This window comes from Schistocerca piceifrons, chromosome 4 (genome assembly GCF_021461385.2).
Source record: "Schistocerca piceifrons isolate TAMUIC-IGC-003096 chromosome 4, iqSchPice1.1, whole genome shotgun sequence".
Classification (NCBI taxonomy): domain Eukaryota; kingdom Metazoa; phylum Arthropoda; class Insecta; order Orthoptera; family Acrididae; genus Schistocerca; species Schistocerca piceifrons.
In genome coordinates this window covers 667,297,009-667,441,187 of record NC_060141.1, presented here as the reverse complement: position 1 = coordinate 667,441,187, position 144,179 = coordinate 667,297,009, and positions in this window count along the sequence as shown.

The following is a 144,179-nucleotide window of genomic DNA, read 5'->3' as shown; positions in this document are numbered from 1 at the left end:
GAATTTACGTGTAGTAATGAACAGCTTATAGTCAAAATCATCATGTCGGCAAGTCGCATGTCGGTCATTGTTACGTCGTTTCGGCGGTTCCATCTCAAAATTCGGCGTACCTTGCCAACTTCTTTCACAATTTCCGAAGTGCCCTGTGTTGTTATTTTGTGTCTGTTCCGTATTTGTATGTCCCTCTTCCCGTATTGGGGCGCGAGTGTCCTCTGAAATACGTAATTCTTGTACTACTTGTGCCAACTGATCTTGCACTTCGCGGATTTCTCTTTTGTACTGTGTATTGATTTGATTTTGATTTTGTTTGAATTTTCTAATTTGTTCATACTCTTCAGTGTCCATGAAGGCTACAGGTGTTGTGTCATTCAGATCATCATCTACCTTTGTAGATAAGTTAGTGAATTGATCCGAAAGTTCGGCTACTTTATCCGATAGTGAAATCATTTCCTCTCTATGTTTTTCTGAACCAAGTTTCAGAGTGTCCATTTGTGTTGCAATCGTGTCTACTGTGACCTTTAAGTTTTCCTGAGTTTTTGCAAGTTGCATAACCGTATCGGTAGATGCAACTAAGTCAAATTTTGCTTGCAAGGTCTCATGATTTTCATGAACAATAGTTTGCAGTTCTTTTATGGCTGCTTCGTGATTCTGTAGTGCATTTTCATGACGCGAAAAAATAGGTTGGAAATGCTCACAAATTTGTGTTTTTACGTCATTACAGACTTTTTGACATTTCGATTCAATGTGATGTAACTCAGCAGTTAAATCCTCACGTGTTCGTTCAAGAGTTTGCTCCAATGAGTCTAACTTTTTAAGATTTTGTTCCATTGTGTCTAACTTTTCAAGCTTTTGTCCCATTTGTTGCATTAATTGTAATAACAATGCACTGGTGTCTGAAACATGTTCCTCAGTGCTTTTCGGCAGTGAATTTACACCGGAAACATTCACATTTTGACAAGCAGAAAATGTGTCTTGACTTATTTGAGAAAACGGTGAGGATCCAAAACCTGAATCTACAGTATTTGCGAGATCGTGTCGTGTCATTTCGGCTTCCTGAGGCGAGCTATTGCCGACCGATCGATCGATAATGCTTCCCTCTTCACTAATTGTTTCACTGTCCACGCCATTGTTTGACGCCCGCTCCATTTCCCTGTGCACAGTTACCAAATTACTACTTTGAACATTAGTAAATTCATTACTCGGTGGCGCTAACACACTACTTTCATTTTCACTGTCATTTCTCAGTTTACTTTGGAGCCTAGTATTACGTTTTTCACACGCCATTATTGTCACAGTATTTCACACGACAACACAGAAAAACACAATTTGAAGAGCAAAAATAAGAGAACACATTAACATAACACTGAAAATAATATCTAGGTAATTACAGCTGCGAAATACTTGGTGCAAATCTATATGCATGCCACAACTGTTTTACTGTACAATAATGAAAGACTGCAACTACAAAGGAGATTTTCTCTACAATTACGCGCTAGCAATAAACAAAATCTACACTAATTACACAAACTACAAGAAAAAATCAGAAGATTCCAGTGAGGTATCCTAGGCTAAGGGTCGACATATGAAACTTCCCCTTTAAACAATTTATATATGAGACTGTGCTTATACTGACACACAATATTTTTAGCGCAACGCAATCTGACTATCAAAGATCCCTGCAAAAGAATGGCCCTGACTAACATTAAACTATACCTTTCACAAATCACTTATTTCACAAAAATCTTCGCTGCTCAAGCTACTGCAATACAGCGAACGCCACTACTGCCAGCTAAATAAAAGATTCAAACTATGGAAGGCACTAACTACTGATAGGGATAGTTAGCAAATGAAAGATATTAATAGAGAACAAACAATGTATTTACCTTAGTATCATCACATATAAATATAGCAGTTCATGACAAATTTCAAAACTCCGCCATCTCTCTCCCCACATCCACCACTGCTGGCGGCTCACCTCCAACTGCGCAACGCTACGCGCTGTTCACAGCCAGCTGCCTAACACTACAATGGCGAGTATTACAACAATGCAAAGCAGCCACAGACTGCACACAGCACAGCCAGTGATTTTCATATTGAGCGCTACGTAACGTTGCCAATAAGAAAACATAAACAGCCTACTTACATAGAGAAAACATAAACAGCTTACTTACAAAACTTACACTTTCGGCTACAGGTACTACTCAATAACAAACCACTGTAAAATGTATATATGCTCTATTTAATTTTATTTTTAAATTGGTTTAATTTATTTTCACGTCACTTTAAAACAAAAGGCTAAGTATAATACTGAACTGTACATTGACGATGAGTCTGCTGCCAGTCGCGCTGTGATATGGGGTGTTCCGTCCCCACTCGTTCCATGGTGTGCCCACACACTGCAGTAGAGATCCGCGCATTCACCTATAAACCGCCGTGAATCGTGCAACGGGGAGCACGTTATACCCAAATGTCTGTATCACTGCCAGTGGCGCTTTCCGAGCCTTTTGTTCCAGAAAACCTTGAATCATAACATCGAAATATGGTTGCCTTTAAAATTTACGTGCAGTTTGTAAGGTTCCCAAATCTATATGACGTTGGCAGTGCAAAGCTAATCTGAGGCAACAACGATGTAGAGTGCTGAAAGACCTTTCTGCTTCATATAAAATCACCGGAAGAGCGTAAAAGATTGTAAAAGATGCGTATACATACGCTTACATTCGGAAACGATATTAAAAGTTTAATCTCGTCCATATAATCAAGAATTTTCGTGGTTCCAAAGTAATGCATTACAAGTCTGAAGTATGAGTTGTTTTCAGATATTTAATTTATTCTCCTAAAAACCTGATTGTCAGTCATCTTTCAGTATTTCCATAAAACCCAACGTTTCATCAAAATTTTCACCGTTTCTAATCAGGCTTTCAAGTTAGACGCTAGACTGTCAGTACTGTTAAAAAATACGTTTATGTTGAATACGTCTTCTGAATTCACATCTCCTACTTCATTCCTGGCCTCAGTATGAAATGATTTCCTCTTCTTAGAGCGCACCTATGGAATTTCATGATCGATATTAATTCCACCGGCAACAACATTAGGTCATGTCGAATGGCGTCCCAATTTACTCCACGATATTATAAGTCATTTAATAAGCTCAGAAAGCGTCTTACCTTAACATCAATGGTAGTAAAAGAATATAAAGCCATTTTGACTATTTTTCGACCGTGAATGTCTCAAAAAGTTCTTAACTACGGCTACCAGTCAAAAACTTTGTTAACTAATGTATTATTTATTTATTGTGCAACATGTTTCGAGGGTATACTTCATCATCAGGCAATATAGCTATACAAAAACAATTTCAGAATAGGATCTTGCAGATGTTGAACAGTATTTTCATAGATGTTGGTTATCCTGCAAAAGAAGAGAAAACCTAGTAAGAGGCGATGTCACTTTGTAAGTTAGACTGATGGTTGCATGAAAATGTTTTCTAACGGTCACTCATTTTGTTTTTATGGCGTGGCTGTGTCGTTGTGATGAGCTGAGTGTTTCCAGCTTCCGGAAAAGGGGCTGTTCTTCAGCCTGGAGATAATGGAATCGTCTTGCCTTGTACAGCTAAATGGGTGATGGTCAGGGATGAACTTTCTGTTGCCGAAAGCACATCATTTTCGAAAGATGGCCGATATTTCCTAACTCTTTTAGAAATATTTCTAAATGTATTAGCAGGAAGCAGCACATTATAGGAAGAGGTATCAGAACAGAAAGTGGAAGAGCCTCCATTCTTCCCTGGAGGTTATTTGGCAGAAAGTCTACGTGGCAAATTACTTTGAAGTACGTGGAGCAAGTTTATAGCTCGCCAAGTCGGAGTCATACAGCGGCCCTCGTCCGAGTAAAACGGGAGTTGTGTGCCACGAAACTTAAAGCTGTTGAATCTAAGAAGTCTAACGTCAGTGTTTCTCAGTGATCAATAAAGTTTTCATCTGCTACGGAAAATCGGAAAAACTGACAAATGTATTTTCCCTAAATGAGCGTGATCGGTTTACCTTTTTTCTGGTTTTGTGAGAAAGGGAGCAAACTTAATGAGTGAGGATGTACTAGGTTAACAGAGCTGTCATCACAATGTGGAGACTTCACATGGCTGGATACAGTAATTGATACTTGGTGTACTTAGTGAGGTCTTATAGAACATAAGAAATCCCTCTTGCTCCAGTTTAAACTTGTGGTGTGTTTGAGAGTGCCCTTATTTTTAATTGTTTTGTGTGTAGAGGACGCATTCGAAACCAACTGACACCCGTGTAGTAACTGCTTACACTCGCTACAATACATTGGTCGGACATTACAGTTCCGCGAAAGTAGCCCTGATGCTACAGAGTATTGATTAGTGATACAGAACAAGCGGTTATTTTCACCCTGTCTCGTTGGGCAAAGGAGAAAAGCGACAATTATATAGAACTAGCGATCGGAGTCGGATTCGCATGGATATCACTAGGTAACTACGATCAGACGATTTGTCTGGCGTAGCATGTCTTCTTCACCGGCTACTGCATAAAGTTATGAATAAAATACGGTGAACAACGTTAAGTACATTAATAAAGCACTTTCATATAACTTACGCGAAGTAAGCAGTGCGTGTCACGCCAGGATAGTTTTCTGGAGTTATGAATATTATTTGTATCATACTGAATTTGCGTGTGGAGTGACATCTCATGGCAATGATTTGAGGACACCGTGATGTAAGTAATAAATTTACAACCATTGTAAAAAATGTATATGAATCATATGTTTATGTGTGTGTGATTAATTCGGTATGCATAGGAGGCTGGCTGAAGTGGTACAAATAAAAGAAAAAAAGAAAAAAACACGCATGTTCTACTTTTTTAGCTCGTGCTATAGAGACCCTCTAGTGAAGCATGTGATGCATTCGATGTGATGCATTGTTAACACTTCCACCCCAGTTCTTTGTCGTGGACTGTTTATGCGGCTTCTCCGCAATGCCATGCAAAGAATCGTGTCCACGTCCAGGTTTGATTCAAAGAAAGCAGAGAATTGAAACTGAGTCGTCTGCTGTGCTGCTGAACGAACGTATTGTACGTGAACGAAGCGTAGTTGCTGAAGTAGTTTTGTGGAAAAGATCTACTTTCAGCATAAAATTAAAACATCACATATTTTGAAATCAGTTGTTTTTTTTTTTCATTTACTAAGCAGCTGTTCTCAAACAATGGAATGGAAGCCACTGTTTAGATACATTTGATTATTTCAGAATGTATGTCCGACATCACAGCCTAATGTTGCGGTGGTTATCTTTTCGTTATCGATCATATATTTCAAAGTTGAGTAACGCACTGTCTGTCGTTCGAAGAATTTGCATTGAATTAATAGTGCGAGTTGCTGTTGCTGATCTGGATAAGCAGAAACTGGCAGTCTGAAATTGTCGTCATATTTCGAAATATGTCCCTCTACCATCTGTAGACGTATTTCGAAATCTTACGATCTCATCCGCAATAAATTTCTGAGTCCCATTCAAGTCTTTATGATATTTTAACGCCCTCAATCTCATTCTTCACCAGCAGAGATTCATTACTTGTCTTACATGTAATTTGAAAATGTCAAAACAAGTAATATCTTTCGCCCCACTACGTGAAGAACCGTTTTCGCATCTATGTTTGTTTCAAGGAAAGTAGAAAACTGAAAGTTAAGTTTGCTGCGCTGCTAAAAACCTTTCTTCATACAAAGGAAGCATTCCCCCTTCTCAAACTGAGGTCAATTTTCTGAAAACCTTCTACTTTATGCACAGCTGTCTGAAAACCACACTGTGCGTTTGATATAACACGACTGCAGTCAGGTGGATGTCACGTAAGCTACTAGCATGTCACCAACCACTTCCCGATCCAGGGAAAGTGTAACGTGAACTCCTAAGACTCGTTTCGCTTCTGGTGAATATCCACATCCTTGAGAAGAGACTGCTAGATTAAGACAGAGTGAAAACAAAAATGACCCAGCTGGGATTCGATCCGAGAACCTCTCGGTTCTTGGCCACACCTCAACTGTTAGCTCGCTACACCACATGTGAATTTCATTACTGTTTCTCCACTTGGGAATCATTGCGACTCTTTCAAATTATGGCGGCTGTTCGCTAAGTGGCATCGGCGTTGTTTTCAATAGTTAAATTTGACTTATCTTAATTCAGACAATTTGCTGAAGATGTTTGTAGATTATGTTCACAAATCTTCCTCGTGTGTCAGTGTGTCTATTAGTGGAAACTAGATCAGAATCCCAATAGCTCTTCCTGAGATTAGCCTGCATGTACTAACAGATGCAAAAAGGCAATACTCTGTGTGTGTATGTGTGTGTGTGTGTGTGTGTGTGTGTGTGTCTGAGTGAGTGTGAACAATAGCTACCCCATCTGAAATTCCAACAAATGGGTGTGTCTGTATGGAGCACAGATGAGTTGAGGGTAAGGAGCATTACAAACTGTGCTCTTTGGTGGTGATCCATTATTCCCCCCTGTGCAGCACCTGTCACTCCTCGCCTCAGGTTTCGCGAGTGATCCTTATGGGCATTGTGGTGTGCCACGTTGTGACTCATAGCCTGATAGTAATATCTTGTAGTTCATCATGAGCATGCTTGGAGTAGGTGTGGCACAAGGTATTTGAGCCTTAAGGTTGCTGCATTGCTATGCACGCACCCCATGGCATGGTGGTGACCTGGGCTGTGTGTGCAGGGTACACACAGGCAGTGCACCATACTATGAATGATACCAAGCGTGTCCCACCTGTGGTCCGGATCCACCGCTAGGTGGGCCACTTGGATTGATGACAAATTGGTCCCTGACACACCACTATTGTGACAGTTCCCCACCCTCTGTGGCAGTGGGTTCCTTTCAGCAAACACTGGGGTGACATCAGCACACATACCTCTAGAGACTGGAATGGGCAGTGCAGCAGTCGGAGCAGAACAATAAGAGGCTGTATGTCTTCTGAAAGAGATGACAGTGGCCAGGTACCGATAGTGTTCTGTCGTACAACACAGAAAGGTGGCGTGATGCCTCCACAAACTGCTGTGCCTGGCTACTTGTCTTATTAACATGAACTATTCTTCTCTCGACAATCACTTGCCCTATTCTACAATAAATTACATTATACACGCAACGCTTCAAATATTATAACCATTAACCACAAAATCATGAAAAGAAAGAAAAAAATTATATGCATGACAAATCTGGTTAGCTGTCAGCAAAATTAATCCTCCTAAGGCACAATTCAATTTTCTTTCACTGTACTCTATAGATTCACTCAACAGTGTACTTCTTGATGGACATAGAATAAAATCAGATTGTAACTTACAAGCAACATAAAAATGTTGGCATGTATTATGATAGTAAAAATGCAAAATCATTTACATTAACATGATAAAAAATTACAATATAGTGATCTTTGGCACGACTGAAGGGAATTTAGCATCTATGTCACAAATATTGGTATATCTTCTAATTACGTTTCGACAAGGACAGCGAAAAATTTATGAGGCATCAAAACAATCTACTATCATTTCCTCTGAACTACAGTATCATGCCAACTAAATGCATCTGTTCTTTCGAATACCATATCTTATAATATTGTAGCTCTATCCATAGGCTTTAATTTCAGAAGCTGCCCGTAATTACTAGAATTCATTGATTTACTCCTTTATATGCATTATTTTTTGTCGATAAACTTATACTTTTAACTTTGTTCTTGAAATCCTATAGCCACTTTCTTGTGTGGGCTACTGATAGCCTTTATATCCTCTTAACACATCATCTTATTTCATCTGTCACGGAGCATGATGCCACACCGTTTCTGAAAACACAACAAAATTAAATCAGAAAGTCACCTTCAACGTAAGTGCTAACATACGGCACACACTATCAGGTCAATATGAAAGATTTTCCTGCTAGCTGTTTTAGAGTGGGATGGTAGAGAAACAATGTTAAAGTTGTTGAATGAATCCTCTGCCATGCATTTAAATTCTAATTGCAGAGTATTCATGCATATATAGGTGTAGATGCAGACTCTGAACGTCAAAGATTTTCCCTGGTATCTTACAGTTAGCTTTGTCTTTTGTAATGGCAAAACAGGGCAAACTTCGTTCTCTTGACATCTAAGAAAGACATTTTCTTCTATCACCATCGTTTGAAATCCTGCATCTATAATACATTGTACCGTTACCTTATCAACGTCAATATTTCAGTAGGGTATTTGACAGTAGTTGTCCGCATAATATTCAATAGAATTTCATCTATCTCTCCCAGATATATGGACATCATCTTCCTCTTCTCTTTACTTGTATCTATATTGCCCTCGTGACTAGCTACCTCACTTACGAGTCATTGCTTACTGTTCTCGTTCTGTACCAAATTATATTCAATTTTACTTGGTTCCAGATCATGATTTCCACTAGACTTGGAGGTGCATTCTCATTTAGAGATCACAAATTCTCTACAGTATGACCTCGAATATTGTAGACATGACGTCGATACCATCTGTACGCCCACAATTATGTGCCACTCTTCAGTTGTGCTGATTACATGTTGAGTATTGCTCTCGTCCATCTCTCTCATATCTAAACACCTGCAGTCGATTCTTCCTCTCATTAGCATATCCACCATGTATGGCAGCTGTTCTCTTTTATCGTTAAGTGTGTGATCCTCGTTACTTCTGTCAAGCTTCTGAAGTAAAGCCTCATCGGGGCTGCTGGCTTATAAAGAAAGGTCTGCTATTTATAGTAAAGTCAGTAATTTCTTAAAAGACAGCAAACTATTTCATAGTAACATCAACAGTTCGTTATACCAAGAAAAGAAGAAAATAAACTTTTAAGCAGGATATTGCCCCTCCCCCACCCACCTCTTCCTATAAATTTTTTAAAATAAATAACGATAAAATGCCTCTAGAAGATGCAACCTTGGAAGCAATACACTGGCAGCTCAAGCTAAAGCTAATTAAAAGAAACAGCTTCAAATAAGCTATGAATCGCTAATGCTTGAGAGAAAGCTGCTACAGTATACTTACTTAAATCTGAAACTCTAATAAGAAAGATGTTGTGAGGGAAAGGATACAGTTTTGAATAAGAATACGGGGCTTAAAGTACACAAGAGAACTTACCGTAAGTTTGTCGTTCCAACAGACAGCCTAAATTACTGTGCTTAGGCCAATCCCGCACGTCAATAGACAAGTTAACAAACAACATGGTGACGCGTAACATCAGTAAGTCCCCGTGTTCCTGAGGCGTAGAGAAGTTTGTCGAAATCTGGGGCTAGTTAGTGCTATTAACAAAAGGCACTAAATTAGTTAGGCGCAAAGAAGCGGTTTAACAATTGCAAATGAAGCCTTAAGAGAACATACAAAAGATTAGCAATTTATCTTTAACTCTCACAACAATCATCTCTATTCAAGAAAAGAGAACAAGAGAATTAAAGGCCACCTCAGGCTTTAATCAACTGGCTAGTCACAATTATAATCAGAGGCTCAGCGACAAATACAGCCGATAACTGTCAGGCCACCAAGCCGTTTGTTCGTGTATATTAGAATAAGCAAGAAGGAACGAGCCTACCTCAACAGAACTGGAATTGAACAGATTATCATGCCCATTAGCTGCTTACGCAACACTTTCAGCGAGGAAATCTATCACACAATTAGGATATGTATTATACGTACAAGGTTTCAATCAAGTCCCCCAGAAATAAAAAAAGAACTAAAAAGGCAAGTGTTAAAATAAACAGCAGCACAAAATACAACTGACAAATTTAATCGACTTTAGGCTCGGGGGTTTGTATGGCTGATTAAACATTTCAGTTCAAGCAGAATTTCACGTGGCCATCCGTAAGAAAACTCTTGTCCCGTTACACCACAAAATTGCTTAGAGAATGCCAAGGACTAAACTTCAATTAACAACACTCTTATTAAAAAGGGTTGGCCACCAGCATTTAAATAAAACAGGGCAACCCACAAAGTGATCAATACAATAGAAGGATAAGTAACATTAGTTAAATAACTGCCTTCGTCCACTGTAGCCGGACTTAAGCGACCAAATTACACATGCAATAAATAACGCAGAAAACCACTCTTAGAGAGGCACTGAAAGGCAGAAATACAAAATTAATAAAAAAATATAAATAAATAGAAAAGGGGCTCAATCGGTAATCGCATTAAATTCAGCCCATCAGGAAGCCATTCAGACCTGCAAAGCCAGACGCTCTAGTAGTACGACCACTGTGCATGAAGGGTGCAAAACGTAAAGGCAAGATGAACATTGTTTAGGCTGCATTAAATATCCAGTTGCACACAGCGCTGAATCGCCTGAATCAGATGCCAACGGACGGGTCCACTGCACCCAGCTGCTCGTTTGCCCTCGTTGTACGGGCTCTCTCCTCGATGGACCGGCAAAGATGTTGCTTCTCAAGTATAATCGATACGCAGACAGAAATGTGGCAACATAGACACGTACGACTAAGGACCATCAACCTGTCATTAACATTATGAAATGTTGTGACGCTCGTTCACACACAGTCTCGAATACTTTCTTTTCCTTGGCACATACTTTCCCACAATCTCACAGATTACAAATCCGTCAGCAGGCGCTCCATCTGAGTGCTGAGCGACATCCCCTTCTATAGCTGGGACTCTGGCCTATAATTGTTCTCTTCGCTTTGGTGCACTTCCTCAATTGAGTTCGCAACTTCGGTCGTTCACTCATTAACTCATTGAGCATCGGTACTAACTTCTTCAAGTACAGAAGCCGATCTGCTATAGGTCAACTTCCAGCATCCATTCGCCTCCCACCAGGGTCTTCAACGATGCTCAGTTCTGCTTCCCATTCTCGAAATAACTCCTGGATACCTACTTCTGTTCTTTGACGTGCTCCCAGATTTCCTTACTCTGTTTTTGAAGCTCCTCAGTCTGCTTTCTGGAAGGGTCCTAGAACAGTTTTTTTTTAAGAATACTAATACAGTATCAATGGACTCGAGAACCTGTCTCGCCACAACATTTGTTGCTATGGCCAGGACTGTCTCCTGCTCTACATTGCTACGTTCTCATATTTGGATTTCACGGACTAAATCGATACTCATATCTCCGGATTAATTTCCTCGCTCCTTTCACTGTTCGCATGATCATTTGCCATGCCTCGTAGCAAGATACTCTAATGCATGTTCAACATAGTGGTCTGATTATATTGTATCATAAAATCAGCTCTCATGCCTTGTTTCACTCATCGTTAATACCATTTTTGACTTTGTTCCGAGTGGTCTTGCTTATTCCTACTAATTATTCTCTGCGGATAAGGAAGCATATCCCACTAACACCACAAGACAACATCCTTTGTTTCCACTGTATTTACCAAATACCCTAATCCTAAATCTCTTCACATGCAGATGAATCATTATAGACCTCACTTGCACATATCGTACATTGAAATAAAAATAAATAAAACTCCCAAAAGAAAAATATAGAAAAATATCAAACAATGTGGTACACTTTGTCACGCACAAATCAACATAATTTAGCGACGCCAATTGAGACAGATGTAGAATTGTGTGACTCTTGGAATTAGGGTGGACCACTTCAAAGATGTCTTGTGTTAGTGCTGAGTAGGATCAACCACATGAAAGTGTACTTTGGAATTCATTTTGACCTTCTACGCCCGTCTATCGCAGTCATATGTCGCTCACGCGCGTAATGTTCGCCTCCATCCACGCTAATCAGATGAATACGTAATATACAGTGTAATCAGGCAAAGAGAATAAACAATAACAGATCAATTTCTAGTGCGCAGTGGATACTGACAGTAGGAATTTACTGATTAATATAGAATACTTGAGATGGGCAGCCTGCGCAGTGCTTTTTATAAACTCTTTCCTTTAACGCGCACAAGACCCCAGCTTCCTTTTACTGTTTGGTACGCTCAAAATTCTTAAGATTCGTGGTGGTTCAAAGCGACTGGATGGCAAGGCGGTTACATACTATGGTGCCATGATTAGTTGTCTTGAAATTTACAGATCTTGAAATTACTGGAAGTATTTACGGGATAAAATTACATGCCAAGACTAATGAAAACAGTATAACATATCCTGCTATAAATGATCAGTTACGAACAATACTCATGTAAGACACGAAGAATATTCAAGTTTAGAATCCCTCGTATCCTAATTCATGCTGTATCTCATAAGTTCTAATCTAATTGGCTAAATACTGGCCAAAACCAGGAGAAAATAAGGAGTTCACGTTTGAGCGATTGCTTTGTATGTTATGTCAGAGCAGTGCTTGCGGAAGTGCATCTTTCAGATGAAACACGTATGTAACGTAGCAGCGATGGTGAAGCATGATAAAATCTTTGACCAGAGAGCCATTTATCGTAGTTAGTCTGCGCTTGACCGCGCGAGTGTTGCGAGCAGTACGCTAGTAGTCGTCGTGCAGTACAGTCTGTCGATAGCAGTAGCTCAGTTCAGTTGCGTCCAGCAGTATGTCGGTAGTAGCAGTCGAGTGCAGTTGTGTGTGAGGAGTCGGCGAGCGTCGACATGGCATTCTGGTCAAGATGCTGAATGAGGTATATTGTTAATTAAGGTAATCATCAGATAATGTAAAGTTTATTTATTGTAATTAATTTTCAACAAGTGCCCCAATATTAATTTTGATTTCAAAGCAATTTTTACAAAAGAACCATTTAATTGAACCAACGATTTCCTTCCATTTCCTTTAAAGTAAAGTTTCAGTTAAATTAAAAAAAAAATATTATTTGCAATGCAGTTCCTCCAAGCCGTGCCCAACAATAAGAGCAGAAATTTGACATGCAGTTATACTGAGGTAAGAATTTAATTCTGATTTTTTTTGCACAGGGCCAAAGACCAATATTTCGGTTTAATTGAATTTTCATTGTCACTGAAGTTTCATTAGCACTGAATTGTTTTTCATCATTTTTTGTGACAGCTTATACTTTGAGTCAGATTGCGATTCTCATTTTTATTGTCGTTAAATTTAATTGCTAGGGAGGTTACGCTTTGGCTCCATTTCTATTAAATATCGACATAAAAATTTTTGTGGGGAGGTTACACTTGGCGACACCCAGTCCAGGATCGAATTTCGTTGAGAATCTTTTGAACAACAGTCAGATATCTGCTCTTATTTGCTTAAGTATAATTAGGATTTGGCGCTACGCTTTTACTAATTTTGTGACTTTCTTTCCACAGATCAACGACAATTCGGTTGCTCTGTTGTATTTGTGTGTTGTTTTTGCATTGTGCTTATTTGTTTTGTGAATATTTGTGACTATTGTAAAAATGCCGCGAAAGACTGTGAATAGTGTATCGCGAGGTATTACGAACGAAATTACCGGCTCAAACGACTTTACCGATAGGACTTGTGACACGCAGTTCATGATGACAATCCTGCGTTCACTGACAATCAGTGTATTCCAACCACTAATGATGACTTTTGTCTTAATGATGAACAAACGAACTCGGTTATGTCCTCTGTTGATTTGACGACAATCGATGACGCGGGACGCTCTATTGTAATGAGCGCTGCCCAGCCTAGCACAACCGGTTTACTAAATTTACGTGATGAACATACAAATTTGTCTAATGAAAATGAACAGGATACACAAAGTACGACGGATTTATTTAATTCAGAAATAGTGTCTGACAGTGTACATCCGACTGATAATCCTTTTTGTAAGTTGCAGAATGACCAAATGGTCACACAAAGCGCGACAATTGCAGGTACACCATTAAACAGCACTGAGAATAGAAATGCTAATTTTGGTTCGGATCAAATTATGACACTATTGCTGCAACGAGTTAACCAAATTATGGAAAAACAAGACAACAGTAGTAAAGATCTCAAACAACTTAATGAACAGGTCAAACAGCAGAGTGTAAAATTAGACAATAATGACGAAAATCTCAAACAACTTAGTGAACAGGTCAGACAACAGAATGAAAAATTGGATAACAATTCCAGACAGCTTAGTGAACAAATTAGAGCCGTTGCCGCGCAGTGCCACGACACTAAGGAACAGTTGCGCGTGGAAATTGAGGCTTGTTCAAAAAAAAGTAGCGAAGAAATTAAGTCTGTTGCTCAGGAATTAAGGGAATTGCAAACAGCTGCAACAGAAACACTCAGAGACGAAATTAGCGGAGTCGCTAAACAATGCTCTGAAAAAGCTACACAATTACGGGACGAGTTTAAAGCAATGACGGTAGAACTTTCGCGCACAATGGATGCAAAGATAGACGCGAAATTCGAACAACAGAATACTCAGATTGACGAACGCTTTAATCTTCACATACAAAACAGTGATACGCGTTTCCGCAAATTTATTCAAGATCAAAACAAAGTAAAACGACAAGTCATGGAAACAATCACTGCACAAAGACAAGAAGACAAACGTAAAATGTTCGCGAAAGCGAAGACGTATGTAGACAATAATATTACTACAGTGTCCGACAAAATTAATACCATAGAACAGTTGAACGCGGAATTACGGGATGAAATTTCTGATCTTAAATCAAAAACAGATACACACACAGTAAATATTCAAACAGTGACAGACAGATTCGAACAATTAGAAGTAACACAGGATTGCGATGTCATCAAAGCTGATGTTAAAAAACTGAGCGAAACTACACGTAAGTTGCAAAAACAGACTAATGCGTCCAATTCTAAAACCGATGATCAGGCAAAAATACTGACTGAAAAATATGATGAATTAGCCAGTCGTATTGATGCTATTGAAAGTAATAATGATAATAAATCAGACGATACTGCACCGATTTCATTTAACCAAACACCTGAATTTCAAAATTTACAGCATACAATTAATGAGATCGATTCGTCTAATAACACGTTGCGTAGAAAATTGTCGAGTTTACAAGAAGTAACAGAGATGAAAAGTATTTCAGTTAATAACACATCACAGCAGACGCCACTTTGCGAACATCTGTCAGACTCGCGCAACGCGTATAATTTGGGTAATCTACAGAGAGTACGGGAATTTGATTCCGAACTACCACAGTTCTACAGATTCTCTTACAATCCTGAACCTGTTCCATCACTCAGAGACGATAATTTTGATTACAAACATTTTCTGTCAGTGAGAAAGTTTAAAGTGTTTAAAAACGACAGAACACAGATTCACCCACTGGATTGGATACAACAGTTTAGCTTTGCTTTTCCACCGACTTGGCCTGTTACGCATAAACTTGAATTTATTTGCAGGTTTTTGGAAGGCGAACCGGCAACTCGTATGAGACCGATCGCGAGGCAATCCTACTCAGTAGAGGAATTTCAGAATGCTTTTCTGTCTGCGTATTGGTCGAAGACGACACAGCGCGGAATTAAAGATCAACTAATTAGCTTACCGAATTATGAGAACTCCAATTTCCTCAGTGTGACGCAATTTTTTGAGCATATGGTCCAACAAAACCACTACCTAAGCGAACCGTACAGTGAATCTGCACTTATACAATTATGCATTTCGAAATTACCACGGTCATTACGAGTGTCACTTCTAACGGGGCAGCAAAAGGAAAACATTTCAGCATTCAGAGATCTTTTACAGCTCTTGGAAGTACAACAATCTGATTATTCTTTTGTAAACAAAAACTTTTCGTATAATAACCAAGGTCAAGAAACTTACAGTAATTATGATCAGGGACGTAATTTCAATAGAAAAGGTAACAGACGCTTTAGCAACGACAACTACCAAAACTTTAATAACAGCCAAAATTCTAATTATCAATACTGTCAAAATTTTCAGCAACAGGAACAACACTTTAGTAACAATAGAGGTGTTTCACAACAACAACATCAAAACCAGCCGGTTAGCATACCTAACCAACAATGGAATGCACAAGGTCAACCTAACTTTAATGTTTCGCCGCGTGGACGTATAGCCCCTGGTCCAACAAATAGTAACGCACGGCAGCAAGGAAATAACTACGTACAAAGAAGACAGTATTTCAATTCCTATCGTAATGCACCGTATAGGAATGACTTTCACGACAGACGTAAAAACGATGAGCACAATTATCAGCGTACATCTAACAACAGTCGGTCATACCAACAGCAGAATTATCCGCAAGAACCTATTCTCATGAATGAACCCGACAGTAGATATCATCCAGAGCGTAATACGTCTGGAAGAAGTAATAGAACTGTTCAAATAGTAGAAATGCCACAGCATCCTCCTAATAATAATACGTCAGATAGAATCTGATTAGATACTGTACAGATCGCATCTTCCAATAATACAAGCACTACTTCAGACACGCAAAATGTTGTTCACGAAAATGTAATTACTTTTGACGACATCAGAGACACTCTTTTGCAGGAAAGACCATTTGTTCAGAAAACTATTTCACATCCTGTCATCGAAATTAAAATTGGTTCATCGAAATTCTCAGCAGTAATTGATTCCGGATCACCTATATCAGTAATAAATGAGGAGACTTTCAACGAGTGCAACAAAGAGAATACTTATCCGACATTACCTTTAGGCAAAACAAAAGTGAAGGGAGCAGTATCGAGTAAAGGAGTAGACGTTAAATTACAGACGCATTTATCATTTTGTGTTGGAGGTCATACTTTCCACTCTAATTTTTGGATTGTTCCTTTATTGACAACAGACGTTATTTTAGGTACGAATTTTCTGGTACAACACCACGCAGTTATCGATTTTCAAAATTCTTATTTAATGTTAAAGAATGAAAATGTACAATTGGCTTTAGAATTTCAGCACTCTTTATCTGCGGGAGAACAAACAATTAACCGCACAGAGGTCATTTCCGTGTCACGTAGCATAGACTGTTATCCCACATTGTTCACGGATACGTATGTACACAACTATAACACTCCAGACGAAGCTGACTGCGACGTAATACAGATGATTTCTGATAAGGTTAAAGAGAGCAGTGCAACTACAGACGACGAACGAACGCAATTACACAAAATTCTTTTACAGCAAGCTCCAGTTTTTGACAACATTCCTGGTACTATGTCCGGATTTATGTATGAATTTCAAGTCAAACAGCACGACACATTTAAAGCAAAGCATTATCCCATTCCATATATTCACAGAGAACAAGCTAAAAAAGAATTGCAGGATATGCTTGACCAAGGAATTATTGAACCGGCAGTTAGTCCGTACATAAACCCGCTGCATATTGTTAAGAAAAAAGATGGCTCACTTCGCCTTGTACTTGATTCACGTCACATTAATGACATTATTATTAATGAAACAGATCGACCACAGACATTAGAGGAACTTCTACAGAAATTTCACGGTACTGCTATTTATTCTACATTAGATTTGAAATCGGGATTTTGGCAAATTCAACTTCATCCGAATTGCAAAAAGTACACAGCCTTTCTCTGTTTGGGTGACTGTTACCAATTTTGCAAATTACCATTCGGGTTAACTATTTCTTCTGCAGCCTTTATTCGCGGTTTGAACACAATACTTCCGACAGAACTTAAAAACAGAATTACGACGTATGTAGACGACATTCTTATCGCAGAAGCTAACTGGTCTGAACACAATCTGATTCTTGAACAACTGTTACAAACTTTTCATGCACAAGGACTTACAGTTAACCTTAGTAAATCGCACTTTGGCAAAACTTCTATAAAATTTCTTGGACACGTAATTTTAGCAGAAGGCATTGCACCTGATCCGGAAAAACTTCAAGCTCTATGTGACATTACTATTCCTACGACAAAAAAGCAATTACGCAGTTTTTTGAGCTTAATTAACTTTTTTTCGTAAATTTATTCATCACTCTGCTTTAGACACACCCAGATCATGCCAATTAACAGGTAAAAACAGTATTTGGTCTTGGGATAAGCAAGCACATTCTGAATTTGTGAACCTGAAACATGCTTTGTTGAATGCTCCACTTTTGTCACACCCAGATCTTACTAGAAATTTTTCTATTGCCACCGACAGTTCCAACACCGCTTTAGGCGTACATATTTTCCAGGAAATTGAAGAAGATGGCTCCACAGTAATTAAAAACATCGCATTTGCAAGTCGCATTTTGTCACCCACTGAGCGAAATTATTCTGTTACAGAACTTGAAACATTATGTGTTGTATGGGCTTTCACGAGATTTAGGCATTTTCTTTATGGCAGACATACCACCGTTTACACAGACCACAGAACAATACAATTTTTACTTTCGGCTAAATTCACACACGATAGATTAAGTAGATGGAAACTTTATTTACAAGAATTTAATTTTACAATAGTTCACATTCCCGGCACACAAAATGTTATAGCAGACGCACTATCGCGTTCTCTGAGCAACAATCAGCAAGACGTATCAACCAACTTCTGCAAAGCAAATTTCAGTGTCATGTACATTCAGCAAGTTGCATTTGAAAACTTTATTTCATCGTCATTACAGGACATAGCACAAGAACAAAATAAAGACAACGTGTGGAAAGAAATTAAACACCTTTGGCAAGATAAGAATAATGTTACGATAAGAAACCATTACACTGTACGCAATGACATTCTGTTTCGCCGCTCTCATCCTGACAGCAACAATTGGTTATTATGCATTCCTGACGAACTGGTTAACAAATTAATCTGGTACACCCATTTAAGTTACGCACATTACGGAGCAAGAAAATGTTTTCTTATACTGAGACAGAACTGTTATTTTACCAACATGGAGAAACGTATACGACGAGTTTTAGCGTCTTGTAAAATTTGCCAGAAAGCTAAATCAGACACCACTTCACATATTCCTCCTTTATATCCCATTGTACCTGTTCAATTAAGACATATGGCCGCAGTAGATATTTTTGGTCCAATTCCGAGAACTAACAGAGGTTTTTGCTACATCTTTGTCGCTGTTGAGCTCACTTCAAAATTTGTTACTTTCACTCCGTTACGCAAAGCTACTGCTAAAACTGTTTCGAAAGCATTTGTAAAACATTTTCTATTTCATGTAGGGCATGTGATGAGAGTAATTTCTGACAATGGATCGCAATTTCGTAGTAGCGTATGGACACGCATGTTACGAGCTAGAAACATTTCTCCGATTTATATATCCAAGTACCATGCTTCTTCGAACCCCTGTGAAAGATTAATGAAAGAAATTGGTAAACTGTGCCGAATATACTGCCACAAAAGACATATTGATTGGGATACACACATACTCTCATTCCAAGATGTAATTAATTCCATTCCAAATGAATCCACTATGCTATCTCCGTCTGTTATACTGAAAAACGTTGAACCACCGAACAAAATTAAAGAATTAGTAAAATTACCCAAATGTAGGCGACTAAGACACTACGAAATAATTAACATTGCGCTGAACAACATCAAACGTGCCGCAGAGCGCCGGAGAAGACAGCAAAAACAGGTTTGTACACGCCGCGACTTTCACGTTGGACAGAAAATATTAGTACGTACACACTATTTATCCAGTAAATTAAAAGGTAAGTGCAGTAAATTTGAACTTCTATACGCAGGTCCATTTCGGATTCGCAGCATCCCTCACCCCAATGTTGTACACGTCGAAACTTTGAGAACCAGAAAATCGAAAGGCAACCACCATTGGTCAAATATTAAACCCTTTATTGAATGAAGACACTTTATGATTCAACACACTATGATGCCATTTACTTATGCAATTATATTCACATGACTAATTACTGATGATTATCGTATTTTTTCTTGGCAAGTGCCCGGCAAGGTAAGGTTAGCAGGTCGTTTTTCTTGTCGTTACACATCAGACCGAGCACATTTTCCATTTTTTTGTGTGTATGATTGTATTCCAGTTTTGTTTATATGCATTGTGAAATAGTTAAGGTATAACACACCAGTTGATTTTGACATTCTTTTTGCCCTATGACATCTCAAGATCGTGACTGTTTTACGTTTTTTGCTGCTGCATTGTACTATTCTGTGACATTTTTGCATCTGAACACTGTCAATGTCTTTGACTCATTACGTTTTCTGTCATGTTATGCTGTATGGTTAATTATGTTACCATAAACCAGTCATTATTTAGTGGGTATATGATTTAAATGCAAGACATTAATCTCTGTTCATCAATTTCAGAAAGAAATGATGCGTGTAAGAAATAAATTCAACAGAAATGGGTATTTCACCTATGGAATAAACGAAAGAAGTTGCAATAACTTTATGAGGAAGAGTAAATGGATCAGGATTAACAAGCATTAACAAGAATATACTATACTCATCGTAGAATAGCAGTCTTAACTAATTTTTTCTTTCAGAATACAAGGTGATCGATGCAGGCTGTCAGACAGAACTACACATCTTAGTTTTAGTGATGAAATATGCTAGAGATAAGGAATAGTTATGTAATGAGTAATGAAGTGATTTTTTTGCAGATGATAATGAATGCTGATGAATAATGATAAAGAATAGGCTATTATGAATAATGAAGTTTTTCTTTACAGGTGATGATAATAATGAAGTTATGATAATATGGATAATGAAGTGATTGATAATGAAGTTTTTTCTTTACAGATGAGGATAATGTTGAAATTATGTATTTATGCTATGTAGTTATTTAAGTATTTGTTGCAGTTTGTTTTGACAGCAGGTGTTATATTGCATAGTAGGATGATGGAAAGTTTTGGAAAGGACAGCTATGGAACACATTTTTATACACATTTCACTACCTGTTAATTCGAAGTTCACTACTTTTCAGCATAGTGTGCGTTTCTTCTTTCAGGTCAATAATCCATTTTGTATTTTTTCCAGGAGAAGCTTTTCATGATACTTACTAAACCTGTTACTTATTATACCTGTTCTAGTACTTGCATTTTTATTTTTTACCCATCTGTGTTTATCATTTATAAATGTGATCACATATACTGCCTTGTTACATAACCTTGCTACAGCTGACTCATGACGAATGACGTTACCTATCCTCATTTGCAGCAATAGGTCAAAAGCAAATAGTGTTATGCCTCAGCAATTAATTATCGATCCCAACGCAATGCATTGCTAACAAAAAAAAAAAAATATATCCAGTCCCACATAATGTCACTAGTTTATGATAATTCTGAATAATACTGGTTAGCTCTGAATAATATGTCACTTGAGTAATGACTTCTTAATGAGACAAAAAAGAAGTATATATATATAAAATAATGCTTTGTAACTGGCTAATAACTGCCACTGTTTATTGTAATGAGACTTCTTATAATGCCCGTGATTATTAATGCTATGATTGTAATTAACTGATTTTTAATAATGACTTCGTAATGATCTGAATAATACTGAATGAGGAACAATGTTTTATTGTAATGAGACTACTTATAATGCCCATGATTATTAATGCTATGACTGTAATTAACTGATTTTTAATAATGACTTTGTAATGATCTGAATAATACTGAATGATGAACAATGTTTTATTCTATTCAATACTTGCTGGCCACTGAGTGCCAATAATTAATGTCACTCAATGAATTATGTTATTAATTATGCCATTAATTAGCTCTTGTTTTCAATGTTGAGTTTTCATGTTTTGGTAAATGGCCAATGAGTGCCAATAATTTGTATCACTCAATGTATTATGTTAATGCTAGGCCAATAATTGACTCTCCTTTTCAATTAAGACTTCTGATGAACATTATTCTGTCATATTAAATATGCTTTGTAACTGGCCAAGGACTGCCACTGTTTATTGTAATACGATTACCCATGATGCCAATAATTTAATTTTATGAACATTATTCTGTAATACTAACTACATGGTACAGAAACGTTCAATAACTAGGCTATGAATGCCGCAAACTACTACTGTAATTCTCAATATTATGTGACTTAATGTCCTTCACCTTATGAGCTAACTACCCTGAATTACTGCAATGTCGATTTGTCCTGTCTATCCTAGTGATCATGGAGCACTATATTTGGTTTTGCACCAATTCTACGTTGGTGTGCCTTGTAAGAGCGTGGTGTTGACACGACATGCTGTCCACCACCGTGAGCGATGAAGACGTTATTATGGTCCCACTGTTTGGTGTACCTAATGTACTGCCAAAATGAAAACATGGAACATTACTACGACAGTTCAGTGTCTTGGCTACGCTGATAAATTCTGATGGGAAAAGAACTTCAAATTGTGTCACTTGGTGTTGTACTTCTGTGGAAAGATATGGACTTTCAGAACAGCTGTGTGCAATCTAAAGTGCTACAACCATGATGCAATCCTTCCCTTTCCTGTCCTAATTCTTGTCACATAGTGAAAATCATTTTTTTGCTACCATCATTTATGTTCATGGGTTATACATTTTTTTCGATTCGCTGAACTCCAGTGCGAGTACACTTATGGCCCTTGTCGACATGATTTTTTGCCATTATGTTTATTTATTGCGAAAATGCTAAAGACATTTTTTCGATTTGTTCTGAAGTACAGTATATGTGCACTCTTGTCTTTTATATTGTATATACATTTTTTATTTTAATGATATGTTCTGAACTACAGAGCATGTGCACTTATGTTAGGTGTTAATATGTTTTCTACTGAACTTCAGTGCCTGTGCACTTTTCTCATTTTTCAATATGATTTGTACTCATTCTGTATGTTCAATACTTCAGTGCATATGCACTTATGTCATTTGTTACTCATTGTATATACATTTCGTCATTTGCTGATATGTTCTCAACTCCAGTGCCAGTACACTCATGTCACTTATGAACATGATTTTCTGCCGTTCTGTTTATTTGTTCTGAAAATGCTAAAGAATTTTTTCAGTGCGTGTGCACTCTGTTATCTGTCAAATAATTTGTATATACAGTTTTCTGATTTGCTACTATGTTTTGTACTCATATCTTGTCTTTGTCTGAAATGTTTTGTACTCGGTGCATGTGCACAACATTTAATTTATGTACTACATTTGAATATTCTGTAAATTGTAAAAGTTTATTAATTAAAGAAAAAATTTCTTGCGATGGCAAGTCCAAATGACTCACCATCGCTGCCAAATTTTTGCCCCCCCCAGTGGAGGGTTATGAAACACGTATGTAACGTAGCAGCGATGGTGAAGCATGATAAAATCTTTGACCAGAGAGCCATTTATCGTAGTTAGTCTGCGCTTGACCGCGCGAGTGTTGCGAGCAGTACGCTAGTAGTCGTCGTGCAGTACAGTCTGTCGATAGCAGTAGCTCAGTTCAGTTGCGTCCAGCAGTATGTCGGTAGTAGCAGTCGAGTGCAGTTGTGTGTGAGGAGTCGGCGAGCGTCGACATGGCATTCTGGTCAAGATGCTGAATGAGGTATATTGTTAATTAAGGTAATCATCAGATAATGTAAAGTTTATTTATTGTAATTAATTTTCAACAAGTGCCCCAATATTAATTTTGATTTCAAAGCAATTTTTACAAAAGAATCATTTAATTGAACCAACGATTTCCTTCCATTTCCTTTAAAGTAAAGTTTCAGTTAAATTTCAAAAAAAAAAAAATATTATTTGCAATGCACTTCCTCGAAGCCGTGCCCAACAATAAGAGCAGAAATTTGACATGCAGTTATACTGAGGTAAGAATTTAATTCTGATTTTTTTGCACAGGGCCAAAGACCGATATTTCGGTTTAATTGAATTTTCATTGTCACTGAAGTTTCATTAGCACTGAATTGTTTTTCATAATTTTTTGTGACAGCTTATACTTTGAGTCAGATTGCGATTCTCATTTTTATTGTCGTTAAATTTAATTGCTAGGGAGGTTACGCTTTGGCTCCATTTCTATTAAATATCGGCATTAAAATTTTTGTGGGGTCGTTACACAGATACCACACCATAGCGCCAAGTGCTATGCCTTCCTTCTCTGGCAGCGCGTTCACATCGAGTAGGAAGTGGAGAAAAAACTAACCGTTACCAACTATGCGCATGTATCTCGTGAAATTGAACTCTTCTCTCCTGCGACTGATCAGAGTCCCTGGTTTCGGCATAAACTACGCAAGATACACATAACCGATGGACGGGGAAAAGCTGAGAAGATAAACCTTGATAGAAAATAAGTAAATAAACATGGAGGTAGTTTCGTTTCACCAGAGGCTAAGTACTTATGTGGCGGCAAAAAATGTCAGCCACATATTCAATCATTGTGGGCATGATGGTGCACAAACTGCACCAAATATTCACGAAACGGATCATAATGACCACTTTCAGTACTATCAGACTTTTGGAAGCAGTCATCCACACAATCCTCTGCATCTACATACATACTTCGCAATCCATCGTATGGTGGGTGGCGGAGGATACCTTTATCAACAGTGGTCATTTCCTTTCCTATTTCTCTTCCAAACAGAAAGAAGGAAAAATGACTGTCTGTATGCATCTGTACGAGCGATAATTCGTCTTATCTTTCCAGTCCTTCCGCAAAATGCGCGTTGGCTTCAGTAGAAGCGTACTTGAGTGAACTTTAAATGACGGTTTTCAAAATTTTCTGAACAGTATTCCTCGAACTGGAACTCCCATTTGAGTTCCCAAAGTATCTCCGTAATTCGTGCATGTTGATCGAACCTGATGGTAGCACATAAAATAGCCCTTCTCTGAACCGCTTCAATCCGACCTGGTGAGGATCCCAGACACTCGAGCAGTACTCAAGAATAGGTCGCACCAGTTTTCTATACGCGGATTCCTTACAGACGACCCAAACTTTCCTAAAATTCTCCCCATAAACCTAAATCGACCATTCCCCTTCCGTACTGTAATCCTTACATGCCCGTTCTGTTTCATATCGGAGGTTGGCAGATAAGTGGGAGAACTACTGCCCAATCAGCTTAACGTCTCAACCATCCAAGTTGCTGAAAAAAGTAATACACAGAGGAATGGAAAACTAAATGCAGGCGCTAATAGCTGATGATTACTGTGGGTTTAGGAAAGCTAAAGCCAGAAACGAGGCAGTGCTGACTGTGACTTGTCAGTGGATGTATTTCCTAAGGAAAAACCAACATGTTTCCTAAGATCTATCGAGCTGAAAGAACTGATTTTCGATCTTAAAGACAAATCAAATTATAGATATTAGTAATTACAGACCACTGATGCCTTAATATCTATGAGCCCATGTTCATCTTTACTACTGTGAAACATGTCTTGTCTGCAGAACAAGTGGTCGTAGCTCTTAAGATACGCCTTTTAGAGCCAATGTTTACTGAACTTTTTTTAAATATTTTATTTGAAAGTATCCTATTCTTCAATCTTAGCAGCAACAATACTGGTACATGTATTCCATTGTCACAGTTATCAGAACAATTTTCGTCTATGACTTTCGATTCGGTCGTTTCCGGGCCAAGGTCCCTTGCCTCAGATTGATACATTTACCTTTCTCTATCATTTTGTTACACCGTTAAGGAGTCACCCTGTGTTATCGCTTCGTGCTGACTCATTTGATCTCTGCGGAGATAAATCATCGATTAGTTGCATCTTGTTCGTCATCATCAGACGTATTTTCTGATACGAAACGTAATGAGGTTCTGTTCTTCCAAAGTATATTTAGAATGGGAGAAGTTTCAACAGACTTCAGAACTTCCAGCTACCTATTCTGAAGAGTGCAGTAACTTTTCGGTAGGTACAACAGGAGAAGAAACGAATTGCGACCGATAGGAGGCAGTAACAGGTGGAGGAGTCTACATGTAATCAGATACGCAATCTCCGCGCGCTATCGACCGGGAGCGACGTCAGGTGATGGGATTGCAGTGAGTTCCGGCCGGATGCTGATACGGCATCAATTTACTTTTCGTCCGCCAGCGGCACCCGGTAAACCCAGAGTGTGAGCCGCGAAAGGGCAGCAATCAGAAAATGAAAGAAAGTAATTTCTGTAAGGTGGCGGCGGTGCAGCGCTGCGCGAAGTGGTGGAGATTCCGGAATACGGCGGCAGTCCCTCTGCACATGGCGAGCAGGGCTGCCCGAGAGAGGCTCAGATGGAAAGAGTGCTCAAGTGAGTGGGCTGCAGACGGCGGTTTACAGCTTCATTAGCTAGGTGGGAGGCGGCACGGAAAAGTGTAATTAATACCCGACAGCGCTAATAAAGCCGCCTAGAGCCCGGCAGCCACTTTGCAGTGCGCGGAGATAAAGGCGCCGAGCGTGCACTCGTTAAAAGTTAATTACGCCGGGGCCCGCCCACTTCCGCTCCGCGTCGCCAATGATTATTCATAGCGTGCTGAGACACATGGAAAACTTCCACGCGAATTATAACGGCGTATTTCAGTACAGGGATGTTAGTACAAGGTGCAAGGGTAAAGGTGGAACTATTAAAGTGACCCCCGAGTAATAAAGATCGATGCAGAAATGCTGCCTAAAGACTTCAACAGCACTGGTTCTGTTGTGACTCAATATATCAGTACTTGGCCAGTCTTTCGCTAATCAACTTATTAAGAAAGGAAGTATTTTTCGCGTTTGCCCTACACTGGACCACAGGATGTGCAGCAAGCGGAGACGCTTCGAGAAAAATTTTCCATACAAACAATCTATCATTTGGCGTCCCCCGCCCCCCTCTCTCTTTCTCTCGTACACTTTCACCCGTGTCAGTTTTCACTACTAATTGTGATACGCAGTGTATACATATCTTGAACTTCTATGCCCCTGATGCCCCTCTCAGTTTGGTCACACAAGCGGCCTCTTAGTAATTATGCTATGTTCTGTATCCCCTTCAGATCCACTATCAGAAAATTACAGTGTGTCCTTATTACAAACAAGCTTAAAACAGGAAATATACTCATGTCCAAAAAAAAAAAAAAAAAAATACAGCTTGAACGACTAGAGATAGGACTCTCGTACCTACAGTTAATACGTTCTTGGTTCAGCGTGTGTCCTGTTGCCTAGTAGGCACAGGGTCCGCATAGACCCTGATAACGTATTCCATTAGTCATGGCATCAACAGTATAAAGCACGAATTGCGTGCCGAACGAGGTGGCGTTGTGGTTAGACATTGGACTCGCATTCGGGAGGACGACGGTTCAGTCCCGCGTCCGGCCATCCTGATTTAGGTTTTCCGTGATTTCCCTAAATCACTCCAGGTAAATGCCGGGATGGTTCCTTTCAAAGGGCACGACCGACCTCCTTCCCCGTCCTTCCCTAATCCGATGAGACCGATGACCCCGCAGTCTGGTCTCCTTCCCCAAACAACCCAACCCAACTCAACGAATGGCGTACTGTGGCATAGCCATCCAAGCTGCACTCACCCGGTTCCAACGGTCATTTGTGATGGTCGGCTTTGGGCTACAGTGCGACACCCGTCGTTTCACCGTATCCCACAAATTTTCGATTGGCGACATGTCTGGTGATCTGGCGGGCAAGGGCTAAAGGCTGCCACTAAGAAGGCACGTGTCGTGCAGCAACATGTGGTTGTGCATTGTCTTGCTGAAATATGGCGTCTGGGGTGTTGTGCAGAAAGCGTATGGTGACGGGGCACAGGATGTCATTAACATAGGTCACACTGGTCACTGTGTCCTGGAAACGCACCAACTGTAATTTATGGTTGAATCCAGTAATATCCCACACCATAAGGCTTTGGTTGGTTCTGTATGTCTTGTGCGAATGAATGCAATCACGGTGATTCCGCTTTCCTTTCTGCGGCGAACCAAAATGGGGACATCATTTTCAACCAAACTGAATCTGGATTCATCGGAAAACACTATCTCATCCATTCCCGTCCTCAGAGACGTCGTTTCATACACCACGGTAAATTAGCATGTTTCCGCACAATCATCGAAGGTAGGCGGAGAATTGGAGAGGGCGCACGTAACCCATGCCATAATGAACAGCGATGAACGGTCACCAATGATAGTGTAGCATGTGTTACACTGTTCCACAGTTGCGCCAGAGCCGAGATCTGTCCTGCAATGCCATTCGGACGACGCGTCGATATATTCTTGGGAAGGTAGGGGGGGGGGGGGTTGGTCGGTACGATAGGACATAGAAGTTTACCTTAAACCCGCGAGCCGACAGTGTTCTAATGCTAATAATTTCTGAGGAACATAATAATGTACATGTCCTGAGAATATGAAAATTCTATCTCTAATCGTTCAGGGTGCTCTGTATTTTCTGAACCTGAGTGTATGACACATAGACAAATATCCTGCAGTGCAGGTAACGTATTCAAGTGTTTGCGTACACTCACATAGTATATTCCGTGTGCTCTGTTCGTTGCCCGAAGAATATCTAGACGATATTTCAATTCCACCCATAATTTGGTCAACATTTTGTGAGGGATGAATGTTATGACGTCAGTAATTCTGCTCCTTAATGCTGCTATATCGTTCACTGATGCTCGGTGAACCTGATCGTTGAGATAACAACAAAAGAAGAAATGCAGTGGTGTTATGCCCGGTGATCGCCACCCAGATCCTTTCGGAAACATTTTACCCATTTAGACATGAACATCTGAACCTCAATGAGGTGATGCACCATTTGTTGTTGGAAAATTAAGTCCGGAATGTCATGGATCTGGGGCACAACAAATACCTGCAAATATTAAGATAGGTATCGGGTATGATCGTCGTTTCACTGAACTAAAGAGCTCCTACGATTTTATTGTTTATAAGATCGCACCACATTGTTAGCTTAGGGCTGTCTGCGACGGTCTCAAACACAGAGTGGGCGTTCTCGGACCCCCGGATTCCAGGGCTGACAACATCGTTCAAATGAAATGTGGCATAATCCGATAAAATCATCAGAAAGTCATCATCTTCCTCATCTCAGCGAGCACGGCATAAACAAAGTCCTAATGAGGACTGTAATCCATTGGTTGAAGGGACTGCACGGTCTGCCCAAGGGTTTGAAGGGCACCAAGCACGTTTAATGAAAGCTACTGCCTTGCGGGCACACAGATTTCTCGGAAAAAATGCCGAAAACATAGTTCGTTTAAAATCAAAAAGACTGCTTTTTCTGCGATCAGTCTCGATGCGAATTACGCTTATTTGCTCATTCCTTTGAAAGCTGGTGCACTAAATTGATACACAATTAAATAGTAAATTTTTATGAAATCTTCCCTCGAAGCAATTTCTCTATTGGTCTTTAGGAAGTCCGGGCGTCTTGAATTTTTTCCATCAAAATTTTAATCTCTCTGTAAAAATAAACATCACATGGTTGGAAAAGAGGAATACGTTTAGATGCGACTATTTTTATGGTGCATGTGCAGGAATTTCTTCCATCTAGACAGAAGCGGTCGTAAAGTGTCTGATCAATCGGCCTTCTCCCGCGAATCAATAATGCAATCAACAGTACACGGGAGGGATTTAAAGATACAGGCCAGTGATGTAGCCGTGAAGCTTAGCCACTGCGCTACGTTCGCTAAGTCGAAAGACGGCTAACGTTACAGTTATACGCATTTTTCATTAAATTTCAACATCGACTTTCTCAGAAGCTAAGAGCCGTCTTACGAAAATCCACGTATTTAAGACAGACCCGTCTACAACATCCCTAAGTCACGTCAAAATCCGTGATTAACATTTCTGATGCTCACGCTGTTAGTAGAGTGACCCACTATTTCTTTGTGCGTAACGTAAAAGGCTCGCGGGCGTGCATCTCTGTTACATTCGATAATTATTTTGAGAACATTTTGTTTTTTTTGTTTTTTTTTTCTTCTGACAGGTTTGATGCGGCCCACCACAAATTCCTCTCCTATGCCAGCCTCTTACCCCAGAATAGCCCTTACTACCTACGTCATCAGTTATTTGCTTGATATTCCAATCTCTGGATTTCTCTACAATTTGTACTCTGTACATGTCCCTCCTAGTACCAAGGAAGATATTTCCTTATGTCTTAACTAATGTTCTAACAACCTGTCCCTTCTTCTTGTCAGTGTGTTCCATATACTCCTTTCCGCGCCGATTCTGCGGGGAACCTGCTCATTCCTTACTTCATCAGTCCATCTAATTTTCAAAAATCTTCCGGAGTACCACATCTAAACTACTTCGATTCCCTTTTAATCCTGTTTTCCCACAGTCCAATTTTCACTACCATAAAGTACTATGCTCTAAACGTAAATTCTTAGAAATTTCTTCCTCGATGTACGGCCTATATTTGATACTGGTAGACTTCTCTGGTCCAGCAACGCCCTTTTTACGACTGCTAGTCTGCTCTTTATGCCTTCTTGCTCCATCCGTCATGGGTTATTTGCTTCCTAGGTAGCAGAATTCCTTAACTTCATCTACATCATGGTAATCAATTATGACGTTTAATTTCTCACTGTTCGCATTTCTGCTACTTCTCATTACTTTCGTCTTTCTTCTATCTGCTCTCGATCCTTATTTTGCACTCATTAGACTGTTCATTCCATTCAGCTGATCCTGTAATTCTTCTTCACTTTCACTGAGGATAACAATGCAATCCTCAAATCTTATTTTTGATATCATTTCACCTTGAATTTTAATTCCAGTCTTGAGCCTTTCTTTTATTTTCGTCATTGCTTCTCCGATGTACACCAATGAGCAGTATTGGCGGAAGACTACACTCCTGTCTTACACTCTTTTTAATCCCAGCATTTCGTAGTTCGGCTTACACTCTTATTATACCCTCTTGGCTCTCTCTCTATGGCTTACCCCTGTTTTAATCAGAATTTCGAACGTCTTGCAGCATTTTACACTGCTGAACATTTTTTCAGGACGACAAATCCTATGAACTTATCCTGATTTTTCTTTAGTCTTGCTTCCATTATCAAACACGTCAGAAATGGTGTGTACATATGTATCTGAACTGCTACGAAATGATACTCTACAAACGAGAAGTAAATGTATCATCAAATAGTTTTTAAGCTTCCACTATCGTAGCAAACAATTTCATTTCATAAACTGGATGACTCTGGCCTTCCCGAAGTACTATGATGTCTCGTAGGCTGCCACTGCCTACAAGTCACCGCGGGTCACGCCACGGCAGAGACTGTGTACGCCGTGGCGTGTATCCGCCGCAGTGCCGCACCTCTGAAAAGCGCTGGGGTTCCATCACAGACGCACAGACACTGCTCTTGGTCAGGCTGACACCTTGTGTGTGCGGCAGACGGAGCAGGAGCCAGATGCTGCGGTGGCGGCCAAAGGCCGAGCGAAATGTCAGCTGGCCGCACGTGGCGTGCCTCAGGTCAGTGATCGGCGGCGTGGCTGGGCGGTAGGTTATTCGGTCACCAGACCCAATGACGTGGGCCGCAGGACGCCCCATTGCGCCAACCTCTCCACAGTCTCCTGCTGGCGTGGGAGTACACTGCTAGCAGACGCTCTTAGAGTATCTTGTCTTTAACCCTTAGCTTCGTAGGTCATATCTTTCTCTATTTTTTTTTGTTACGCACTGCCGATCTGAGTGACCCCTACATTTAAATAGCCATAAAAATTCCATTCATCAGTTTCAGTGGAACGGTTAAATTTTATGTAAAAGGTTTAATTAATAAAAAGCGAAAATTAGATGTTCAAATAAATTTTAAAGTTTACTTTCACGAAAGGAAAGTACTGAAACAGAAAACTACACAAAATTAACATAATACTACATGTTAATGTTAATGCTACGCAAACTCAAATACCCTGCACTCCAAATTTTAATTTTTGCTATATTTTTATCGTTTATTGCACAAAAACGTAAAGGCTCCCACAAAGCATTTATAAAAATGAAAATTACAATAGTGCTTCTGAGGTGTTTAGTTTCCTTCTCAGACGTTTTTCTTTGGACTCGATGGATATTTTTGTGGAGATTTCACGTCAGATTGGTTTATTGCGACAGTGGAAAATTCAATCAAGAGCCAACGGAACTAGTATACCTGCCTAATATTATGAAGGGCCCTCTCGAACACTCAGAAGTGCCACAACACGAAGTGGCATGGAGTCGAATAATGTCTGAAGTAGTGTGGGAGGCAACTGACACCATGAATCCTGCACGGCTGTCCATAAATCCGTAAGAGTACGAGGGATGGATATCTCTTCTGAACAATCCATTGCAAGGCATCTCAGATATGCTCAATATTGTTCATGTCTGGGAAGTGTTAAGATTCGAGTGTGCCTGGAGTCACTCTGTACCACTTCTGGACGTGTGGGATGTGACATTATCCTGTTGGGATTTCCCAAGTTCGTCGAAATACACAATGGACATGATTGGATGCAGGTGATCAGGCAGGATATTTACGTACGTGTCACCTGTCACAGTCAGACCTAGACGTATCAGGGGTCCATAGCACTCCAGCTGCCACACCCCACACTGTTACAGAGCCTCCACCAGATTGAAAAAAAATGTGTGTGAAATCTTATGGGACTTCACTGCTAAGGTCATCAGTCCCTAAGCTTACACACTAATTAACCTACATTATCCCAAGGACAAACATACACACCCATGCCCGAGGGAGGACTCGAACCTCCGCCGGGATCACCCGCACAGTCCATGACTGTTGCGCCTCAGACCGCTCGGCTAATCTCGCGCCACCCACCAGATTGAAGAGTCCCCTGATAACATGCAGGGTCCTTGGGTTTATAAGGTTGTCTCCACACCCGTACGTGTCCACCCACTCGATACAATTTGAAGCGTGACTCGTCCGACCAGGCAACATGTTTCATGTTTCCAGTTATCAACAGTCCAGTGTCGGTGTTGGGGGGCCCAGGCGAGGCGTAAAGCTTTGTGTAGTGCAGTCGTCAAGGGACCATGTGTGGGCCTTCGGCTCTGAAAGCCGGTGTCGATGATTTTTCGTTGAATGGTTCGCATGCTGACACCTGTTGATGGCCCAGCATTGAAATCTGCAGCAATTTGCTGAAGGTTTGCACTTCCGTCACGTTAAATGAGTCTCTTTAGTCGTGATTTGTACCGTTCTTGCAGAATCTTTTTCCGGCCGCAGTAATGTCGGAGATTTGATGTTTTACCGGATTCCTGATATTCACGGTACATTTATGAAATGGTCATAATGAAAATTCCCCAGTCATCGTTAACTCGGAGATGCTGTGTCCCATCGCTCGTGCGCCGACTAGAACATCACATTCTAACTCACTTAAATTTTGATAACCTGCCATTCTTACCATTGTAGCAGCAGTAAGCCATCTAATAACTGCGCCAGGCACTGTTTGTGTTACGCAGGCGTTGCTGACCACAACGCCATATTCTGCCTGTTAACATATCTCTAAATTTTTAATACGCATGCAAGAATGTCCTGTATGTAACACCATCTACAAGATGCAATATCTCTTGCAACAGATGATACTTCGATTGAAACAGTGTTTTTGAGAATACACAAACATCTTCAAATCGGACCCAATCTACATGTGTTAGCAGAGTCATGAGGACGTTAGTCTTCCCGCAATTGGATGGGCCTACAATAATTGCTCGTATATTATCTGGAACGAGAATTCCGTTCTTCTTGTTCTTCTTCTTCTTCTTCTTCTACAGGTCTTCATTTGAATCTTCACATGACCAGTTACCGACAACGAAGTACTTGTGGCGAGGGTGCTTCACCCTGCCCGTCATGATACTAAATGCGCAAGGTACAGACAAGTAGCTGACCTATAGATATATAGAAAATAAACCTGAACGGATAATAATAGTGTGTGTGTAGCCAGTATAGTTCCATCACTTAACAAATTGAGCTACATCGATAAACAGAGAAAAGGTGTATGTATTTTACTCCTGCAGAGTAAGATGATGATCATCATCATGATCTCAGTAGCTCGTATAACACTGAAAAAATAATTTTAATATTTTGATTATAATGAGAAAGTGGTATGAAATAAAAGAGAAACACTGTCTGAGATTAGGCATAAATTATTTATTTAAAAATCGTACATTGGATGTACTATTTCAGGACTAACTTTAGAATCTGTATGTATCTTCTTCGCAACTGTACAGTGTCTACCAAATAATGTTTTTGGTGGGCGATAAATTCAGCACGTATCTCACTCAAGCCAATAGGTGACTCACAGTACTCTCGTTTTTGACACACGCATTTCATCTGATTGTCTTTAACTTTAGCGGCCATATGCGAACGAAGATGTTGCTTAAGATCTTCAATATGTATACTATGCACCCGTAGGGAGTATACATCACTAAATGCGGACTCTATGCTAGGCAACCAACGATTCAGTCTCTCCAGTGCAAGACGTATGGCACAGTCTAGATCTTACAACTTCATAACGACTCGTGTCTTAAATAAACGCAGTTGTCACCTGATTCACGTATAAGGCGCAGTCATCATACACAGTAGCAATAGAATGTGTAGCATCAGTAAGACCAATGTCTGGGGAGAACGAGTTGGATAATATTCGGTGGTCATCTCCTGATGGATGTAGCGCTCTGCACCATATATTTCATCCCAGTCGAACTCGGAAATTGGCGCTTTAACACATTTGGATAGATTTTCAATCTCCATTCTAGCATGCATTCCCCAGACATGATGCACGTCTCTAGCAATGCTGACACGTTTGGATGCACTGGGAGTTAAATTGTATGTAGAGGTGAAAAGCGTGGGTGCACTCGACGTCTTTTTATCTACAGTATCAAAACTCTGTGGGTGCGCTATCATAGGAATGTTCTGGTGTTATGAGCCATATGCCGGCGCCCAATTCTGACATTCATCTTGTTGCTGTTTAACACCGCCAGCGGCAGCAGTCGATGTGTCGTGTGCAGGTCGTGTGTCCCCATCACACAAGTCGATTAGTGGGACGGACAGCAGCAACTTCTTGTCCTGCTCCAGAAAGTGGGCTATGTGCCCTACAGGATCCCTCGTGGCCGCTACTGGTCCAGATACGGCGGAAGCTGTTGCTGTAGGTCTCGATGAGATGGCGGGCGAGACTGATGCAGGTCCAGATGTGTCTGCAGAGCTAGGCATGTTGGCACTCGATCCCATTGAACAAATACAAGGAAGCATTAGATATGAGCCAATATGTGAAAACTTTGAAAAATAATTAGGCTAACCAGAGAGAGAACAGTGAGATGTGGGAAACTTACTTTTCCGTTTAATCCTGCTCCGCATCCGTTGGAGTTCGACATTTGTTCATTGAATATCGAAGTGGTACATTAAAATCGAAATGGAACTAAGTAGTTGGGTAATTCATACGTTAGACGCGCGATGTGGGTGTTACTTTAATTAGAATATTTACAGAAGGCCATCTCCGGTGCGAGTATGAAGGAACATGATGTAGGCGGGCCGCTGACACAGAGTGAGAGAGAGAGAGCAGACGATCTTGTGTCATCACCCGAGGTCACGGTAGCGCTCTCTGGTGGTGTCGATATGAACTAAGTCAGTTGGGCTCTGGACCCACAGTTGAACAGTCTGGGTGCAGCCATCTTGAATAACGGTATTTGCGTCATCACCTGACATCACAGGAATGGTCTCTGGTGGCGACGATATGAAATAAGCCAGTTGGAGCCCAGACCCAGTGGCGAACACATCTGCTTGAAACTGGTTAAATAATAAAGGCAAGTGCTTTTTTCCTGCCATTTTCTTTGCTTAGTAGAGACAAGTGTGGTGTGGTGCATTATCCTGTTGGAACCTGAACTTGGCGCCATTTTTCTGGGGGAGGGGGGCGTGGCACTTTCCCTCCAAAATTCAAATTTCCCGCCAAAATCCGCCATTTTGAATGACGGCACAGCCGCCATCTTGTATGGCGTCTTCGCCGCCATCTTAGATAATGTACTTTGGAATGGTGCCCCTGTTGTCCCAATACTCCTGGGGGCCCGTGTCTGTTAGCATGGAACTTCACTATACTCTTGTACACCGGTAAGTATAGATGTTCTTTCAAGTCAGCTCTTGTAGTGTCATCGAGGAAGTTGGAGTGAGTAAGTCTTTGCTTATTTTGAGGTTCTAATGCATTTAATTCAGGTGTAAGCGTCGAAAGTTATGCCAAATAGTTTATTTCAGTCAGGAGAATAAACACTTTTATTTATATGCCATTTCCTTAACTTTATATTTTGTTTCGCCGTAACTTAGTGAAGGGAGAGTGTTATAGCCACGGTATGTCTAAGTTCAAAGTTTGTGTTTCTTATGTGTGAATGTGTTGTGTGTTTTAAATGTTTTCATGGTAGAATTCTTTCGTTTACATTTAATTTTCGGGAGTTCCTTGTTCCATGTAACATGCGATTTGTCTGATTGCACTCACGCGTTTCTCGTGTGGTGTAATTGCCTTCAGCTCTCATGCCAAATTTTCCTTAGTTGTGGTCTTTGAGTTTTCCGTGTGAGTGTGTACATTTCATAATAATATTTTTTGCGAGTTCAGTGTTTTGATTTGTACTCGTCGTCTGAGATAGACCACGTGAGTTCTCTAATGACAAGGACTGCACAACAAAATGCGCCAAAAATTCTAATACTCTTTTGCAGTGGTTGGGCTGAGGATGATGGTAATGTGTCGCCAAAACTAGTCGTGTGAGACCATAAATTCATTCTCAAGGTACAGCTGTGGTGATACTTTTTCTTATATAATCGTATCTCCTTTTGCCCTGAATACTAAATTCAACTTCTTGGTAAATGGGCTTCAGTCTGGTGGTACTTAAGATGAGACACCGACTTTGATGTGCGTTTACTAAAGTAGAATCGATTTGATTGCTGGTTGTATACACAAGTTTCATGATTTAATATAGATTCTGTATCATCTGCCAAATTATCTTAAAATGATTTCAACTTGCTTTCAGACGTTAGCGTTTTCCTTTTACGATTGCAGTTTCGGCACTAAGCCGTTTTCAGCCATCTGAAAACGTTATATAGCATGGTGAGAACAATGTACAGTGTGATTAATAGTAGTTACAACTAGTTTTCTAGTTTTTTGACATTCATGTACAGTAGTTAAAGGATTTTTACAAACAGGTTTATATTAGGCAGAGATAACAACGTAATGTGCACACTTGCATATCAAAGAGTTGCTAATCAGTGATAGTAGTCAGTATCCCATTTTATGTGCTACGATTTTGAATGAATTATATGTAGCACACAACTAAATACATTATAGTAAAATGTCTAAAACAGTCGAGAAAATTTTTGTTTCTCAGGTCTGTTTGTTCATTGCGTACCTTTTGTGGTTGTTCCTTGAATGCGCAATAGATTTCAATTTCTTCTAGACTGTCCATTAAACTGCAATTCTCTGCCCTGTGTAGTACCCTCAAAGATTCCTCGATGCTGTTGCTGGTTCGTGGATGTGCAATAAATGAACATTTTCAGTTCTCACTTACGTTGGTGTATCCTCTGAATCTGATTGGCTCACGCACATACACTCACATTCACCACTTTTGGTTCGACGTGCAGATGGGTGTATAACGTTGTTATCTCTGCCTAACAAAAACCTATATGTCAAAGTCTTGTAAGTACGCTTTTGAATGTCAAACAACTACAAACTTGATTGTACCTACTGTTAATCACATTGTAAATTGCTCTCATTCCGTTGCATTATGTTTTACAGAAACCTGAAAATGATGAAATTGCAATCGTAAAAATCATAACATCTGGAAGCAAAATGATATTCTTTAAAAAATATATATTAATTTTAAATGTTTCTGTATTTACAGAATTTCGGAAGTTAGAAATTTCTGTGTAAGTTGGAGATTTTGCGTAATGGATGGAAGTCTGCTGTTCGTCCTTTTAATTTCTATTCTTCACTCCACGTTGACAGTTAGTACGAATGTACGCGTGGGTGTGCTTTGGTAAATGTTCACCGTTACCTAGTCCACATATTATCCTCATGTTAAGGTAGTTTATGAAGTGTTTGTTGCAATGTGTAATATGTATCAGGCACCAGCATTCCCTTGCGATTGTATTTTTGTCTGAAATCGTCTGTGTTTGATGGTAATCTAACCAGATAATAATTGTACAGTTAATCTTAATTGGGATTCTAACATCACTTCATGCAATCCATCTTTAGTCGTTGCTCTTTGAGCAAATTTAACAGGTTGACCACTTTTGTTGTTAAAGATCATTGATGATCTCACAGTGAGAAGCAATTTTATGTTAAAACGGAGAATGGTAATTTTAGTTCACAAAAATAGTCTTGGTAAACAAACATCAAATTTTTTTATCTGAGTTCACTGCCTGAGATTGTTTGCACAGTCCATTTCCTTACAGCCCCACAATTTATCCATGGTCTGATCTCTAATAACTTGCCCATATCAGTCGTAATTGACGATGTAGTTTGGTCAATATGGGAACGTGTAGGAGAAGTCTGACATCTTTATGTCAGTGGATTTCCCCATTTGCGGTCTGTAACGTCACCACAATGATTCAAGATTTCCCCTATTCCTCTCATATACGGTGTTTCAGCTGCTCTCCCCCCCCCCCCTCCCCCTCGCCCCCTGAGTTTTCTGCAATCCACAACACCTTGAAATACCAGGGTAAGATTTTCATGTTCTCTTATTCATTATGTGCGAACTGATAGCCCTGAAGGAAACATGAACAGGACGTTTTGGTGGGAAATTTGACGGAGTTACATATTTTAATGTGATACAATTTCACTAGAGATTACTCAAGAAAAACGTATAAAACTCGCTTTTCTTTAATCACTCACAAACCATGCCTTCCATCGGAAATGTATCCTAGTACAAAGCTTGCCTCTATTAGAATTCCTATTGAACAATTCAGTTATTTTTTTTCTGTAGGAGTAATAATGTGCACTTAGCGATCGAGAGAATATTAAAATCTTGCATGTGGTTTTGTAGGCGTTGCTGGTTGCATAAAACCTTTCGGTATGGGGAGCTGGACCAATCTGAATACTTTCCTTATCGCTTTACGGTCCCAGAATCCATTAGATGGCACTCAATCTCGCGGTATGCAAGGGTCATAATGGTTAGACTCATCAGCTTATACACCATACAGACATTTTTTTCGTTCCATCTGAGGGTAGTATCGTAAGGATACAAAACTGTAGAGAAGTCGCTCACTTCCTTCCAGCACACATCAGTGCGTGTACGCAGGTGACGGACTGCAGGTTCATTCGTCGCCTGCACCTTGAGAAAAGTTCAAACGGTACTTCACCTCTCCCCGATACTCCACTTTTGTCCCCCACGTACTGCAGTTGCAGATTTCGTGAGGCGTCTAAATAAACACCGCTTTCCCCTTTTTGCGCGCTGAGTGATTTATTCGTGGCGCGCCGTGGCTCAGGCGGCTGTTTCCATCCGTCTTCGGGCCGCGGGTGCCGCTGCTGCCATTGTGGTGTTTGCCTGAGTGCGGCGCAGTGCCGCTGGCGATACATCAGCCAGCCGGCCCGCATTAATATCAGCACCGGACTGGAGCGCGGGGACCGGGAGGAGTAAGGAGCGGAGGTTGGTTGACGCGCTGGGTTGAGAGGGACGGGCTCTGCAAGAAACTCTGACGGAGCCTAACGCCGCGTTACGGAGCATGTCTACAGCTGCTTCACGTTTCGCACACAGCATCTTTATCAGGTGGAGAGCAAGTGAGGATGCAGTTTAACACACATGAGGATGTAGAGCCAGAAGATTCTTCCGCTTAAGAAATCACCAGCAGCTTTGCGTAAGTCTGTGGATACCTCTGCTAGATGGCGTCTGTGGGCAGATTATGTCTACGATCCAGTGATTAAATCACATCAGATGTTACTTCATCCGCTATCGAAGAGGAATAACTGGTAATACAAAGTACTCCCCCTTGTTTAGCACTCGAATCATCATACTAAACTGACACCTGGCCGTTACCTTTACGCAGGTGGGACACGTGTTTAGTGTTACCAGAGTAATTTTTCCCCTGTAAGGGACTAATGTTCATTTGGGCAAAAAACAAAGAACGGAACTTCATTTTTTCCCCGGAAAAATGAGAAAGAAATTTTTTTGCGATTCATTGTTTTTCTTATGTTTTGATGAAGAATGTGTAACTTTTTACATGTTTTTTTTTATTTTACATATTTAAGAAAATTAATCTTAGTCGAAAATTCGGGCTACATTAATTTTGTTCATCAGTCCATTTTCATGCGATTTGTGAAAAATCCTTTCGACGAAGCACTTTGAACTAGGGATACTAAAGAAGAACGATCAGACCCGAAAAATGTTAGGGATTTCATTCTTAGAAAACGCCTCCATGATTTTCTTCCAGTTCTCAATCGCAACCTTATTTTTGTCATCAAAAGACTGATAATTTGAAATTCTTCGTAGAGGAGTCCATGTTCACTTCATCGACCTTTAAGAGTTCCACAGCTTTTGTATAGGGTGGTGATTTATTATTTAAGTTTAAAAACAGCGTCTTGAAAAGGATATTGTTTCCTGAGGAATCATGTCGTGGTAACAAACACCCTACAAGATTGTTGTAGAGCTGTAGAAAATTGTTCCGAATAGATTCTTCTGCCTCAGTGCTTAATTCACCCATTACTTCTCTGGTCTTACTTGCGGAAAAGTTGTCTTTCATTCTTTGCTCAGTCTTTACGCGAATCCCGTGCATTTAAGGATGTATTTCCACAGGTGACAGAGAATCTGATTCACTCTTCTTCATTGTTGATTCTACCGAAAACTTTACGTTATGCAGAAAAGACGAATACGCTAAAGTTTTTTTTTTCTTTTCTTCTTCACATGCGATTCTTTTCTAATAAACGTGGAATTTCAGAAAATGAGATTTTAGTGCAGGCCATAATTTTAATACTCTTTCGACAGCAGGACGAAGAGATAAAGACCTCGTGGCAACATGTTTTATTATTTCTTCCCATTGTATCTCATTTGCTTGAAACTGGAGTTGGAAGTCCACTCATCGTTTCGCAGATCTACTGAAGTAACTGCATATTTTCAGTCATACATTTCCAGTTGATCACGACTGTATTTTGCAGCATTGTGGAGAAATGAACTGGAACATTAACTTCGACAGTTTTATCACCTTCAGCTAAAAAATGTGTATAAATGGAATTACTTCTGCCGAAGTTTACATTAGTGCTGTTATCGGCGAATGTCGAAACTTTATTTAAACACATTCATTCTTCTCCAGTTTGTGTTTTAAGAAACTTCGAAACTTGATATGTACATTCATCTTTACATTCTACAAATTCTAGTAGAAGGTCTACAATCCCACTACCACAATGAAATTACAGAATTACAAAAAAATTGGAAACATTTTTATATTTTCTTATTACTTGCATCTGTCGCAGTAGAAAAATATCGATTTTGCTCTTAAATGGTCTTTAAAATATTTTAACAGATTCTTGGGCCAATAATTCACTTACGGTAGCTTCCGCTTTTGTTCTTCCACAGCTAAGACTTTGAGCGTGTTTTGAATCGCTGCAGATAAATGGCATTAATTTGTGTGAACAATCCTTACTATTGAAACTTTCTGGCAGATTAAAACTGTGTGCCTGACCGAGACTCGAACTCGGGACCTTTGCCTTTCGCGGGCAAGTGCTCTACCATCTGAGCTACCGAAGCACGATTCACGCCCGGTACTCACAGCTGTACTTCTGGCAGTACCTCGTCTCCTACCTTCCAAACTTTACAGAAGCTCTTCTGCGAACCTTGCAGAACTAGCACTCCTGAAAGAAAGGATATTGCGGAGACATGGCTTAGCCACAGCCTGGGGATGTTTGCAGAATGAGATTTTCACTCTGCAGCGGAGTGTGCGCTGATATGAAACTTTCTGGCAGATTAAAACTGTGTGCCCGACCGAGACTCGAACTCGGGACCTTTGCCTTTCGCGGAAGGTAGGAGACGAGGTACTGGCAGAAGTAAAGCTGTGAGTACCGGGCGTGAGTCGTGCTTCGGTAGCTCAGATGGTAGAGCACTTGCCCGCGATAGGCAAAGGTCCCGAGTTCGAGTCTCGGTCGGGCACACAGTTTTAATCTGCCAGAAAGTTTCATATCAGCGCACACTCCGCTACAGAGTGAAAATCTCATCCTGGAATCCTTACTATTTGCCGGCCGTTGTGGCCGAGTGGTTCTAGGTGCTTCAGTCTGGAATCTCGCGACCGCTACGGTCGCAGGTTCAAATACTGCCTTTTGCATGGATGTGTCTGATGTCCTTAGGTTAGTTGGGTTTAAGAAGTTCTAAGTTCTAGGGGACTGATGACCTCAGATGTTAAGTACCATAGTGCTCACAGCCATTTGAATTTGAATTCATACAATTGTCAATAAGAGAGTGCTTTACCTTGTGATAAAGAGATGCGAATTTTCTATCAGTAATCTTCTGCGTCTCCGAGACATATGGTTCATACTTCGAGAAATATTTGGATAAGATACGAGATACTCTTTTGCTAACAACAGTCGTGTGAGATTTAGTAGATGCATTTTGTTTCACATCAACAATGCCTCCACGAGGACGCGAGAAATCTTTATCGCACAGGCTACAGTTCGCCTTGTACGAGTTTTCTTTTGTCTTAACCAGGAATAATTGTTTTCCTAATTCGGATTATACTTAGTAAGCCTTTTGACTTTCTTAGAAGGTATTCCATCACATCTGGATGAATAATCTGTGCTACTGTCACTTAAACCACTCTTTTTTTCTGCAGCTTTAGAAATAATTCACAATCGCAACACGTTAAACGCTCAGTAGTTCTCGCAAAACAGCGAACTAAGTTTTGAAGTAGAATCACAGCAAGAATGTAACTGGAAACCCATTCCAGTATCGTTAATACCCGTTGACATAGCATTTACATCAGTTAGCAAAAGAACGAAAGTGTGAAACAGAAAATTATACAAAGAAAGTGAAATGGATAGTAAAATAATAGAAGAATGTAAAACAAACAGACGCAGGGAAACATAGCCGCGCGGCGCATGGCGAGAGGGTGGGAATCGGTGAATATCGGTCCTGCCCAGTACGATCATAGACTGATAGCCGCGCTAGTCGTATCTTCATGCGATACGTGCGTAGGTAATAGGTAATTGCAAGCTGTAGCGCAGCGGATTTCGCATTAATAATCGAATAAGATTGAAATACGTGATATACCCTGCCGCAGGGTGACATTTAAAATTACGCCGGAAATACAGGACGTCTGGCAACACTACTAGTGTGGCTGGGTGGCAAGGACTTTCCTCTGAGCACGCCGTGGAATAGTACGCTTATCCGAATTATAACATAACGGTTTCGTTCGGAGGAAGAATTTGACGATTAGCTGAGGCAGCGACATCTCGATTATATTTGCCTGTACCACCGGCGGCGCTGCTAGTACCTCTTACATTAAGGGCAGTAGTCATGGCACTTGGAACATGCGCTCCGTACTCTCTGCTGGTCTTTATAGAGGCTCCGGCTCCAGGGTTGCATCATCATACGACCACCAATACCAGTACTAACGTAGTGAAACGAAAGACAGGACAACCAGCCACATAACAGGATAACATCACTATTGGATTACAGGAAACGATTCTACATGATGTGTCACAGGTAGCAAATAATCATTTCCTATGTATAGTAAAAAATAAAGGAACTAAAAGTTCAAGAGAAATATCAGAGCAATATGCTGAAAAAGCAATTAACATAAAATTTAGTCGTTACTTGAAATTAAGAGAAATTACATATTCTCTCAAAAATGAAAGATCAGCTGAATTTGATGGTGTTTCCTACAGCATACTAAAGATTTTTTCCCGTAGAATAAGATTCCATCTAGACCTGGCGACTTATTATTATTATTATTATTATTATTATTACTACTACATGTTACCTTGAACTTACATCGTCGGAGGGTGGTATGAAACTTCAGTTCCCACTGCCACACCTTCAGGGTGCACTCCGATGATGTCACTGAGATGACATAATTGTTGTTGTTGATGTGGTCTTCAGTCCAGAGACTGGTTTGATGCAGCTCTCCATGCTTTTCTATCCTGTGCAAGATTCTTCATCTCCCAGTACCTACTGCAACCTACATCCTTCTGAATCTGCTTAGTGTATTCATCTCTTGGTCTCCCTCTACGATTTTTACTCTCCACACTGCCCTCCAGTGCTAATTTTATGATCCCTTGATGCCTCAGAAGATGCCCTACCCACCGGTCCCTTCTTCTTGTCAAGTTGTGCCACAAACTCCTCTTCTCCCCAATTATATTCAATACCTCCTCATTAGTTATGTGATTTACCCACCTAATCTTCAGCATTCTTCTGTAGCACCACATTTCGTAAGGTTCTAGTCTCTTCTTGTCCAAACTATTTATCATCCATGTTTCACTTCCATACATGGCTACACTTCATACAAATACTTTCAGAAACGACTTCCTGACACTTAAATCTATAATTGATGTTAACAAATTTCTCTTCTTCAGAAACAATTTCCTTGCCATTGCCAGTCTACATTTTATATCCCCTCTACTTCAAACATCATCGGTTATTTTGCTCCCCAAATAGCAAAACTCCTTTACTACTGTAAGTGTCTCATTTCCTAATCTAATTCCCTCAGCATCATTCGACGTAATTCGACTACATTCCATTATCCACGTTTTGCTTTTGTTGATGTTCATCTTATACCCACCTTTCAAGACACTGTCCATTCCGTTCAACTGCTCTTCCAAGTCCTTTGCTGTCTCTGACAGAATTACAATGTTATACGCGAAATTCAAAGTTTTTATTTCTTGTCCATGGATCTTAATACCTACTCCGAATTTTTCTTTGGTTTTCTGTACCTCTTCCTCAATATACAGATTGAATAACATCGGAGATAGGCTACAACACTGTCTCACTCCCTTCCCAACCACTGCTTCCCTTTCGTGCCCCTCGACTCTTATAATTGCCATCTGGGTTCTGTACAACTTGTAAATAGCCTTTCGCTCCCTGTATTTTACCCCTGCCACCTTCAGAATTTGAAAGAGAGTATTCCAGTCAACATTATCAAAAGCTTTCTGTAAGTCTACAAATGCTAGAAACGTAGGTTTACCTATCGTTAATCTTTCTTCTAAGATATTCGTTGTGTCTGTATTGCCTCACGTGTTCCAACATTTCTACGGAATCCAAACTGATCTTCTCCGAAGTCGGCTTCTACCAGTTTTTCCATTCGTCTGTAAAGAATTCTCGTCAGAATTTTGCATCCGTGACTTATTAAACTGATAGTTCGGTATTTTTCACATCTGTCAACACCCGCTTTGCTCGGGATTGGAATTATTATATTCTTCTTGAAGTCTGAGGGTATTTCGCCTGTCTCATACATCTTGATCACCAGATAGTATAGTTTTGTCAGGGCTGGCTCTCCCAAGGCTGTTGGTAGTTCTAATGGAATGTTAACTACTCTCGGGGCCTTGTTTCAACTTAGCTCTTTCGGTGCTCTGTCAGACTCTTCACGCAGTATCATATTGTTGGGTACAACAATTTTACCCTTGCACCAAGCCAGTACGACTGAGGTCCACCGGAGATTCTGTACCTGAATCTACCACAAAGAGGAGGTTGCATCTGTTCGAAGAGACTCATCAACAGCACTGTCTTACCTCAAGATAACGGCCAGGTGTCTGTTTCATGTAAAGATCTGGCTTCAAAGCAAGATCCAGGTGGCCCGTCAAGATGTTTTATTAATTTGAGTTGAAGGTTTGGCAGCGAACTAGAGAAGGGTATCATTCAGTATACCTACGACGAGAAATTAGGAGAAGCAATTTGTTTTACTTAGTAAAAATCTGTCAGTAGCCAGTGTAGCATAGATTCGTCTTTTTTGCACAGATTTTTGGCAATCGGTTTCTACAGAAATAACTGTCATCTTCTGATCATCAAAAATTTTTGTCACTAAACTTGATCATTGAGCGTTAGAGCCTCACGCCCTGTTGTTAATATGATGTGTAAAATATAGCAGTTCATATTGTCAGAAGCAAAATATTTACAGTTAAAAAACACCTTATGCACAAGTAGCGGTCACAGCTGATGTCAATTTTTAAAAATCGCACTGTACAGTAAAATGCACATTCGCACACGGTCTAATGTGGATCCTCAATATGTGGAACGCATGTGCAAAGAGTATCACACTCTATATCTACTATCTACATATATACTCCAGCCCGTGGGGTACAGCGCGGGAAAAACGGCTATTAATAATCCTGCACACGAGCCGTAATTTCTCTCGTCCTATCTTCGTGGTTCTTACACGAAATGTAGAACCGACTGCAATCGTCCTAAAATCCTGTTTTCTGAAGCTCCGCAGTAGTGTCTCGTGAAAAGAGCGTCGTCTTCCCTACAAGGAGTCCCATTTGAGTTCACGTTGCATTTCTGTACTAGCTGCGTGCTGATGGAACCCACTGATAATAAATATAGCAGCACTCCGTCTTCAGGCCCCGAGTGGCGTACCGGGACCATCCGACCGCCGTGTTATCCTCAGTGGAGGATGCGGATAGGAGGGGCGTGGGGTTAGCACACCGCTCTCCCGGTCGTTATGACGGTATCCTTGACCGAAGCCGCTACTATTCGGTCGAATAGCTCCTCAATTGGCGTCACGAGGTTGAGTGCACCCCAAAAAACGACAACAGCGCGTGGCGGCCTGAATGGTCACCCATCCAAGTGCCGAACACGCCCTACAGCGCTTAACTTCGGTGATGTCATGGGAACCGGTGTAGCCACTGCGGCAAGGCCGTTGCCAATAAATGTAGCAGCACTCCGAGGATGTACTTCGATGTCTTTCTTTAGTCTGACCTGGTGGGAAACCCAAATACTGTGCAGTACTCGAGAATGGGTCTCTACACGCCATTTCCTTTATACATGAGCTACACTTTCCCAAACATTCTCCCGAAACGGAGTCGAGCATTCGCTTTCCCAAATATTAACCTGGCATGCGCACTTCATTTCATATCGCTTTTTAGCCTTACTCTTAGATATTTAGTCGATATGGCCTTATCAAGCAGCACATTACAAATGTTGCCTTGGAAAATTATGTGTTTGTCTTCTTTTCTTATCCGCATTACCTTACATATTTATAGATTTAGAGCAATCTGAGGTATCTTGTATCATGGTAAAGTCGCTCAAGGGCGGTACCTTCGGCAACATTACAACGGCAAACAGCCGTTAATTGCCGTTCGGTTTGTCCGCCAGATCATTTATGTAAATAGAAAATAAAAGCGGTCTCATTACATTTGCCTGGGGCACTCCTGACTATACCCTTGTCTCTGATGAACACTCGGTGTCGAGGACAACCTACTGGACGCTATTATTTAAAAAGTGTGCAAGTCACTTACATATCTGGGAACCTATTCCGTATGCTAGACTTTCGTCAAAAGTCTACAGTAGGGCGTGGTGTCACTCTTTCCAGAAATGTAGGAACATACGTAGACTCCATAAAACCATGTTGTAGGATATTACGTGAGGAAAGAGGAAGCTGAGTTTCGCACAAAAGATGCGTTATAAATCCGTCCTTATTTGTGGACAGATGCTTTTCTGCACGAAGGAAATCTTTTGTTTTCAGAATGTGTTCAAAAATTCTCCAGCGTACCGATGTTAACTATATAGTTCTGTAATTTTGCGGGTACGTTTTTTTTATCCTTCTTATATACAGGAGTCGTATGCTTTCTTTTCCAGTAACTTGGAACTTAGCGCTGGGCGAGAGATTCACGATAAATCCGAGCTAAGTTAGGCCACAACGCTATAAGGTACTCTCCATAAAACCGAATTGGGATTCCATCTAGTGCTGGCGACTTATTATTATTATTTCTTCTTTCTCTTCTCAGACGTGCCGTCTGGTCAAAAATGGAAAGTGACGCGGACCTTGAACAAGCGTGACTTCCTTTTAACTGTATGGTATATCTTACATTGCATTTAGGAACTTTCGGGTAATTGAACATGTATCAATAATTACAGATTTCTGTAGTTGTATATATACGTTTAGATGTTGCTGTATTGCGTTGATGTACTCGTGGATATTGTGTGATATGACTCCTGTAGTTGATAGTTGTTGTTGTTGTGGTCTTCAGTCCTGAGACTGGTTTGATGCAGCTCTCCATGCTACTCTATCCTGTGCAAGCTTTTTCATCTCCCAGTACCTACTGCAACCTACATCCTTCTGAATCTGCTTAGTGTATTCATCTCTTGGTCTCCCCCTACGATTTTTACCCTCCACGCTGCCCTCCAATACTAAATTGGTGATCCCTTGATGCCTCAGAACATGTCCTACCAACCGATCCCTTCTTCTGGTCAAGTTGTGCCACAAACTTCTCTTCTCCCCAATCCTATTCAATACTTCCTCATTAGTTATGTGATCTACCCATCTAATCTTCAGCATTCTTCTGTAGCACCACATTTCAAAAGCTTCTATTCTCTTCTTGTCCAAACTATTTATCGTCCATGTTTCACTTCCATACATGGCTACACTCCATACGAATACTTTCAGAAATGACTTCCTGACACTTAAATCAATACTGGATGTTAACAAATTTCTCTTCTTCAGAAACGCTTTCCTTGCCATTGCCAGCCTACATTTTATATCCACTCTACTTCGACTATCATCAGTTATTTTGCTCCCCAAATAGCAAAACTCCTTTACTACTTTAAGTGCCTCATTTCCTAATCTAATTCCCTCAGCATCATTCGACGTAATTCGACTACATTCCATTATCCACGTTTTGCTTTTGTTGATGTTCATCTTATACCCACCTTTCAAGACACTGTCCATTCCGTTCAACCCTGTCTTACTCCCTTCCCAACCACTGCTTCCCTTTCATGTCCCTCGACTCTTATAACTGCCATCTGGTTTCTGTACAAATTGTAAATAGCCGTTCGCTCCCTGTATTTTACCCCTGCCACCTTTAGAATTTGAAAGAGAGTATTCCAGTCAACATTGTCAAAAGCTTTCTCTAAGTCTACAAATGCTAGAAACGTAGGTTTGCCTTTCCTTAATCTTTCTTCTAAGATAAGTCGTAAGGTCAGTATTGCCTCACGTGTTCCAGTGTTTCTACGGAATCCAAACTGATCTTCCCCGAGGTTGGCTTCTACTAGTTTTTCCATTCGTCTGTAAAGAATTCGTGTTAGTATTTTGCTGCTGTGACTTATTAAGCTGATAGTTCGGTAATTTTCACATCTGTCAACACCTGCTTTCTTTGGGATTGGAATTATTATATTCTTCTTGAAGTCTGAGGGTATTTCACCTGTTTCATACATCTTGCTCACCAGATGGTAGAGTTTTGTCAGGACTGGCTCTACCACGGCTGTCAGTAGTTCCAATGGAATATTGTCTACTCCGGGGGCCTTGTTTCGACTCAGGTCTTTCAGTGCTCTGTCAAACTCTTCACGCAGTATCGTATCTCCCATTTCATCTTCATCTACATCCTCTTCCATTTCCATAATATTGTCCTCAAGTACATCGCCCTTGTATAGACCCTCTATATACTCCTTCCACCTTTCTGCTTTCCCTTCTTTGCTTAGAACTGGGTTTCCATCTGAGCTCTTGATATTCATACAAGTCGTTCTCTTATCTCCAAAGGTCTCTTTAATTTTCCTGTAGGCGGTATGTATCTTACCCCTAGTGAGATAGGCCTCTACATCCTTACATTTGTCCTCTAGCCATCCCTGCTTAGCCATTTTGCACTTCCTGTTGATCTCATTTTTGAGACGTTTGTATTCCTTTTTGCCTGTTTCACTTACTGCATTTTTATATTTTCTCCTTTCATCAATTAAATTCAATATTTCTTCTGTTACCCAAGGATTTCTACTAGCCCTCGTCTTTTTACCTACTTGATCCTCTGCTGCCTTCACTACTTCATCCCTCAAAGCTACCCATTCTTCTTCTACTGTATTTATTTCCCCCATTCCTGTCAATTGTTCCCTTATGCTCTCCCTGAATCACTGTACAACCTCTGGTTCTTTTAGTTTATCCAGGTCCCATCTCCTTAAATTCCCACCTTTTTGCAGTTTCTTCGGTTTTAATCTACAGGTCATAACCAATAGATTGTGTTCAGAGTCCACATCTGCCCCTGGAAATGTCTTACAATTTAAAACCTGGTTCCTAAATCTCTGTCTTACCATTATATAATCTATCTGATACCTTTTAGTATCTCCAGGGTTCTTCCATGTATGCAACCTTCTTTCATGATTCTTAAACCAAGTGTTAGTTATGATTATGTTGTGCTCTGTGCAAAATTCTACCAGGCGGCTTCCTCTTTCATTTCTGTCCCCCAATCCATATTCACCTACTATGTTTCCTTCTCTCCCTTTTCCTTCACTCGAATTCCAGTCACCCATGACTATTAAATTTTCGTCTCCCTTCACAATCTGAATAATTTCTTTTATTTCATCATACATTTCTTCAATTTCTTCGTCATCTGCAGAGCTAGTTGGCATATAAACTTGTACTACTGTAGTAGGTGTGGGCTTCGTATCTATCTTGGCCACAATAATGCGTTCACTATGCTGTTTGTAGTAGCTTACCCGCATTCCTATTTTCCTATTCATTATTAAACCTACTGCTGCATTACCCCTATTTGATTTTGTGTTTATAACCCTGTAGTCACCTGACCAGAAGTCTTTTTCCTCCTGCCACCGAACTCCACTAATTCCCACTATATCTAACTTCAACCTATCTATTTCCCTTTTTAAATTTTCTAACCTACCTGCCCGATTAAGGGATCTGACATTCCACGCTCCGATCCATAGAACGCCAGTTTTCTTTCTCCTGATAACGACATCCTCTTCAGTAGTCCCCACCCGGAGATCCGAATGGGGGACTATTTTACCTCCGGAATATTTTACCCAAGAGGACGCCATCATCATGTAATAATACAGTAAAGCTGCATGCCCTCGGGAAAAATTACGGCTGTAGTTTCCCCTTGCTTTCAGCCGATCGTAGTACCAGCACAGCAAGGCCGTTTTGGTTATTGTTACAAGACCAGATCAGTCAATCATCCAGACTGTTGCCCTTGCAACTACTGAAAAGGCTGCTGCCCCTCTTCAGGAACCACACGTTTGTCTGGCCTCTCAACAGATACCCCTCCGTTGTGGTTGCACCTACGGTACGGCTATCTGTATCGCTGAGGCACGCAAGCCTCCCCACCAACGGCAAGGTCCATGGTTCATGGGGGGTAGTTGATAGTATAATTGGTATAATGTCAAATTTACCCTGAAGCCACATGTCCTTGACTTCCTCAGCCAGTTGGATGTATTTTTCAATTTTTTCTCCTGTTTTCTTCTGTATATTTGTTGTATTGGGTATGGATATTTCGATTAATTGTGTTAATTTCTTCCTTTTATTGGTGAGTATGATGTCAGGTTTGTTATGTGGTGTTGTTTTATCTGTTATAATTTTTCTGTTCCAGTATAATTTCTATTCATCATTCTCCAGTATATTTTGTGGTGCATACTTGTATGTGGGAACGTGTTGTTTTATTAGTTTATGTTGTATGGCAAGTTGTTGATGTATTATTTTTGGTGCATTGTTATGTCTTCTGGTGTATTCTGTATTTGCTAGTATTGTACATCCGCTTGTGATGTGATCTACTGTTTCTATTTGTTGTTTGCAAAGTCCGCATTTATCTGTTGTGGTATTGGGATCTTTAATAATATCCTTACTCTAATATCTGGTGTTTATTGTTTGATCCTGTATTGCAATCATGAATCCTTCCGCTTCACTGTACGTATTGCCTTTTCTTAGCCATGCGTTGGATGCGTCTTGATAGATGTGTGGCTGTGTTAGATGATACAGGTGCTTGCCATGTAGTGTTTTCTTTTTCCGATTTACTGTCTTCGTATCTGTTGATGTTATGTGATTTAGAGGGTTGTAGAAGTGGTTATGAAATTGCAATGGTGTAGCTGATGTATTTATATGAGTGATTGCATTGTGTATTTTGCTAGGTTCTGCTCGTTCTATAAAGAATTTTCTTAAATTGTCTACCTGTCCATAATGTAGGTTTTTTATGTCGATAAATCCCCTTCCTCCTTCCTTTCTGCTTAATATGAATCTTTCTGTTGATGAATGTGCGTGATGTATTCTATATTTGTGGCATTGTGTTCGTGTAAGTGTATTGAGTGCTTCTAGTTCTGTGTTACTCCATTTCACTACTCCAAATTAATAGGTCAATATTGGTATAGCAGAAGTATTTATAGCTTTTGTCTTGTTTCTTGCTGTCAATTCTGTTTTCAGTATTTTTGTTAGTCTTTGTCTATATTTTTCTTTTAGATCTGCTTTAATATTTCTATTATCTATTCCTATTTTTTGTCTGTATCCTAGATATTTATAGGCATCTGTTTTTTCCATCGCTTCTATGCAGTCGCTGTGGTTATCCAATATGTAATCTTCTTGTTTAGTGTATTTTCCCTTGACTGTGCTATTTTTCCTGCATTTGTCTGTTCCAAAAGCCATATTTGTATCATTGCTGAATACCTCTGTTATGTTTAGTAACTGGTTGAGTTGTTGATTTGTTGCTGCTAGTAGTTTTAGATCATCCATGTATAGCAAATGTGTGATTTTGGGTTGGTATGTTCCAGTAATATTATATCCATAATTTGTATTATTTAGTATGTTGGATAGTGGGTTCAGATCAAGGCAGAATCAGAAAAGACTTAATGAGTCTCCTTGGTACATTCCACACTTAATCTGTATTGGTTGTGATGTGATTTTATTTGAATTTGTTTGGATGTTAAGTGTGGTTTTCCAATTTTTCATTACTATGTTTAGGAATTGTATCAATTTAGGATCTACTTTGTATCTTTCCAAAATCTGTAGTAACCATGAGTGGGGTACACTATCAAAACCTTTTTGCTAATCAATGTATGCGTTGTGTAGCGACCTTTGTAGTGCCTGATATGTCACCTCTGCATCTATTATCAGTTGCTCTTTACATTCTCGTGCTCCTTTGCTGCAGCCTTTTTGTTCTTCATTTATAATTTTGTTCTGTGTTGTATGTGGCATTAATTTCTGTGTAATGACTGAAGTTAATATTTTGTATATTGTTGGTAGGCACGTTATGGGGCGATATTTTGCTGGGTTTGCTGTGTCCGCTTGATCTTTAGGTTTCAGGTAAGTTATTCCTTGTGTAAGTGTATCAGGGACTCTGCATGGGTCTGCAATGTAACTGTTAAGTAATTCAGTTAGATGTGAATGTGCTGAGGTGAAGTTCTTTAGCCAGAAATTTTCTATTTTATCTTTTCCATGGGCTTTCCAATTGTGCGTAGAATTAATTTCTCGGGTGACTTCGTGTTGCAAAATTATCACTTCAGGCATTTGTGGTATCATCTTCTATGTGTCTGTTTCTGCTTGTATCCACCGTGCATGTCAGTTATGTTGTACCGGGTTTGACCATATGTTGCTCCAGAAATGTTCCATGTCTGTTATGTTTGGTGGATTGTCTATTTTAATGTGTGTGTTGTCTATTGTCTGATTAAATTTCTTTTGGTTTGTGTTGAATACTTGGATTCGTTTCCTTCTATTCTCACTTTTTTGTATCTTCTAAGTCGTTTGACCAATGCTTGTAATTTCTGCTTCTTTTCATCTAATTGCTCTATCGCTCCTTGTTGTGAGATTTTACCCAACCTTTTTCGCTTTTTGTCTAATATTTCATTTCTTATAAATTGTGTTAGCTGTCCGATGTCTTTTCTCAGTTTTTCTATTCTCATCTGTAGCCTGTGTTGCCATGCTGGTTTCGTGGGTTTCTTCCGTGTGTTGGTTGGTTCTGATCTCTGCCTAGTGTGTATATTTAGTGTAGTGAGTGCTCCTATATAAACCAGTAGTTGTAACTCTTCCATTGTTGTATTTTAATTTATTTTGTTGTGTATGATTGTGTTGCTAGTGGGTTATTTGGTGGTCTATGCAAGAATGGTCTAATGTCTGTATTTGTGTCTTTGTATTCTATATATGTCAGCTGAAATTTTTCTTCTATATCTAACATGTGTGTCACTTCGTGTTCTATTTGTGCATGTTCTGGTGGCTGTCTTAAGATTTCGTTTTCCTCTGATTGTTTAATTGATGCGTGTTGTTCTTTGTTTGTTTGCTCTGGGATGTTTGAGTCCATTATTGTATTTTCTTCTTCTTCTTCTTCTTCTGATTGCACATTATTTTGTTCCAGTATTTGTTGTACTTGTTGTTTGATGTTTCCTAATTCTGACTGGGGTATCCTGTTATTTTTGATTATTTCACGTATCTGATCAGCTAGTCGTTGTTCTGTTAAAAATTTTAGTTCTGGGTATCTGTTAATAAGTGTTATGTATACTTGTGATCTGAATCCAGTTGTGTTGGTTCCTAAGTTTGTTGCTTGGTAATATTATTATTATTATTATTATTTCTTTTACAACTGCTTTCTACGCATGGCTGACTAGCTCTGGGTCGTCCGCGCGGGAGGTTGAGAGAAAGTGATACGATGGCATGTCTGTGAGATCCTGCTGCTAGAATGATTTCTTAAAAGAGAAATTTAATACTTCAACTTTCCATTTTCTGTTTTCTATTGCCACATCAGACTGATCGAGAGACTGCATAGAAGCCATCGATCGACTTAGTGATTTTACATGCGATCAGAATTTTCTCTCGTTTTCTGCAAGATCTTTCGCTAAGGCATGACGATGTAAGTTGGTCGCTTCACGCATTGATTTTCTAACGGATGTACGAATCTCTGTTAGATTTTGCATTCGACATTTGCGCGTACGTGTTTGAACCAAGAGTGCAGCTATCTGTGTTGTCTCAACACCGAAAGGATTAATGTCATTAGAAAGAATTGTAATAGAAAAAAGTTCCTAGATAAGTACCGACAAACGCTCGTGACGTATCAGTCTGTGACGTTAACAAATAGAATAGAAGAGATGTTAGCAGTCGTCTGATGAAAGAACTATCCAGAAGTCACTGAACCGTGGTTTTACTTTCAACATTTTTTTTTCTTAAAGAATTTAATTTATTTACTAGCGATTCATCAAGAACATTGACACATTTAATCACACTAGGTGAGCGTGGAAGTAGTTGCCAGGAAGTAACTGATGGAAAATTACCTTCAACATATGCGAATTTTATTCCTAAAAGCCTTTTCAAAACAGATTTAAATTATAAGCAGAAAAGCACACACGAAATACCAAGTCTCAATTTAACAAGTGTGTATTTTATTCCTAAAAGCCTTTTCAAAACAGATTTAAAATTATAAGCAGAAAAGCACCCTCGAAATATGAAGTTACAGTTTTATTTGGAGGCAAGAACAATATTAACAGTAGGAGCCTTCGGTTGAGAAGCTTGCCTGCTCCCTTTCAGCACGGCCGTAGACATGGCCGCTCACAACAATCTCTGAAAGAGTACACTGGTGCAAATCCGCAGCACACCAGATTACTTAAACAAAACATTTTAACAACTCATACAAACATGTAAACTATGCACCCCGTAAGAGGAATGGAAACGGTACCACCCTCAAATTATTTGCCACCGGAAGTGCAATTTGTTTTCTTATTTTTTTAAGGACTCTTACGGTGGAAGAGTGGCAAGCTTACACCTAAAATGACTATTTAAATAAAACCCATAAAATGCAGACTTACATAAAATGTACAACATTCTCTACATTACACATTTACCACCTTGCAAGATGATAAGTAAGAAAGAAACATATTTCAAGAATTCGGCCTTTAAGCAATAAATTCGTAAACACCGAATCCGACAAACATGACAGAGGCAGCTATTAACATACGGCAGACAGAACGACAGACAGACAGACAGACACTAACTGCCTAACAAATGCGGACGAGAGACAAGCGAGCAAGCTGGGGGAGAGAGACTGACCAAGACAACAAGTAGAATTTAACAAGTAACTGAAACAACATATCACAAATCACTCAACTTCTAATAACTGCGATTTCTGGCGAACACCTGGCGCAGCTCCCCCCCCCCCCCCCCCAAAGTGTCTTCCGAACCGTCCGCTGCCAGCCGCTTCCACGGACACAGGAAGGCTCGCCGATCTCGCGTCTCACAGCGTCGCAGCTCGCACCGGCCAGACCGATGTCGTAGGTTGGCTCCTGTTGCTCTCGTGTCGGCCTCAAAGCCACTACCCCTCGCTATACGGCGCGCCCCACTGGACTGACGTGGCGACCTCACATGCGCCGACGCTGAAGACGGACAAGTCATGTTGTGTCCCAGTGCGCGACCGACCAACCGATCGATCCAACCGCCAATGCCCGTTGCCTAAACAAACTAGAGCAGACTGGCGGCCTAACACATACTAGCACTCCGGACGACAAACAGAGACTGACTGCCGCACTAGAGACAGACCAGTAACCTGTGACGAGTGACTGACCCAGACTCAATCCGCCTGACCAACTGACTAGCCTCGCCGAGACTCACAGACTGCCCTGGTTGACCAACTGCCTCCGACTGACTTCACCCGACTAACCGACTGCCGAGCTGATAGCGCCCCTTAAATGCACGTGAACAGGCAACCTTTCCCCATTCACACCAGAGGAAAACATCAAAGCTGCGATTGTCACAGCGGCGCCACTTCCAGAAACGGAGGGCGACTGCTTTACCCTACGCACTGCGGCGCGCTTTTCAAAACATCAATTTTTGCTACGGCTCAGTCACATTATATATTGGAATTGCGAACGAAAACGAATCAGGTCCTGGAGACACTACGAGATTACCGTGTGACATCACTTGTGGCCTTGGTAGTGCCATAAATTCAGCGGTGAGGGAATCCACGCGTTTGTTCATACACAGCATGGTTAGATCCCTTTGAGCTACGAATTTGTGGATGTCGATTGCTAAGTCTCTCGTCATATTACATACAGTTCCAGACGTATTCTAAGGGACTGAGATCGTTTAATTCGAGTTGCGACAGAGTGGCTGAGTGGTCGGCAAACCTGGAAAGAATGCGGGAAACCCAGTGAATGCCTCATTTGTCATCTCTGAACTGTCCACTGTATACGCAACATGAAAAGTTAGAAAAATCGGCAATACTTGGTCACAGAGAATGTCGAAATTAACACACTGGTTTCGTGGTCACCGTTACCAGAAGGTGTAGGCCCATGCCGTAAAACCAAAAACACTCCGAGAAGGCAACAGAACCAACTCCGGCCAAAAAAAAAAAAAAAAAAAAAACCAAAGAAAAATTGAATTTCACGTCCCGTCGAGACATCAAGGTCATTAGAAACGGAAAACAAACTCTGATTGTGTCAAGGATGGGGAAGGATATGCCGGCCGCTGGTGGCCGAGCGGTTCTGGGTGCTTCAGTCTGGAACCGCGCGACCGCTACGGTCGCAGGTTCGAGTCCTGCCTCGGGCATGGATGTGTGTGATGTCCTTAGGTTAGTTTAAAGTAGTTCTATGTTCTAGGGGACTGATGACCTGAGATGTTAAGTCCCATAGTGCTCAGAGCCATTTGAACCATTTTTGGGAAGGATATCGGCCGTATCGTTTCAAAGGAATCATCCCGGCATTTGCTTTGAGCGATTTAGGAAATCATGGAAAACTTAATAGGCCACAACTAGACTCTCCATACAATGAGCGTTAAACGTCTCACTGGAACGTCGGACCATTCGGCGCCTTGGCTTATTTGAAAAGAGGCACTTTGCGCACCGAACTACACGCATCCAGTCCATTATTGTCCACTTTCTGTGTTGGTTGGCCCAGTGAAGACGTGCAGGTTTGTGCAGCTGTGAGCAGTTGCCTTTTCCAAAGTACTCCACCTAACACATTTCCCTTCGCAATGTTTGCTCAGAAGCTGGTTGAGATGTACCTGCGTACATTTGTAGCAGCAATCCTGTCGCTTTTAAAATAGGTTTTCTTGACTGTGGGTGATAGTCACTGTAGATTAGGACGTTTGTACGTCCAGTATTCTTACGTCGTATTATGTTGTTTCCACTGGTACACCATCACTTGTAAAAACATTGGACAATCCGTATTGACATAGAAACCAACTGGGCAGCTCCATTCATCTTGTGGTAATCAAGTCGTCCCAAAACAATATTTGCCTTCGGTCAGTCTGTCATTTCACGAATCGACCAACATTTGTCTTCGTCACTGTATTTGCATACAATCAGAATTTTCGCGAATGCAACTCTAATGCCTTGAAAATTTTACTACTGGCGTTAACAATGCAAAATATGAAACTTCCTGGCAGATTAAAACTGTGTGCCGGACAGAGACTCGAACTCGGGGCCTTTGAAGGTAGGAGAAGAGGTACTGGCGGAATTAAAGCTGTGAGAACGGGGCCTGAGTGTGCGTGGGTAGCTCAGTTGGTAGAGTACTTGCCCGCGAAAGGCAAAGGTCCCGAGCTCGAGTCTCGGTCCCGCACACAGTTTTAATCTGCCAGGATGTTTCATATCAGCGCAAACTCCGCTGTAGAGTTAAAATTTCATTCTAATGCAAAATACGTATTCAGTTAGGAATGAGAAAAAATTGCTGGATATTTCTTTTTAACGTGTAACTGTCTGTCCGCTTTATTTAAATATTTTAGGACTACAGATTTATTCTACATCAACAAAACATGTGGCCCGAGATTACCTTATCAAAATTTTGAATAGCTCGAAATTGTCTCATAGACCCGTCATCGCATGGGCGGTGGCAATCAAGGTGCAAGACGCTGACTTGATATCCACCATGCGGGTGAACACTTAGAAACGGCACGGATTGTGCATATGGCACGTGTGCATCAATGTGGCATACTGAACTCCAGCGCGCTCCAGCGGCATTTCGCAGTTACGAGTCATGCGTACCATATGTGCAGTACAGGTGAGTCCTCGAAGTGGACACGCGCTGCGACGGTTTTAAGACATCCTCACATGGGACGAGACACCTGACGTCGACGTGAATGCAAAGGCGAAAACCAGCCACACGAAACACGGCGCCTGTGTCACATTGGACTCGCTGCATGGTGTTATTTGCTTACGTATCTTCGTTATCTGCGACTGCAGCACTCTCCAGCGGCGGTTGTCGACTGTATCTAGCTTGCAAATCGCATTGTTTCTTTACCATATGGAAAGGCTTAAAATTCCTACGTTAGCTTAGCCAAAATGCATATTTACTGACTTTTTCCATATTCGTATTCTGTCTGTAGTGCACACTAAAATAAACGTCATAATACACGAACAAGTTATAAGACAAAAAGGAAATTTGCATGTCTGAAAAAATGGTTCAAATGACTCTGAGCACTATGGGACTAAACATGTGAGGTCATCAGTCCCCTAGAACTCAGAATTACCTAAACCTAACTAACCTAAGAACATCACACACATCTATGCCCGAGGCAGGATTCGAACCTGCGACCGTAGCGGTCGCGCGGTTCCGGACTGAAGCGCCTAAAACCGATCGGCCATTACCTTGTAAAACGTGCATTACAAACAGTACGATACAAATTTACAATAGTCTTCCAAATAAGACGAAAATTACTTCATCGTTCTCCGTTTTTAGTATAACGCTAAAAACATTCTTACTTGATCAATTGATCAATGTTTCTGTTTAGTAGGAGAAACTGTAAAACATGGGAAATACAAGACTTGAAACAAAAAGGACAAAATATTTTTAATATAAGTAGTGCTTTAATATATTTTTGTTTTTGTTTCATGTCTTGTACAGGGTGCCCCGCTCGAAAGAGGCCCCACAAACATGTAGTAATTCCGCTGATACCGCGATATTTGATGTGGCAACACTGCACTGTGCAGCATCGTCTGACGCAACAGTGTGTTTGTGCACGTCGCTGTGGACGAGTATTTGTTGAAGGGTTTGGCGACCAGTATATACCGTCAAAATCAGGGGTGGCCAACCTTTTGGCAGGCAGGCCAATTTTTGAGAGACTTTTTGCGGGCCGCATTAAAAGTTTTTGTTTTGGGAACCAAAACAATCAAGAAATATTAATTTATTTTTTAAACAAAATAAAAGAAATATGAGGAAAGATCATTATTATACAATGTAATTCAATACAATGTTAGTGGAATGTATGGCTTTGTTTAGCTGAACTAAGTGATTCAGTGTTGATGTCAACTGAAGTTGTTGCTACACGCAAAGATTTTTCTAGATGAAAATCAGTAATTCGTGTTCTCATTTGTTATATGATGTAATTCACAAACGTGTTTCCTAATACAGAAATTATTTTTAAGGGATGTTTGTAAAACGCGGGTTATTTCCTCTTGTCCAAACATGTTTTATAGAACTATTCCAAATCAACCTGATTAAATTTCTCTTTTAACTTTGCATAACATTGCATTTCGCAGCATTCCATTTATAAATGTCCCGGTAGTGAACTCATGTCTACCCAGAATGACGTAGCAAATACAGAAAAAAAAGCAGGCGGTGTTTCTTTAAAATCTTAAAATCGGTTTTTGAATTCGTATTTCGAGTCAGATATCAAAGAAGACGTCCGACTGCTTTGATAGTATAGGAAAATGTGTCAAGTCTTTTCCTCGTAACTGTTGTTCCCATTTGGAATGTGGAACTAAGATCATGCGTGATATTAATTAGCTGATCTTTTCCTTAGAGTCGAGTATTAACATCCCTTTGGTGGCTACTTATATCGAACAAGAACGCCAAGTCGGAAAGCCATGGGGGGAAAAAGAAGTTAACAAAGTTAACATTTGTAAACTGTAGGGAGTAGCAGTAAACACAAAACTTGCAACAAGAAGTATGGGAGCCACATCATAATGTTTTTCACATATTTACAGATCCCAGATGCCTTCATTACTTCAGCCTTGTGGGTATTATGGCTTAGAGATTTATGTGAACCAGGATGACATGAATCGTTATGGATAATAGAGTATCTTGTGGCGTGCGGTTAGGATTGCGGTATTATACAAATCGTGGGGAGGATTGCAACAAAACTAATTACTTATGGTTAGCGTAACATGAGGTTTAATTTAATCGCAGCCTCTCCCAGCTAAAGATAGATATCCTGTCAAGGAAATCTCCACCTCAGAATGTGTACCAATGTTGTCTGTCAAACAGTGTAAATGGGGCTAAATTTTTTCACTAGAGTGATCTCACACAATTTAGAGAACTATTATTCAAAGTAGCAAATTTTCCCTTAAAAAGTATGAACTACTTCTGTACACAATACTACACGCACAAAACACTAATCTATTCTTTCTTGTCCAAAAATATTTCCTAGTAGTTCTTACTTAATAATCAGTGTTCATACATTAGCAAAGAACAATTTCACCATTTAAGATACTGTTTACGCCATATATTTACAGATGATTCTTACTCTAACTCGAATTTATGAGTTGTGGGTGGGTTCTGGGCCCCAATACACAATTATTATCATGAAAATTTACTGTCAAGATTCTTGTGTTGTTAGTTGTTTGATGTGCATTAACTATATGTATTAACATAACATTTAAAAGTATTTCTGCACGTTAATCACTCATTATTCAGCACTTTCCCAATAATCCACGCTGTAGATGAATGGCGCTAATGGCTGCGCTCCACTGTAGCTGAACCGAAAACTTAACATTTGTATAGGACGAGAATGACATTTAAATAAAATTTCAGATATACGTATTGATTTCAGTGACACAGAAAGCCTATTTCTGAAATATTACTTAACAATGTAATACAGTTTTTACCGACCTCAGTACTACAAGACATCAATCGCGTCCTCTCATTACAACAGTTCCAACAAGAAGAAGGATTATTCTAGAAAAATCTTAGATAGCAAAAGATGAAGATTTCCATTATCTTTTTCCTCGTAGGAGACGAGGTACTGGCAGAAGTAAAGCTGTGAGTACCGGGCGTGAGTCGTGCTTCGGTAGCTCAGTTGGTAGAGCACTTGCCCGCGAAAGGCAAAGGTCCCGAGTTCGAGTCTCGGTCGGGCACACAGTTTTAATCTGCCAGGAAGTTTCAGGCGAATTTATATTTGTTTTTAGTCGCATCAGAGGTCAAGAGAGTCTTAGCCACCCCCCCCCCCCCCCTCATCTCCGCGTCGTACTGCTGGTTCGCAGGCAGGTAGAGACCGCTGCTGGAACGCCCCCGACCGCGTGAATGGAGCGTTGGCTGCCGTCGGCCTTACACTGGTTTGGGTCTGTTGCTGTCTGGAAGTATTGCTACAGTAGGTCCTGCTTCTCTCTATCCAGGTGCCTCTCGTTCAAGATGGGTACATGAAGTGCCGAAAAAGAGGTATCAGTAACAGGATAATTGTTATATTTATCCTGTGGAAGACGTTTTAGTCTCAAATTACTTTCATTCGCACGGATTCATACAGTTTATTTTTGGACGATGTCCTACATCTTGACACCGTTCATTTGAATGCAGTGATTCATAATCAACTTTAATTAACTATGCACATTTACGACACTGCACCGTTTTCCATTCTGGTGTGCGTCGTGTGTTCTGTTTATCACCTGCGATAAGCAAACATTTCCAAAAGGCGATGCGTAGCCAGCGTTGCATTATATTGTTGCCGCGCGGCTGGCTCTACAGTGTTTCGCGTAATATATGGCACGCGGAGATGACTCGTAACAACTTTATTTGAGGTCTACAGTTGTACATCCGTCTTAATACTGCTAACAGTTTTTCAACGTCCATGTTGTTGCTGTTAACATTAACACTCTATGAGCTTTCATACGTTCTATAATCACAGTTATAACGACTGTTCATCACCTTTCTTAAAAGAAAACACAGTTTTTCACACGTCTACTAGACTTTCATAGTTCTTGTGAGACACGCTCCACTCTCCTGAATGCTGCTAGTGTTTCATAAACAACACAACAGACGAACTTCTACACAAATGGCACTTCACAAAATAACGAATTTTTGGTTCATGCGCACAGTGTTCCATATTTTTAAAACATGATAACAAAGATCATATACTGTTAAAAAACGTGAGACAAAATGACTGTTAGAATCTTCTACATTGTTCTGACCATAGCATCATTATTGAACTGTGTAAATAGCAGTACATTTCCATAGGATTATTACCAGACTATGGGACAGATGCTCATGTTCGGTTCACCTAACAAGAGATAAGCTCCTAAGAGCAAACGGCAAATACAACTACGTAAAGAAAAACGTACCCAAAACGGTATATAACAGGAAAACGTTCCATGAAGAGTGAATGCAGATACAGACAGACACGCGACTCACACACAACTAACATTTGTTACGTGTGTGCTTTTACATAAGTGAGGTTCATAGAAACATTCATGACTCACTTGCGCTCGTACATGAATAAGCACAGTATCTATCCATATACATATTTATATTGGGAATTTCTATATCCTACAAAGAAAAGATAAAAAAAATTATGTTTAGTGAGATAGGATTGGCAGTAGCATGTATCGAGTAAATGACGTTTTCAGAATAATTGAAGTTCTTACCATCACATTTGTGCAATTGTGCATATGTACTAGACGTATAATTTGTTTACATAGGCACAAAAGTGGGTTCCTACTGCAAATATTCCTTAATGTCTCTACGACAATACAGTTCTTTTAGGTTCCCTGTATTGACTACTTCCAGTGCACAACATCCGTCATGTGGGATTGAGATTTGTTTTAAATGGTCCTTTGTACAATACTTGCCTTTTCCTTTGTCCAGGGGACCGAGTATGAAGCTCTGCAAAAGGTCTTATGGGGATAGAACTTCATATTATAAACATAAACTTTTATGATACCTGGATGATCTACAAATATTTCATGGTATCTGGACAACAATTGTCCAGCCTGTGAAGCGTCAATACAAAATGCCTCTTTCTCCTTCCCCTCTACTGTTGCACAAATGTCACTCACGATATTAGGTGCATCATTGTTCCAATTAATAAGACACTTTTGTGGGTGATCATATTCTAACACCAACAATTTTTGTCTGCCAACAGATACATCTAATTCTCTTGTCAGCGGAAGGCTCTAAACGAACTCCCGATTTAGTTTCAACGTCGTTGGTCGCTGCCGGTATTTAAGTGCACATGTTCCCCGGGAGAGATCTATTACAGCCTCTCTGTCCCGCAAAATCTCAAGACCAAGTAAAACCGGTCTTGATAAGTTTTCCATTAATAGGAACGTGCATATAACGCTACCATTTCCAAAGGAAACTTCAACCTGTGGTTGGTTCTTAATAGTTTGTGCCATCTTTCGCAGCGCTCCTATAACTTTGGGATTCATAACAGGCAAAATCGGCAGTCTATTTATTTGTGTTACCTTCTCAAAAAATTGTGCGTTCATCACCGATACACTCGCACTTGTGTCGAGGAGGATAATAGTTTCTACACCATTGATGGTTCCATTGACACTTGCCTGAATACTTTCTTTTCCTTCCCTATCAGCGACGGCAGATTCTCAAAGAGTTCATCTCCGATTTTCTTAACATCCTGACAGCGAATCTTATTAACATTCTCTTGCATAAGCGTACTGCCTGCATTCGTAGTCTTGGACTCCTGGCGAAGGCCTACAGGGATCGAGACTAGTTTGTTGAGTTTGGTACATTTGGTTTCAGGTCCGAAGATACCTCCATTATTTTCACATTTTGTGATTCTACTGTCTGAGGTGGTCTACTACGGTCCCACTCTTGTGGATACTGGTTATTTGACATAGGAATAATCTGTATGTAATTTACTGGCTGACCCGGATTCATAAAATTTTGTTGCGACTGCCAATGACTTGACCCTGGTGGTCGCCAATGTTCATGGACACCACGCATGTTTTTTGGTTTATCCTTGTATGGACTGTCCGATTTAGTTTCATTTCTTCTTACACGATTTATTGTTGACATTTTCATTACTATATTGCCTTTGATTGCCATTCGGATGATGGTAGTCTTTGGTTTCCTGGTAATTATTGTTATTACAAAAGTAATCATATTTTTGTTTGTAAAGATTTTTACCATCACTATACTTTCCTTTACCATGGGTTTTGTTTTTGTTTTTCTTGGGACTGCCGTCGCCCCTATTTCCATTACTTCCGTTCCAGGAACCTTTTCCGTTAGAACAGTTGGTACTACCTGTTGCGTCAGAATTTTTTCTGTCGTCTTCTTGGACTAAGTCTAACGAATCTATCACAGATAAAAATTCCTTAAGATCAATATCTGTGACGATAAACAGTTTCTCCCTAATATCTATTGGCCATCTAGCCCTCAAAACTCGTAACAAGTCCCGTGTGGTTACTGGTTCATCCCAGTACCCTGTCATACTAATGTGTTTTTCAAAGTATTTTCTCAAAGAGTCCGTCTTCGGGTTATATATTTCTGAATTATACACAATCTTTCTTAGTCGTTCTTGAGTCGACGCTAACCAGAACTCTTCGAGAAACGCCTTCTCAAATTCGTTAAATGTTTTGCATGTTTCTGCTGCGTTCATCGCCCAGAGCGATGCGTCACGGGAAATTTGTGAAACCACAAACTGGATTTTCTGTTCCTCAGTCCAAGACTTTGGAAGAACACTTCTAAAATTCCTAAAAAAAATCTAAGGGATGAATATCCATTTTACTCTCCTCATTGAATACTTAATTAAGCTCTCTTCATGCATTAAGGTACTTAAGTGCATAGAGTTGTCATTAGCAGGTGGTGTACTGACTTTATTACAAGTACATTCTGGTTCATAATTCGGATCTCTTGGTGAAACAAAATGCTGGGGTAATATAGGTTGATTACCCAATCTTGGCCTTTTATGCACTGCTATAGTGGTCGTCGGCAAATTTTCATCGTTCTTTTGCCTGTCAGTTCCAGCGTCGTCGTTGCTGTATGTAGACATAGTTTCATGATTGTGGTTTTCCACGTCCAGTACCTTGGCTCCTTCCGTTCGGACTTATTTTGTACTTCTGTGAGGATGTCATTCTCTATTGACAACACAGTAGTATCCAAAGCTTTGAACTGGGTTTCTTTAACTCAGTACTTCGGTTTGAAGATTATTCATATGAGTAGGTATGTTTGCCAACGGTTCAATACTAGTTTTTATTGCACTGATTTCTTTGTTAAAATGAGCCGTAATTGCGTTATCGCGATCGACTAAACCCTGATTGATTCTGTGGATAATTTCCTTATCTCGTTCTATAAAAATATTTTTTATTTGTTCCATGAATTTTCTCTAACGCTCCTGATCCCTGAGCTCGCGTTACTTTTTCCTAAAGCCTTTTCGTGTTTCTCCTTGAGCTCACGTTGGTGCTATTTTACAGCTTTTTTTGTCTACGCTTTTCCGGTTCCATAATATTGAACTTTTCAAATAATAATAGTAGAATATCCGGTAGTGGCATAGTTTGAGAATTGGTCATTTCTGCCCTAGACCGGTAGAAATATTATCATTCACTTTTAAATGCTTTGCAGGAATGTCCGGTTGCGTTGACAACTCCTCAGTTTCATTTTCGCTTCGACTATCAGGTAATAAACTGTCATAATCAATATTTACATTCTCAAGTACTTGCACTGAGGTGTTCAAATGGTTAGAAGCACTATGGGACTTAACCTCAGAAGTCATCAATCCCTTAGACATAGAACTACTTAAACCTGACCAATCTAAGGACATCACACACATCCATGCCCGAGGCAGGATTTGAACCTGGGACTGTAGCAGCAGCGCGGTTCCGGACTGAGATGCCTAGAACCGCTCGGCCACAGAGGCTGGCCACTGAAGTGTGCGAATGTTGATCTATTTGAGGGTCTGATGCCATTTCTGCACCTGCATGCTCATTTATATATATATATATATATATTTCCCGCAAAATACATTACGGCTAACACATCTACACAAATAACAATAGTAGTAATGGGTGATATGTGTCCACAAATTATCTACAAGACTCATATACTTGAAAATATTACACACACAGCCAACATACTGAAGCACTACTACTTAATGCTGCCGTCACTGTTACTGAATTGTCAACTTTTTGAAGCACTAAAGCAGCCAAATAGTTGCGTGAGTGGCGGAATATTAATATAAACATCTGTTTCTCTCCTTTGTCGTCGACGTTTCTCTATGTTTCTCGCAATAATTTAGATGGGATACACGTACGTACGGTTATATGTACCTTGTCGGATTGTCAATGATACATGAAAAGAAAGTAACATAAATATTAATATTTTGCTATGGTGCGCTACGCCTGTAAAAGAGGTACAATATTATAAAGAATGTTGTGTATTGTGGCCCAACGTTGGGCGCCAATGTGGCATGCGGTTAGTATTGCGGTATTTTACAAATCGTGGGCAGGACTACAACAAAACGAATTACTTTAGATTAGCGTAACATGAGGTTTCATTTAATAGCTGCCTCTCCCGGCTAAAGATAGTTATCCTATCAAAGAAATCTCCACCTGAGAACGCGTACCAATGTTGTCCGTCAAACAGTGTAAATGGGACTGACTTTTTCTTAAGAGTGATCTCTCACAATTTTGCGAACTATTATTCAAATTGGGAACATTTTTCCTTAAATTTTTATACACAATACCACACGCGCACAACACTAATGTAATATTTCCTGTCAAAAAATATTTCCTAATAGTACTTACGAAATAATCAGGGTTCATACATCAGCAGACAACAATTTCAGAACGTAAGATGTTTGCACCATATTTAAGTCAAATTTATGATTTCTGGGTGGGGTGTGGGCCACCAATACACAATTATTATCGTGATAATTAACCGTTAAGATTCTTGTGTCGTTAGTAGGTTGATTTAAAAATGCCGCTGTAATATTTCACTAAGATGGCGCCCAACATCAATTCTGGTTCAGGCGTTGTTTCACTCTCAACAAATAATATATATATTAAATCTTTTCTGTACCTTGACTATATGAATTAACATGTTCATGTTAATCACTCATTATTTAGCACTTTACCAATAATCCGCGCTGATGGCTGCGCTCCACTGTAGCTGAACCGAAAACTTAACATTTGTATAGGACGAGAATCATACTAAAATAAAATTTCAAACATACGCATTGATTTCAGTGACACAGGAACTCTATTTTTCAGATATTACTTAACAACATAATACTGTTTTTTACCGACCTCGGCGCGAGAAGACATCAGTCGCGTCCGATCATTACAACTGTTCGAACAATAAGAAGGATTATTCTATAAGAATCATAGATAACAAAAGATGAAGATTTCCATGAGTATTGTCTCAGATATAATTTTCACAGAAAATTAAATTATATCACTGATAATAATTAATTATTATTTTAGTATCGGTGAAATCCTTTTTTATTAATATCACGAGAATGTTCGCTCTAATTCCACACAGAATGCCGTCGTGAATGTTTTTCTTGGATATTAAAATCGGCTGCCATTCACTTACGGTGGATGCCAAACCTACATGTGCCCCTAACGTATATTAGTTTCAAACCCAGACAACTAATAGTTTTGTCTTTTTCTAGGTCCATTGTGAAATTCATGTTGGCGTCTTAAGTATTCAGTTGAAGGAACACCTGATTAATTTCTTCTGTTGTACCATTAAATAGCACCAGAGTGTCGGTTCACCCCTTTTGTAATAAATTATGTTATTTTCTGTGTCTTCATACCTTTCAAAAAACATATTTTCTATGTGGTTGACAAAGATGTCTGCCACAGTGCCTGCAAGACAGACCCCCATTACTGAGCCTTCATGTCAGCGAGTAAACTGAATAACCAAATGTAAAATAATTATAAGACAGTATCAGCTGAAGAATGTCAATAATTTCATGTATCTCTTGGAGACTGGTTTTGTTATATTTTCGTAGATTGATGCCAGTTATCTCTTTGTTTTCTGCTATTGGCATTTTGGTATACAGCTCAGTTATATCAAAAGAATCGAACTTCCTACCAGCCGGTGTCAATGTGTCTTTAATATGTACAACAAGCTCAGCAGAATTTTTCAGATGAAGTTTAGTTTCAGACGTGTAGTACTCTCAAATAATGGAAGCTAATTTCCTGCTTAACTTATAAATTGGGCTGTCAATAGAATTTACGATCAGACGAAGAGGTATATTATTCTTATGCAGCTTTGCATGAGCTCTAAGTCTTGGAGCCTTGGGATTCTTAACGATATATTCTCTGCTGTCTTTATCAGATTGTAAGTAGGCTGTTTAGGTTCTTATATTGGTAACGCCACCGCCACGTAGCGCTCTGTATGAAAATCACTGGCTGTGCTGTGTGCAGTCTGCGGCTGGTTGGCATTGTTGTAATACTCGCCATTGTAGCATTGGGCAGTTGGCTGTTAACAGCGCGTAGCGTTGCGCAGTTGGAGGTGAGCCGCCAGCAGTGGTGGATGTGGGGAGAGAAATGGCGGAGTTTTAAAACTTGTAAGACTTGATGTCATGTACTGCAATATATATTATGACTTTTGAACACTATTAAGGTAAATACATTGTTTTTCTCTATTAAAATCTTTAATTTGCTAACTATGCCTATCAGTAGTTAGTGCCCTCAGTAGTTTGAATCTTTTATTTAGCTGGCAGTATTGGCACTCGCTGTATTGCAGTAGTTTGAGTAACGAAAATTTTTGTGAGGTAAGTGATTCATGAAAGGTATAGGTTATTGTTAGTCAGGGCCATTCTTTTGTAGGGATTATTGAAAGTCAGATAGCGTTGCGCTAAAAATATTGTGTGTCAGTTTAAGCACAGTCCTTTATAATTGTTCAAAGGGGACGTTTCATATGTCGACCCTTAGCCAAGGATACCTCACTGGAATCTTCTGATTTTTTTCTTGTAGTTTTAGTGTAGCTTTTGTTTATTGCTAGGGCGTAATTGTAGAGATAATCTCCTTTGTAGTTGCAGTCTTTCATTCTTGTACAGTAAAACTGTTGTGGCATGCATGTAGATTTGCACGAAGTATTTCGTAGCTGCGCTTGCGATTAACGAGATATTATTTTCAATGCTATGTTAAGGTGTTTTCTTATTTTGCTCTTCAAATTGTGGTTTTCTGTGTTGTCGTGTGAAATATTGTGACAATAATGGCGTGTGAAAAACGTAATACTAGGCTCCAAAGTAAACTGAGAAAAGACAGTGAAGACGAAAGCAGTGTGTTAGCGCCACCGTCTAATGGATTAACTAATGTTCAAAGTAGTAATTTGGTAATTGTGCATAGGGAAACGGAGCGGGCTGCAAATAATGGTGTAGGCAGTGAAACAAATAGTGAACAGGGAAGCATTATTGACCGATCGGTTGGCAAAATCATGCCTCAGGAACCCGAAATGACAGGACACAATCTTGCAAATACTGTAGATTCAGGTTTTGCGCCCTCGGCATTTTCTCAAATAAGTCAAGACACATTTTCTGCTTTTCAAAATGCGAATATTGCCAGTTCGAATGCATTGCCGAATAGCACTGAGGAACACGTTTCAGACACTAGTGCATTGTTATTACAATTAATGCTACAAATGGAATAAAAGCTTCAAAAGTTAGACACAATAGAACAACACCGGAGACAAACACAGCAACAGTTAGACACAGTGGAACAAAATTAGAGACAAACACAGCAAAAGCTTCAAAAATTGGACACCACACTTGAACAAACACTTGAAGATTTAACTACTGAGTTGCATAACATTGAAGCGAAATGTCAAAATGTTTGTAATGACGTAAAAACACAAATTTGTGAGCATTTTCAACCTATTTCTTCGCGGCATGAAAATGCATTACAGAATCACGAAGCAGCCATAAAAGAACTGCAAACCATTATTCATGAAAATCATGAGGCCTTGTGGGCTAAAATTGACACAGTTGCATCTACCGATTCGGTTACGCTACTTGCAAAAACTAAGCAAAACTTAAAGAACACAGTAGATACGATTTCAACATAAATGGACACTCTGAAACTTGGTTCGGAAAAACACACTGAGGAAATAAGTACACTATCGGAGAAAGTAGCCGAACTTTCGGATCAGTTCACTAACTTATCTGCAAAGGTAGATGGTGATCTGAATGACACAAGACCTATAGCCATCACTAACACAGAAGAGTATGAACAAATTAAGAAATTCAAACAAAATAAGAATGAAATTAATACGCAATACAAAAGAGAAATCCGGGAAGTACAAGATCAGTTGGCACAAGTAATACAAAAATTACATATTTCAGAGGACACTCGCGCTCCAACACGGGAACAGGAACTTAGAAATACGAAAAAGCCACAAAATAATAACACAGGGCATTTCGGAAATTATGAAAGAAATTGGCAAGGTGCACCGAATTTTGAGATAGAACCACCGACACGACGTAACAATGACCGACATGCTACTCGTCGCCACGATGATTTTGACTATAAGCCGTTCATTACTACATGTAAATTCAAAACATTTAAGAATTCTGGCAACGACATTCATTCACAAGCGTGGCTCCATCAATTCTCTCATTGTTTTCCTCCCAACTGGTCATTAGAGCACAGATTAGAATTTATGTGTGGCTACTTAGAGAATGAACCAGCTGAAAGAATGCGATCGGTCATTCACGATCGCCACAGTGAAGGAGATTTTTATCGTGCCTTCCTCTCAGCATATTGGTCTCAAGCTACACAAGGCCGAGTAAAACGTAGCATCATAATGATGAAACATTTTGAAAAAATCTGAATTTTCCAGTCTTGTGAAATATATTGAAGACATGTTGCACAAGAATCAGTACCTGTCAAACCCATACAGCTCCTCAGAACTCATCCGCATTTGCTTAATCAAATTACCTGAACATTTACGACATATTACTTTGGTAGGACGTTGCAGAGATGACATTGAAGCTTTTCAGGGACCGTTACAAGAATTGGAAATTGACACTGACATTCGCAGAACGCGAAAACAGGAACACAACAATTACAGGTCACATCCGTCACAATTCCACGATGACAGAAATAATAACTGGACACGGCAAGGCTATTCTTACAACGTAAATCGTGACCAAAACAGACACCACCCTTATGACAACCGTTGACAGAATAATAGTTACAGAGAAAGATTGTATTTCCGTAGTAATGAATATGACAGAGACAATCAAAGAAACAGACAATATGGGAACCAAAATAATTATTATCACGGGAGACAGAATAACTTCAGATGCAACAGTCCACCGTGTAGTGATAATTCAGGGAGAAATTCTCCACCACTTAACCGACAAGAAAGAAACTACAGGAACTACCGACATGACGACAGACGATATAATCATAACGACAGACCTGAATTTCATCAGAACTCGCGGGATTCATACAGGGCTGGTCCAACTCGACAAAGTGAGTTTGTAGAAGTTAGGTCTCCAAATCCCAATAACAATGCGCGCCAACAAAGAGACAGACATGACTTGCACCTTATCGACGTATACAACATGATAACTGTTTTGAAGTTGAAACTCTGCTTACTAGGAAGAGTAAAGCATTGCACCACATTTAGCATGTAAAACCGTTTATTGAAAGATAATCTGCTTTTTTTACTTTGGCTTTGCCATATAACTTTTCACTTTACATTACTAGTATGCTTTGTCAGACCTAGAATCTGTTAACATGCAACAATGTTTGAAGTTAAATATCCAGCCAAGAGAACTTATTTAAACAGAAATTACGAATGCATTGTTACTGTGAACAGACAACACAGTGTTATTGTGTGTGTGTATTTTCCTGCTTGTTAGTTGCACGATTACGTAACGACTATGAGGCTTACATACTTAGAACATATACTGCTAATGAGATTTTAATGCAACATTTTGGTTTACTTGAAAAGACATTTTTTTTTTTGAAGTACTTTCTGTGAGATTAAAGGTGACTTAGTATTTGGTTTCTTTGACAGCTACACGATTATATCACGACGCTACTAATGTGTGACATAATTTATATTGTTGCTTTTGCGGTGTATCTGTTTTATATCTGCACAGTTTCTCTGATTTCTTCTGGAAAGGAAAACATGTTTTAGTAGTAACTTTTGTGGTATAGCTACAATGAGACAGCCTTTTCCGTAGCACAACAATACGTTACAGCACAGTACTTTGTTCATCACGGAAATAAGTGTAATAACTAAGATATCTATACGCAAAGCATTTCACTTTTGTTTATCATGAGGTAAGTACATTGACTTCTGCAGAACTTAGCTTTCAGAGGACGATAACTACGACACTTCCACAGAGAGTACCTTACAACAAGACGCACAGTTTTGCGCTACAGTGCACGTATTTGAGTGATTAATTTTGTACTTAAACCATTTATTTTTAAAGATATTTGAAGTACAATGATACAACGGTTTTCTGTGATACATTTCATTCCATTGCTGTAATCTATAACACCTGAGGGTATTATTACATTAATCCTCTGGGGGGTACACACTTACTTTGTGTACCATGTGTTTGGCAAACACAAGGAGCCCTAGCTACATCTACATCTACATTTATACTCCGCAAGCCGCCCAACGGTGTGTTGCGGAGGGCACTTTACGTGCCACTGTCATTACCTCCCTTTCCTGTTCCAGTCGCGTATGGTTCGCGGAAAGAACGACTGTCTGAAAGCCTCCGTGCGCGCTCTAATCTCTCTGATTTTACATTCGTGATCTCCTCGGGAGGTATAAGTAGGGGGAAGCAATATATTCGATACCTCATCCAGAACCACACCGTCTTGAAACCTGGCGAGCAAGCTACACCGCGATGCAGAGCGCCTCTCTTGCAGAGTCTGCCACTTGAGTTTGCTAAACATCTCCATAACGCTGTCACGGTTACCAGATAACCCTGTGACGAAACGCGCCGCTCTTCTTTGGATCTTCTCTATCTCCTCCATCAACCCGATCTGGTACAGATCCCACACTGATGAGCAATACTCAAGTATACGTCGAACGAGTGTTTTGTAAGCCACTCTTTTGTTGATGGACTACATTTTCTAAGGACTCTCCCAATGAATCTCAACCTGGTACCCGCTTTACCAACAATTAATTTTATATGATCGTTCCACTTCAAATCGTTCCGCACGCATACTCCCAGATATTTTACAGAAGCAACTGCTACCAATGTTTGTTCCGCTATCATATAATCATACAATAAAGGATCCTTCTTTCTATGTATTCGCAATATATTACATTTGTCTATGTTAAGGGATAGTTGCCACTCCCTGCACCAAGTGCCTATCCGCTGCAGATCTTCCTGCATTTCGCTACAATTTTCTAATGCTGCAACTTCTCTGTATACTACAGCATCATCCGCGAAAAGCCGCATGGGACTTCCGACACTATCTACTAGGTCATTTATATATATTGTGAAAAGCAATGGTCCCATAACACTCCCCTGTGGCACGCCAGAGGTTACTTTAACGTCTGTAGACGTCTCTCCATTGATAACAACATGCTGTGTTCTGTTTGCTAAAAACTCTTCAATCCAGCCACACAGCTGTTCTGATATTCCGTAGGCTCTTACTGTGTTTATCAGGCGACAGTGCGGAACTGTATCGAACGCCTTCCGGAAGTCAAGAAAGATAGCATCTACCTGGGAGCCTGTATCTAATATTTTCTGGGTCTCATGAACAAATAAAGCGAGTTGGGTCTCACACGATCGCTGTTTCCGGAATCCATGTTGATTTCTACATAGTAGATTCTGGGTTTCCAAAAACGACATGATACTCGAGCAAAAAACATGTTCTAAAATTCTACAACAGATCGACGTCAGAGATATAGGTCTATAGTTTTGCGCATCTGCTCGACGACCCTTCTTGAAGACTGGGACTACCTGTGCTCTTTTACAATGATTTGGAACCTTCCGTTCCTCTAGAGACTTGCGGTACACGGCTGTTAGAAGGGGGGCAAGTTCTTTCGCGTACTCTGTGTAGAATCGAATTGGTATCCCGTCAGGTCCAGTGGACTTTCCTCTGTTGAGTGATTCCAGTTGCTTTCCTATTCCTTGGACGCTTATTTCGATGTCAGCAATTTTTTCGTTTGTGCGAGGATTTTGAGAAGGAACTGCAGTGCGGTCTTCCTCTGTGAAACAGCTTTGGAAAAAGGAGTTTAGTATTTCAGCTTTACGCGTGTCATCCTCTGTTTCAATGCCATCATCATCCCGGAGTGTCTGGATATGCTGTTTCGAGCCACTTACTGATTTAACGTAAGACGAGAACTTCCTAGGATTTTCTGTCAAGTCGGTACATAGAATTTCACTTTCGAATTCACTGAACGCTTCACGCATAGCCCTCCTCACGCTAACTTTGACATCGTTTAGCTTCTGTTTGTCTGAGAGGTTTTGGCTGCGTATAAACTTAGAGTGAAGCTCTCTTTGTTTTCGCAGTAGTTTCCTAACTTTGCTTTTGTACCACGGTGGGTTTTTCCCGTCCCTCACAGTTTTACTCGGCACGTACCTGTCTAAAACGCATTTTACGATTGCCTTGAACTTTTTCCATAAACACTCAACATTGTCAGTGTCGGAACAGAAATTTTCGTTTTGATCTGTTAGGTAGTCTGAAATCTGCCTTCTATTACTCTTGCTAAACAGATAAACCTTCCTCCCTTTTTTTATATTCCTACTAACTTCCATATTCAGGGATGCTGCAACGGCCTTATGATCACTGATTCCCTGTTCTGTACATACAGAGTCGAAAAGTTCGGGTCTGTTTGTTATCAGTAGATCCAAGATGTTATCTCCACGAGTCGGTTCTCTGTTTAATTGCTCAAGGTAATTTTCGAATAGTGCACTCAGTATAATGTCACTCGATGCTCTGTCCCTGCCACCCGTCCTAAACAACTGAGTGTCCCAGTCTACATCTGGTAAATTGAAATCTCCACCTAAGACTATAACATGCTGAGAAAATGTATGTGAAATATATTCCAAATTTTCTCTCAGTTGTTCTGCCACTAATGCTGCTGAGTCGGGAGGTCGGTAAAAGGAGCCAATTATTAACCTAGCTCGGTTGTTGAGTGTAACCTCGACCCATAATAATTCACAGGAACTATCCACTTCTATTTCACTACAGGATAAACTACTACTAACATCGACGAACACTCCACCACCGGTTGCATGCAATCTATCCTTTCTGAACACCGTCTGTACCTTTGTAAAAATTTCGGCTGAATTTATCTCTGGCTTCAACCAGCTTTCTGTACCTATAACGATTTCGGCTTCGGTGCTTTCTATCAGCACTTGAAGTTCCGGTACGTTACCAACGCAGCTTCGACAGTTTACAATTACAATACCGATTGCTGCTAGGTCCCCGCATGTCCTGACTTTGCCCTGCACCCGTTGAGGCTATTGCCCTTTCTGTACTTGCCCAAGGCCATCTAGCCTAAAATACCGCCCAGCCCACGCCACACAACCCCTGCTACCCGTGTAGCCGCTTGTTGCGTGTAGTGGACTCCTGACCTATCCAGCGGAACCCGAAACCCCACCACCCTATGGCGCAAGTCGAGGAATCTGCAGCCCACACGGTCGCAGAACCGTCTCAGCCTCTGATTCAGACCCACCACTCGGCTCTGTACCAAAGGTCCGCAGTCAGTCCTGTCGACGATGCTGCAGATGGTGAGCTCTGCATTCATCCCGCTAGCGATACTGGCAGTCTTCACCAAATCAGATAGCCGCCGGGAGCCAGAGAGAATTTCCTCGGATCCATAGCGACACACATCATTGGTGCCGACATGAGCGACCACCTGCAGATGGGTGCACCCTGTACCCTTCATGGCATCCGGAAGGACCCTTTCCACGTCTGGAATGACTCCCCCCAGTATGCACACGGAGTGCACATTGGTTTTCTTCCCCTCTCTTGCTGCCATATCCCTAAGAGGCCCCATTACGCACCTGACGTTGGAGCTCCTAACTACAAGTAAGCCCACCCTCTGCGACCGCCCGGATCTTGCAGACTGAGGGGCAACCTCTGGAACAGGACAAGCAGCCATGTCAGGCCGAAGATCAGTATCAGCCTGAGACAGAGACTGAAACCGGTTCGTCAGACAAACTGGAGGGGCCTTCCGTTCAGCCCTCCGGAATGTCTTTCGCCCCCTGCCACACCTTGAGACGACTTCCCACTCTACCACAGGTGAGGGATCAGCCTCAATGCGGGTAGTATCCCAGGCAACCACAGTCGTAGTCCGATCGGGGGATGCGTGGGACGAGCTGGCCATTCCCGACAAACCCCCATCCGGAACCCCACAGTGATGCCCATTGGCATCAGCCTCAAGCTGTGTGACCAAAGCCAACACTGCCTGAAGCTGGGAGCGAAGGGATGCCAACTCAGCCTGCATCCGAACATAGCAGTTGCAGTCCCTATCAATGCTAAAAACTGTTGTGCAAAGAACATCTGAACTAATCTACAGAGAGCGCAAACAAATCGACACCAAATTTAAACGGTTATTAAAATACAAGATTGCCTAGTAAATGCAGTAATGCTGCTACTTGCGCACTGCTGACACACTGCTCGGCGGCGGAAGGAGACTACGCGATTTTACACTATTCAGGTACTAAAACGCGATGCTACAACGCTCAAATACTATAATACGCCCGAAATTTATGAATTAAACAATGCTAGTGCGAAAAACACGCAAAGAAATTAAGAATTAAACTATGTTACAAATGAGTGAGCTAGGAGTATATGACTTACTGCTGCAACTGCTTATCCAACGACGGCAGGGAGCTAATATGATATTTGCTTATACAACTTTGCACATCGGTACCATATTTCTCTAACACAGAAATAGACAACTATTTGATTATTTAACCAAGAAACAAACCTTTTTTTTTACTGCGTCAGTGACACGTTTACGCAATTACACAGTTGGATAATTTCACACTTATGAAATTGTATTTTGTCTGTACTTTATGAACTGTTCATATTTTTTTCGGAACCATTGTGATACTATGAGAGCTTTGAATAACGTATTTGGTATGGGATCATGATTTTTAAAGTATGTTTGAGGTAGATGACACTATTGAAACGAACAGAGAATTTTTTTTTTAGGTTTTGACATTACTGTGGAAAGCTACTGCGTTTTAGAGATTTGACTGAGGTGTTATGATATTTATACGATGACGATGTGCATTATGCTGTTGAGGTATGTTTATGATCAATAAGCTGATGCTATATGAGGAATTTGATTATGCTACGTATTTATTATGACGAAATATTGAAGAAGTGTCGACGAATATGTATATGTGCAATAAGGTAAGGAATAATGAGTAGTGGTTAGAGACTCTGACTTGTGAAAAAGGATGTTGGAAACCAAGAATCGTACTTTAAGAGTTATGAAATGTGTGTAAATGCGTGAATGTATCACAATGCCGGCGAAAAGCTTTGGACACTGTTATATTTATAGGATTTTGTTTCTACAGATTTGTAACGCAAATATTTCGACCTGTGAAATTTTGTTTGTATCAAACTGTCACTGTAGCGGAAACTGATGTCATAAATATTTTGGTAAAGAAGGTAGGTCACTGTAAGCACCCAGCTGCACAACAGTCGCCTGGAAAAAAGTCATTAGTGTGTGCCTTTTGGAGGCACAGGGGAAAGAAAGAGAGGCCATTAACCTCGCTATTGACATTCCTTTCTAGAAAGCATCGCAAATACGACACACTCATTACTTGGAAAGATACTTACATCTGCACACCTGATTATGACAAGTGTCTTTTTACGAGAGTTGAGAGAATTTCTACTAACTTATGAAATGCCACATAACTTATGAATGATATTTTTATGCTTTACTTTGTACATAGTTGCTTATTTCATTTTATATGTGGTTTCCAGCTGTGTTGCAACATAGGTTTTATAAAATAAAATTAAATGCATTTGCTAATGTGAACACTTTCTGCCTACAGATCTATTAAATAATAATTTTATGATCCACATTCTTCGAAAAAGAAGCACTTGGAATGGAAAGAACAATAAGAAGGGATTAATAACAGTAGCTGCATACATAATTTTCTTTTCAACTACTTCTTAATTTTTTTGGTAGGGTAAGTTAAGGTGATGCATCACTCTAGTGTTAAGATCTGACATAGGTATTAGACATTTCATATCTTTACTGTAATATTTTTTCTGCTTGAGCTTTGTCATGTTTAGGTATAAGTATAAGGTATATCACAATCTCTACCAGGACTGCAGTGGGTCTGCTCTGTGATGACCTACCTACCAGTATTCTTCAATACTTCGACTAACTCTCCTGTGGGTTTGCTCTGTGGTGGCCCATTACCTGTCTGCATGTCAAGAGTCAGCACTGTCTTTCCATTGGAAGGGCAACACTACTTCTTCAAGACTGCATGGAAATCCACTACTTCCATGTGCATTTTCTTTTACTGCTCAGACTTTGAGAAAAAAAAAACACTGCAATTTTACTGTGATGAATGATCAAGACTGTCTTTATGGACTGTGAGAAAATTTTAGCTTATGACCAACATTGTATCAATAAGTGTGTGCATTTGATATCTTTGTTATTGTAATTATGAAAAATTTTATCAAATCATTATTGGCCACTGCCCAAAACAATTTGTAAAATTTTTTGTGGGGAGCAAGGGAGCTATGTAAGTAGGCTGTTTAGGATCTTATATTGGTAACGCCACCAGTCTGTGGCTGGTTGGCATTGTTGTAATTCTCGCCACTGTAGCGTTGGGCAGTTGGCTGTTAACAGCACGTAGCGCTGCACAGTTGGAGGTGAGCCGCCAGCAGTGGTGGATGTGGGGAGAGAAATGGCGGAGTTTTAAAACTTGTAAGACTTGATGTCATGAATTGCTATGTATATTATGACTTTTGAACACTATTAAGGTAAATACATTGTTTGTTCTCTATTAAAATCTTTCATTTGCTAACTATGCCTATCAGTACTTAGTGCCTTCAGTAGTATGAATCTTTTATTTAGCTGGCAGTATTGGCGCTCGCTGTATTGCAGTAGTTCGAGTAACCAAGATTTTTGTGAGGTAAGTGATTCATGAAAGATGTAGGTTATTGTTAGTCAGGGCCATTCTTTTGTAGGGATTATTGAAAGTCAGATTGAGTTGCACTAAAAATATTGTGTGTCAGTTCAAGCACAGTCCTTTATAATTGTTCAAAGGGGACGTTTCAAGATATTATGAAATTGCATCGTTTAGCTGTCCTTTTTATCAAACCATTGAATTTGTTAGTGGGATCATAAGTGAGTTTCGAAATGCTACTACCAGGAAAGAATTTATTTCGTATTACAATTCTCCCCCACATGAACCATGGACCTTGCCGTTGGTGGGGAGGCTTGCGTGCCTCAACGATACAGATTGTGGTACCGTAGGTGCAACCAAAAAGGAGGGGTATCTATTGAGAGGCCAGACAAACGTGTGGTTCCTGAAGAGGGGCAGCAGCCTTTTCAGTAGTTGTAGGGGCTACAGTCTGGATGACTGACTGACCTGGCCCTGTAACACTACCCAAAACGGCCTTGTTGTGGTGGTACTGCGAATGGCTGAAAGCAAGAGGAAACTACAGCCGTAATTTTTCCTGGAGAAAGAAAACTGTCGTTCTATGGGTTGGAACGTGGAATGTCAGATCCTTTAATGGGGCAGGTGGGTTAGAAAATTTAAAAAGGGCAATGGATAGGTTAAAGTTAGATATAGTGGGAATTAGTGATATTCGGTGGCAGGAGTAACAAGACATTTGGTCAGGTGAATACAGGGTTATAAATGCAAAATCAAATAAGGGTAATGCAGGAGTAGGTTTAATAGTGAATAAAAAAATAGAAGTGCGCGTAAGTTACTACAAACAGCATAGTGAACGCATTTTTGTGGCCAAGATGGACATGAAGCCCAAACCTACTACAGTAGTACAAGTTTATATGCCAACTAGCTCTGCAGATGATGAAGAAATTGCTGAAACGCACTATGAGATAAAAGAAATTATTCAGGTAGTGAAGGGAGACGAAAATTTAGTAGTCTTGGGTGACTGGAATTCGACAGTAGGAAAAGGAAGAGAAGGAAACGTAGTAGTTGAATATGGATTGGGGCTAAGAAATGAAAGAGCATGCGGGCTGGTAGTATTTTGCACAGAGCACAACTTAACCATAGCTAACACTTGGTTCAAGAATCATGAAAGAAAGTTTAATACATGGAATAACCCTGGAGATATTACAAGGTTTCAAATAGATTATATAATGCTAACACAGAGATTTAGGAACCAGATTTCAAATTGTAAGACATTTCCAGGGGCAGATGTGGACTCTGGCCACAATCTATTGGCTATGAACTCTAGATTAAAACTGAAGAATCTGCAAAAAGGTGGGAATTTAAGGAGATGGGACCTGGATAAACTGACTAAACCAGAGGTTGTACAGAGTTTCAGGGAGTGCATATGGGAAAGTTTGACAGGAATGGGGGAAAGAAATACAGTAGAAGAAGACTCGGTAGCTTTGAGGAATCAAATAGTGAAGGCAGCAGAGGATCTAGTAGTTAAAAAGACGAGGGCTAGTAGAAATCCTTGGGTAACAGAAGAGATACTGAATGTAATTGATGAAACGAGAAAATTCAAAAATGCAGTTAGTGAAGCAGGCAAAAAGGAATACAAACGTCTCAAAAATGAGATCGACAGGAAGCGGAAAATGGCTAAGCAGGGATGGCTATAGGACAAATGTAAGGATGTAGAGGCTTATCTCACGAGGGGTAAGATAGATACTGCCAACAGGAAAATTAAAGAGACCTTTGGAGAAAAGAGAACCACTTGCATGAATATCAAGAGCTCAGATGGAAACCCAGTTCTAATCAAAGAAGGGAAAGCAGAAAGGTGGAAGGAGTATATAGAGGGTCTATACAAGGGCTATGTTCTTGAGGACAATAATATGGAAATGGAAGAGGAGGTAGATGAAGATGAAATGGGAGATATGATACTGTGCGAAGAGTTTGACAGAGCACTGAAAGACCTAAGTCGAAACAAGGCCCCGGGAGTAGACAACATTCCATTAGAACTACTGACAGCCTTGGGAGAGCCAGTCCTGACAAAACTCTACCATCTGGTGAGGAAGATGTATGAGACAGGCGAAATTCCCTCAAACTTCAAGAAGAATATAATAATTCTAATCCCAAAGAAAGCAGGTGTTGACAGTCGTGAAAATTACCAAACTATCAGTTTAATAAGTCACAGCTGCAAAATACTAACGCCAATTCTTTACAGACGAATGGAAAAACTGATAGAAGCCGACCTCGGGGAAGATCAGTTTGGATTACGTAGAAATGTTGGAACACGTGAGGCAATACTGACCCTACGACTTATCTTAGAAGAAAGATTAAGGAAAGGCAAACCTACATTTCTAGTATTTGTAGACTTAGAGAAAGCTTTGACTGAAATACTCTCTTTCAAATTCTGAAGGTGGCAGGGATAAAATACAGGGAGCGAAATGCTATTTACAATTTGTACAGAAATCAGTTGGCAGTTATAAGAGTCGAGGGACATGATGGGGAAGCAGTGGTTCCGAAGGGAGTGAGACAGTGTTGTAGCCTCTCCCTGATGCTATTCAATATGTATATTTAGCAAGCAGTAAAGGAAACAAAAGAAAAATTCGGAGTAGGTATTAAAATCCATGGAGAAGAAATAAAAACTTTGAGGTTCGCCGATGACATTGTAATTCTGTCAGAGAGAGAAAAAGCCTTGGAAGAGCAGTTGAACGGAATGAACAGTGTCTCGGAAGGAGGGTATAAGTCGAACATCAACAAAATCAAAACGACCGGTGATGCTGAGGGAATTAGATTAGGAAATGAGTCACTTAAAGTAGTAAAGGAGTTTTGCTATTTGGGGAGCAAAATAACTGTTTATGGTCGAAGTAGAGAGGATATAAAATGTAGACTGGCAGTGACAAGGAAAGCGTTTCCGAAGAAGAGAAATTTGTTAACATCGAGTATTGATCTAAGTGTCACGAAGTCGTTTCTGAAAGTATTTGTATGGAGTGTAGCCATGTATGGAAGTGAAACATGAACGATAAATGGCTTAGACAAGAAGAGAATAGAAGCTTTCCAAATGTGGTGCTACAGAAGAGTGCTGAAGATTAGATGGGGAGATCACATAACTAATGATGAGGTATTGAATAGAATTTTGGAGAAGAGGAGTTTGTGGCACAACTTAGCTAGAAGAGGGGATCGGTTGGTAGGACATGTTCTGAGGCATCAGGGGATCACCAATTTAGTATTGGAGGGCAGCGTGGAGGGTAAAAATCGTATAGGGAGACCAAGAGATGAATACACTAAGCAGATTCAGAAGGATGTAGGTTGCAGTAAGTACTGGGAGATGAAAAAGCTTGCACAGGATAGATTAGCACGGAGAGCTGCATCAAACCAGTCTCAGGACTGAAGACCACAACAACAACAACATTATAATGCTCTTGGTTCAAAAGAACCAAGTATCCCCCTTACCTTGCCATAACAGTAATGGTCTTATTATCGTTTAACTTATTGTTTAGTCCGGTACAGTTCTAGCATCTAATGCATGAGAACCCCTGTGAGTTTGTTTTCGCGAATCTGCCGTTCAAATAACTTTCACTACTTTACAAGTGATGCTCTTGTACTCATGCGCTGTCACCTTAGCCATATATAGTGCCACTTCGTTATTAGCAATTATAGTTTTAATTTGACTATCGCGTAGATTAGGTTTGACATTGAACCTCGACACCCTATCCAAAACTTTTATCTCTTGAGTGAAGAACGATATATCTGACAAGTTGATAACTCTGTCAAAAAGTTTCAAATTACATTCAGAAAGTCTGAGATTCTCACCATTTTAAACTTCATTACTATTTATTTGAACCACTTCACGAGACTTATTACTTTGTCTCGCACTAGTCTTGCCACTCACATTCGGCGACTAATTCCGAAACGTACAGTATTGTTCAGTTCGATGAAATGTATGTTTCACAATTACGCACACTATGTAAGTGACAAAATTAGAGTGAGACAAAGTAATAAGTCAGCGAAGGCTTTCCGTAACACAAAGGTAAAGACAAATTTTCACGCACACAAAATCAAATTGGCAGATCTCTACGCCATAATAGCCACAAGGCTGAAGTAATGGAACAATCTGGGATCTATAAATTCAGTTGTGATGACAGTGAAAATATTACGTGGGACAAACGGGAAGAAATTTTGGAACAAGTCTGAGGAAACATAGGAAATTAGTGCCAGTAATAAATCTTCGTTCAGCAATCACTTACGAGCTAAAAAACATGGCCCTAACGCGCTAGAAGTTTTACATGTTACTAACAAAGATATACTGATGTATATCTACAAAGAAATGGAAATTTATGCCTCTTTTAAAGGGCATTCAGAACGTGTTCTTAATGAACAAACAGAGTTGAAAAGCAGGAATTTCTTGCAGAATTTTAAAAAGGTGATACGTTAGGCTCTGTTGCATTGTATTTCGATGTTTGCCTTTGCATTTTAATTCAATCTCAGACCCATTGTTGTGTAATCGGTCTCATTTGAAACGGCTCTTGCCGTTGTCAATTTGGATCTACATTGAACAGCTCCCAAAATTTTTTATTTGTATTTTTTCATTCGTATCTTTTTTATTTTATAAGTTTATAGCGTAGGTTATATTGATAGAATAGTGTACTTGTAATGTCTCTATTACATTGTGTACTCAGCAATTGCTCCTTTACTTTGAATTGCCAGTGTTGTTTGTATGCTGCCTCTCCCTACATTTATATCGATCTATATCTACTGACATCGTGTTTATTCTTTATTCTTAGCTCATCCGTCAGTCGACGTACATACAATAATTTATAACTCTTCCTTCTTGGGCTCTGCTATTGGTTACCATGCTTCTCCTCAAACTATGTGACGTGTGTGCACGTATATGCTCAATATTAGTCATGTATATGAAAGTGAGGACAATGTTTTGGCATCTTTACATATCCACCAATGTACGAGGGCAGTTCAATAAGTAATGCAACACATTTTTTTTCTCGGCCAATTTTGGTTGAAAAAACCGGAAATTTCTTGTGGAATATTTTCAAACATTCCCGCTTCGTCTCGTATAGTTTCATTGACTTCCGACAGGTGGCAGCGCTGTACAGAGCTGTTAAAATGGCGTCTGTAACGGATGTGCGTTGCAAACAACGGGCAGTAATCGAGTTTCTTTTGGCGGAAAACCAGGGCATCTCAGAAATTCATAGGCGCTTGCAGAATGTCTACGGTGATCTGGCAGTGGACAAAAGCACGGTGAGTCGTTGGGCAAAGCGTGTGTCATCATCGTCGCAAGGTCAAGCAAGATTGTCTGATCTCTCGCGTGCGGGCCGGCCGTGCACAGCTGTGACTCCTGCAATGGCGGAGCGTGCGAACACACTCGTTCGAGATGATCGACGGATCACTATCAAACAACTCAGTGCTCAACTTGACATCTCTGTTGGTAGTGCTGTCACAATTGTTCACCAGTTGGGATATTCAAAGGTTTGTTCCCGCTGGGTCCCTCGTTGTCTAACCGAACACCATAAAGAACAAAGGAGAACCATCTGTGCGGAATTGCTTGCTCGTCATGTGGCTGAGGGTAACAATTTCTTGTTAAAGATTGTTACAGGCGATGAAACATGGGTTCATCACTTCGAACCTGAAACAAAACGGCAATCAATGGAGTGGCGCCACACCCACTCCCCTACCAAGAAAAAGTTTAAAGCCATACCCTCAGCCGGTAAAGTCATGGTTACAGTTTTCTGGGACGCTGAAGGGGTTATTCTGTTCGATGTCCTTCCCCATGGTCAAACGATCAACTCTGAAGTGTATTGTGCTACTCTTCAGAAATTGAAGAAACGACTTCAGCGTGTTCGTAGGCACAAAAATCTGAACGAACTTCTCCTTCTTCATGACAATGCAAGACCTCACACAAGTCTTCGCACACGAGAGGAGCTCACAAAACTTCAGTGGACTGTTCTTCCTCATGCACCCTACAGCCCCGATCTCGCACCGTCGGATTTCCATATGTTTGGCCCAATGAAGGACGCAATCCGTGGGAGGCACTACGCGGATGATGAAGAAGTTATTGTTGCAGTACGACGTTGGCTCCAACATCGACCAGTGGGATGGTACCGTGCAGGCATACAGGCCCTCATTTCAAGGTGGCGTAAGGCCGTAGCATTGAATGGAGATTACGTTGAAAAATAGTGTTGTGTAGCTAAAAGATTGGGGAATAACCTGGTGTATTTCAATGCTGAATAAAACAACCCCTGTTTCAGAAAAAAAATGTGTTGCATTACTTATTGAACTGCCCTCGTATGATGTAGTAATGTTGCATACGTGTCATCACAAACTGCTCTGCTTTAAGAATATTGTTCATATCTCAGTGTTATGCTCAGTTTTACGTGGCATTACCTTTCTAGTACTGACAATTTCTTATTTTTGCTGATATTTTCCGAATTCATTTTTCAATGTGATGTATCTTTATTCAACTGATCGAGATGTTTTTATAGGTGTTTTACAATTTTATAATGGAATTTATATCACGGCAAGAGTATATGTGTTATATTCCGTATGCAGAGGTGGCTTCCACTCCTTTTGTTGCAAGTATTGTGTGTTCACTGCTCCTCCCTACAATTTACAATTGTTGATGCCTTTTTTATTCTGAATAAGTAATATGTATTAGGTCATCGTTCTTAATTCTCGTCTTAATTCTCGTATTTACCATGTATCTTTCTTCAAACACTGTGATGTATTACCATGTATTTGCTCAATATGAGGCATGTATACGATTGAGAGAAAATTTTTTTGGAAACCCTACACATCCAATAATATTTGATGTAGTGAATGTTGAGTAAAAAACTGCTCTCCTTTAGGAGTGTGATAAAGATTTTTACACATTTTATATTTTGGTGTTATGCTTAATTCTTGTGTACACAGAACCCTTCCTGTTTTGAGGCGCATTTTCCCATCATTTACAGCTATTTCTCACAGTATTTCTCTTTATATTGAACTGATCCCTTCATTTTCATGTTATGAAGTCCTTGATGTTCAATGTACCGATACATTTTATGCTGATACATTTTATAAAGAAGATGACATTTGGTTACCAGTCTTGCACGCACTGGATATTGGTTGTCTCTGAAAAAATTCTGTGAATTAACTTTCCATACAAATAGGCAGGTCTTTCTTCTGTGTGTCTAGAAATAGCTTTCAGACATTGACGACTTATGATATATGGCAGTTGTTACACTTGGCACAGAAGCACTGATGGAGTATTCTATTTCTATTACTTGTGGATTTTTTTTACGTATGTCACGCATGTTTTAATTAATATGAATTTTAAATTAATGTGCCATTTACTGTTAGTATATTTTAAGTCCATTTTTTGTCCTTAACGTATCCTTTGGTCGCTGACTGTTGTTATAGATGACATCAACTAAGTCTGGCATGCCACAATGTATGTAACGTGTCTACTATATGTGCTACCAAGGGTCTTTAAGTCTTTGGATGAATATCTGTGACAACTAACTACCATCTGCTGTCAGTTATCATGTGATTATAAGAAATTTATGCGGTAATGTTTTATCTTAATGTGATGTGTGTAAAGTGTTAGTTATACATGTGAAGCATGCAGACATCGTAGTGCTTTTCCATGTTGGCTTTACAGCTGCTTGACAATAACAAGCAGTCGAAATTAGCTAATCGCAAGATTAAATAAAAGTCACGTTACAGCCTGCTACAGACCATGTTTACATTTATTATTGCACATCAATTGTCAAAGAACTTAAGTGGACGTCGCGAGGCTCTGAGAGAACCGAATAGCATCGCGCCTGCAGGCTGCCACTGCTGAATGGAAAAGCCGCTGCCAAGCTAAAAAGGCTCACCTCAGCTAACATTCCACTCCGCTTGGAGAAGCGACGAGCACAGCTCCTAGCCGGAGTGCCCTGAATTTCCAAAAGCTCGCTCAACAGCCACTGCTGTCATTCATCTGCTTATTTCCAAACCACAAGGCCGGAAATTTTCGCTGTCGAAATTTACCACAAAGCGCTGACTGGAGCATTACCATCGGCAGTAGACTCACTCACGTTAAGTAACAAGTTTACGAGAGACTTATGTACTACGAAACGCTTCGGTCTCTAAAGTGGTGACAGGATTTATTACGCGAGCCACATTAAGTTCTCACATACTACAGTACAAGATGTACAATATAGTGGGTGGACTTAAAGACAAGTTCCACATTATTATTCTTCTTTTTCTTCTTCCACCTCTTCTATCAAGCAACAATAGCAGGGTTCCTCTCTTAGCGACCTTTAGTAATCGAGCAAAATTTTTCAAACATCTTTGTGTTTGCACACTGAAGACTCTGACCAGAGAGGTTTGTGCCCTTATGAGATTTTTGTATCAGGATTGACAACTAAAAGTAGAAAACTTTTCTGCGGCAACAGACAGGGGATAGATAGCGGTACCGACAACGGTCAAGGGACACTTGTTTTCTGGTGCCACGTGAAGTCGAACGCTCGGGCAGGTGATGTGCACACGCTGGTCCGGCAATAGGAGATGACATGTCTCCTCTAAGTATATATTTTTGTGCCATCTAGATGTTTTAATGAGATCGTCGTTTCTTTGATACATTACGGGAGAATTTTGCCTATCTTTTTTGTAAATTTCCCGTTTAACTGTCTGATCTCGTTCCACTTCCTTTGTGTACTCGACCAAGTGCGTTCATTCTTGCTGTAAGACGAATGTATGTTTTCATAGTGCTCCTTCCAGCGTTTAAAAATGACGCTGAAGTGATTGCTTATTACTTTCCTATAGCTGTCTGATTTCATTACACTTTCATTTCGTACAGGATCACTGTGGATGAAGCCCGACCAACAGGCATTACAGGCATTGAGCGAAAATTGCATTGAGAATGGCTAGCTTCTAGCCGAAATCTAGATCTGCACAATAAAATTTAATAAGGACGACTGATCGCTGCAATCTATAATATACAACCTTTTATGTAGTTAAAATAATTTTAAAAGGAAGTATAATGATGGTACATGACAACTGCACCATTGCCGGTCGCAAGTCCGTGGCCTCATTTCGCAAGTGATGAGGAAGTAGAAGGGGGAAGAGTAACATCTCGTTAAAAAACTTGCGTCCATCTGGCTCCGGATGGTAGCACCCTTTAAGGGCCCCTGCCTAGGGTTACTAGGTGAAACCTGGTCAACGGTCTCAGTGGTAGAAGACGAAGTTCAGATTCCCAATGGCGGAGAGAGCGGAGGAACTACCTCCAGGACTCACAATCTTGGTTGTATTTTTTTGGGGCCTTTGGGCCACACCCAAAATAATTTTAATCAATCAAGGAAGTGTGTAATGTTAACTATTTTACACCAGGTGGACGATCCACCGTACGCCAGTAAACATGCGGATCCTGGGGAGTCTGCAACATGTCACAAAGACAAGTAGGAGTCTCTTGGAGTTTTACCCAAATTTCAACATAGGCAATCAACGTACCTAGCAACTTTCAATGCAAACTCATTGTTGAAAACTGTAAAACTAGAACATCTAACGGATACGCTAAAGAACCACAACATACTCATAACAGTCATTCAAGAAAGATGATACATGGATACAAAGAACTTCGATTCCGAAGGTTTCAGGCTATACAAAGGGAAAGTGGGACCGAGACTAATGAAAAATATACCACATCTCGGAACAGCCTTTATAATCAACAAACAAATCTTGAACTCATCAGTTGACTTTGATTCCCAATCAGAAAGACTCTCAAGTCTTACATTCACAAGCACAAAAAAAATCTACACAATTATCAATGCACATGCCCCTATATATGAGGATGACAGGAAAAACAAAGAAAAAGTGGAGGCCTTTTGGAACCATCTAGATGACATTATTCAGAAAATTCCAGGTAAAAACATCATCATTCTTCTTGGAGACTTTAATGCACAGATTGGTGAAGAAAAAAGATATAAGGAAATATTTGGAGACTATCCTGCACACAAGAGAACAAACAGAAATGGTGTGAGGCTAATAGAACTATGCAAAACAGATAATTTAATTTTTAAATCCACAGCTTCAAAGAAACTACCACGAAGACAAAAGACATTGATATCACCAAATTCCAGCCTTGGGGAATTTCAACTTCATCATGTGGCAATCAAGAATATTTCTCGCAAGGAAATAATGTATGTTAAGGTACTGAGGGGTGCAAACTTGGATTCAGCCCACTATCTTTCTAAAATGAAGTTCAAAGTCATCCCAAACAGGAATCGCAGCATGAAACAAATTAAGGGTCTGAAGTACAGCACGGGAAAGATACTAAACTCAGATGAATTCACAGAAGCAACAGAAAACATTCGGATACAAAGCTGGGAGTATATCAAGGAAAACCTCATTACTACAGCCGAACGGATAGCACCTAACGTAAAAAGTAAAAAATATGCCTGGTGGTCGCTGGAATGTGAAGCCCTCATTGAAACATGAAAACAGGTGTGGCAAAACTGGCAATCACAGAAAACAGAAAAAAGCAAATTGAATTTCATAAAATATGAAAAGGATTAAGAAGAAACTTGAAAACAAAACTATCCTCCAAATTGATGAAGAATTTACTAAAAACCAACAAAAGAAGCTTCTACAGAACTTTCAAACAAAGGTTATCAAGATAGAAAGCACCCACCATCCAATTTCGAGATGTAAATGGGACCATCGCTCACAATAACGCGGAAAATTGCAAAATACTAGCAGGCTACTTTGAGAAACTCTTGAATTGTGAACCCATCCCTGAAAAATTTGAATCCATCCCAAATAACCGTGACAAGCCGGATTCAGAACCACCGACGACTGAAGAACTACAGAAGGTCATTTCAGAACTTAAAAACAACAAAGCGGCCGAAGAATACCAAGTAGAGGCCGAAATATGGAAAAAGACTGACAAAAAAAAAGCAGTTACATCCCTTCAGTGTGTTTTAGATAAAATCTGGAAAGAATAAGAGGTCCCCAAAGAATAGAGAGCAGCTCTCATCCACCCTACCCACAAGAAAGGTTTGAAGAGAGACCCCAACAATTACAGAGGAATTTCACTGCTGAATATTACACACAGATTCTTTCTGAAGTCCTTTTGAACAGGGCAGAGCCTCAATTGTACCAGCAAATCGGGGAATACCAGGGAAGTTTTAGAAAGGGTAGATCATGTTCGGAACAAATACTAAACTTCGAAAACATCATGGTACACAAAAAAACCAAAGGGAAAGACATACGTAATCTCCTTCATTGATTTAAAAAAAGCATATGACTCGATTGATAGAGAATCTCTGTTATCAGTACTGGAAGAAATGGGTTTGGATAAGAAAACAACTAATATTATAAAAGCGACCCTTACAGATACATTTTCGAAAGTTAAATTTATGGGCGAATTATCGGAATCCTTTGAAATAAAAACGGAAGGGGGATGGGCTCTCACTGCTCAATTGTGCTCTTGAGAAAGTAGTCAAGGAGTGGAACACAATATTAAGAGTGGTATAAGACTGGGCTACAGAAAGAAGAACCTTAAAGTAAATTGCATTGCTTCTGCAGATGATATGGCCTTGTTTGCTGAAACAATGGAAGCAACATGGGAGAAAATCCTTGAACTAAAGAAACAAGCAGCTAAGATAAGTCTTCACATTTCCTTTGAAAAAACTAAGATATTGACAAGCATCAAGCACTCATGTAAGTACATCAAAATTAAAGAATAGAAGATTGAAATAGTAAAAGAATTCAAATATCCCGGAGAATGGATTCGTTGGAATGCTGGGGAAAGCAAAGCAATGGAATATAGAAAAAATTAACTGAAATTGGCCTTCCAACTAACAAAAAATCCCTATTATGGGGGTCCAAAATTACACATTACAAGACAGTGATTAAACCAGGAACACTGTATGCAGCGGAAACATTCAACATAAATTTCAAACGCCAAAGGGAGAAACTTGAGCTAAAGGAAAGAAAATTTTTAAGAAAAAAATTAGGACCAAAATTTCAAGAAAATAAGATAACATACATCTAAAACGAAAACTAAACTCTCTACAAGAAAACTGAAAAAATTTCAGATACTATGCGAAAAGGAGGATAAATTTTTAAGATCAATTTCTCAGAATGAATTCCAACAGATTAACTAAACAAATATTTGACGTTTTCCGTAACCACAAAACGAAATCCAACTGGTTTAAAGAAACTGAGAAAGACCCAGTAGAATTACAGATTTCTGAAAATTCACTTATTTACCGAATAGCAAAATTAATCACTAAAGATGAAAACATATGTTTCCAAGACAAATCTACACAAAAGTCCAAACCGTTCATCTCGGAGGAAGAGACGAAAAGATCAGAAAGAATGGAGAAATAATGGGCCCCAAGAAAAGAAAACGCACAAAGAAGTGATTGATCCAGCGTACCCCAAAGAGGGTGAAACGAAAGAAGAAGAAGAATGTAGATGACGTTGGTAACATTGCTGAAACACATTTGATGGCAAAAAAAGGTCGATTCTGTTTATGTGTTAATAGATAGTGTTTTATTTAATCTCAACATAGCCTCTCTCTCCCGTTTCCCGTACATGTGCTCAGTACAATGTCTAATCGTAGTTGCAAAAACTGTGGTGACAGTTTTTGGTATATTTGTGGTGAATTTGTGATTAAAAAACACCAAAGAAACATTACAGACTTTGTAAAAAAGGTTTTTCTATCATAATTTGGATCGAAATTTGTTGATCAAGATAAATCTTGGGTGCTGCAGAAGGTATGTTATGTGTGTGTTGAAGATCTGAGAACGCCGGCTGGGGTGGCCGAGCGGTTCTAGGCGCTACAGTCTGGAACCGCGCGACAGCTAAGGTCGCAGGTTCGAATCCTACCTCGGGCATGGATGTGTGTGATATCCTTAGGTTAAGTAGGTTTAAGTAGTTCTAAGTTCTAGGGGACTGATGACCTTAGAAGTTAAGTCCCATTGTGCTCAGAGCCAAGATCTGAGAAAATGGTCCCAAAATGAGAAAAAAGCCTTTAGATTTGCTGTTCGTATTATATGGAGGGAGCCAGAAAATCATTCCGATGATTGCTACTTTTGCATTGTTGATATTACTGGTCATAATTCGAAAAACAGAAAGGTAATAAGCTACCCTAACCTTCCGTCCGCCATCCGACCAGTAGGGGATGGTGTAGATTTGCCGGTTCCTGAACCACCAATCGATTTGAATTCTATTCCAAGGGAAATATTTACTAATGTACAGTCTGATTTATATGAACCAGATGATGATGAATTTAATTGTAATAAAGATAGTCTAGAGCCCAAATTGTTTACTCAGACCGAGTTTAACGATTTGGTTAGGGATCTGGGCTTAACGAAAGAAAAGCTGAATTTCTTGGCTCTAGATTAAAAGAAAAGAGCTTATTGGCAGTTGGAACCAACCTATACATGTATAGAAAGAGAGAGCAGCAATTTTCCAAGCTTTTTCAACAAGAAAGTGATTTTTTGTACTGCTCAGACATTCCTAGTCTGATGAATGAGTTTGGTACTGAATACAAAAAGGAAGACTGGTGGCTGTGTATTGCTTAATCCAAAACTAGTTTAAAGTTTGTTTTATTACACAATGATAACATGTATCCATCTATGCCTGTTGAACATTTTGTATATATGAAAGAAAGCTATGAAAACCTAGAATTGGTGCTAAATAAAATAGGCAATTCTGCTCATGATTGGATGATATGTGGCGATCTAAAAGTAAAATGGATGCTGCTTGGTCAGCAAGTTGGTTTTACCAAATTTCCGTGTTTCTTGTGTGAATGGGACAGAAGGGCTAAGGATCAACACTGGTGCAGAAAGAACTGGCCTGTGAGGGAGTCTTTAAAACCTGGTGAGAAGAGCATTCTACGCTAAAACCTTGTTTAGTTTAGCTAAACTAAAAGAAGGCGTCTTTGTCGGACCTGACATTGGAAAATTGAGGTTTGATGTTAACTTTGAAACCACAATGGCCTTAAATGAGAAAGAAGCATGGGTATCATTAAAGCAAGTCATTAAAATGGTCATAGGACATGAAAAAGACTCAGAATATGTTTCTATTATAGCTACAATGTTAAAGAATTTTAAAACTTTCGGGTATTTAATGATCCTGAAAGTTCACTTTTTGAACAGTTACCTTGATTACTTCCCAGACAATACGGAAGATGTTAGTGAGGAGCAATAAAGCGTTTTCACCAGGACATTAAAGTGATGGAAAAACGCTACCAAGGAACACAAACATGTTGGGGACTACTGTTGGTCACTTCACATAGAAGTTCAGCAAGCGACTCATCGTAGAAAAAGCTATACAAGAAGCTTCAAAGAAAAAAAGAGAAAGAAAATACAAACCAATTAGAGCCGACAAGTGAAACCCTTATTAACACATATCATTGCTTTAAGTAGCTTACTGTAAATACAAACCATGCTTATGTTGTAACAAAGCGTTTTATTAAATTCCCCATATACCGTATAGCATAGAATTTTTGTACTATACAATAAAAGCATATTGGTCGAAAACTATGGGTGATACAAAAAAACTAAGCTAGATTTGGATTCATCTCATAAAAATCTATAAAGATCAGCTATCAAAGTAAAAAAAAGGTTTTAAAAAATAATTGTTCGTTGGCCTGTGTTATTTGTATATTTGTAGGACGAAGACTGGAATAGCACTGTGAGCAGAATGTCGAAACGACAGAAAATGCTTTTTTGTGGTGACAGTTACTCATACCATTTGCAGGTTCCTAAACCCATTACACTGCTTTGTGCGCATTTAGTTGTGGATACGCAGCACGAAATTTTCATATCTCCAGAAGTTCTGTGTGTGCGAGGAAGCAGTAAAGCTACTTCCAGTACACATTATAGGTATAAAACAGGATGAGGTCGTTAACATGGTAGACAGGTAAGCTGTGCTATGTATTTTTCAAGTTGCCTCTCTATACTGGCAATATGCTACAAGTTAAAAGAATATTGAAACATAAAGAGATAGGCATCTACTCAGTTGTAAAGCCGGCAGTTCAATACAAAGGAACGTAGCCTGAAGAAAGAAGTTTCTGAAATGCACTATATTCTCTTACCTCGAGTCGTTTTATTCCTTTGTAAAGTGATTTACACCATACTTTTTATTTGGATTCTGAATGATGTGGTACCATCTCCCACTACACAAGAGTTGCATTTGTTTGGATGAATTATGAAGTGGAATGATTCGATAAACGAAAATCAGTACACATGGAACACATATTCGTGCTACTACAGATGAAACCACGAGAAATTCACTAATGGAGGACAAAAACGGCTCTGTACGAAAAACAGATAGAACACATTTTATCTATTCGACTTACATTAACAACTGCTTGTCGTTTATGTAATTTTTATGTCGTTTATCATAATTTTAGCCATTTTCTCTGTTTGATCTCCCTAGCTATAACAGTGGAGATAAATTTATTGCTTTCTATACATATACAAATGTCTGTTTTGAATGACAGTTAAAGTGCATCGGGGAGAAACGGTCCTAGATATGATCGGCACGAATACCATTCGTATTGTATCGCTGCTGTGTGTAAGGTTATGCCTGTCGATGCTCATTCATCAAGGGCACTTTTCAACGTTACCTGGCGGCCTACTAGCGCTTCTTACTGCCCTATGGTTTTACTGTCTTACATTATTACATTTTCTAATAATACTCTTCCTTTCAAGTTGAACTGATCAGCGTTACCAAAATGAGCTTCCGACAGGATATTGAAACATAATGATGAGAAAGGTTAGTGTATTATCCGTAAACGTCGTATTGTTATCATTTTACAGCGGCTTGAGCACTCGTGGTCCAGTGGTAGCGTCTTTGATTAGCAATGAAAACGTTCTCTGTCCAAGATCCGAAACCCGCCAATACTTAAATTTTGACTGATAATCAGTATTGCGTCCGTACATTTCAGACTTTTTTTTAAAGTCACCCTCATTCTACCAACTGCATTGTCAAAGAGGACGAAGGAGCGGACAGAGGTTCACGGCATTCACTTGTCCTTTGGGTGAAAACTGCACCTAAAGGAAGAATCGGCAATGTCCTACGGCTTGAAGATGCAGAAGGCAATGGAAACCACTGCATTAAAGACACAAACTTCTATTCACAAGACATGTGGCCTGAAGCTGAAAAGTGTCATAATGACCTCCCTATTGGAAAAAGATTCCGGAATAGTCCCTCATTAGGATCTCCTGGAGGGGATTGCCAAGGGGAAGGTGACCACGAGAAAAGGCTTGAATAACCAACGAAAGGATAACATTCTACTAGTTGGGGAGTGGAATGCCAGATGCGTGGTAGGGAAGCTAGAGAATCTGAAAGCGGAAATGCAAAGGCTCAATCGAAATATTGTAGGGGTCGGTGAAGTGAAAATGGAAGGATTTCTGGTCAAATGGGTATAGGACAATATAAGAAGCAGCAGAAAATGGTATAATGAGAGTAGAATTCGTCACTAATAGGCAGGTAGGGTAGAGAGTGTGTTACTGTGAACAGTTCAGTGATAGGACCGTTCTTATCAGAATCGATAGCAAACCAACACCGACAACGGTAGTTCACGTATACAGACCGACGTTACAAGACGAAGATGGAGAGACAGAGAAAGTATATGAGGATATTCAAAGGGTTGTTAAGTGCGTAAAGAGAGGTGAAAATATAATAGTCGTTGGGGACTGGAATGCAGTTGTAGTGGAAAGAGTGGGAAGGTTACATCAGAATATGGGCTTAGGACAAGAAACGAGAGAGGAGAAAGACTAACTGACTTCTGTAATAAATTTCAGCTAGTAGTAGCTAATACTGTGTTCTAGAACCTCAAGATAAGGGGGTATATCCTTTACATTACATCATGGTCAGACAGAGATTCCGAAATCAGATACTGGATTGTAAGGCGTACCCAGGAGCAGATATAGACTCAGATATCAATGTAGTAGTGATGAAGCGTACGCTTAAGTTTCAGAGACTAATCCGGAAGAGTCAGTAGTCATGGAAGTGGGATACGGAAGTACTAAGGAATGACGAGTTACGCTTGAAGTTCTCTAAGGCTGTACGTACAGCAATAAGGAATAGACCAGTAGGTAATAAAGTTGAAGAGGGTTGGACACCTCTAGAAACGATAATCACAGAAGCTGAAAAGAAAAAGATAGGTACGAAAAAGGTAACTGCGAAGAAATGGTACGTGGGACTTACTGTAATTAAGGAAAACGTGGAAGGGGGAACCCGCCAATATAACTTTCTTTTCACACAACCTGTTTATTTAACAAAATATAAAGTATGCTTTGCAGATAATCGACGCATTTAACAATAGAATTTTCTTTAACAGAATGAACAAATTTGCAAAATTCTTTTGACCTTAAACCTTAAGTTAAATATGCTTTTAATCTTTGCAAAAGAAATCTGAAGTGCTGTGTTGAAAAACAGCAAACAATATGACAATGATTACAAGACGGCCGGACTTGCAGCCCGCCCCATTACCGGGTGAAACAACGGTGTTTACTACCGTCCTGCACACAGTCCATCTTATTAAAAGCCCTTCTGCAACACACGAAAACTATATAAGCACCATTGATGACTAGAGTGTGTCACTTACTCAAAAACAGACGACTTAGCTTTTAATTTGAAAGCTGTATGTCGAAAGGTTCAAATGGTTCAAATGGCTCAGAGAACTATGGGACTTAACATCTGTGGTCATCAGTCCCCTAGAACTTAGAACTACTTAAACCTAACCAACCTAAGGACATCACACACAGCCATACCCGAGGCAGGATTCGAACCTGCGACCGCAGCAGTCACGCGGTTCCGGACTGAGCGCCTAGAACCGCACGGCCACCGCGGCCGGCGTATGTCGAAAGGTTCGGAATTAAGAAGCGCACATGTGCTTAAAGGTTACACAGATTAACAAACAAAATGACAATGATAAGACTTATTTCAAAGCAACCAACATATTAATTTCAATCGGCAGCCAAGGTGCGACTGGATCCCAACCCGTCCCGTCTGACAATTTTATTTTGACTAAAGCCCTGGTGACAGTTGGCTGTTAATATTTCCAAAGTTAAACCGACTGTCAGTAATTAAGACCGCTCTGAGGGAACGTCTTAAAACCTCACTTTTGAACAGTTATTACAAGAGAACTCGCAGCGGCGGAATTACAAGATACAGCTAAAATACACCTGGTCTTTCAAACACAGAAACGAACAGCTTAGTACAACAGGTTGTTCAGATTATAAATAATGACTGAGGAATGCAATTACAATCAAAGTGTTGAAACGGTTAATAGCTAAATCGAACCACAAGGTCCCTCTTTTGTTTAACGGCAACCTGTGCCTTAGAACAATTGTTATGGCTTTATTTACGACCAAGAGCTGATTAATTAGAATATTAATGATCCGGTACAAATCAGAAGGGAAAGACATTATAATAGCAAATTTTCAAATGACAACTACTGATTATTACAATACTACTGCCCATATGTGCGACCAAAGAGCCGACCGAGTAAAACTCTATAGGTCTGGTACAAACCAGAAAATAATAAGCAGGACAGGTCGACCATGAAACAAATCACCACGAGGATTACAGAATGTTACTCCCCTTTATCAGCAAGCAGATCAATGGATCCACGGTGCGTCGCAACTGTTACTGAATGGTGCCGATGAAAGCCAGGCAGAAGAGAGCAGCCCGGCCATGAGAGGTCGTCCGACACGAATGTTGCCCACCAACCGACAGGATCTCGGTTTGCCGCTTGTAGTCGACGCTGACCCCGGTGAAGCATTCCGGTATCTTCCCTCTGTGCAGGCTCTCCTTGCGCAGCTCTTAGCTTCGGTTGCTCGGACCTCGTGACTTGTCGCGTCGCTTTCGCCAATCCTCAATTTTCGTGTCTCTGTCTCAGGCCCGCGAACCCCGTATATGTATCGGCAGCCAAAGACCTTGTAAGGGCACAGCCCACAGATACCAACTCTTCCTCATACATATTGGCAATTGGCCGCAAGACGGATAGTCGATACTACACCTGAGCCAGCGACAGCATTACAAGTCCCTGAGGAATGAAGTATGTGTGAAGTACAGGTAAGCTAAGACTAAGTGGCTGGACGATAAATGTGAAGAAATCGAAAAAGAAATGATAGTCGGAAACACTGATGCAGCATTTACGAACATCAGAATAGTCTTTGTTAAAATTAAAACCAATGTTGTGGCAACGGGAATTCCAGTGCTGAATGCAGAGGAGAGAGCGGATAAGTGGAAAAAGGTACACTGAAGGCCTCTATGAGGAAGAAGACTTGTCTGATGTGATGGAAGAAGAAACAGGTGTCGATTTAGAAAAGATAAATGATCCAGTATAGAATCTGAATTTAAAAGAGCTTTGGGGGACTTAAAATCAAGTAAGGCAGGAGGGACACATGATATCCCACCAGAATTTCTAAAATCGTTAGAGGAACGGCCAACAAAGCGACTATTCACGTTGGTGCATAGAATGTATGAGTCTGGCGACATACCATCTGACTTTCGGAAAAATATCCACACAATTCCGAAGATACCCAAAGCTGTCAAATCTGAGAATCATCGCAGAATCGGCTGAAAAGCTCATGAATTCAAGTTGCTGACACGAAGAATGTACAGAAGAATGTAAAAGGAAATTGAGGATGTGATAGATGAAGATCAGTTTGGCTTTAGGAAAGGTAAAGGCACCAGAATGCAATTCTGACGATGTGTTTGCAAGAAAGAATAACTTAAAATCAAGACACTTTCGTTGGATCTGTCGACCTGGAAAAAGCATTCGACAATGTAAAATGGTGCAAGATCTTCTGAATTCTACGAAAAATAGGGGTAAGCTATAGGGGGAGACGGGTAATATACAATATGTACAAGAGCCAAGAGTGAATAATAAGAGTGGATTATCAAGAACGAAGTGCTCGGATTAAGGTTGTGAGGTATGTAGTCTTTCGCCCCTACTGTTCAAAACCTGTACATCGAAGAAACAATGATGGAAATAAAAGAAAGGTTCACGATTGGGATAAAAATTCAAAGATTAAGGACATCAGTGATAACATTCGCAGATGACATCACTTTCTTGCTGAATAGAATAAATAGCCTAATAAGTACAGAATATGGACTGAGAGTAAATCTAAGAATGGTGAAAGTAAAGAGTAGTAGCGGAAATGAGAGCAGCGAGAAACTCGACATCAGGATTGATGGTCTCGAAGCAGATGAAGCTAAGACATTTTGCTATCTAGGCAGAAATGTAACAAACGACGGACTAGTCAAAAGCAGATTAGTACTGCCGAAATGGGCAATCCTGGCCAAGAGAAGTCTACTAGTATCAAAAATAGGCCTTAATTTGAGGAAGAAATTTCTGAGAATGTACGTTTCGAGCACAGCATTGTATGGTAGTGAAACATGGACTATGGGAAAACCCGAACAGAAGAGAATCGAAGCGTTTGAGATGTGGTGCTATACAGGAATGTTGAAAATTAGGTGGACTGGTAAGGTAAGGAATGAAGAGGTTCTGCATAGAATCGGATAGGAAACGAATATGTGGAAAACACTGACAAGGAGGTCAGAATGATAGGATATCTGTTAAGACATAAGGGAATGTTTAGCATGGTACTAGATGAAACTGTAGAGGGCAAAAACTATAGAGGAGGACAGAGATTGAAATACATCCAGCAAATAATTGAGGACGTAGGTTCTAGTGCTACTCTGAGATGAAGAGGTTGGTACAGGAGAGAAATTCGTGGCGGGCCGCATCAAGCCAGTGAGAACGATGACTCAAAATAAAAAAAAAAATTGGTAAAATTTATTTGTATGTTCTATCTACGCCACACCATCGTTCCTAAAGCAAGTGTTGCATGTGACTAAACTGTGTACTATTATATAATAATATGTTCGGAAACTTTTGCCACTCCGAAGGCGACATAAACGCGGTTGATGTAATGATTGATGACCAAAGTCGAGATTTTCCGTATTATTTTGTCACAGTACTCTTCTTAGTTCTACTTAAAACAATATCAAACTGTTTCATACATTATGTCAACCTCTCGACGCGAGGGTAACATTACCAAATTATTCCATATGATTGTCAGGTTTTGGCTGTGCTGTTAACTTGGCTGTGGTATCTTGCTTTTCATAGGCACACTTTAATAAACACACGCCGCTAAATTTTCTCCCTGAGTATTTGTTTAGGCCTGCACGATAACACTGGGCATACAAAGAGACACATACGTGTTGCTTGTCATTGCTGGATTCACTCCCGCACTCTTTCCTGGTTCTGGTGTATCCACGTCAGAGCACAGACAATGTAGTGTAATTATGTTGGGAGTTTACAATTGGATTGCAAGTACAATGAAATTTAGAAGGTACAAGTGGAAGATCATTTGACAGGATGGTGTTGTCATCATGATCTTTACTCAGCTGTTTTTGCTACTTGGACGAATAATTGCCATCACCAAAAAGCCTTCACTGTTGTTAGACACTCTGATCGTACTGCTATGCTAAATTGCATTCCATTGTTTGTCCTACACATATACAAACAATAAGACTGACTAATCTGTGACCTAAGCCAGCACTGAGTACACACTCAAAGGCAAAAAAAAAAAAAAAAAGCCTGCATTTTCTGGAGAATTAAAAGAAAGGTTGATTTCTCTACTGCGCATCTGGTAACTGTCTGTTCTTCACACTCAAATTTCGTTTCAAATTCAACGTCGAATGCATTTCATTACATGTGATGTTGGTTTAACAGATCATTTGTTTATGATGGAATGGAGTGGATGGTCTCTGTAAAAATCGACTCATCAGCCGAATTACTGGAAGGGATTTCCACTATCGAACCAAGACTGGGTAAGAAATGAATACAGGAAAACATGTTTATGATTTAGAGTAACGTACTTGCAACAGTAGCTGGCCTATTACCACCTCCTTGAAGGTAATACCAGGTGATAAGTTTATGGAAAAATCTAGTGATGACAGTCTGTACGCCGATGAGTCTGAGAATGCAAAGAATATCTACAGTCTCCATGGCGATAAATCTACGAATGCAAAGAGTAGCTATACTTCTCTGTAACAAAGGTGAGGCGTGAATTTCTTGCTTTCTTAGATGCAGAACAAATTTGGTCTTCCCGATACTTAAGGAACCGCTGTCAGACGGACTTATGTCAGTACCTATTCACTCTTACATATGTATTTGTGCAGTTTGTGAAATGGGAGGAAATAAAAGCGTATAAGTTGGTCATATGACCATAACACCACTTCCAGTAATGACGCCACAAAAATTGAAGTACATTTTGACACAGACGATAAAAAAAATCATGTAGTGGGACTGGTGTGTTTGTGATAATTTCGAGCGATGTTAGATACTGCTTAACTAGTGCCCTAACGCTGCCAAACACGAAACATGGTTAACAGGAAAGTGGATGCATGCAAAATCATTATTTATCAGATGCATACCACGTGTCGGGAAGTAATTCGAATTTCAGGTGCTTTGTTCGGGAATGTGCAGCGTGCAACCACCTACCAATTAAAATTGTAATTATTCTCAATGGGGGATGTGAACAATTTCGTGAGTCTCGTCATGTGGTGGAAAGAAAAGACAACTATGACAGCAAAGATCAAAATGTTTAAGTCCGAGATGGAGATTGAGTTGTCGTACACTGCTGGCCATTAAAATTGCTACACCAAGAAGAAACGCAGATGATAAACGGGTATTCATTGGACAAATATATTATACTAGAACTGACATGTGATTACATTTTCACGTAGTTTGGGTGCATAGATTCTGAAAAGTCAGTACACAGAACAACCACCTCTGGCCGTAATAACGGCCTTGATACGCCTGGGCATTGAGTCAAACAGAGCTTGGATGGCGTGTACAGGTACAGCTGCCCATGCAGCTTCAACACGATACCACAGTTCATCAAGAGTAGTGACTGGCGTATTGTGACGAGCCACTTGCTCGGCCACCATTGGCCAGACGTTTTCAATTGGTGAGAGATCTGGAGAATGTGCAGGCCAGGGCAGCAGTCGAACATTTTCTGTATCCAGAAAGGCACGTACAGGACCTGCAACATGCAGTAGTGCATTATCCTGCTGAAATGTAGGGTTTCGCAAAGATCGAATGAAGGGTAGAGCCACGGGTCGTAACACATCTGAAATGTGACGTCCACTGTTCAAAGTGCCGTCAATGCGAACAAGACGTGACCGAGACGTGTAACCATTGGCACCCCGTACCATCACGCCGGATGATACGCCGGTATGGCAGTGACGAATACACGCTTCCAATGTGCGTTCACCGCGATGTCGCCAATCACGGATGCGACCATCATGATGCTGTAAACAGAACCTGTATTCATCCGAAAAAATGACGTTTTGCCACTCGTGCACCCAGGTTCGTCGTTGAGTACACCATCGCAGGCGCTCCTGTCTGTGATGCAGCGTCAATGGTAACCGCAGCCATGGTCTCCGAGCTGCTAGTCCATGTTGCTGCAAACGTCGTCGAACTGTTCGTGCAGATGGTTGTTGTCTTGTAAACGTCCCCATCTGTTGACTCAGGGATCGAGACGTGGCTGCACGATCCGTTACAGCCATGCGGATAAGATGCCTATCATCTCGACCGCTAGTGATACGAGGCCGTTGGGATCCAGCATGGCGTTCCGTATTACCCTCCTGAACCCACCGATTCCATATTCTGCTAACAGTAATTGGATCTCGACCGACGCGAGCAGTAATGTCGCGATACGATAAACCGCAATGGCGATAGGCTACAATCCGACCTTTACCAAAGTCGGAAACGTGATGGTACGCATTTCTCCTCCTTACACGAGGCATCACAACAACGCTTCAGCAGGTAACGCTGGTCAACTGCTGATTGTGAATGAGAAACCGGTTGGAAACTTTCCTCATGTCAGCACGTTGTAGGTGACGCTACCGGCGCCAACCTTATGTGAATGCTATGAAAAGCTAATCATTTGCATATCACAGCATCTTCTTCCTGTCCGTTAAATTTCGCGTCTGCATCACAGACTGGTACCTGCGTCGATGTCTCCAACAGGGGAAACTGCGATATGTGTGCAATAAGTTGATCACGTGTTCGTGAGGTCAGTTCAGCCAAGACTCCTAAAATTTAGAATATGTATTGTCACAGCAGATAAAAATCGCGTGCCAAAGTTGAGTGACTGTAGGAAGGTACAAGACAGACAAAATATCCAGTTGGAGTGTTGAATGGCAGCTAACCCTAAATGTGGAAAAACCAGAATGATCAAAACTGTAATGTTTTGACGCAGTAATACCAGAGTCCTGCTTTACATATTCAAGTTGTTTAAATATCTGAGCGTAATGTTGCAAAGCGATATGGGGTGAAACGAGCTCGTGAGAACTGTGGCAGGCAAGGCGAATGGTCGACTTCGGTTTATTGGAAGAATTTTTAGGAAAGAGTGGTTCACTGTAAAGGAGACCGCACGTAGGACGCTGGTGCGACCTGTTCTTGAGTAGTACTCGGGTGTTTTGGGATCTGTACCAGGTCGGAACAAAGGAAGACATCGGGGAAATTCAGAGGCGGACTGCTAAATCGTAGGATCGAACAACACGTAAATGCTACGCAGATATTTCGGAAACTCAGTTGGGAATCCCTGCTGGGAAGAAATACTGTTGAGAAAATTTAGAGAACCGGATTTTGAATCTGATTGCCGAACGATTCTACTGTCACCAACATACATTTCGCGTAACGGCCACGAAGATAGAACACGAGAAGTTGCACTTCGTACGGAGACGTACAGACAGTCGTTTTCTCCTCGCTCTGTTTGCAAGTGGAACAGAAACGGAAATGACAAGTATTGGTACAGGGTACTCTCCACCATGCATCATACAGTGGCTTGGGAGTATTGATGTAGATGTACATAGAGATGTAGCTGTAGTCGTGATTGTTTGGCTCGTGATGTTTTCGATTTGTGTGTTAGGCATTGCTCTAACGGGACGGCGGATGACATTACAATTGGAAATGTGTCACAGCTCCACCACGTTACGTTAATGCCAATATGTTGTCTTCCGATACCCATGATTACTCGTCGCGATCGGTCTAATGTAAAATTTTTCATCAGTTACGTACCACGTTCATGAAATGATTCTGAATTTCAAGTGAGGAAATCATGACATGCTGGTATTACGGGTATCATAAAAAAGAACTGCCGTTTTTACCACCTACCAGAGAATGACAAAAGCTTTAGTAATGCCCTAGCTACAGACTTCTTCTCTCGACAGCATAAGGCACAGAACTTGGTGAGTCGTGACTTTTATCGGGTGATATCGACTTTAGTGGTCACCTCTCATTTTTCAGTCTTAAACCTACGCTAGTTACCTACCATTTCAAGGCGCAGAAGAGGAGGCATAATTCTATCCCTTAGCTTAATTTTGCCTTTGATACCGCTCAGCAGGAATCCATTAAAACTACCCATGCCTCCTTAATGTTGTCCTATCCCATTAATTCGCTCTTTGCTTATTTATGGTCATTTCATGAAACCTTGCCTGAGGAGATCAATCTTGGAGTTATTGAATGTAAATGGAAGAAAAAGAGGGAAGATACTGAGTTAGTCCATTAGAGACAGCATCTCAGTTTTAACCGGGGCAAAGGTCCGTTTAAAATGAAGGTGGGTGATCACGATTTCATACGATTTCATTGGCAGAGGGCGACAGGAGGAACGCTCTGATGAACTGTGTTCCCGTTTCGTGAGTCCTTGCCGGGTTCTGCAGTTATTAAGTTCAGTTAATCTCCTCATACATAATCTAAAGACCAAAAAGATATCTAAGTTTCTTGTCAGCCAAGTTAAAGAACGTGGCCAGACTTAGCCCTAACTGGCTTTGGTGTGCGGACTAGCTGCTTTGGCGGTGGAGGCGACTTTTTCGGCTATATCGAATTTGGTAGTCGCCTCTCATCTTTGAGGTTAGGGCCCTTTTGTAGGATCGTGGCAAACTGTGGTTTTGGTTGACAATGGTCGTAGCAGTATGGGCTGTGGAGCACGGTCAGAAACAGGTTTTCTGGCTGCGTCCGGTCTGTCGGTGCAATAGGGGAAAACGGCTCTCAATACCGCGGTTTGAAGGAAATTTTTATTCATTGTTTGACACCTTCGAGGAGCGCGGAGTTAGTAACGGGGGAGGACCGGGCTTTCAGAGGTGTGCTAACCATGCTAGATTGGTATTTTTCTGCTCTGTTCGATTCGTGGCGATTCACGTGAACACGGTGGTAGATTGCAGTAGCTTTGTTTTGAGTAAGAGGAGTTGACATCAAGGTCTGTTAAATTTCGTTTCTGTGAGACTTTCAAGTTGTGTACTGGATCTTTTGCTCTAATATATCGAGTGTACGAATTTTTATTATCTTATTCTATTATTTTACTGGGCTGTAATCGTCGTCAAGTGTTCTTGAAAGGAGGGAGCCACTGTGCTACGCATACCTATCTGTTATTGTGTTATTACAAGTGCCAACTTTTTCCTTCATGATATTTTGGTAACTGAGCTTGGTGTTTAAGGAAACTTCAGATTATAATTCTCGTGCATATCTGAGGAACGAGTCAGGAATTAATGTCATAAGTTTTAGCCAGTGCCCAATTATGTATTAAGATTTATTTTCATATTTGGGTTAGCTTTGGTTTGTCATGTCGGCACTAAATTATGAAACCTGACCAGTGTGACCTTATTCGTTAATACACTTTTATTGGGTGATTAGTCACAGTATACTATTTATCTTAAATATCAGCTTTAAGATATATTATTGTAGGTTGCGTTTTTACTGCAGTGGCTATATGATATAAGCATATTGCAATGCAGTGGCTCACGTAATAACCAGTGTTTCAGCATATGCTGCAGACTCGTGTCTCAGGATTTCTGTGCAGTCTTCATTATGAGGTGCTGATCTGATTGTAAAATAGTTTCTAAGCCTCCACCAAATACATCGTGAGATAAAAATCCACTATTTTAGTTCCAATTTCGTTTTAAGGCTTTAAGCCTTAAAATTTTTTTTAAACGTTCCTTGGTGCTTGCGGACCCTGCTGAGGCCGTTTTCTATTTAAAGGAAATCGTTCTAGATCTCTTGGAGCCCCTGGCGTTAGAATATATGTTTGGGAGGGGGTCACAGCAGGAACGTGTCATTGAGATATCTCTAAGGCTGACACCAGTGACGGGGTTGGTCCACTCAGCCTGATGCTGTCGACCAAGCTGTTCCCGCTAGAGTGCAGAGTTGGTGCGTAAGCACGGCCAGTGTGTTTGCTGTCTTGCCGCCACACATCAGCACCGTTCTGCGTTGGGCGAGATGCCTCTGAACAGCAATTTCATGTGAGAAATGTTAGTATTTTTGATGGGTTTAGTTAGCAACTTGGTTGGAAGACGTGCGAATCGATATCCAGATTCATGTAAGTGTGCAAGTAGTTTATCCCATCGCATTCCTACTCATCAGTTAATGTTATGGAAGTTAATATGAATAAAGAATTGTTCTTCAGGCCGTTGTAAATGTGTAACCGTGTAAAGCCACGTGGTTCGTTGAAGGGCACTTATATGTAAGGCATGAGACTCATTCAGTTGTCACATCATCTGCGACTCTTACTAAAACATTTTCCACTGCTTTCATTTGGTTGACATCTTCACATTTTCTCCCTTACGGACCTCGTTCATGAGAGAATTATGTTGAGTTTCATTATACTTCATTGGGAAAGTGAGTCATCTGCCTGCTACAAAGAGATTTTTAAATTTCCCATACAGATTTCCCTTAACTGGGTAAATTCGTGTTGCAGTGTAATTGCAAGCCACGTGTTTGCAACGACGAATTCGTCGATATTTTACTATCATATGTGTCATTTTCAAATTACTACGTGTTGTATGCACCTGTATTTGCATTACATGTATTACGCCTACAAAGGGTAATCCAGCAACACGGATGAAGTGCAATTAGTAGGGATTTCATAATGAGATTTTCACTCCGCAGCGGAGTGTGCGCTGATATGAAACTTCCTGGCAGATTAAAACTGTGCCAGACCGAGACTCGAACTCGGGACATATGCCTTTCGCGGGCAAGTGCTCAACTAACTTTATTTATTTACTTTTTTCTAATCTCATTTTGTTCGTTGCATCTGCTCGGGGCGGACGTCGTAAGACATCCATTTAATTTCGTCGTTGATCCATTGACTCAGTTTTATTATTACAGAGGGCAGCAACCCTCTGACCGAACACGCTGAGCTACCGTGCCGGCCGAGCTACCCAAGCACGACTCACGCCCCGTTGTCACAGCTGTACTTCTGCCAGTACCTCGTCTCCTACCTTCCAAACTTTACAGAAGCTCTTCTGCGAACCTTGCAGAACTAACTCTCCAGAAAGAAAAATGATATTGTGGAGACATGGCTTCGTCACAGCCTGGGGGGATGTTTCCAGAACGAGATTTTCACTCTGCAGCGGAGTGTGCGCTGATACGAAACTTCCTCGGAGATTAAAACTGTGTTTGGAAGGTAGGAGACGAAGTACTGGCAGAAGTACTGCTGTAACGACGGGGCGTGAGTCGTATTTGGGTAGCTCAGCTGGTAGAGCACTTGCCCTGGAAAAGCAAAGGTCCCGAGATTGGGTTCGGACCGGCACACAGTTTAAATACGCCAGGAAGTTTGATATCAGCGCACACTCCGCTACAGAGTGAAAATCTCATTCTGGAAACATCCTCCACGCTGTGGCTAAGCCATGTCTCTGCAATATCCTTTCTTTTAGGAGTGCTAGTTCCGCAAGGTTCGCAGGAGAGCTTCTGTAAAGCTTGGAACGTAGGAGACCAGGTACTGGCAGAAGTAAAGCTGTGATGACGGGGCGTGAGTCGTGCTTGGGTAGCTCAGTTGGCAGAGCACTTGCCCGCGAAAGGGAAAGGTCCCGAGTTCGAGTCTCGGTCCGGCACATAGTTTTAATCTGCCAGGAAGTTTCATATCAGCGCACACTCCGCTGCAAACTGAAAATTTCATTCTGGAAACATCCCCCAGGCTGTGGCTAAGCCATGTCTCCGCAATATCCTTTCTTTCAGGAGTGCTAGTTCTGCAAGGTTCGCAGGAGAGCTTCTGTAAAGTTTGGAAGGTAGGAGACGATGGACTGGCAGAAGTAAAGCTGTGAGGACGGGGCGTAAGTCGTGCTTGGGTAGCTCAGTTGGTAGAGCACTTGCCCGCGAAAGGCAAAGGTCCCGAGTTTGAGTCTCGGTCCGGCACACAGTTTTAATCTGCCAGGTATTAGGGATTTGTTAGAAAAATAATGGTTTCAAGTTACCTCGACTTATATTAAAAATCACTTTCAGTATTTGGTTGTACGATAAGGAAGTTCGAGGCCACTACATCGTGTAAGACAAGCTTGTCTTTTTTGCGTTGTTACTTATGGGCGAGATTTCATTTAAAACATGCAATATTTCGTGGCACTAAGACTAAGGACATAGTGCCTTATAAACGCCAACGTTAAAAAGTAAAATACTAATCGGGTCTAACCGCGTTTTCATTCCTCTCCGTGACGAACACATCTATGTGACAAAAAAGCATTCTGCACTGGGTGTACAATTACCCTTTCCTTCTGTGTACATCATCCTAGCTAAACGCGATTGTGATTTCTGTGTTGATTATCAGTGGTGCCTTCGAAGCAGAATACTGTAGACGCCAAATCAGTTAACACAATATCGAATTTCTGTTACCGCTCTCAGTGAAGTTGGTCGAGGTACTAATAGCAAAGTTAGCCTGTAACGATATTAGAAACTGCTTCTCCGCTTCTGCTGTTGTAACAGGTTTGCCATCCTTGATGCTTTCTGAATCGCATAAACAATTATCAGCGAGTACTGAAAACATTTTAGGATATAGAATACATCCAAGAACTCTGTACTAAGTATGCTACAGCAGGAGCCAGATAAAGACTTGCGACCTGGAAAGAACAATCCGACAACTGTTATCGGTACGTTAGGCTCAACAAAGAAATAAATGTGAAAGGCAATCATAAGAATGTTCTGTAGAAACAGGTTGAAGAAAACTGCAATATGTAACATACATACAGATCAATTACGTTCTCTATATAAAAAAAATATAAAAAACCGAGCATCCAGTAATAGAATAAATACCCGTCTTATGGAGGATAGACGTAATAGAAACTGCAATCATGTTAGCACAAAACCGTAAGGCGAACAGAACACATTATTGAAATTTAATTATGTTTTGATCTTCATTACACAGAAAAAGAACTAGTAAAGTGACTAGCGAATTTACTTCATATTAAAAATGTGTAGACCAATGCTCTGTTGATAGGCTTCGTCAATAGGCTGTGCTTCGCAGCTGTAGCGTATTTTATGAAAGTAATGTGTGGAAACAGATCGACAATTGCTAAATGAATCGCCGTATTTCGATTTAGAAGACAGTTTTGAGGCCACGGGCATCCATCATGGTCTAGACAATGGTAATTCACTCTGAACTGTAAAACGTGTACGTTAAATTTACCTCTAAATTATCTTCGAAGTGTCAGATACGAACAAAATAACAGGTTGACGCTTCAAAAATTTGAAAATAAGTTTTGACTTTCCATGTTTTGGGACAGAATGGTCATTATCGAAAACCTGAGTGATTACACGAAGTAACGTAATATAATACTGAGTAACTTCGAGGGTCTGTAAAGCGCGTCATCCACGGACAATGCACTGCGTCGCGGTTATATATGCCAAAGCTAACCACTAGGCAACGTTGTCGGCAGCATACGTCAGCATGTAAGCTGACAGGCAGGATGAGGAACTTTTTGAATGTTAGACGAGGTCACAGTACAAGTAGTAGGTACCAATTTGAAAGGGAATCAACGATCTTGTCGCAGTGGCAACACCGGTTCTCGACAGATCACCGATGTTAAGCGCTGTCGGGCTTATCTAGCACTGGGATGGGTGCCCGTACGGTCTGCCGAGCGCTGTTGGCAAGTGGGGTGAACTCAGCCCTTGTGAGGCCAATTGAGGAGCTACAAGGTTGGAAAGTAGCGGCTCCGGTCACGAAAACTGACAACGGCCGGAAGAACGATGTGCTGACCACATGCTCCCCCCCCCCCCCCCTCCCACCACCATATCCACATCCGGTGATGCGTACAGCCTGAGGATGACACGGTGACCGGTCGATACCGTTGGCCTTCAAGGCCTGTTCGAATAGAGGGAAACATAACGTAACATCAATTTATCATTTAAACACATTTGTTTCTATTAACACTTAAACGTTACGTCTTCACACTTGACCAAAACAAAAAAGAACCTATCATACTGTACATGCAGAACAGTAATGATGCATTACAATGGCGGTCCGATGTGGCGACCACCAACGGTGTTACAGAAAAGTTTCTGACGGCGTTGAGCCACTGTAATGCAATACTTTTTAAAAGAGTAAACCGCCATCTGACTCTGTATTATTATTTTTACCTTTTGTACTAATCAGATTTCTGCTTTTATGACATTATCAAGTACAATGCCAAAGACTGTTTGACCATTACGAAGTCATATTTGTTATGGCAGTCCAAACAAGATAAAACAGATTTTTTTAGTACTGATGCCACGAATGATCATCACCTGATGCCTTCCGCCATATCACTGTAGCCACACCCAGGGTGATGAATTGCAGACATGCTGACCTATTCGACCCAGCCTCACCACCCATTTTAGCGGTAACTCAATGTTGTCGTATCATTTGATATTATGGGGGTAGACGGGATAAAATACAGGAAGCAAAAGGTTACGAATATTTAAAACCTATGCAGGAACCAAATAGCTACTAATGGGAATGGAAGGCTGTGGAAGTGAGGACAGCAGTTGAGAATGGTGTAAGCCCATCCCTCAAGTCAGATAATTCAGTATGAGCATTCAACAAGCAGTAAAGTAAGTCAGGGACATGCTAGTAACGGGATTAAAGTGGAGGGAGAAAAAAGGTAACTTTAAGATACGCTGACGATACTAAAAATCATACAGACAGCTAAATACTAGAAACTTCAGTTAAACGGTTTCTGATGTCAACAGATATTATAAAAGGAATATCGATAAAGGTTAAAATACATTGATTGAAGAATTAAATAAGGTGATTCAGAGAGAATTACACAAGGAAGTCCATCTGTGAAAGAAGTAGATGAGTTGTGACGAAAAATAACTGATGATGTGAGAAGTAGAAAAGACCAAATGTGGAGACCTGAAATGGAGGAAAACTGCCAAAAAAATATGTCAAAAAACCTAATGTAAATTTACGTGCTAGAAAATCTTTCGTGGAAGTATCTGAAGTGTGTGAAACGTGGATGATTAGCAGACAGTCATGAAGAGAACAGAAGCTTTTGGACTGTGAAGATACAGAACAGTGCTGAAGCAGGGAAGGCGGTTATCACTGAAACAACCGGTTTAGGTAATACCGTGCTATTTTTCATCTCCATTTTAACCTGATTTTAAAACCGCTCAAAGTAACTGGTTTCTGAAATAACTGGCTTTCAGTTTTTTTGACATCGAACAAAGTTTAAAAAATTCTAAGGTCTGCTTAGAGTTTTGCGTTGTACACTGAAGCGCCAAAGAAAGTCGTATCATCGATATGAGCTTTCGGAGCTGAAGGCCCGCTGATGTACCCTCGATGACTAAGCGACACAAAACTTTACGCCTCGCCGGGGCCCGTCGACACATTAGACTGCTAATGACTGGAAACAGGTGGCCTTTCGTTTTAAATTGTATCGAGTGGATGAACGTGTACTGGTATGGAGACAACCCCATGAATCCATGAACCCTGCATGTCAACAGGTGACTGTTCAAGATGGTAAAGGCTCTGTAATGGTGCGGGGTACGTGCAGCTGGAGTGATATGGGACCCCTGATATGTCTAGATACGACCCCGAAAGGTGACACGTATGGGAGCATTCTGTCTGATCATCAGAATCCATTCATGTCAATTGTGCATTCCGACGGACTTGGACGATTCCGGCAGGATAATACGACATCCCACACGTCCAGAACTGCTACGGAGTGGCTCCAGCAACATTATCCTGAGTTTAAACACTTGATGCCTTGCAACATGCTGTTCAGAAGAGACCTCCACCCCCTCGTACTCTTACGGATCTATGGACGGTCCTGCAAGATTCATGGTGTCAGTTCCCTCCAGCACTACTTCAGACATTGGCAGAGTCAATGCCACATCGTGTTGTGGCACTTCAGCAAGTGCACGGGGGCCCCGCACGATATTAGGCAGGTGTACAAGTTTATTTGGCTCTTCAGCGTTCATTTCAAGATACACAGACTCTAAATATCGAATAAAATAGATAAATAATAGAGAACATAGTCCTTCCACCGTTTTTTTTTTCAAAAAGTAAGCAAGGGTTGAATATTATAAAAATTAACTGTGTTCTCTTACAGATTCTAAGCTTTTAAATCTCTGCTGTAGAATCAAGTTTCTACGCGCGCATCATACCACTATTCCACCATTACGAATAGTCTGTGAGAAAGGGTGAAAAATGAGTTTGGAGAATTTTATTTTCTATGTAATTTGTCCGTTCCAAGGGCTACATGGAGATAATGGCACATATTCATGAGGTAGATACTGGCTGCAGATCAGCTGCTTTCTATTTTTGTATATGTGTTGTGGGGTTGTCGGAATAGTCGAACCTGGGACTCCAGATGGCCGAGCTGAAACTGGTGTGGCGCGGCATCTTTCTTTTTACCGCCCTGCCAGTGTCCAGCAATGTTCATTTGTCTAGCTAAAAGCTGTAGTAGAAAATACTAGAGAACTACTGTCTACTGCAGGTCGCTACATACATAGAATTGTCCGATGAACGAGATGTGGCTAGTATGAAATAAAAGTTTTAACTTGGCAATGTAAATTTTCAGTTGTATTTTTACGATAAAGATCATTGTTAATACTGCCAAGTCCGTACTAAGTGTCTACACAATGTAAAGCTCCCACGCACACCATAATCACACACGTAGTCAGTTTATGGTATTTACACCCGTTATCGAAGTTAATAGAGTTCACTGGATCGTTTAGTTATGAAAGTGCTCGCTCAAATGTTGTGCGCTCTGCTCTACACGTAATACCTGTTCCAGTCTTAGATCGCACAACACGCCACGCGGTTTTAATTAACAGTCAAAAGCAATAATTTTGATATTCCATCCGAAATTCCACACGACTTCCACTATACCGTTCACTTAAATACACTTTGTACTACTTCGCGAACTCGTAATTAGCATTTTTCCGCGATTTTACAGTACTTTCGTCGGAGCTGCTTTCGATGAGATGTTACTAGTTCGAACCCTCAGCCCTGACTTACTTAGATCACACCAAAGGCTTTGTTCCCAGCATAGATTGGCGCGAGCCTGCAATTTTCTGATTGGCTGATATCACAAACAGTAAATCAGGTTGCAGTATTATCCCGCGCTAACCCGTGCTTTACTTCAATGACCAATCATAATAAAACATTTCTTTCTATGGCAATTGCTAAATAAATAAATTTAGAAAAGTATCAACTATCAAATTACTCCTTCTGAAATTACCGATTAATTTGTGTCCTGCTCACGATTTATTAGTACCATAAACTGACTGCACATTTAATTATAGTAAATCCCCTGTATAGTTTAACTCGTACTTCGTGACTTAACAAAACAATTTTCACTTACTTCTGTTCTTCTTCACTCATACAACACTCACACTGCTAATTACTACACATATAAAACAATTGTAATCATGCAAATACATTAACTATTAATCAAACATAACTGTACAACATTGTTTTGACTACGACTGCTAACACTGTCCGTCAACTGCTGACCTCTGCCGCCTACTAGTACAACTACGTGCAGCTCTGCAACTCAGGACCATGTCAGCTGATGACATCTGTTGATGACTCATGCCTATAACGATATCGTCCGAACAAGTGACAGGAGCGATGCGAAGGCGCTACGCCTCACTGGGACCCACCGTGACATCTTCTGTCAGGAGGCCGAGCAAGTTCAAGAGCGTCAAGGTGCAGTGCAGAGTGATTCAGCGGTATTTGCGACATTACTTTATTCTCATAATTGAAAGTGCTTTGGCGAGTGCAGCGGAGCGTCGATGTGCTACCCACGTGCTGTTCCGCGAGTCCAACAGGCTCAACAACTCCAGGTATGCCGACGATATGGCGACGCTGCTGCTGGTGTCAACAAGGCCGCACGCCGCTTTAAGTTGGCCGCCGCTCTCCTGATCGCCGCCTGCTAGGGTGTAGTGGCTGGCCCCATGCCGCTGCCGCTATTTTGGAGACTGCTACAGTCCCCGGTCCTTGCTGCTCTCCGCCCCGTTTGTCCTACTCTGTCCAGCCATGATATGAAGGTGATCGTACTGGTCACCCGTGGCCCTCGGAGGCTGCTGCTCTGCTCCCAGGACAGGGCTGGACTCGAACCCGCGCCTTCCTGGATGCTGTGCTTCAACTTGCTGCTAGTGGTGCTTGCCGGTTGGTAACACCCTCCGCTGTCTCCAGTGCTGCTACAGTGCTACTGCACTTCCAGCAGCGTACGCCTCGCCCAGACCCCGGTACTCCAGGTGCGAAGCGAACATGGCTCGTCATGGATCCACTGTAGACCACTGTCACTGCCGTCCTTCAGGCAGACCGTTCAATCTCCAAGTACCCGGCTGCTGTTCCATCCTGCCCCGGTGTGGCGCCCCTGGAGACAAAATACAGCCCGAACAAGTACATACAATTAAAGTTCAGATTTACATAGAATATTTAAACATCGCTGCCAAACTGGCCCCTGTAAGCGTGAACCACAACAGGTCCATCCCGTCGCTCGACTGACCTGGCACACTCTGTCCCAAGGTAAAAGTACCTCTCTATTTAAACTGCCTTTACCCTCACATCTGATTGTTGCAGCTGCAACCGGGACGGTCGCGATGCTGAAATGACGGAAAGCGCGGCGGGTCCCACGGAGAGGCCCGCGAACAACACAACGGGAGAGGACGGACACGACCAACGAAGGACAGAACGAACAACAACAAGATAGAACAACGGAGTCATAAGGAAACGTAACAAACTCGTCTACTCGTACACAGAACAAGAAAGTAAGTAAGCTGTCAAACGCCAGGCGATGTGTCCACAGACGTACGCGAGATTGGACTGGCTGGCTGAGCGAGAGGCAGGCGCTTAAGTACTCTATCGGGGGCGCCGCTATTGACGGCTGAAGCTACATGTTCCACTGTGGCGCTCTCACACTATAAAAAGCGGGCCAGGAGGCGCGCGCCGCCACAGCTTACGGCGTGATGGTGCAGAGACCTCTAGGGGTCTTCGACGTCCATGACGTCTGGCGCGGATTCAGATTGCGCGGGGAGCGGTACCAGACTGATGTACTGTCAGAGAGAGACAGAAACGATGGCAGGGATAAATTCCCAAATGTAGGTCATATACAACTCTTCACTTGGCTCGGGCCTAGTTCCTCACTTCATATCGCAATAACTTCAAGCAACACTGCAATTTGCCGCTTCGTTGTTGCTTCACACAAAGAAATCTGTGCGCGCAATAGCTCCGCCGCAGGGCTGCGCTTGAGAGTGCCATGTCTGCATTTCTTGGCCTACTAGCTGTCGACTGCTTCAGCACTCTACCTGCGGCCCCAAATTCCATCGTCCAACTGCGTGTTCATTCGCTTTTGATAAAATTTCCTCTTTCCTATGACTAAGACTAATAATAGTGCATCACACCTCCCTCGTTTCAACAAGATTTGTCCTGAATCGAAATAAAGAGAACATCAAGACATTAATTGTACACCTATACACTGTTCACACTGGTTACCCATGCCGTAGGCAACTGATGTGTTGGCACCTCTTCTACCGGTGCATGTTTCCACATTCTCCATAAAGCTATACTCAAGAAAAATAGAAAAACGACACAGCCTGTGGCTGAAATGCTCACTGTCATTATCCTGTTGCTCCGATGCTGTTGTAACGTTCGAACGTGTTCTCATACTTTGTTAACCATGATAGATCCTTCCTGTGTATTAATAAAGAAATGCAACGTTTCCGAAAACTCTGGATTTAACATTGTTGTTGTGGTCTTCAGTCCTGAGACTGGTTTGATGCAGCTCTCCATGCTACTCTATCCTGCGCAAGCTTTTTCATCTCTTCTGAATCTGCTTAGTGTATTCATCTCTTGGTCTCCCTATACGATTTTTACCCTCCACGCTGCCCTCCAATACTAAATTGGTGATCCCTTGATGCCTCAGAACATGCCCGAAAAAACCGATCCCTTCTTCTGGTCAAGTTGTGCCACAAACTTCTCTTCTCCCCAATCCTATTCAATACTTCCTCATTAGTTATGTGATCTACCCATCTAATCTTCAGCATTCTTCTGTAGCACCACATTTCGAAAGCTTCTATTCTCTTCTTGTCCAAACTATTTATCGTCCATGTTTCACTTCCATACATGGCTACACTCCATACGAATACTTTCAGAAATGACTTCCTGACACTTAAATCAATACTGGATGTTAACAAATTTCTCTTCTTCAGAAACGCTTTCCTTGCCATTGCCAGCCTACATTTCATATCCTCTCTACTTTGACCATCAGCAGTTATTTTGCTCCCCAAATAGCAAAACTCCTTTACTACTTTAAGTGCCTCATTTCCTAATCTAATTCCCTCAGCATCACCCGACTTAATTAGACTACATTCCATTATCCTTGTTTTTCTTTTGTTGATGTTCATCTTATATCCTCCTTTCAAGACACTGTCCATTCCATTCAACTGCTCTTCCAAGTCCTTTGCTGTCTCTGACAGAATTACAATGTCATCGGCGAACCTCAAAGTTTTTATTTCTTCTCCATGAATTTTAATACCTACTCCGAATTTTTCTTTTGTTTCCTTTACTGCTTGCTCAATATACAGATTGAACAACATCGGGAAGAGGCTACAACCCTGTCTTACTCCCTTCCCAACCACTGCTTCCCTTTCATGTCCTTCGACTCTTATAACTGCCATCTGGTTTCTGTACAAATTGTAAATAGCCGTTCGCTCCCTGTATTTTACCCCTGCCACCTTTAGAATTACCGTGGAATTTAACGTGGAGTTTAAATATGTCAGATTCTGCATTGGTAATATCTCCAGAACCCATTCCCACTACAAGTGACTTACAACACCGTACGACATCCTCCAACATTCCCGATAGTACAATCCGCTCCTATCGAACTCTGTGAAAATTGTCTCCCCCATACAATGACAAAACAACAAACAAGAAAAAAGCAACTATTATCTGACCCACCAAAACATAAAAAAACGCAAATTATCCCTTCATACAAAACAAAATCTAAACATGCCATACAATATTACACACACAATAATTTACTCCCTCCGTGTCCACAACGCATACGGAACGTTATGCGTCCGCTTTTGTTTCTCCGCTGCGACCTTCTTCTTCCGTTTGCTTTGCCTAGCCTCTGCAGTTGGGTCACTTCCGTGTAATAGAGGTAATCCGTCCACCATTCCTTTAAAAGGCTTTATTCTACTCTCGTGGATAATGGATGTTTTTGTTGACAGCTGCACTTTAACATTTACAGGTGAAGTCATATCCACGACCTGGTATGGTCCGTGGTACTTCGTCAAGAAATTTTTCGTCTTTCCCTTAGGTGTATGTGGATTTGTGATCAGTACCCATTGACCTACCCAATACTGTCGTAAAGGGCCAAACCGCTCATTCGGTTCTTCCTGCCTTTCCAACGCTTGCGTATTGGCCTTCTGTACCCTCTTCCAGACTTCCCGTATTGTCCTTGCAAATTTCCTCACGGCGTCCCCTTTACCTCCAGATTTCGGACATAGAACGTCAAATGCTGATGGCATCTTTCTTCCACAGACCACATCGAACGGTGACATTCTGACCCCCAAATGTATTTTGGTGTTACAACTCAATACCACGTACGGAAGGTAAACGTCCCAGTTATCATGGTTTCCATACACATAATAACTTAGCATTTTTAAAATTCCCTTATGTACTCGCTCCATTCTCCCATTCGCCTGCAGATGAAATGGGCTGGTCCATAATTTTTTAATTCTCAATAAGCAACACAACTGTGACATTAATTCGGACATGAAGTTCATTCTCTGACCCGTAATTATGGTACCAGGCACCCACAACTTCAACAACCAGTGTAACACGTCATGATCTCCCGGCCTTCATTGCTTACATATTCCGCCTTCACAATCATATTCCGCACACCAAGACGCTTCATTCGAACCCAAACTCTATAAGATAAAGTCAATGTTGTATGAATTCATGTAAACGATATGCAATTAACAAGTAAGCGCACCATGGTTGAAATACTCGAGGCTGGCGTACACACATACATTCCAGACACGACGGTCACAGAAGCTTTTAGTTCGGGAGAGAAACCGCACAATGGGAAGCTGGTCCCTTCAGAGGACGATCCAGCCTATGTCGGCCGGTGACCACCCATGTAGTGGACAGCGTGGGCCCAAGTGAAAGGGGGGACAACCCTGTGTTCGGCTTAAAAGCAAACTCCGCTACATTGTGTGGGAGCGGCCATCCTACACATTCTTTTCACATTTACACATAGCACGCAGTTTCAGAGATTTTCACAGGGAGGCAGCAAACGCCAAACACCAATGCTACAGGTTTCCGGATTGGTCCCCTTAAACGAAACGTCATTCTCGCGTTTTAGAAGAGCAATGGTGATTGGTAGACAATATTTCTGATGCCTTGAGCTGAAGGAATAGTGAAAGATACCGAAAGATATACCCCTTCACATCTGGCATGGAGAGGCGCCATTCCATTGTCGCTCTTGGAGCGAGGTACAAGTCTCTCCTCAGTACTTCACTGGGAGAGCACCTCTGTCGAGAGCGAATCGAAGTGCTACTCTATATTGAGTCCTTGCGATTAAGTGTTGTTCACTGTGTTGGCCAACACACTTATTGTGCGGAGTGAACAGACTGAGTTATAGTTAAACGCCTGCGAGCGAATTTTGAGTGGCATCGTGGTGGACTGGTTATCTGACCGGTGTACCACGCCAATAGTTAGACTAGGGGTGAATAGGAATCCTTGACTTCATCAAGGCATAGGGAGAGTTTGATTGGCGAAGGTCAATCCAGATAGAATGAGAATTTGTCAGCAGCGAGTGGTGCAGACAACAGTCATCGCAGCTTACGGTATTGTCTGCTACAGCTATTGCGAGCCCCATATTTTCTCCACAACAGTACACCTCGCTGCATTTCACATGCAACAGCCTCGACAGTACCTAGCAACATTCTAAAGGATAATTATTCAAGTTGAGTAGGCGCACCTCTCAGCCATTCTGCCAAGTCAACAACCATCTCAAGCTTTGTATAAAAATTTCATTAGCGAATCCTATCCTTGAGAGGTAACTTCACATTCTGAAAAGAACCAGGATACAACTTGTTCAATTCATAACTAAAAGTGGCATTGTGATTTTTCAGAATTTTTGTAAAATAAATAATAACTTTCGTTAGTTTCATGTTTTTCTTACACTAACTAGCACTACTCCAGTACCCAAGTATCCCACTAGTTACGTAAGAAATTTTGTGAATTTTTGTGCCATTTCCTTACAGCGGACGACTCCAGAAGATATTTATTGCTAAAAGTTTTTCAGACGTTTCTCTTTAGAACGTTAGGAGGTCTGCCTGACTTATGTAGTAGTGTGGGGGTGGAAATTGCATCTTCAGGAGCCACAGGGTAAAGGGTACATCTCAGATTAATCTGTTGCGCAGAATAACAGAATAACAGATCAACCCCACACTTCAGACCAGTTATTGCCTAAAGCATGTACTACCGTACTTGCTTGTTGGTCTGGTATTGCGACCATGGCTAGAAACCGCGAAATAATGTTATATGTCCCGTAGATATCAACCCCGATGTACTCGAAAGGTTTCGAAGCCTCTGATAACCCTGGAATTCTTGCATGTGTCACATCTGCTCGCTGCGCACACTGTACACAATTTGCTACGTATTATTCTACATCCCTTCTCCAAGTGCACCACCAAAATCGTTCTGCTACTCGTCTTTCCGTACCCCATGCCCTGAAAGCACACGATCATGGGCCTACTTTAACACTTCCTCGCTCAAACTCTTTGATACCACTACCTGTGGTCCACACCTGGTAACTCTACACAACAAATTTCCCTCCACAATGAAATGTGCTTGAGTTCTAAAACCCTGGCACTCCTCATCCTCTGCTTGTGCTCTTTACCATTCCGCGACTCTCTTACCCATTTCTTCTAATGCGTCTAACTTGTGACTTAGTGCATCTACCTTCCCATGTTTCTTCCCTGGCTTATGAACTACTTCAAAGTCAAACTCACCTAGTTTTAGAGCCCACTGTGTTAACTGACTAGACAGAACCTTGAGTCCCAGTAACCATCCCAACGCTGCATGACCTGTCATGACGTTAAACTTCCTACCATAAAGGTAACAAAGAAAATACGTTACTCCATATATTACAGCCAACATCTCCTTTTCCGTTGTGTAATAATTCCGCTCTGCCCTATTTAAGTGTCTGGAAGCATACGCTCCTGTCCCTTTACCATTTGCACCAGAACACATCCTACTGCGCAATTTGAAGCTTCACGTGATAAGATGAAGTCTTCTTCAAAATTCGGAAACATCAACATCGGACCAGACACTAATCTAATTTTTAATTCGTCGATAGCTTGTTGGCATTCCTCCGTCCATTGAAATTTAACTCCTTTCTGTAAGAGCTTTGTTAACGGCCCGGCTATTTTAGCAAAATGTTTTACAAATTTACAATAATATGAACATAACCCAATATACGATTGTAATTGCTTCGTTGTACGTGGTGTTAGAATATTTTGAACTGCTGCAGTAAACCGAGGATTGGTTTGAACCCCTTGTTCATTAATTACATGACCTAAAAACCTGACCTGCGTCTGCACAAAATTACATTTTTCTAAACTTAATGTTAACCATGCCGAACACAATCTTCTAAAGACTTCTCTTAACTGTGATACATGTTCTGGTGTAGCATTTGAAAATACTACAATGTCATCTAGGTAAACCATACATGTCTTTGGTTTCAATCCCCTTAAAATCCCATCTAATAATAATCGCTGGAAACTTGCCGGTGCATTCTTAAACCCAAATGGCATACGTATATACTGACAGTGTCCCCCGGGAGCAATAAAAGCTGTCTTTGCCCTGTCCTCTGGCGCTGCTTCCAACTGATGGTATCCACTCCATAAATCCATCGTTGTAAAATAATTACATTGACCCAGATTATCCAATGTGTCCATGATATTCGGAATCGGATATGCGTCCGAAATGGTTTTCGCATTCAGAAACCTATAATCACAACAAAACCCATATTTCCTTGTACCATCCACCGATTTCTTAGGTACGAGAACTATATTGCTTGAATACGGACTATCACTATGCTTCATAATTCCATCCCGCAGTTGTTGTTCTATAAACTCCTCTAGTAGCGGTTGCATATGCCGTGCTACCCTATATGGTTTCCTAAACACTAGTGTATTATGTTCTGTTGGTATGTGATGCTTCGTAATCGATGTTGCCGGTAACCTACCCTCCGTTCCGAATAAATCGCTAAATGTCAATAACAATTCCTCCAACGCGACCCTGTCATCTCCCTGCAAATACTGTAATTTTCCCCTCAATAGCGCTGGGATCGACGTTTTGCTTATGGCTTGCCCATAAATCATCCGTATCGGTCATCTTCATCAAAACTCCCCTATGTGTCCAATAACAACCCTTTCGACAAGCTAAAGTCCGCTTTGGCGAAGTTATCTGTACTTACAGGAACCCTTATACTCTCCTTCCACACAACTTACATGAGCTAAACTCCTCCACACAAAACAGTGCGCATTATCCAACTCCCCATTACTCGAGAGTGGCTCCACCATGTACAACGTTTTCTTTGGTAAGTCCGTATTTATCGAAATCCAGACTACCTTCCCTGTACCTGCCGTTATGTTATCCTGCTGATCGACTTTTAATGAATCCGTTCGCAGTTTAGTTGGTGTCACCTTCATGTTGAGTGCGCCTTGCGACATTCGTCCATTTACAACTGTTTCCCCCATGCGAAACATTGCTCCTGTGAGTTCCATTGTTTGTGGCCAAAGGTCTATATCTGCACGATGTTTGTCAAGGAAGTCCAATCCGAGAATCACTGAATACCCCTCTCCCACACACGGTAACACCCTCTACCTGCTCACTAAACTTGGTTCCTGCGACCACAAATTGAAGTACCGTCGTTCCCAATGACTCCACTTTATTATCCCCCACGACACGTAACCCATAACGTGGTGGCTCAAGTCTTCTCCTGCTAAGCAGGTTCAGATTAATAACAGACACGTGTGTCCCCGTGTCAACCCGAAACCTCTCTTCCATTCCGTTCCCCAAGCCTAATAAGTAGCATTCTGTTTGTGCACCTACAAGCGCATTACCTAATTTCACTGGGACCACCCTCCGACGGTAGAAGCAGTCCCGTTCTCGTTTAATGGCTGCTGTCACCGAAGTTCCGCCATATTTTTACTCCTGTATTTCACTGCCCGGTTACCCATTTTCCCACATGAGTAACACCGCAACTAACGCTGACACTGCCTCCGAATATGCCCTACCTAGCCACAACCAAAACACTTAATTTCCGCTGCCAGAATTTTATGTTCCACCCTTTGCTTCGTCGCATAATCTACCTCCTCCAAGTATATGGCAATCATTAGAGCAGCCGCAAGAGCACTGGGATACTCCATTCTCACCCAACATGACATCTCTGGCGGTACTTCCCGCAAACACATCTAACGCCCTGTTCTCGGCCTCTTGTAACAGCACTTTATAAGTCTCCCCATTCTGTGATAGTTTGTACGTTTGTGCATCCAGCTTTCGAATTCTGTCTGAGAAAACCTCCACAGTCTCATTTCTTCTCATAACTAATGCACTTAATTTTTCCCGAAAAAACCTGGTAGTATTCTGTTTTTGGTAACTCTGGCGTAACCCAGCCTCAAGCTCTGCAAACGTCCCCACATTGTTCAACGTTTCATGGTACAGTACGTACGACTTGGGATCCCCCATCAAGCGTAACTTCACCATTCAACATTGCAACATCCGACTACCCATTATTCTTAGCCATTGTGATAATGTCATTAAGGAATACTGCCACATCCTCCATTGTTTTACCCGAACAAGGGTTAATCAATGCCACGATTGCCAGGTGAAACCGTCTATAACACTCCACGACCTGTAATTTGCTTTCACCCAATGTCACTTCCCCCACTCGCAATGCCTCAAATCTCCCTGCTAGTTCTTCATATTTTTGTTTGTCACGTATCCACGCCTCTGACAATACCCGAATTTGCTCTGTTAGAGTAGCTACAGCTTCCGCTGTAGTCACTGCTGCTGCTGCTGACTGTGTTTCCATTATTCTTGCTTATAGCTCCACTGTTGCCATTAATTTCACTCTGACACTTTTTAAACTTAGTCGTTAAGGCCAATCATCGCCCATTTACATTCTGAACAACTGCGCGCAAAATGACCAGATCTCAAACAAGTAAAACAATTCCTTGGCACCCGCTTTTTACACGGTAATCCATGGCCCGACGGGTTACAAAAATTACAACGCTTAGGCGCTATGTCATCATGGCCTCCATTTCCCCTCAATCCAGATAAATGTACAGGCTCTTCCAGCCGTAGATTAGATTAGACTAGTACTTGTTCCATAGATCATGAACACGTCACTTCGTAATGATGTGGAACGTGTCAGGTTAACAAAAGGTGTCTTATACAAGATATTGCATTACACAAAATATTACATGACACTTAATATTTTCAAATTTTTTGTGGCGGTTGGGGAAATTACCCACTTATTATATCCAAAAATTCATATAATGAGTGAAAATAGTTGACATTAAGAAATTCTTTTAATTTCCTTTTAAATGCTATATGGCTATCTGTCAGACTTTTGATGCTATTAGATAAGTGACCAAAGACTTTCGTGGCAGCATAATTTACCCCCTTCTGAGTCTAAGTTAGATTTAACCTTGAGTAGTGAAGAGCATCCTTTCTCCTAGTGTTGTAGCCATGTACACTGCTATTACTTTTGAATTCGTTCGGATTGTTAATAACAAATTTCATAAGTGAATATATATATATATATATATATATATATATATATATATATATATATATATATATATATATATATATATATATGAGCTAGAGATCTTCACTTTAAATAAGTGTCTGCAGGATGATCTTGGATGAGCTCCAGCAATTATTCTGTTTACACGCTTTTGTGCAATGAACACTCTTTTACTCAATGATGAGTTACCCCAGAATATGATGCCATAGGAAAGCAGAGAATGAAAATAGACATGGTAAGCTAATTTACTCAGATATATATCGCAAAAATCTGCAATGACCCTAATAGCATAAGTAGTACACTCAAACGTTTCAGCAGATCCTCAGTGTGTTTTTTCCAGTTCAACTCCTCATCAATGCATACACCTAGAAATTTTTAATATTCTACGTCAGCTACCGATTTCTCATCGAAGCCTATGTTTATCAATGGTGTCATTCCATTTACTGTGTGGAACTGTATATAGTGTGTTTTGTCAAAGTTTAATGAGAGCCCTTTTGCAGAGAACCACTTAATGATTTTCTGGAAAACATCGTTTACGATTTCACCAGTTAATTCTTGTCTGTTGAGTGTGATAGCTATACTTGTATCATCAGCAAAAAGTACCAGCTTTGCATATTCGTGAATATAGAATGGCAAGTCATTAATATACACTCCTGGAAATTGAAATAAGAACACCGTGAATTCATTGTCCCAGGAAGGGGAAACTTTATTGACACATTCCTGGGGTCAGATACATCACATGATCACACTGACAGAACCACAGGCACATAAACACAGGCAACAGAGCATGCACAATGTCGGCACCAGTACAGTGTATATCCACCTTTCGCAGCAATGCAGGCTGCTATTCTCCCATGGAGACGATCGTAGAGATGCTGGATGTAGTCCTGTGGAACGGCTTGCCATGCCATTTTCACCTGGCGCCTCAGCTGGACCAGCGTTCGTGCTGGACGTGCAGACCGCGTGAGACGACGCTTCATTCAGTCCCAAACATGCTCAGTGGGGGACAGATCCGGAGATCTTGCTGGCCAGGGTAGTTGACTTACACCTTCTAGAGCACGTTGGGTGGCACGGGATACATGCGGACGTGCATTGTCCTGTTGGAACAGCAAGTTCCCTTGCCGGTCTAGGAATGGTAGAACGATGGGTTCGATGACGGTTTGGATGTACCGTGCACTATTCAGTGTCCCTTCGACGATCACCAGTGGTGTACGGCCAGTGTAGGAGATCGCTCCCCACACCATGATGCCGGGTGATGGCCCTGTGTGCCTCGGTCGTATGCAGTCCTGATTGTGGCGCTCACCTGCACGGCGCCAAACACGCATACGACCATCATTGGCACCAAGGCAGAAGCGACTCTCATCGCTGAAGACGACACGTCTCCATTCGTCCCTCCATTCACGCCTGTCGCGACACCACTGGAGGCGGGCTGCACGATGTTGGGGCGTGATCGGAAGACGGCCTAACGGTGTGCGGGACCGTAGCCCAGCTTCATGGAGACGGTTGCGAATGGTCCTCGCCGATACCCCAGGAGCAACAGTGTCCCTAATTTGCTGGGAAGTGGCGGTGCGGTCCCCTACGGCACTGCGTAGCATCCTACGGTCTTGGCGTGCATCCGTGCGTCGCTGCGGTCCGGTCCCAGGTCGACGGGCACGTGCACCTTCCGCCGACCACTGGCGACAACATCGATGTACTGTGGAGACCTCACGCCCCACGTGTTGAGCAATTTGGCGGTACGTCCACCCGGCCTCCCGCATGCCCACTATATGCCCTCGCTCAAAGTCCGTCAACTGCACATACGGTTCACGTCCACGCTGTCGCGGCATGCTACCAGTGTTAAAGACTGCGATGGAGCTCCATATGCCACGGCAAACTGGCTGACACTGACGGCGGCGGTGCACAAATGCTGCGCAGCTACCGCCATTCGACGGCCAACACCGCGGTTCCTGGTGTGTCCGCTGTGCCGTGCGTGTGATCATTGCTTGTACAGCCCTCTCGCAGTGTCCGGAGGAAGTATGGTGGGTCTGACACACCGGTGTCAATGTGTTCTTTTTTCCATTTCGAGGAGTGTACATTAAGAAAGCAGAGGACCCAAGACCGAACCTTGAGGCATCCCATTCTTGATTTTTTTCCCAAGATTGAGAAATCACCAGTTTTTTGCATATTATGTGAACTGCGTATTTCAACTTTGTGCACTCTTCCAGTGAGGTATGATTTAAACTATTGGAGCACTGTCCCATTCATACCACAGTACTTGAGCTTATCTAGAAGTATTCTATGATTTACACAATCAAAAGCCTTTGATAGATCAAAAAAAAAATCTCAATGGGTGACTTCCAGTTACTCAGAGCATTTAATATTTCATTAGTGAGAGTATATATATATATATATATATATATATATATATATATATATAGCATTTTCCGTGGAAAAACCCTTTTGGAAACCAAACTGACATTTTGTTAAAACTTTACTTTTACAAAGGTGTGAAGCTACTCTACAATACATTACTTTTTAAAAAATTTTGGATAAGGCAGTCAGAAGAGAGATTGGGTGGTAGTTGTTGACATCAGACGTATCCCCCTTTTTATGCAGCGGTTTAACAATGGCATACTTCAGTCTATCTGGGAACATACCCTGCTTCCGGGAGCTATTACATATGTGGTTAAGAATGCCACTTATTTCTTGGGAACAAGCTTTTATTATCCTGCTGGAAATGCCATCAATTCCATGCGAGCTTTTATTCTTGAAAGAGTTTATTATCTTCCTAATTTCAGCAGGAGAGGTGGGTGGAATTTCAGTTGTATCAAATGGTGTGGGTAAGGTCTCTTCCATTAACTGCCTTGCTTATTCTAATAAACATTTAGATCCTATTTTCTCTACAACATTTAAAAAATGATTATTCAAAATGTTACAAAAGACACCTTCAAAGAGTGGAATAGGATGGACACTTAACCCCCTAAACACATAAAATGACACATGAACAATAGATCAAAGTCACCGACCCGTCCCCATCGTGCTCGTGCACAGGTGACAGGTGCTTTTCTCCCTATACTGGTATGGATGAACACTTCCCGAACGACACGACATAACAAGATGTGTATGGTCACACGTCATGAATGCAATCAAACACCTCAACAACCACTCTCCACAGGCGCAGCTCAACACTACTTGCTCAACATAAAATGTGGGAGTGGAAGTCCGTTACCAGCATTGTAACAGGCACCAAATCTGACACCACTGTAGTGGGGTTGCCCAGATAGTCGAACCCAGGACTCCAGATGGCCGAGCTGAAGCTGGGACACACCTCGCCATCTTTTGTCAGGAGGACAAGCAAGTTCAAGAGCGTTAAGGGGCAGTGCAGAGTGATACACCAGTATTTGGTGGCATTACTTTATTCTCATAATTTATAGTGCTTCAGAGAGTGCAGCAGAGCATTCGTGTGTTGCCAGCACGCTGTCCGACGAGTCCAGCCGGTTCAGCAACCGCTGATATGCTGATGCTATGCCGACACCGCTGCTGTGTCAACAAGGCCACTTGCCGCTGGATCCATTGCAGACTGCTGTCCTGCCCTTCATCAGGCAGACCGTGCAGTCTTCAAGTACCCGACTGCTCTTCCGTCTCTCCCCAGTGTTGCATCCCCAGAGGCGGAATACAGCCTGAACAAGTACATAGAAATAAAGTTCAGATTCACATAGAATACTTACAACATCACTACCAAACTGGACCCTATAAGTGTAAACCAGACGCTCAACTGACCTAGCAGACTCTCTCCCAAGGTAATAGTACCTCATTACTTTTACTGCCTTTTCCCTCGCATCAGACGTAGTCTCAGAGAGAGACAGAAAAAGTGGCAGGGATAAATTCCCAAACGTCAACCATCTGCGACTCTTCACTTGGCTCTGGCCTAGTTTCTCGCCTCATATCACAATAACTTCAAGCAACGCTTCAGTCTGCTGCCTCGTTGTTGCTTCACACAAAGCAATTTGTGCACGCAATAGCACTGTCGCAGTGCTGCGCTAAGGAGTGCCATGTTTGCATTTCCTGGCCTACTAGCTGTCGACTGTTCCAACATTCTGCCAGCGGCTACAGATTCCGTCGTCCAACAGCGCTTTCATTGACTTTTGATAAAATTTCCTCTTTTCTATGACAAAGCCTAGTACTAGCGCAGCATATGAGAAATTCTCTTTATTCTATCAGACGACTAGTTTCAGCAGCTTACTACCGCCATTCTGAGGTCCTGTTTTACCAAAGAACAATAACACAATACCAGTATTTGAAAACTGAACAACAATAAAACAACGAACCTATAAATTGTGGTAACCCAATGTATTAGTTTAAGTAACCTGAAGGTAGCACTCTATGAAGTACTAATAGAGCATATACATCAATACCTAAACTTTTTTCTGCACTACTCCAGAAATGTATAAGCGTATAAAACACAAACACAGAATAAACCTGAATCACAGTCACAAAAAACATAGCTGTCGTCATGTAAAAACAAAGGACATGTAAAAAGGCAACTTTCACTCCATCCACACCAAATCATTAGAACAACACAATGTACCATAGCTATGAATTTAACAAATGGTCCCAAATATCAGTCATTATCCAACCAAAAATGTTCAGCACTATTTAAAGACGTACGCCAAAGGGGTATATGTGATGTAAGTAAAAGTGGAACCAACCTGGTACAAGCTAACCACAGACTCACAGCAACTGTACATGAACCACCCAATTTTGTGACAACCTTTCTCAAAGATCTGATAAGCCTCGCCCCTCAAAACCCCTTGTAACTATACTATGTGATCAAAAGTATCGGGACACCCCCCAAAAAATACATTTTTCATATTAAGTGCATTCTGCTGCCACCTGCTGCCAGGTACTCGATATAAGTGACCTCAGTACTCGTGAGACATCGTGAGAGAACAAATATGGAGCGCTCTGCGAAACTCACAGACTTCGAACGTGGTTTGGTGTTTGGGTGCCATTTATGTCATACGTCTGTACGCGGGGTTTTCACACTCATTAACATCCCTAGGTTCACTGTATCCGATATAAGTCATTTTCAGCCACGTGTCCGGACATTTTTGATCGCATGGTGTATTTACCCCTAAAAAACAAAATACACCAAGCCTCAAATAATATATTCACTATTACACGCTTCTCTGATAAGCACGACCACCTAACCGCAAGAAACGAAACTAAAATACCCACTCAAGCAGTATATTCTTCAACAATAAAAAGCCTCCTACAAATAAAACTTAAGAAACCGAAGAAATATTTGAATATCTACAACATAACTTCTACAACTTCATTGTTCCAGTGCTGGGCACGGCTGCCTAAGTCAATCTCTTACCCTCTGATCTCTAATCACACACAATACATAAATATTTAGACCAGTACAACGTCAGAAAGGTGTAACAACAATAAAATTTGCTTCCTTTTCTGCTGAAACACCTATTAATTATTATTAAAGCTGTAAACGACAATACCGGAAACGTCACGTGATTTGACATATCGCTTTACTGTATATGGGGTCAAAGGGAAAAGAAGAAATGAAAACTAGACCTTGACCTCCATGATACCAGATCACAAAGTATCACGTCGTAACAAGTACAATGTGAGACGACTAATCCATAACAAAAATCAGTGGCCTAAGTAGAATCAAACAACTTGACTGGAGTTCCAACCCCTTATTCTAGTAACTGTGCAGCACGTCCTGAAAATAACTGTTCATTAATACTCGTTCTGCAATGTGTTGATCTGTAAGCTGACGGCTTTCATCAGAAACATCATCATTCAACGACTATACCAGTCTTTGAGAAGCCACAGAACTTCCTACCAATTGGTATTAAAAATAAATTTCTATTTAAAAGCCAAAAAGCTTAGCACCGTTACTACTGCAGTTCGACATATGGTTTTACTCTTGTTTATCAGTAAATAATAAAAGTATGTTGTATAACGGAGACCAACCAGATACCAAAATCACCGGTTATTCAGAACTATAATACCGATATCGGTTTTATACGGCCTGGTTTTCTCATGCCAAAGCTGAATATTAGATTGGTAGATCAAACAAGTGATGAAGAGGTGCAGCAAGTAACTGGTGAGAAAAGAACTGTAAGACACAGTGTGACTAAAAGAAGGGGTTGACTGACAAGGAACGTACTGAAATACGAGTTTATAGTTCATATTGCAAATGAGCGAAGTTTTATATAGAAGGATACCAGGGCTAGTCTCTGGTGAGAAGCTTTAAGTTTATGTAGTTGGCTACAGGTATATTGAGCTGGAGACGTTTCTATAGCAGAGGCTGCAATCGAGACCTACACTATGTGATCAAAAGTACCTGGACACCATGCTGAAAATGGCATAAAAGTTCGTGGCGCCCTCCATCAGTGGGAAGGTATGACATGCATTTAGGCATTCTTGTGTTAGTCTGTGGTATTCCATTTGTTCACTCGTTACTCGTATTACTTTGGTTAATTTAATGTCACGATTTATTCGGAGCTATGTGACATACTGATGGATTTGCTTATCACGCCAGGGTCTTCATGGAAGGTGTTGGATTTGCCTGACACCGTACATATCACCACCCTTCGAAATTAATTTTTGCACTGAAGTTAGGCAATGATTGAATCGTTGTCTAAGTCAGTAAAAAATTATTCCTATATCCAAATTTTCTTGCCTGCTGTTCTGCCACGTTATTCTGGTTCTATGCTAGTTTGTATTACTAATTTATATTTTTATATTCTTCCATATTATTCTCAAAAATATGTTTTTATTGACAAGAGAAGAATATTTTTATGCTATTATTATTATTATTATTAATTTTTAAATATTTTCTTTCTTTATTTAAGTGTGAAGTTTGTTTTTTAAGAAGTTTGTTATCGAAAGTGAGGAGTCTTTCAAATCGATTTTCTTAGAAATATTTTTTTTTATAAATGTAGTAATTAAGTAAAATCTATTCCTAATACATTTTCTAAATATCATGTACAAGTAAAAATGCCCCAGGAGTAGACAACATTCCATTAGAACTACTGATGGCCTCGGGAGAGCCAGTCATGACAAAACTCTACCATCTGGTGAGCACGATGTATGAGACAGGCTAAATACCCTCAGACTTCAAGAAGAATATAATAATTCCAATCCCATAGAAAGTAGGTGTTGACAGATGTGAAAATTACCGAACTATCAGTTTAATAAGTCACAGCTGCAAAATACTAACGCGAATTCTTTACAGACGAATGGAAAAACTGGTAGAAGCCGACCTCAGGAAAGATCAGTTTGGATTCCGTACAAATGTTGGAACACGTGAGGCAATACTGACCTTACGACTTATCTTAGAAGAAAGATTAAGAAAAGGCAAACCTACGTTTCTAGCATTTGTAGACTTGGAGAAACCTTTTGACAATGTTAACTGGAATACTCTCTTTCAAATTCTGAAGGTGGCAGGGGTAAAATACAGGGAGCAAAAGGCTATTTACAATTTGTACAGAAACCAGATGGCAGTTATAAGAGTCGAGAGGCATGAAAGGGAAGCAGTGGTTGGGAAAGGAGTGAGACAGGGTTGTAGCCTTTCCCTGATGTTATTCAATCTGTATATTGAGCAAGCAGTAAAGGAAACAAAAGAAAAATTCGGAGTAGGTATTAAAACTCATGGAGAAGAAGTAAAAACTTTGAGGTTCACCGATGACATTGTAATTCTATCAGAGACAGCAAAGGACTTGGAAGAGCAGTTGAACAGAATGGACAGTGTCTTGATAGGAGGATATGAGATGAACATCAACAAAAGCAAAACGAGGATAATGGAATGTAGTCAAATTAAGTCGGGTGATGCTGAGGGAATTAGATTAGGAAATGAGACACTTAAAGTAGTAAAGGAGTTTTGCTATTTAGGGAGTAAAATAACCGATGATGGTAGAAGCAGAGAGGATATAAAATTGAGACTGGCAATGGCAAGGAAAGCGTTCCCCAAGAAGAGAAACTTGTTAACATCGAGTATAGATTTAAGTGTCAGGAAGTCGTTTCTGAAAGTATTTGTATGGAGTGTAGCCATGTATGGAAGTGAAACATGGGCGATAACTAGTTTGGACAAGAACAGAATAGAAGCTTTCGAAATGTGGTGCTACAGAAGAATGCTGAAGATAAGGTGGGTAGATCACGTAACTAATGAGGAGGTATTGAGTGGGATTGGGGAGAAGAGGAGTTTGTGGCACAACTTGACTAGAAGAAGGGATCGGTTGGTAGGACATGTTTTGAGGCATCGAGGGATCACAATTTTAGCATTGGAGGGCACCGTGGAGGGTAAAAATCGTAGAGGGAGACCAAGAGATGAATACACTAAGCAGATTCAGAAGGATGTAGGTTGCAGTAGGTACTGGGAGATGAAGAAGCTTGCACAGGATAGAGTAGCATGGAGAGCTGCATCAAACCAGTCTCAGGACTGAAGACCACAACAACAACACTCATTTCAACATTGTTACACTAACAAATAAGAATTATTTCCAAGAATTGCTTTGACAAAGAAATATAGATACACAAGTATTGAGATAATATCCTAACAAATGGTACAAATGTTTAAAAAAAGGAACACATCCAACAAGATAATTTCTTATTCTTTGTTTTTCTAAGGAGAAAATAAGTAAAACATAGTTATTGTTTTATTTTTGTGAGTACAAAATAAGTGGCATATAGTTTTAGTGTTTATTATGCCTTACTTTTGTTCTTTATATACTGTCAATTTCAGAACTAATGACTTATTTTTATCGATAGTCTGTTTTTTACTTAAGTCCATGGTCAATGACTGTTATTTTGTAATTTATTAGCTGTCTGGTGTGCTTAACTTGTTTAGTTTTTCACACATTTCTTTTGCACAATTCCTACGTCACATAATTTGATTTCACACATTCACACAATCCTATGAATGTTTAAGCGTGATGTTGGCGAATGTTTATGCGCAATGGTGATGGACTTGAGCGAGATGGATGTGGGCAAGTATTTGATGTACAGCTTCGTTCGTCGTTCCTTGTTGGCTTTGCAATTATGTGTTGCTGTTGTGGGGGTCCCATAATGGAATGGCACTGTGAGTGGACAATCTCGTCGTTTACTGGCTTTATATGTGTGAAAGTCATCGTTATGTGTCGTTGAAAGCGGTCGTTTTTCGTTGTGATACTTCACAGACGACTAGATTACAATAGGATAGGGATTTGGGAAGGTATGTCGTCTATTCTTCACCCATCTTCTTTCTTGGTCTCAATCTTGCGAATCTTCAACTTCTGTTCTTCCTGCTTTTCTCTGCTTCTTATTTGATTCTTGGTTCATCTCTGGGCAGGATATGGAATATTTATCGATAACTAGTCGCTTTGAAGTTCTCCACTTAGTAACAGTTTGATAAATTGTTTGGATATGTCATTTCTACTTTAGGAAGTTTTCTTCAGTTTCGTGCATTAGCGTGCGGTTTAATAGCAGTAGTGTGACTTTTACACATATTTTTTTGCCAGTGGTGGCTTGCCCAAGCGGTCTTCTCGTCGGGCCGTTTTTTGCTCACTCCGCTGAGTCTGGGTGTCCCAGGGTTTACGAGCGGTGAAAGTCTGGTGTTTGCTTGTCTGTCCCTTCAGCAGTAGATTTACAAGTGCACTTTGTTGGTCTCACTGTCCTTTCCCTTCTCTCGACACTTCTGCCTTGTAGGAATCATGTCTTGCTAATTATGTCCTTTCCTTTCTTGATACTTCTCTGGTTGCAACTTGTGGGTCGTTGCTGGTTTTTTTCTGGGATTTTTACAATGGTTCTTACAAAAACTTTTACTTATATTCATCTAACATATGTCTAGTACCTACATTGTTTTACGCCTTTTTAAAAAGCTTTACAAATTTCGGCGCCCTTTCCATGTTACAGTTCTAAGATATTTTGAGTCTTAACTTCTACAAGAATCCTCAAATTCGCTTTTTATTTTTGTGTAGTGTCGTGGTGTATAGCATTTTAGTATTTCATGCTGTTAGATGATCTACGCTTTATCCCTTCACCTTAATCTATGGTACTATTGGTGTTATTTAGTTTTTATTTTTATTGAAACTACTTTCTTTTTCCCACCTTCCTCTCTCTTCATTTTTCTTTTTCCTGATGATCTTATCTGCAACATAATCTTGAAATATTGTGCTGATTATTTACCAGTAATAAAATTAATCTTCAAACTTTTTGATATGGCTCACATGGTGAAGGCCTAAGGTTTTACCTGTTTTTGGATTCATTAGTTCCACAGCATTTTCATGAGAAATTCGGCTAATTATGACAGGTCCTTTGTATACAGTGTAAAACTTATGTATTATGTATTTCTGTTTTCTGGAGAGATGGTGTGTTTTTACAAATACTTTCTGGCCTACTGAGAATGTTCTTTTAATTGCTGTTCTATCTCCTCTTTCTTTTCTTTTAATGGCTGCCTTTCTGATGTTGGAGAGTGCTGTTGCTATGACTTGTTTGTGCTATCTACGTGGTACAATAGGAAATCTAACATTTTCTCTGGTTATGTTTGGGGGTTCAATATTTTTAAGTACAGTAACTGGAGGTAGTAGTGTAGTGCTATTTGGCATTTCATTTATTACTTCTTGATAATCTTTAAGGTATATATCCCAAGTGTTGTGTATTTTGCTTCCATATAATCGGCATAAAGTGCCTATGTCGTTCATAGATCGTGCTGCTGGATTTACGCTAGGTTTGTACTTAGATATGTAGATGGGTTTTATTTTGTGTTGTTTTAACGTGTTCTGCCATTGCACTGGTTTGTATTGTGGGCCATTATCCGAAATTATTCGTTCCATTCGACCTACTTGTCTGAGAATATCTTGTCTAAATGCTTTACTTATAGCAAGACCTGTTGCCTGTTTAATGGTGTCAAGGTAACATATTTAGAAGTAAGTTACAAAACGACAAATATGAAAATATATCCAATTTTTGTGCGTGGGAGGGGCCCCATCAAATCTGTTGCAGCTATTTGTTTTAATTTTTTTAGGGATTATTGGAAACATAGGTGGTTTGGTTTGGAAAGTGACGTGTTTAGCCCTCATATATTTTTTGCATTTGACTAATACTGTTCTAATTCGTCTTTCCATATTAGAAACATGGCTGTTTTATTTTTAAAAAGCATTTCCTTGGTCCAAAGTGGCCATTACTTAAATGTGTATACCATATGTATTTATTAATTAGTTCATCTGGGATATAAATTAACCATTCATTCGTTGCAACATTTTGCCTAAAAAATAAAACTTTTTTTTTTTTACGAGATAGTGCTGTCTAATGTTTGGAAAATCCTTACTTCTCCACTTGTGTTTGATTCCTAGTATTTCGGGATCCTTGTCCTGTTCTTTGCCTATGTTTTTCAATGCTGTCGTAATGTAGCTTTCGAAAGGTACTTGTTTCATATAGTACATTGTAAACTGGTCTTCTGCTGCTTCCAAACCTATGTTATTGGATGCACACTATGGACATTGTGATAAAGAATCTGCTAATACATTCGCTGGTCCTGGTATGTGTGTAATAGTGAAGTCAAATTCTTGTAGTATTAGCATCCATCTGACTAACCTCCCAATGACTTAGTCTGGCGGATAACAGAAATTCTAATGCTTTGTGGTCAGTGTATAGGCTGTTGATATACTTTCCGGGATGTGAGGTCGTGGTCCAAGAACTTTTCTGCTCCTTACGTTTCGTCCAGAACTGCGCTGGACTTCCTTAGAGGCGCTGCTCCGTTGAGTCTTGCCGACTTGTTTTTCTTCCGAATAGGAAGTATCGAAAACGTTGGAAGCCCCATACAATGGCCAATGCTTCCAGCTCCGTGACTGAATAGTTTTTCTTGCTTTTTATGAGTACACGATTGGCAAATGCAACTGTTCTATATGATCTTAGCCCTGCCTGTTCGTATTCTTGGAATAAAACAACTCTTAAACCTGTTTTCGCGCTATCAGTGGCTATACAAAAATTTTGTGTTAGATCAGGATGTGCTAAAATCGGTGCTGATGTTAGTGAGTTTTTCACTTTTAAAAATTCTTCATTGGCTTGTTGATCCCGTACCTATAGCGTGTTTTTTCCGGTCAATGCACATAGGCATGGTGTTGCGAGAGAGTCGATCCAAATAAAATTTTTTATAGCATCCGGTGAGACCTAGAAATCCTCTGAGAGTTTTCTTATTATATGGAGTACAGAATTCTTTAATTGCCATTAGTTTTTCTGGGACAGGCATTAACCCTTTCTCTGAAATTATGTGTCCTAGAAATTTGACCTCATGCCTTCCAAATTTGGATTTTGTGATATTTACTGTGACCCATTGCTCTTTCATGATCTGTAAAAACTGATTTAATGTGTCGTTGTGATGTTCCCAAGAGGGTTCTTCTATAATCACATCATCAACATAACAAGTAATTTTTTGTAAAATTTCAGGACTGAGTATAGAATTAAATCGCCTAATAAACGTTGCTGATGATATGTTTAAACCAAATGGCAATCGTATAAATTGGTAACATTTACCGAATACGATAAATGCTGTAAATTTTCTACATTCTGGGGCCAATTCTATTTGCCAGAAACTACTCCGTAAATCAATTGATGAAAAAATCTTAGCACTGTGGAAGTTTTGTATCAATTCCTCTAATTTTTCTGGCCGATCTGTCTCAGTGATTATGATTGTGTTGATCTGTCTGTAATCAAGCACTAACCTGATGCTCCCATTTCGTTTTTGTACAATATGGGGCGGGCTGATATATGTGGAGGTAGCTGGTTCAATAATAACATCATCTAACATTTTAGATATCTCATGGAATACTTTATTCCTGTAGCTTAATGGGATTGTATAGGGTGGCACTCTAAATGGTTTGTGCTGTTTTGCTTCAAACTTGTACTGAAAGTGTTTCATACTGCCAGTCTTAGGTAAAAATACCTCTGCTTTATCTCGTAAAATACCCTCTAATTCTCTTTTACTGAGTTCCGAAACACCTTGAACTTCTTGCAATTTTTCGTCGATTTCTTTATGGACTTCTAACATGTGAGGCGATTCCCCCTTTCGTGCATACCATTCTAATTCTTCATCCTCTTTATCTCGCATCGTTCTTAATTGTTTGTTTATAACTGGTATTTCTTCTAATTTTTGCTTTTGCTCAAATAGAAGTGTGATATTCCCGAATGTTACGCTACCTTGCCCCATATCTATTATCGCTCGTCTCTCATTTAAAAAATCTGCACCTATAATCAAATCTACAGTTAGTTTAGGTAAAATCACGAAGTTGGTTTCGATCTTTTGACCTTGACACGAAAGAGTTAACCTTGTTTGTCTCGTAACTTCCGCAGCATTGTTTCAAATAGGACCTCTTACTTTAATCTTACGTGTTTTCAGAACTGGCAATTCCTCATTGGCATTACACTCCATGAATAAATTTTCTGAGATCGCGGTCAGTTCACTTCTGCTATCAATTACAATATTGACTGGGATATGCTTTACCATGGCCTTCAAAATTGGTTGAATTTGAAAGGGTTGGTTCTTTTCTTCTTTTTCTTGCATCATCGAATCCTCCACTGAATCATACATGAGTCTTTTCAGGACTTTCCCCTGTGAATTCTAACTTTCTGTAGGATAAGCTTCGACTGCAACTTCTCTCTCTTGTATTTCCTCTCCTCTCTTTCTTCCTTCATTTACGCTTTCTTCAACATCCTCTACTTTTTCCTTATCCTTGTCTATCTTCTCCTTCTTCGTCGCTACTTCCACATAATCGCATTTAAATGCTCTAATTATCGCTTCATAACTTCCTTCACTATATACGTTGGGTTGTGTGCCCACTAGTAACTTATTTTCAACTTCCGTCGACTGCACATTATCCTCATTGAATTCGCTTTCCCTGGTTTCCATCTCAAATAGCTCTGCAATACTCATTACTTCCTCCTTTCCTCCTACATTCGTTGTGCATGCCTCTGGTAATTCATCTTCCTTGTCAGTATTCTCCCAATTAATTTCGTCCCAACACGACATCGTTATTTTCCTGTCTTCGTTTTCATCTGGTCCCTGCGGATTTGTTTCTTCCTTCTTCTCTTCTCGTGATAATGTATTTACTTCCTTGTTCAGGGTGCTGCAATTGTCCTGGGTCGGTGTGTCATTCTCTTTGGCATGGGCGCTTAGCTGTTAATTCGAATGTTTATCGGGGTTTGGTGGTCTTACCTCCACCTCTTCCATCTTTATTCTCTTTCCTTGTTCAGCTTGTTGATAGTGGTTTCTTTGTTGATAATTTGTCGGTCAATTGGTTCTCCAATACCCGTTCCGGTTGTCGTTATTCCCTCTGTAATAGTTGTTGCCGTTCCTGGGTGAATTATAGTTATTGCCATATTCTCTTCTAAATCCATAACCGGTTCTTTGTTGAAATCTATTGTCGTTTCTTGGTGCGATGTTATCACGTGGTTCGTAATTATTGTTTCTTCGTACTGTGTCTTGTGGATTTCACTGCTTTTTGCTTTCGTTTTCATTTGCGCTTCGTCTTTTTCTTGCGTCATCTTCCGAAAATATCAACTCTAGTTCCATTAGAATACCTTTAAATGCTTCGACGTCATTGCCTCCGCGACTTACTAATGATTGCTGGTATTTCAATGGTAACTTCATTGCGCGTAATTTAATCAACTCTCCGTCACTGTATGGTACATCTAAGCATTGATTTTTCTTTGCCATTACTTCGACTAATTTCACGGGACTCTTCTCTACTGAATTTTCAAAATATGGGTTCTGTAATAACTCATACTTCACTCTGTTCTGTGCTTCGCTGGACCAATATCGTGAGAGAAACTTCTCTCTGAAATCTTCGTATGATCGGCATGTCGCTGCGACATTCTACATGGTTTCTGCGACTGTTCCTGACATGTGTGCCCTTATAAAGTCTAATTTGTGTGCTAGCGCCCAGTGTTCTGGTAATCCTACTCGGAATTGATCAATAAAAGTTCGTGGATGTAATGAGTTTTCTTCTCGAAAGTGTTGAAATTTTCTGACTGTGAGGAAATGATCGTTGTCGTACTTCGTCATAGTTCCATATGAATTTCGCGATTCTTCGCCACTTTTGTTTCTGATCATTTATCCCGTCGTTCTTTCCGGTTGTGGTAGATCCATTGGATATTGTCCACTGTAACTTTCGCGTACCCTTGCGTAGTATCTTTGGAGTGGTACGCAATAATTTTCTTCCATCGGTTGTGAACGTGTAGGTGAATGCATTGCACTGTACTCTTCGCAACCTGGCTTTCCGTTGTCACGTATTGGTTCGGTATCTTGTCTGGCTAACCTTGCCGCATCATTGCACGATCCTGACTGTCTTGAAACATACATTTGTGGCTCTGCATGTGTTTGTGGTGCCGTTTGTTAATCAAGAAATTCGAAACGTGTTTGTTGCGGTGCAGTCTGTCTGATTTCATGTATGTTATTTTGCGCCTGTGATTGGAATCGAAAATGCATGATATCTTCGTTAACTGCTTGTTACTCCGGTGCTGTTACAGATACGGATGTGGTTGCAGACTCAGTGCTTGTTCGATCCTATTCACTACGCTCTTCAATGGTTTGCTACAACTCTGTTCGCAATTTCTGAAATTGTTGCTTCGTTTGCGCTTCTATTTTGACTACGCAGTTATCATATCTTTTCAGCGCTGCTTTTATGATACGTTTGTGTAACACACTATTTTCAACAATTTCACGGGCTGTACCTGCTGCTTGTCTAGTAATTACGTTTATCTGTTTCTCTAGTTTCTTGACTTCTCTCTAGGTGTTGTTAGGTAATGTTTTGATCTCGTCCTGAGTGTCATTACGCAGTGTTTGTACGTCCGCTTGTACCTTGTCAATATCTGTTCTCAATTGATTCTGACCTGTTACTAAGTTTCCTATCACTTCTCGAGATTCTTTTGTCTCGTCTTCAGTAAGACTTAGGTGTAACTGAATCTTTTTTGTTTTGTTCTTTAATCTCACGTGGTTTCTGGAATTTGGTTCGTCGTTTCTGCATTCTAAATTTTAATTTGGTTCGCAATTTCTTTATTTTGTCTTGTCATGGTTTCCGTCATTAATTGTAATAATTCTGCCAGATTGGTGGGTCCTATTGCGTTTTCTTCCGACGTCCTACGCTCTGTGTTTTCGCTCAAGTGTTGGTTTGCAACCGATTGTATTGAACTGTGCGGTGACACGTTTCTGCTCGAATTCCTTGTACTCTTTGGTGAGGGAGCTCTGATAACTTGTACTATGGGTTCTACGTATTCAAGACGCAAGTTAGAATCCTCATCGACTATCTCTCTACTTTCCTGCTCCTCTGTCGTATGCTGACCTAGGTTTTCTGTGCCTTGGCGTATATTATCCTCGTTATGATGCGTTATCTGTCCTATTTCTCGCGATACTGCATCGCCTGTTGTACTGTCCTCTATTCTCTGTCCATCTTCATGTTGGGTCTCTACCTCAATTCGGTCGAGGTCTCGATCTGCCATTGCTAATCTTTCGGAATCCCTTACTTTCTGTTTTAAAAGCGATTCACGCGCCCTACTTCGCGTCAACATGCGCTCATACGATCTCACGCGTTTCATAAACTTTTGTTCACACGACTTGACACTTATTATACCCAAGACTGATATTCCATTCACTTACTTGTTGGATCAGAACCAACTTGTCAACGATGTAACCGCCACCTGCGCGCTTGCATTGGAGAGAAAACTTAATTCTAACAATATTAAAATTCATAACTTAATTATGCTTTTGTCTCTGCTAGAATGTCTCACGTTCTATTGAATACTTTCTTACTATCTATCGCTGTAGCTACTGTTTTCGACTGTTTATAACTTTCAAAAAAATTTTTATTACGAAAATTTTTCAACAGGATATTTTTCTGACCTAGTTAGGCATGTGGTCGACCTTCAATCATGGTGTTTTACCATCCTGGCAGGGTCGCCATTCCCTAACATTCTGCGTGGTGTCTGTTTGTTCTAAGTCGTGTCTCCCTACCACTTTCGCGTAACGATGCTTTGAGCGTGTTTTTTAGGGAATTGACTAGTTTGAACCTGGGACCTGTTGCTGGTAAGGAGACGCCAGACCACACATGACATGTGGAGTTCAGAAGAGTTCAGTGGGACTAGCAATGATATAACCAAATACTTAATGATTTCAGTGTCTGCTCCACTGCACTCCCTGGAAAAGAATCTTAATACTAACTAAATTTAGTGGAAGGGTTTCAAGGCTTTCCTGCTTTTAGTTAGCTGGTAAAATAACGTCGAAAAAGCAGCTAAGTTTACCATTGGAAATTTTATTCTACTCAAAAAACATTGTTTATAAATTGCACTATTGATAAAAGGAAATGTTTTAATACAGGATGAATAAAACCAACTGCGTTCAACAAAAATGTGAACGAATATTCCCTGAGTGGGTTTCCAAGTTCTACAGTGGATCGAAGGATGACCTATGCCATATCACATCTATAATCTAGGTTTTAATTAAGTTTCACAAAAGAGAAAACTATCAAACTGGTCTACAGTGACCCTCAATTATCTTTAATTACTTATCTAATATGTCGTAAATGACAGTGGCTGATGTGGCTTCTCAATAATTATATAACAGAAAAATCATCGCGTTTCAGATCTTTACTTCAAGTGGCAAATGTGAACACCATGAGCTTTAATTGACGATCGACACTAGTATTACAGAAAAAGGCTGTGTAACAGATGAGACTTCTGCAGTTCTGAGTGAAGCTTTATGTGCTGTTATGCGGCATCACGTGCGTTCATTACCTTGTCGTTGGTTAGGCAATGTTAGGGGGCGGCGGGCGGCGCAGCTCCATACAGCTCGCCGTCTCGGAAGCAACTCTCTCCTAACTTCTCCTTACTACAATTTACCGAAGTTGGTTTTAAAAAAACTATCTGGATGTGTTTTCATCTGACCAATCAGGGTCTCAATGTTAACCTTAAGCTCCGCCTACAAAAATTCTGTCTATCCAATGGGAAACGTTATACTTTTCGTGGTGGGGCAATGTTTTCAACGTTTGCAACGTAACAGAGACGCGAAAAAGGCTCACGATAAAACTTGCAGCTGGTGTGGCCCTTTTAGTGCTATCGTAAGATCTATACTGTTCTTCTGGAGGGCTCTATCTTTTAACATAGGCTGGGGGTGGTCCTGGTGGTTGGCTGGCGACGTGGGTGTCCATCCCTTATCGTAGGGCCTTCTACCTTAACACGGTTCCGCTCTCGGCTTCTGTTCTCGTTTCTCCCCTCGGAACTGCATCTGTCTCACGGTGGGAAGGTATGACATGCATTTAGGCATTCTTGTGTTAGTCTGTGGTATTCCATTTGCTCACTCGTTACTCGTATTACTTTGGTTAATTTAATGTCACGATTTATTCTGAGCTATGTGACATACTGCTGGATTTGCTTATCATGTCAGGGTTTGCATGGAAGGTGTTGGATTTGCGTGACACCTCACAGGTTGTTATTCCTGTTGACTATGGACTGAGTTGTTTATATTTTCTCCTTTATGTACTGATAGAAATGACTTTCCAATGTTAAAATTTACTTTGCGCGAAACTGAATTAAAAAAAAAAACACATAATCCTACAAAGTTGCACAGCTTCGAATGCATGAAAATTTTCATAAGTGTAAAGTGCATCTGGTAGTAAAATTGTTACGTATCACCTATTAAAAGACTTTATTGGTGACTGCAAACAATACTGGCGGTTCTGGAAGCCAAGGAGCATCAACTTTCATACACATACGATAAAAAACTATTACGTAAATACAAGGACTGTTCAGGTAATGTAGCCTTTGTGAATGCAAATAAAATAAAAATCACGACAAAAAGGGAAGAATTCAAAAGACATGGCCAAACATCAATGTGACGTATCGGTAGATATACAAATTATTAGATGTACAGCCGGCCGGAGTGGCCGAGCGGTTCTTGGCGCTACAGTCTGCAACCGCGCGACCGCTACGGTCGCAGGTTCGAATCCTGCCTCGGGCATGGATGTGTGTGATGTCCTTAGGTTAGTTAGGTTTAAGTAGTTCTAATTTCTGGGGGACTGATGATCTCAGAAGTTAAGTCCCATAGTGCTCAGTGCCATTTAAACAACTTCTTTTATTAGATGTACAGTTCTCTGCGAAAAAAAACGGTCATTATAGTGCGGTAGTGTTACCCGAGATGGGTGTTTTTAGTACGCCTGTTAGGGAAACAGGGTGACTCAGGAGGAAAGGTATATGCGTTCATGGCTGGTAGTATTGGTGATTCTGAACAAAAAGGTTCTTAACCGTATCCTACAGTCCGTTGTTTGTAAATCGCGAGCGTCAGCCTTCAGCAGCACTCGGATGCGACTACAACGAAAGCGACAGTAGGCCACGTAGTGTTGACTTTACTTTTAATTTCAGTGTGCTTTTCAACTCCGCATAGTGGGGCGTTAAGTACTGCAGGTGTACACGTTGTCTGTCTCATGTCTAAACACTACAGTGGATAACCAGTGTAATACAGTATTGTTACGTTTACAGTCAAAACAGTACCGATCAGTGTATTGAAAATGACAAAGACCTTCACATCGTGGAGTATGGTACATGATACTTGTCTCCGGTTTTAGCGGTGGGAGACGCTGTATGATTGAGCTCACACTAGTAACGCAGAAGCTGTGTGGAACTGCTGC